This window comes from Sinohyriopsis cumingii, chromosome 1, assembly GCF_028554795.1.
Source record: "Sinohyriopsis cumingii isolate HCF-2022 chromosome 1, ASM2855479v2, whole genome shotgun sequence".
Taxonomy (NCBI): domain Eukaryota; kingdom Metazoa; phylum Mollusca; class Bivalvia; order Unionida; family Unionidae; genus Sinohyriopsis; species Sinohyriopsis cumingii.
The window spans coordinates 68,363,496-68,470,808 of NC_142961.1; the positions used below are offsets into that span (position 1 = coordinate 68,363,496).

General features: G+C 36.7%; 2 protein-coding genes across 3 annotated transcripts; one reads left to right on the top strand and one right to left on the bottom strand.

Annotated features, from left to right (window-relative positions):
- The first annotated feature begins 580 nt into the window (after window positions 1-580).
- LOC149807068 (CD63 antigen-like) lies at window positions 581-51,084 on the top strand. The gene is made up of 9 exons (XM_089961453.1): window positions 581-635; window positions 12,697-12,780; window positions 14,270-14,318; window positions 16,656-16,708; window positions 19,164-19,238; window positions 19,768-19,836; window positions 38,089-38,187; window positions 47,335-47,421; window positions 48,422-51,084. The coding sequence occupies exons 5-9, from the start codon at window positions 19,173-19,175 to the stop codon at window positions 48,566-48,568; spliced, it is 468 nt and encodes a 155-aa protein (XP_089817579.1). The 5' UTR covers window positions 581-635; window positions 12,697-12,780; window positions 14,270-14,318; window positions 16,656-16,708; window positions 19,164-19,172; the 3' UTR covers window positions 48,569-51,084.
- Window positions 51,085-57,877: 6,793 nt separating this feature from the next.
- Window positions 57,878-106,620, bottom strand: LOC149807069 (transmembrane protein 272-like). Of its 2 annotated transcripts, XM_089961465.1 has the most exons (5): window positions 106,489-106,620; window positions 73,545-73,649; window positions 63,253-63,312; window positions 59,149-59,370; window positions 57,878-58,116 (listed from the first exon to the last, which is right to left on the bottom strand). In XM_089961465.1, exons 1-5 carry the CDS (start codon window positions 106,559-106,561, stop codon window positions 57,902-57,904), a joined length of 675 nt encoding a protein of 224 aa, XP_089817591.1. In that variant the 5' UTR covers window positions 106,562-106,620; the 3' UTR covers window positions 57,878-57,901. The 2 variants fall into 2 exon arrangements, with proteins under 2 accessions (XP_089817591.1, XP_089817600.1); XM_089961474.1 differs by lacking the exon at window positions 63,253-63,312.
- Between the last annotated feature and the right edge of the window lie 693 nt (window positions 106,621-107,313).

A 107,313-nucleotide genomic window follows, 5' to 3' on the forward strand; every position in this document is an offset into this window, starting at 1 on the left:
AGATAAACGGAGGAAAGCATTCTCACGTACGTGCCCATATATTTATATAGTGATACAATACAAAACAACAACCCAGGGACCAAAAATAAAGTTAAGGTTAACGTAAATTTTGGCATAGATTCGTAGTCATTGATCAGATTAACAGTGGCGTCACTAGGGTTGGTGTCACCCATTGCGGTAACTCATGGTGTCACCCAGTGCGGTAACTCGTGGTGTTACTTGCACGGACTCCCTTCCGGCACACAAATTCAAATTTGTTTAGACAGTTATATGCGGTAACTCATGATGTCACCCCCATGAACCCCTCTTCCTGCGCAAAAATTTAAAAAATGTATAGACAGTCATGTGCGGTAACTCATGGTGTCACCCCCTCTGATTGTGTCAACTGGTGCGGTCCGCACCCCCGCACCCCTCTAGTGACGACACTGCAGACTAATTTTATCTTGTAAAGATATTTAAAGCCTACAACGTTGAGCTGGTCATTCTGACATATTGATATGAGAGTCATCACAAATGGCAGTTGTTGTTTGGGTTTAACGCCATTTTCAGCACATGATACATAGATATCAGTATAACTGGATGAGACAAACCTGTGGAAATCACAGGAAGAACCACCGACATACGGGAAACTACAGGTAGGTTTTTTCCTATTCTCATATTCTCTGAGACTCGAACGAACGCGAACGCGAACAGGGGTGAGATGGCAGTGATCATTAAAGGCTTGCGTTTTGGACTACTTGGCCATCAGCAGCTCCACACAAATGACAGTCATTGCTACTTAAAGGAGACCAGAAACCAATGGAAATATAGAATAACAATAAAAGTACTATAGCAGAAAACCTTATTCTGAAGTATCATCTGCGACCGTAACGCCAATATTTAAATATTGGCATATCTTCTAGGAGCTGAATTTCCGTGACCTCGTATGCAAAATTTCCGCGCCTATTCGGTTACTTTCGGGATGTGACGTCATAGTAGCGACTCCAGCAGCCCAAGTGGGAGTTGCCAGAGTAAAAGACAATACCGTTTTGTGTTGCTTACGGGTGTAATAGAACATTAAGAAAAGCCTGTTGACATAACAAAAAAAATCTTTTCCGAAAGATAAAGGCATAATGAAAGATTGGGTACATTATTACAAACGAGTCGATTTCAAAGCAACACCATACAGCACTATGTGCTTGTTACATTTCTCAAAGGAATGTTACGAGAGGGATCATGAAAAAATAGCAGCTCAAAGATACGCAAATGCTAGGCCTAGACTAAAAGTTGGCACTGTTCCAGACATACCTTTGGACATTTTAAATCCTGGGAAAAGTGTTAAATGTGTGAGTTACGAAAACGGGCAGAAGGACGAGTAAGTGACCACAAAATGCAACAATCAATCCACATCTTTTATCTAAAAACAGCAGTGCTAAAAACAAATCTGATAGCCCGACACCCTGGGCCCCTTCTGGTTTTAGTTCCGGCCCATCCTGTATTCAAAGTGAGGTGCCCGTCAGGCTTGTCGAAACAAAAATTGTTTGCCTGAGGAAACTTTGATCGCGCTGGTGAAATGAGTAAATGTATTTTCAAAATGTTGACATACATGCCTTAACACGGCACAATCTAAATCAAATCACCACTGTCCTAGGTGAAATTTAGATTTGATTTTAATCAAATGGAAACTTTGCTAAAAATAAGATTCTAAACCTGTCGTGTTTCGAGAAAACACAATTTTCAGTAAAAATTAAAAATTATAATAAAAAAATGCATTGTATACATGTAGTATGCATAAACGGTAATCTGTAATAATTGGAACTGATATAAAACTATTCCTTGGGCAGTTTAAAAAGCAGCGATGAAAAAAAATGAGGTCAAAGTTTCACATTAACTGTCTGACAACACTGGTCAACAGTGAAATCATTACTACTTGAAAAGGCCCTAATCTGTAGTATTTTGGTGTGCCGAACACGAATATAACCGTGAAAAATTTGTATTGGCTCTCGTTTTGAAGATATTCATATACCTCATTTTCTATGTTTCACTGTGTAAATTTCTCCAGTAGGACTGCAGCAACATCCGGAATAATGATGTAACATTGCATAATACCATCATGCTCACATCATCCACAGTTGATTGCATCATTTTCTGATGCAGTGCAATACTAATGCCATGCGGCTGCTGAAGTAAGTTGACGTCAGCAGTGTACTATACATGTGTAGGCCTATTATACTAATGCCAGGCGGCTGCTGAAGCTGACGTAAGCAGTGTACTATATAAAGCCCAATCAGATAGGTTCAGCATTTAAAATATTTTAGACGTTGTGCGAGACAGTTCAAGCTACTGTTACATAAAACTTATTATTTTATCCATTTACGTACAATAAAGAACAGTAATGCCTCGAAAGTGTGTTAATACCGCGGACAATTTTTGCTATATTTGTGGGGAAGTGACATTTGCCAACCAGAAGAAAAGTATCAATTCTCAAGTGAAGAAGGCATATCATCTTTACTTCGGATGCAAGGTTGGTGACCAAGACAAGCCTTGGGCTCCGCATATATGCTGTGCTACATGTACAACACAGCTTTCACAGTGGTTGAATTGCAAAAGGTCATCAATGCCGTTTGCAGTCCCAATGGTGTGGAGAGAGCCAAGCAACCACCTAAATGACTGTTACTTCTGCTTGGTTCCTCCTCTTTCCGGCGGAATAACGAAGCGAAAGAAGTCGAGAATAGTCTACCCAAACATTCCGTCTGCATTGAGACCAGTTCCACATGGTGAGGGACTTCCTATTCCAGAACCTCCAGCAGAATATTCTCTTGATTCATCTGACGAAGACAAAGGTGAGTCGACCTGTTCTTCTCCTGGTCCATCAGCATGCAGTGATCCAGATTTTCACTGTGGTGCATCATCAACCCCACACAGAATAACACAGGAAGAAATAAATGACCTGATTCGTGATTTGGACTTATCAAAGAACAAGGCAGAATTGCTAGGATCAAGACTCCAACAATGGAATCTTCTAGAAGAAGATGTCACAATTACTGCATATCGAAAGCGCCACCAGCAATTGGAGCCTTTCTTCAGAAAGGAAAGTAATCTGATATTCTGTTCCGATATTGAGGGCCTCATGAATGCTTTAAAAATCACTCATGACCCACAAGAATGGAGACTATTTGTGGACTCTTCGAAACTGAGTCTCAAGGCTGTGCTTTTGCACAATGGAAACATTCTTCCATCTATTCCAGTAGTGTATGCTGTCCACATGAAAGAGACATACGATAACTTAAGGCAGCTACTGAATTCCATTGAGTATAACAAGTACAGCTGGCACCTCTGTGGTGATTTGAAGGTAGTTGCCCCTTTAATGGGACTGCAGCAAGGATATACAAAATACATGTGTTTCTTATGCGAGTGGGATAGCCGAGCAAGGGAAATGCACTACATGAAGAAGGAATGGACTCACAGGCAGAATGTAGCCATTGGAGAGAAGAATATCCAACACCCAGCTCTGGTTGAGGCTCAGAAAATCTTGCTACCACCCCTTCACATCAAACTAGGTTTGATGAAGAACTTCGTGAAAGCCATTGACCGGACTTTGCCAGCATTCCGATACCTGCATGAAAAATTCCCTCGACTCAGCGAAGCAAAGATTAAAGAGGGAGTTTTTGTGGGTCCTCAGATTCGAGAGCTTTTCAAAGATGACCGGTTCAACAACTTGCTGGAAGGTGACGCGAAACAAGCATGGAATGCTTTTCGCCTAGTTTCTACAAACTTCCTCGGAAATGTTAGGGCAGAAAACTATAAGGAACTAGTAGAAGACATGTTGATGAAGTATAAGAAACTTGGCTGCAATATGTCTCTAAAGATTCACTTCCTTCATTCCCATTTGGATTTCTTTCCTAGCAACTGTGGTATTGTTAGTGATGAACACGGCGAACGTTTTCATCAAGATATCGCAACAATGGAACAAAGATACCAGGGAAAATGGTCCACTACAATGCTGGCTGACTACTGCTGGACACTCCTCAGAGATGCTCCCGAACAGCTGTACAAGAGACAGGCGAAGAAATCTAAGATGTAGTCAATGACTTGATTTTTTATAGGTAGGCTATTACAGTTGACCTTTTACTATTGGAATGCATTTCGTTATGTAAACATTAATTTCTTGCAGATTACAAAAAAACTAGAGCCAATTTTGCAATTTGACTGTCATATTCGTGTTCAGCACATAAAAATTGATAAGAATTGACTAATTTTATTTCAGTAACATGACTTTTGTAAAAATTTGTTGTCCAGTGCAATAGAACGGGGGGGGGGACTATTGACCCCCCCCCCCCCTTGCCCGAATGTGCGACCGTCCATTTGACGTGCCTTTTCTCCCTGTGATACGGCTTATTATTCGCCCATGACAAGCCCCTCTTGCATATTCTGGTCAGTTCTGGCTAAATTGCAAAATAGCTAAAGTTTTGATTTAAGTACGCAAATGATAAAGCCGGTGTGACTAATAAACATAATCCTTATCCTTGCATTGATCTTGTGAAAAGAACTGCCCCTCGGACATACTTCAAAGAAACCATGTTCGACAGTGTGTTTATGTGTAAGCACCAGCAATTGATTACCAAATAAACGATGCCTATTTTGTTATTACTTACGATGCCATAGACTTAATTTTAACAGTTCAAATATGCAGTCACAAGTTACTGTACTTGTGGCAACTGTTTTTCTCACGTTTTATGCCCCACCTTATATCCTTAGGTTTAAGTCTTAATGCATGTAACACTGTTTGCTGATTAAAATATTTATTCAGAATTAGTTCTTTAGGGTCGCATATACTGCATGGTATATTTTGTTTTATTCCTTGTAATTTAATCATGATAATTAAACTTTTCATATACGGTAGAGGAATGTCAGGTGTTAACTGGCCGAGTTTCTTTGGCGGAAATGGAGATGCGATTTTGTTTGCAGTGAAAATTTCAAAGTGATCATTCATTTAAGCTAATTGGTGACAATTTTATTCTTTTAATTTTTTTTAAATACTATAGTACTGTTGTAGTTGTTTAAAAAATCTGAAATTCACTTGAATAATGTTTACTCTTCACGTTCTATTTACTGAAGAAGAAAAAAAGAAGAAAAAAAAAACTGTTGTATGATATTAATTATTTCGTCCAGTGCCGGTTTAGACGTGTGTGCGTGTGATTTGAATTTTTAACGTGGCTTTAACAATTTTTCAGTCATATCGCTACGATGTCTGCAGTGTGGCAGTTTAGACTGTGGATTGCATACGTTATATTTAAAAATGGTTTGGGGTTGGGGTTTTTACTTCTGACAAATTAAAATTGACAGACATAATGTAATAATCGTGACTTCGCTGCGCAAAATTGAGAGATATTACGAGATCGGGAGGTAGATGAGGAAATACCCTCAAAATCGGGAGGTTTTTCTCCCGGCTTGACAGTTGATAGGTATGAACTGTCCGGGCTTGTGGAATTTCATTCAGGACTTTAGTTTATTTAAGTCACCAGCTCGGGGCCTGTGCCTAACAAATTTCTTTTAGCACTTACCAGTACAGTACATAAACTATTATATCAGATTGCAGATTCAACTTTTGAATGTGCAACCCAAATGTGGTCTCCTGTCTGCCTGGCTCGCCAATGTTTATGTTTGTATTCGAGGACTGGCTAGTATAGCGTCACGGTACCACGTGATCTGTCGTCTCATCAAAACTCGGAAAAACTCGGCAATTTACGGAATCGTGGTATCTTCCACGCAATATAATCACTACCCGCTTACGATATTTAATTTATAAACATTGCAGTCGAATTAAAATCTGTAGAGAATTACATAGGTAAAAGGACAATTTTGATTTCTAGTCTCCTTTAAATACATGCATGTATTGATCTTTCTGAATTTAAAATCGATTGAGTGAATCTGACATTTAGGATACTGATTTGTCGATCTCCGTTATCAAAACATCAAAAGCATGGCCACATGCCTAGTTAATAATAATTAAAAAACATCCCACAAAACCCCCCAGAAAAAACAAACAACAACAAAAAATAATTGTTCTATTGATCATGTTTACACATGAATAGCATCAGTCACAATTAGATGCTAAGCAGACAAACATGATATCTTTCCTAAATGGCTTACCTACCTACAAGCATTTAGTTATTTCGCTTTCAAAACCTGGCTCTTATTATGGTGCAAACATTAGTCTGTTGTCAGCCCTAACAGCCTTGGTGCTCGTGTCTAGTACAATATTAACTTTGAAATAAGTATGGGGGGGATGGGTACCGTAACACTGATAATTGGGTACGAAATTGATTTAGGTATTTGCAGTTGTGGGTTTTGTTTTGCTGCGAAAGACAAAACGATGATAGAATAAAGGCTCAAAATAAATGTTGGTCTTGAAAGGTCTCTGGAATATTGAAGTTTCCGATTCTGGTGATTTTCAATATATATATATATATATATATATATATATATATATATATATATATATATATATATATATATATATATATATATATATATATATATATATATATATATATATATATATATATATATATGTGTGTGTGTGTGTGTGTGTGTGTGTGTGTTTGTGTGTGTGTGTGTGAGAGAGAGAGATTTGGATTTTTAACGTAGCTTTAAAAAAAATTCAGTACTATCGCAATGATGTCTGCAGTGTAACAGTTTATATAGTGATGTCTAGCACTGGGGCATCATGCCGCAGTCATGTAGCATGATGTCCCACCCAGTCACATTATCCAGAAACCAGGCCGACCAGTCCTAACACTAACCTCTTGATGCTGAGCGTTAAGCGAGGCAGCTGTTAGTAACATTTTTATAAGTTTTTGGCATGACTCGACCGGGGATCGAACTCATATATACAGACAAATATTATATATATATATATATATATATATATATATATATATATATATATATATATATATATATATATATATATATATATATATATATATATATAGCTCATATTTGTCTGTGAGAGTAGATTCCATATTACAATTGTTATGGGGGGGGAGGGGGCCTGAGTGGACGAGTGGTCTAAAGCGCTCACCATTCCGGATCACTGCTACCTCACCTCTGTCTGCGTGGATTCGAGGCTCGACTAACGTGAGCACGTGAGAAAGCCTGCCAGTCAGTATCTTCTCGTTGGTCGGTGGTTCTTCCCGAGGTTTTCCATGGCTCTTCATCCACCATTTATACTGGCCCCCATGTATAGCCTATCTTGTGTTAAAAAAACAATGGCGTTAAACCCCAAAACAACAACAGCAACAACAATTATTGTTTGTCTGTAAACATGCTTATAAAGGCTTGAGTTCTAAATAAAGCCTGATTCTGACCTTAGATTATTCTAGAGACGAATTATGTTTACTGTTTGATGGAAATTTCCATTGAACTGACCTTCTTCCTGGTGCTTGAATTGTCTCTTAGGTTTTTATATTAAGATTAATTATGTTATTCCATATCTTAACATCAGCCTTACTGAAATCAATTTTAGTTCTTTTCAGTTGAGAGGAATATGGATTTTTAACGTAGCTTTAAAAAAAATTTCAGTACTATCGCAATGATGTCTGCAGTGTGACAGTTTATATAGCAATGTCTAGCACTGGGGCATCATGCCGCAGTCATGTAGCATGATGTCCCACCCAGTCACATTATCCAGACACCAGGCCGACGAGTCCTAATACTAACCTCTTGATGCTGAGCGTCAAGCGAGGCAGCTGTTAGTAACATTTTTATAAGTCTTTGGTATGACTCGGCCGGGGATCGAACCCATATATACAGACAAATATTATATATATCTGTGTGTGTGTGTGTGTGTGTGTGTGAGAGAGAGAGAGAGAGAGAGAGAGAGAGAGAGAGAGAGAGAGAGAGAGAGAGAAAATCTGGAATCGTATTAAAACTTGGGTTGCTGTCTGTAAGCATGATTAGTGTCTATTTTTTTTTTAGAATCACGAAGAAAGAAAAAAAACAACCAAAGGAAACATGTGCCAAGAATAATTGTTTCAATAACGAATTCAAAGAAGGAAACAAATGAGCGATTTATGTGAAAAAAAAATCCTCTTATCTTTAAACACACTTCAAACTGACAGATCGGTTTAAATCTGATAGGAAAAAGGAAAATTAATTTGCTAGCAAGTACACAAACTCCTGCAATTCACATGTTTACATTTTGCAATCAAAGATAAACTTTGGTTTGTTTTATTCCGCTGTGAATGAAGTACAGTTTACACCAGAATTTAGTCAATCCCAGATTTTATCCATGGATTTGTCAGTGACCAAATCTCTGTTTCACTTTTTTTCATGAAAATATCTTTGAATATTACATGTAAGAAAAATGTAGCATATTTGTAACCCCAAAAAATCGTAATAATTTCAAACATGGTTAAAAATCAATCCAGTTAAATAATCAGCAAGTGCTGTTTTTACCTTTTACATTCGACTTTTATGTGATATTTCGTTCTACTGAGTCGAAATTTGGCCTTTAGCTTTAAAATGTAAACTAGAGCAAAATTCTATAAGTGTATCTGGGGGTAAAGAAATAAATAAATACATATGAAACAAAGATAAAGATATATCTTTTATCCAAAATTGCAAATATCTATTATCTCAAAATATCAAAAAGATTTTAAATGATACAAACAATACTCAACGAATGCGTCGAAACAGTTAGTGATATTTACCATGATACTCAATTAATGCGCCGAAACAATTAGTGATATTTAGCATGATAATCTATAAATTCGCCGAAACAATTAGTGATATTTACCATGATGCAGCAAGTTCAATGAAAACAATCAATAGAAAGCAAATTGTAGCTGTGACATCTCCAAGAAGAATTGTTAATGTCAGCCTTGATTTGATACAGATTGGACAAACGCCATAAGCAAAGATTTAAGATATCTAAAACAGCTTAGATTTAAACGTACAAGTGAATCACTTGAAGATTATAAATTTGATAGAAATACGTATAAATCTTTTATAAGAAGCACACAATAGCAATACGAATTAAAACCAAAAAAAATTCGACTTTTATCTGCCTTATACTCTAAAGATACACAACTTTTCTGGCGCTTTGTAAATAACCCAAGTACTGGTATGCAAAACAGTATCACGTCTGCAACTTGGTATGAATATTTTTCGGAATTATTTAATTTTTCCAGTTCTGTTGACCAGATACAGGAAATTGAAAACATTGAACTAATTCACGAGACTTTAGATAGACGCTGAAGATGAGGTTATGCTTTGCATTGAGTAAATTGAAAGATAACAAAGCTGGAGAATACATGCTTTATCCAGCGACTTCTTTATAGGTACAAGAGACATAATAACACCAATATTAACGATATTATTTAATAAACTATTCGATGTTGGATAATATCCAGAATATTAGTCAACGGCTATCATCATACCAAGTTAGAAGAAAGGGGATGCAAATGAACTCTCCAATTACAGAGGCATTAGTCTACTACCTGTATTAAGCAAAGTGTTTACATAGATTTTAAATAACAGAATAAATAAACGGGTGGAGGGAAACGAATTACTGGGCGAAGAGTAAGCATGATTAAGAGCGGGGCATTACACAGCAGATAATATATTTATATTATATACATTAATTTGTAAATATTTAAGAAAATGTAGGGGTAGATTGTATACAGTATTTATTGCCTATGAAAAAGCCTTTGATATCATTAGAGACACGTTTACTGTACCAAAAGTCAGTTAATGAAAATATTAGTGTAAAAATGTGAAGAACCATTAAGGCAATTTATATTGATGTAAAAGCATGTGCTTAGTCCAACAGCCTTATTACCGATGTGTTTAATTGCCCTTTGGGCATGCAACAAGGTTGTGTTTTATGGCCTTTACTCTTTTCTTTATTTTTTAATGATTTGAAACCCTTTTTAGCTGAAGGAAACAGGGGAGTGTCTGTAGAAACATTGGAACTATTTTCACTGTTGTATTCGGACGATTTAATTGTCTTTGAAGACACTACTCACCGGTTGCAAAATATGCTCAGTAGGTTGCATACATATTGCCTATAGTGGAAATTAAAGGTGAATATGGAAGAAAAAAACAAGAGTGGTTGTATTTCGCAGAGGTGGCTATCTCAGAAGTTACGAAAAGTGGTAATATGGTCATATAGAGGTAAATATTGAACCATATTATAAGTATTTAGGATGCATATTTTCTTCCAAAGCTCTTGCTATATGTGCCAGAAAACTCTGTCCTTGCAGGCGCTAAAGGCTGTGCATATATTGAAACAGAGCCTTTCAAAATTTGGGCAGATTACCCGTAACTGGATTGCTTCGTCTATTTGACGCGAAGATAGCTCCCATACTTAATTCTGAAGCTGAGGCTTGCGGGTTTTATGATGCCCACGATACTGAAAAGCTCATCGGTACATATATCCTTGGTACATTAAAGTCTACTCATAATGCATTCGTATATAACGAATTAAGAAAAATTAGTATGCAGTGTATAAGATATAAACGTATTTTGAAATATTGGCTAAGAATTCTAAAAATGCCAGAAGACTGATATCCTAAACAATGATATGATTTACAGTTAAGATGGGGGTGGGGACAGTTATGATTGCTGGGCTAACAATGTTAAAAAGCTTATATTTACATTTTGATTTAGCAGTGTTTGGTGTACTCAGGGCGTAAATGATGAAAATACATTAGATTGTTCAGCCAGAGATGTGAAGATACTTTTAGGCAAAAGCTGCAGGATGAGATTAAGTCGACGAAAAGACTGCGTTTCCATAGTTCACTGCTAGTAGAATTCTCTTGTTAGAGATATTTAGAATTGTTAGGAGATAATGATCTTTGTTATATAATCACTACGCTTAGAGTGCTGAACTTGCCAATCAGAGGTAATACTTGAAAATATGAAAGTATCTGCTTTGAGGAAAGATGGTGTCAAATTTATTACGTTAACATCGAAAATGAATTCCATTTTATTACTGCTTGCCCTCTACATAGAGAAATACAAAGAAAATACTGACCCACCTTTGTATATAAAAATTCAACTTTGGAAAAATATAGGTCCTTTATACACAGTGATACTAGTAAAATTCTAATGACTAATTTAGCAATGTTTACTATAAAAGCCTTGAAGATTAAAGAAACAGTTTTATCAACGACTCCTGCTACATAAGACTTTGGATCAGTATCGCAAATCTTGCTCCACACAAGTTTTAGGGTTACCCTTAAATCCGTATTTTGATTACTGTGCAGTATATACTTGTATCTCACATATATTCGAGGAAAAAAAAACACACCAATAAGTATTACTTTCATGTATATTACTTCTTATAACTACGATGTTCTTTTTGTTACGCATTATATCATCTTTGTGTACCGCATGAGGTATGTATATATATGATGGGTCAGTGGCCTATATTACAAATAAGCATTAAGTAAAAATCATCACTTAAAAAAAGTGACCACCTGACATAAATCTAGACTCTTAAATGGACAAACTAGTCCCAAAATAACGGCAAGATTTGCTAAGATAAAAATGACCGGAAAGAAGAAAAATAAATATCCAACAAATATAAAATAGTTTATAGCGATGAAGTTTAGTTCATTATTTTCTTTTTTTATTAAGAAAACGCTGTCGTCTCATATTATTCTAAAAATATTTTAGCCTTGAGAAAGTGTGTGTGTGTGATTTGGATTTTTAACGTAACTTTAACAATATTTCCGTCATCGCTATGACGTCTGCAGTGTGGCAGTTTATAGTGATGTCTAGCACTGGGGCATCATGTCACAGACATGTAGCGTTGTGTCCCACCCAGTCACATTATCCTGACACCAGGCCGACCAGTCCTAACACTAACCTCTTAATGCTGAGTTCCAAGCGAGGCAACTGTTACTACCATTTTTGTAAGTCTTTGGTATGACTCAGCCGGGGATCGAACCCACGACCTCCCGCATCCGAGGCGGACGCTCTAACCACAAGGCCACAGGAGCAGTCTGAAAATTTTTGTACACTTAATTTAGGTCTTAAATTTGATGATATACTATGCATGAAAGCCATTTTTTTTTCACTCCAGCCTGATATGAAATTGAAACTTTCCCTAACCTTTCTTCGTGAATAGCTGAAACGATCATAAGAGATAATTTCGGTGACACAAGTTCTGTGCTAAATTGCTCTAATAACAATCAGCAGGTCAATCTTGACGTCACATTTGCCCTTCCATTGCTCCTAAAAGTATTGTACGTATGTAATATTTAATTGCGTGTGTGTGTGTGTGTGTGTGTGTGTGTGTGTGTGTGTGTGTGTGTGTGAGAGAGAGAGAGAGAGAGAGAGAGAGAGAGAGAGAGACAGAGAGAGAGAGAGAGAGAGGGTGGGTGTCAGGTTGATATTATGACGATATAAAATATTTCGTTTCACTTCATATTAACACGCATTCTCCTGGATCCACGGTTTACACTTTTCTTTCTGTGTGGAACTTAGATGTAGCGTATACATATAAAATTTCATATTCAAATAATTGGATTAAATATTTTGGTTTTATTTCAGTATTTCAGATTTTATAGGCATCGACGTGTCATGGCTGACATGTTTTGTTTCCTTTGCACAGTAATGTAGATAATTCTATATGACTTAAAAACACTGAGATTTGGAGACTGGGATGCGATTAAAATTGGATTTTTTTATTTTTATTTTCAGGGTCTTGGCCTGACAGCTATCGGATATGTCTCTTGGAACCTAACCCAGTTACCAGATTCCAGTGTTTTCTTGTCTGGGAGATTTGTATGTATTGTTAACTTTGGTACAGTAACTTTTACTGTGTTAAATGATTTGTGGTTCAAAAGGAATTGTAACAGAAAGAAGACTGATAATCTCCCCTTACCAGATGTAGAATATTAGAATGGCTAAAATTAGTATGGCTAGATGAGCTAACTGAAGATAATTTATCCATGCAAAAAATAAATAATAAAATAAAAATGGATATAGAGTCATCTGAGTTGGAAACGATTTGGACTCAACTGAAACATTTTCTAAGCCCAACTTCTCTGCTTTTTCAAATTCGCTCTCGTCTTGGTTGGAGTGATTTGAGATCAGTTATTTACTGCTTGTATTTATAATTCAGGAATTAATGAGTGATCTCAATGTTGATTGAATGAATGGGTGATCTCAATGTTGATTGAATAAATGGGTGATCTCAGTGGTGATTGAATGAATGAGTTATGTCAATGTTGATTGAATAAATGGGTTATGGTTAGGGTTACTTCCCTTACAATGGCTAACTTGATAATTACAAGAGGAATCTTTTCAGCTAATCTGAAAACGTGTTCCCAGTCCTTAAACAAAGTAATAGATTGTCAGCAAACAATTATCAACCTATATATATACCTTAGAATTATTACATCTAGAATTATTACAAGAAAAGACTATCTATTCTCACATTTATTATTTGATTTACAGTGGTTTCCTTTTAATTATAGAGTAAAGTACTTTAAATCTATTTGGATATATAAATTATTTTAATAAATGGTAATACAATTCATCAATCATCCCCTAACTACAGCTTCCTATATATATTCACACAATCTGGGTCTATTTCGTACTGTAATCTTCATTTGCCTAAATTCAAAATGGCTCCAAACAAAACATCTTTGAGATCATTCTTCAGCAGCATTGTGGGATATCATTCCCGCTGTCATTAAGTAAACATCAACACTATTCTTTTAAAAGCACGCTTCAATAATCTTATATCTAATTATGCCGTATTCATACAATTAGAGATACATAACTTGGACACCCACCCACCCTCTTTCTATCTCCAAAACCTACATGTATATCTTATGTATGCTTTAATCTAATGTGTGTATGTATTCGTGTACATATATTATGTAATTACATGTGAATGAGTTTTCTTGTACATATACGTAGCGTGTAGAGTTTTAATATTTTATTATTAAGGAACATGTAAAATTTAATGTTTCAGAACGAAATATATTATCCTCAGGAAAATTATTATTATTATTATTATTATTATTATTATTATTATTATTATTATTATTATAAATTAATTGATGGGGGCTCTTATAGAAAAGAAAAACTTTTCATGATAATGACGTATGTCGACTCATACGTTGAAAAGCGTTCATGATTTAGATGAAGTCGTTCCTTTGTATATATTTTAATTTAAATGTGTGAATTTCACTAATGTAGTCTTTTGAAAACAATATTAAATTTTGTTTAAGACAAAACGTTGTTATCTTATTTTCTCTTTTAGATATTCTCATACTCTCTACTTGGCATAGGATTTGTGATTTGCCTCATAGGTAAGCAACACAACGTCCAAAAATCAGATCTCATTAAATAAATTAACAGTGTTGCAAAGAGGGTCACACAATATTTGCCTAACATAAGGGACCTTGCGAAAAGCTAATTCAACATTCACTCTTGAATGCTCTTGAGAAATAAGCGGACGGCTGGGAATTTGAGCATTAATTTTCTAGCATTCTCTTAGTCCATGTAGGTCGCAACTGCCAAATACGTTGTTCTTTGTCGATAAATTCAAGCTTGTAAGCACACATAGACTTTAATTTGAGATTAAACAAATTTTAAAGCCATTAAGGTTTTACTGAATTATTAGTGGTGTAAAACTTCCACTGCTTTTGAGACAGGGTTATGTTTTCAAGGAATTGTTTCGGTACGAATTTACAGGAACCATATGCATCACACACATCTTTCTACCACTGGAAATTTGATTTCTTTTGTAAGAAAGTGTGTTAATTTTATGTAATAGGAACAGTAACTTGTCAGAGGAGACCGTCGAGATAAACTAGAATTATGTCCCTTTATAATGACAACTGCACTCAGAGCACACATTTGTTCGGTCTAAATCCAAATACCGCTCTGCAGTTATTATGTACATCTGAGAGAGGGACCGGTATTCTGTCAACTTGTTTGCATTGACAACATGCACAATGACGAGAATGTTGGCACACCTCTGTGCTACTATCGTGTACCGTAACTGAAATTTGGGACCAACGAAGGAGTTTTAAGCCTATTCATAACGTAGTTTTGATTTTGCTGAACTCTTCTTACCTTTATCTTGCTACGTACGAGACATAAATAATTCTAAAGCTGAAATCAATTATCCAAGCACTTTTTGTAAATAAAGTGAAGGTACTACGATCATATTCGTCCGGGCGTACGTATGCGCATTTGAAACATTTTTCAATGCCTACTATGTTATTTAAAACAGAGACTCCAGACTTTGGGATATAATAGGTTGTGGTCTTTGTGCAACAATCTTAAACTGTATTTCGGTCCATCCAAATGAGTGTGGAGTTTGCAGGTCGGGTCTTATTGGATATGGGTGGACGCGGCGTGGAGGGGACAGGGGAGGGTGAGGCATTCATCATGTATGTATAAGGTTGAAAGGGGGATGTGAGACGAATAAGAGATGAAAGTATCAAGATAATCAGGCTTTGCTTTAGCTTTGTAGTCTAATATCATGGAATGTCTTAGCCTTATAGTTTAATGATTTAACCTTATAGTTTAATATTATGGTGTGCTTTAGCCTTATAGTTTAGTGTTATGGAGTGCTTTAGCTTTATAGTTTCATATCATGAAATGATTTAACCGTATAGTTTAATATTATGGTGTGCTTTAGACTTATAGTTTAATATTATGGAATGTTTTAGTCTTATAGTTTAATATCGTGTAATGATTTAGCCAAATAGTTTAATGTTATTTAATGATTTAGCCAAATAGTTTAATGTTATTTAATGATTTAGCCAAATAGTTTAATGTTTTTTAATGATTTAGCCAAACAGTTTAATATTACGGAATGCTTTAGTCTTATAGTTTAATATCGTGAAATACCTTTGCCTTATTATGGAATGATTTAGGCTTATTGTTTAATATTATATAACGTTTTAGCCTCATAGTTTACTCGTATGGAACGCTTTAGCCTCATAGTTTACTCGTATGGAACGCTTTAGCCTTATAGTTTAGTATTGTGGAATCATGGTTGTTCAATACTAAAAGCTTCTACACGTTCCAATAATAACAGAACGCGATAACCATAGGAAAGACAAACAGTCAGAGAGAGAGAGAGAGAGAGAGAGAGAGAGAGAGAGAGAGAGAAAGAGAGAGAGAGAATGACTATATACAATTTTTAATAGAAAATGAAAAGTACAAGAGCGCTGTATTTTATGAATAGCGAATATTAATATCACTGTCAATGAACTCTTTACACTGAACGTACAGTAATGTCGGAGTGCACATTACGTCATCTAAAAGAAATACAGTCACTATCATTCGATGAAATGTGAAATGTTCAAATTTTGAAAATCTTGTCCTGATTCTAATTATTAATGGTTATTTTTATTGGCATAGAGCAGAAACTCAAACTTATGTATAAAATTTGTATCATCCACATCCAGTCACGAAGTTCGCACATACATTTATACAGACATTATGCATATGCTACTTTAAAATGGGTGTACATTTTGATAAATCGTTTTACTTTCTGCTTCACGTGACCTCTGTCGGGTCTTATTATTTCTTGGCCGAACGTATCTAAATTAATGAGGACAATATCTGTGTAGTATATTATATTTGATATGCATTAAATAAGACTGATTTTAAAATAATGAAATTTGTAGGTTTGCTTGGATGCATTGGAGGACTGGCCAGCAGTGTATGCTGTTTGAAAGCAGTAAGTAATACTATTTAGGCTCAACCAAAGAAAGACAATTTTCTTATACGAAGACGTGTTTATACACATTGGAAACAAGTGAGACACAGCAAGTACAAGTGCTTTGTCTCTTAGAGATCTTGGTATTCGATCATAGGCACGGGTTACTAAGTCGTTCTAAGGGGTCACTAAATCGTTCAAACGGATCGCTAATTCATTTTAACGGATTACTAAATAGTTATAACGAATTTGAAAAATCGTAATAACAAATTAACAGTTGTTGTAACGCACTGATATTCATTTAGTTTTTGGTTATAACGTATTGTCAAATCGTTGCAACGAAATAATAAATAGTTCTAACGAATTGCTAAATCATCCTACCAGAATATTAATTTGCTTCATCGGATCACTAAATGGTTGTAACGGATTGTTGTAGCTCAAACGAATTACTAGATTGTTCTAATAGATTAATAAATTGTTTAGTAAATCTTTACAATGGATTTGCTCTTCGTTTCAGCTGATTGCTAAATCGTTCGAGCAAATTGATAAGTCATTCTAATGGATTAGTGAGTCGTTATAAAAGATTATAAATCGCTTTAGGTGAATACTTTATCATTCAAAACGAATTACTAAATAGTTCATACAGATTAGTAAATCAATATAATGGAATGCTAAATAGTTTTAACGAATTACTAAATCGCTTGGACAAATTAGTGTAAGAGGGTCGTTCCTTGCAATTGAAAACCAGTATTTAAACACGACTGAGCGCGTTGGTACACCATTAATCAAAACTGGTAAAAACTTTCCAGGGCTTCATTAGACATTTGTCTCACGAAATATGCATTCGCTTAGTTGGGTTCTAAATTTTAAATGAACATTGATAATACATTTTTGTGAATTTATGCGTCGAAAGGCGTAAAGTGCATGGACTCTTTGCTTCTCACTATACTGCACATGTGTGTTCAGAATTACAGGGCAATGAGTTGTAAAACAAACTTCAGCACTAAATTGCATTACACATGTAAGCCCAACCATATAATTTTACGGCCCTAAATCTTAATATTCCGGAATAAAAAATAATATTACATTAGCCCATCAAGTAAAAGAGATGTATACAATATACCTTGTGTATTAGAACTTTGTACTTTACTTTAAGTTCATATTAATGGTTTCAAAATAATCATGAAACAAAAAAAGCAACTAATCAAACATTATAACATTTATCAATGAATAAATAATTAGTTCATATTAAGAAAGTTTCGTTTAATATGTTTGTATCAGGAATTCGTAAATAATCTCGTCTTTAATGGAGTCCACTGTAGTTCTTTCTCCAAAAACATCTTTCGAAAGATTTTTTTATTATTTGGTTGTAACGATTGATATTATACAAAATTCCCTCATTTCTCCTCCATGCTTGTTCATTTAGTTAATGGATATATTACCCAACGAATATGAGGCATCATAAAGGACATTTTTTTCTTCCAGAGAAAAACAAAAATTTATTTTCATTGAAAGTGTAGTCTTCGTTTTGTGCTCGAACAGACAAACGCCGGAACAGATCTAGAACCCTTCTTAAACGAGAAATAAGGCTTTTTTGGACGGAAGAAAGTACCTTACATAGATTTCTCTTAGTAATCTGTGAGAATGATTATCTATTTGTTACAATGATTTAGTGATTCGTTTCGACTATTTACTCATCCGTTATAACGAATTATTTATCCGTTTAAACAATTTATTTATCCGTCATAGCGATTTAATATTCCGTTGCAAATAATTAGAACTCGATTATAATATTTTTTATGTTCGAACGAATGAGTAATCCTTTCGAACGAATTGGTAATGATTAGAACGATTGAGTAACTCGATATAAGGATTTAATAATCTTTTCCGATAATTTATAACAAATTACTGTCCGTCCAACGGTCCAACGATTTGGCCATCCATCATAATGGTTTACAAATACGTAGTACAATTTATTAATTAGCTATAATGGTTTAATTTAATAATCTGTTAGTAGGAATTAGTAATCCGTTTAAGTGGTTTTGTTATCCGTTTGAACAATTTAATATCGGTTAAAACGATTATTTTCAGTAGCACTTTATTGGCGGCCTATTTAGGACTTTTAAAGAGTACATTCCGTCTGATAGATTTTGTTCAAAATTACGTATTGAGTTTTAAAGAGTACATTCTCTCCGATAGATTTTGTCTCAATATTGTTTCAATAATACGTATTCAAAGATTGGGAAATGTCTACATGTTTTTAAACCAGGACAGTTGGTGACTGACAGGATTAAGTTTAATGTACAATGATGAACATAAAGTATTGTTTAATTTTTGTTTACTCGTTACATTCCTATAAAGAATTAAGTCAAAAATATCTTTAAAACATTTCTTTTTAATTTTGCAGAAAAAATGTTTCTTAAAGGTTGGTGTTTTTATCACTCAAAAGCTTAACAGGAAATGATTTATATTACAGTTCATTGCCATGATGACCATATTATTGTTCGTAGACATCGGGGTTGCCATAGCAGGATACACAGAGCAGCGGCAGGTGGGTATTCAGCCCAACTTCACCAAGGCAATGTGCAATCGGAAGATTATTTATTTTATATTTATATTTGCTTCATTGTGGTTTTTTCTTTCTCTCTCATCATTATTTGAAATCTACCATATTCTTACGCGATGGAAGTATATTTCTGCCCTCCTTAACATTTGTTTCCTTCTGTTACGGTCTTTCATGCATTCCAGCGGAAAAAGGTGTTAATATATATCGCAAAGTATATATGACTAAACATGTACGTCCTCCTGATGGACAGTGTGTTGTCTGTTGGGATGCTTGTATGTCTGTATGTATGTGTACGCATGTATGTAATATGCATGCATGTAAATATGTATGTGTGTGTGTATGTATGTATGTATGTATGTATGTATGTATGTATGTATGTATGTATGTACGTAAGCATATATTAGTTGTTAGGTTGCTGAAAGGCATATTGCAAGGTGATTAGGTTGATAGGTATGTAGACAGTTGGATCTGGATGTGGGGCTTGGCATGGTTTAAACTATTGTTTCCCTTCTAGGTTTTCGACGTAACAAAAGATCTCTGGAACGAAATTAATTATGATTTGAAAAACAAAATACAAGCTGATGTAAGTATTTAGCATAAACCTGATGTAAGTATTTAGCAAAACGTGATGTAAGTATTTAATGTTATAGTGATGTAAGTATTGAGTGTTAAAGTGATGTAAATATTTCGTGTTAAATTGATGTAAGTATTTAGTGTTGAATTGATGTAAGTATTTAGTGTTAAAGTGATGTAAGTATTTAGTGTCAAAGTGATGTAATTATTGAGTGTTAAAGTGATGTAAGTATTTAGTGTTAAAGTGATGTAAGTATTTAGTGTCAAAGTGATATAAATATTTCGTGTTAAAGTGATGTAAATATTTCGTGTTAAAGTGATGTAAGTATTTAGTGTTAAATTGATGCAAGTATTTAGTGTCAAAGTGATGCAAGTATTTAGTGTCAAAGTGATGTAAGTATTTAGTGTCAAAGTGATGCAAGTATTTAGTGTCAAAGTGATGTAAGTATTTAGTGTCAAAGTGATGTAAATATTTCGTGTTAAAGTGATGTAAGTATTTAGTGTCAAAGTAATGTAAGTATTTAGTGTCAAAGTGATGTAAATATTTTGTGTTAAAGTGATGTAAGTATTTAGTGTTAAATTGATGCAAGTATTTAGTGTCAAAGTGATGCAAGTATTTAGTGTCAAAGTGATGTAAGTATTTAGTGTCAAAGTGATGTAAATATTTCGTGTTAAAGTGATGCAAGTATTTAGTGTCAAAGTGATGTAAGTATTTCGTGTTAAATTGATGTAAGTATTTAGTGTTAAAGGGATGTAAGTGTTTAGTGTCAAAGTAATGCATATATTTAGTGTCAAAGAGATCAATAAACAAGTGCATGAGTACCGACACATATTCGTGGGCAATGATTTGCGGAATTAGCATACTTTGTCGGCCATTTTCAATAAACAGTTGAATGTCGACCATTTTTTTATTTCGCCACGTGTATCAAACAGCTAGACAAAGTTACCCATTTTCAGGAAGCGTCGGCAGGAAGGCGCCAAGCTATGTACATTTTTTTCTTCTTCAAATTTTTTAAACATTTTTTAAAGCCTAGAAAACATATAACAACTTGGTATGTGACACTTAGTGTTTGCCAGTCCCTTTATACAGAAATATATTTCTTAAAAGGAAAACCTCATTGGTAAATAAAGGTATTTGTTGTTCAGCAAATAAAAAAAGAAGAATAAAATAGAAAAGTTATTATTTTAATCAACAAACAAACCAAAGACGATAGGAAACGTTAGATAAAGGGATAGAAGTCCATCAGTAAGTAATTAAAGACAACAGGAAACATTAGATAATGTGCTAGAAGTCCAGTATTAAATGATTAAAGACGATAGGAAAAGTTAGATAATGGGATAGAAATCCAGTTGTAAGCGACAAAAGATGATAAGAAAAGTTTTATAATGTGCTAGAAGTCTCGTGGTAAGTGATTCACTTCTAATATGATATAAGTGACGTCATTCATACAGCAACTTCAAGAGATTTACTCCATGTGGTTGATGTCATACATTCTGTTCAAGATAACTGCATGCATATTGATATTCGAAATAAGGAAAGCATGTTGGAAAGTAATTCCAACAGACGCTAGACGTCTATATTATTAATATACCTCCCCGTTTGTTGTAACCCCGTACCGATTTAAAAAAACAAAACGAAAAGCATAAATGAGATTGTAAAAACGCACATAACTTAGTTCATTCATTGATTTATCATTTCAAACCTGACTGTGACCGGGTGGGTGGATCGGTGGGTTCATAATAAACGATGTTTCAGTGTAAAACAGCGAAGGACATCCCCCGGTCTGCGGGCTGGATCCGGCCCTCGAACGTGTTCTGTCAGGTCCTCGGGGCAAATTAAAACAACACAGAAATCTGGCCCGTGAACAGTAATTATATTAAAGAAATTAGTGTTTGCGGCCTTCGAGTGATCTTGGAAAATGCAATCTGGTCCTTGGCCAAAAAGGTTGTACACCCCTGGTGTATAAGACGACCCTGCTTCTGGACAAGTCCATTTTCAGCGAATGGATGGATGCACAAGTACACATGCATGTATATAAGAAGGTAAATACTATGTCTGCTTCCGATATTTACACTGTCGAATCAAGCAAAGGAAAAGAATGATATCAACAAATTTGCCTTTAACAAGCGGTGTAATTCCTACGTACATATGTGCAAAGGGATATAACTCTCAAACTTACGGTAATTTACGGAATGAGAGACATCGGCCGGTTGTCTTCCCAATCGATATTTTTAGATGGTGCTGCAGGCAAGTTAATTTTATCTCATCGCGGTCTAATTTAAGTAACACAAAGTATTAATTAATCAAAAGACGTGTCGTACCAGACTGAAGGGTGGGCATATCCAGGGCCGGATTAAGGACTTTGGGGGCCTTGGGCACAGTCAACATAGGGGCCCATAGCTATCCTGCCTTGTCCATAGATATGGTTACAGTACTATTAACAAAACTCCACGTGAAATCAGATGATAATATACTGGGCCTCTTGAGCCTCGGGGAACCTGTCTGTGAAATCAGACGATAATATACGGGGCCTCTCGAGCCTAGGGGGCCCTGAACACGTTGCCCACTTTGCCCTATGGATAATCCGGCCATGGGCATATCTTTCCTAAAAATAAAGAACGTCGGAATGGCGGAGCAAGATTTCCAAAAATGTCGCCCCCAAGCAAATATCTACGTTTACATGCAACACTTTGCCGATGCAAATGCGAAAATAACTTGTCATGGTAGGTTTATTTTTTTCTGTTTTATTGATAATTTGTTTTGTCGTCGTATTTGCATTCTAGCAGCAAATATCATGAACACGAAGTAGTGAAAATAATAATATTATTATTACCATCATAACACTGGAAGGAAAATAGATGCACCGGAATAATAATAATAATAATAACAATAAATTGCACTTAGTGTAAATTTCAGTATCAGTGTGATGCCGGGTGATTGGTACAAATGATACAAAACAAAAAGAATGCAATTACAGATCACCCATGTTAGTATATATAATTTTAAAGCGATTTGTGGTTTGTATAATGCGTATATACATTAAACGTTCTACAGACAGGAACATAAGTCGATATTTCTGTTAGTTACAACACTTTGCACACAAAAGAGCATTGAAATTCCAAGATACAAAATACACAAACCAAGAAAGTTTTATTTCATGATCGTAGTCTAGAAAATATAGAACACTAGTTATTTTAAGACTTTTAAACACCACAACCACACGATGACTGATCAATTTGACCATCCTTTTTAATGGAAATATCTATAATATAACTGGCTTTTTCATTCAGGCACGACAAGTACTTTTCAGACAGTCACGAGTATCGGTTTGACATGGACGAAGTAAAACGGAAATGCAAGGGGCCTACATCACTCAAGCACCGCCATCAACATAAGGTGGTTTTAACTGACCGACGTTCTAATTATCTGTCAGTTACCAAATAGGCTTAACACATTAACCCCTGGAGGTTTTTGTCATTTTCGCATGAAAATCGAGTAGGAAACACATTTTGAAAGCTATTTCTGAATAGATTCGAAAACACCAAATCCCCGGTGATCTTTCAGCCTAGTTGTGTTAGAGCAGAAGGGTAAAAGTTGGATTTCTTTTTTTTGTGCTAAACGGAGCCATTATTTTTGTATCGAGACCACCCTTTATTCCAAATGCCCATCTTATCCTACTTCTTGCAAAGGCTCATCTGTCTGTTTGCAGTTCATACCGGTTTGCCTTAGATCTGAGACCAAAAGGTCTAAAATCCGGACACAAAATCGGATTCCGACCACGGGCGAATTTTGGGTAGAGAAAAGTCGGGTCCAAAAAATGAGTTTTTTAAAATCTGTATTTTGTAGTGCAACTAGATATTCCAAATTATTTGGTATCATTGTAGAGCTACATCTGTCTACCTTTCTATAATATCACCCACTTTAGTGTATCATGCACGACCATGACGCTACAGAGCTCGGCTGTAGGCTACTACCTCATGCCCCGTTAAGTCGTCGCTAGGGGTTAATGTGGTTAACTATGTCGCTCTAGTGTCTGAGGAAAGTAGACTCGCCCATAGTGCACGCAATTCGGCGTCATGTCAGCAGGAAAACTGTTAAGAATGAAGCACGCAGACGATGAAAAAGGTACAGTCGCTATGGTCACAGTCAGTTATAAATTATAGATTAATGAATGAAATGACTACGTTCTGTGCATTTTTTTAATCACATTAATTGTGTTCATCGTTAAAATCGGTGGGGTTTACAAACAAACAGGGATTTATGCGATAACCTGAACTGCATCATGCATGCAGTAGATATCTCGGAGAAGGTTAAATTTAAACCCAATACTTCTGATAAGAAGCTTTGTAAAGTCAATAAATCATTTTCACGAGTTGGACATATTTACATAACATTTAAAAAGCCCCAACACACTTGTTCTTTGGACGTATCACAGGCTAACAACTCTGAGTGCAACGGGAACAATGGTGTCTAGCTGTGTCGGCTGGGTCGTATTGTTTTATATTCCCTTTAATTTTAAGCGCATAAATTGTCAGCATAAATTTGTAATTCCCTGATCAAGAAGGAGCGTTTGAGCATAGAGAATTGTTTCGATTCCCTGTTGGGTCAATTCAGTTTTAATTCATGTTGACAAGAATCAAAACACCCTGTCATACTGTAACAAAAGTACATAGTGCTTTGTTTCGAGTCAGCGAAAGTATTTATTTTATATGGCGTCGAGATATGTCGAGGCGCCATATCAAACGAGTTCTTTCCCCTTGACTCAAAACAAAATACGTTTTCCAAAGGTTTCAGGCAAAAGAGAGAATGAAATTAAAAAATAATTGGAATTAATAGAAGATAATGTGCTTCTACGATATCGTACTCAAAAACAACAAAGGTAAAAAATGGTAAAATCCTTACAATACAAAGACAAAATTGCTTTATAAAATTATCACTCTTTCAAGAGGTTGAAGACTTTCTCAGCTGACATTTGACCTCCTTTAGTCAATTCTTACGACATAAGGAGGTGGTATGAAGTCTATTCTGGATAACCGAGTTCGGATGGAAATGTACACACCAACCCACCCGCATATATACAACACTAAAGCAATCAACAATCAGGAACGGCGTTTGTGTTGGAATATGCCGAGAAAACATAACTATAGTGGAATTTGTAATCTTACTTCGATAAAAATGTAGATGATAAAATACTACAATGCTGGAACTGAAAATCACACAGACCTAATATATATAAGCAAACGAAAGCGCTCTGTACTCATACCTTCGGTTCGATCTCTAGGGCAGTTGCTTTGCTTTAGGTGCAGAGAGCAAATCAAATCTTGTCCTTCCTGCTTGTAATACAGGCATGAAACTGTCTCATAGCCCACGAGTAAATCATCTTCACAGTGTGAGTAACTAAACCGCTTTACACTGGCATATTGCGCAGAATCTATTTTAAAAAATCCAGTTTGATTTTGACAACGGCGAAAATATTGCTTTGATAATGTGGACCAAACAGTGATGCAATATTACAAGTTAAACCATAGCACTGTATCAGTTTGCTTTCTTTCTCACATTACACAGAAATAGTCATGTAACTGTTACGATTCTTCTAAGTCTTGCACTATGTAGAAGAAAGAATGTGAAACCAACAATTGAAGTAAACGTAAACAAATTATGTATTTCCCTAAAATACAAAGTAAAATTCAAGCGACATTTACAGTATTGTGAGTTAAAAGATCCTACATATTCTGTCACAATTATAAAGTAGATTGTTATGTATATTTGATTTAATTTATATTTGATTTAATTATATAAAAAATTGTTTGTATATTTTTTTAAATTCCATTGCATACTATTGTAATGAAACTTTATTTACTGGATTTGACATTGTCCATAAATTCAGTTCAGTTTATGTTTGACCTGACTGTTCTTTTGTAAACAATTAATAATATAAACTTTGTATTTAATGCTGACCTAGTTATTGACCTTGATTCAAAACCAGTAAGAGTTGAAGTTAGCAGCTTTAAAAAAAATTCTTTCTCAGAGTAAGATTCATAAAGGGGCATCGAGGACATACTTGGAGTACATGACAAATAACATGTATCAGTTAGGTTTTTCTAGAGGATTGACCCACATTAGGGCATCTGTTTTGCGTCGTAGCTAGATTTATTATTGATATTTTGAAAAAGAATAGTCATTACTTGCCTTAACACTGGAGATGTCCAGATGTTTTATGTTGTGACCAGATTTGGGGCTAGTTTTTTAAAAATATTTTTCTTCAAACTATTTGGATTCCAAGAGATTATTTTTCCGTGAAAATATTTGTGCTCTAAATTAACTCTTAGACAAAGACAGTTATCAAAATTTGCATTGAATTCAAACACTGGAATATTATTTTCTCTGATTCAACAAAGAACTGTTGACAGTTCCGTACTACGCTGACCACACCATACGTCATCGTCTTCCATTTTGGATTTCATCGGGACTCGAACTCAGATTCATTTAGGACTTCAATTTATTTAATTCTTGAATCAATTTTGGATTTGATTCGTAAGACCGTAAGTTCTTTTTGTTATTTTTACCTTGTTTTTCTGGGGAAATAAATTATTTGTTAAATTTTACAAAGCTTGTTGTCTTCACTTTTGACTTGTCACGTTTTGTAAGGGCCTAGACACGTAACAATAGAATGTTTGAAATAAATTGCAATAATCTTGAATGCCCTGATTTACCAAGAGACTTGAAAGTCTTGTTGTGCCACTAGTCTTGAATTTAATGATGTACCAATGATTCAATCCAGAATATATTTGAATGAGTTGTCAAGGAAACTTCTATCAAACTCGTAAACAAGGACAAGCCTTGAACTTAAGTGTTAGTACAGGTATTATGTACTTGCTTGAATTGTGCAAATATCAGGAGTGAACAATCCTCAATCATGACGATAGTCAGGTTCATATTATAAAGTAAATATACTTAACATAATACGTAAGTTAAAATAGTGATTTATTTGTTTACACAAATAGGACGTACTTGTACACATAAAACTGTGATATAAAACATGCAAACTAGGTACATATACATTGAACTATTTTCAGATAAATATATGAATATTAGTATTTCATTACTTGAAAATCCTAATAACTAAAAACGCGAGAAAGAAAATATTACAGCCCCCTTGATAACCTTTCAAAACTAGAGAATAGTATGGAAAACGAGTAAAAAGAATCCTAACGAAAATAATTTGAGATTCATTAAAAAGAAATGTCAGTCAGTATATAGTTTATGGTGGTAACAAATAAGATTTTTTGCACCAATTGTTCAATATCCTTGAACAATATTTTGGCAAAAGCATCTTTCAAACATTTTCTACAAGTTTGGCATAGTTAAAGATCATTTTATACATCACAACCAAACTTATCAAACGACCCACTAAAAAATAAAAACTGGTTCAGTATATAAATATCCAGGAATGAACAATGTTTCTCAATATGTTCAATAAATTTCAAAATTGAAAAATTAATTAACGCTTTATTCGATTGAGAAAATTTACACCGGAATTATTAAAAGGTACAAAATACATCTTGGTAGGACTTTTTAATATTTCATATTGCTCATAGGTTGGTGGCAAGCAACCAATGGCAACACATACCTCTGGATGGAATATAAGCTTATAAATGTTTGGTTAATGTATATAATACCAATATTATTTTGTTTTCTCTGTTGTGGATTCAACTTTTGAATACTCCATCAAAAGATCAAGAGAAACAATCAAAATTCGATTTAAACAGATTCATACATAGGATAGGATATTACCAACAATACAACATATTTAATCATTTTGTGAATGTTTACGAAGTAGCTGAATCATTGAACCATCTGGTATCAAACCTATTCAAAGAAATTAAACAAAGAAAGACAACTTGACATGTTAATAGTATTTCAGTTTTGAGGTCCTAATGACTGTACAGATGGAAAGAACCAGTATTTTGGAATAAAAATTGTTCAGTATTACTATCATCTCAGATAAACAGGCGTGACATGCATATCTACACCAAATGGATTAAGTTTATTTTACAAATGCCTGATATTTATATTAGAACATAAAATAATACGATATAGAATATCGAATCTTCATCGTGCATTATCGATAATACATCTATAATGCACGATGAAGGCTCGAGTCCAAAATTTAAAAAATATCCAGCATTAATTATTCCTTATGCTGTTTGTTGTGATTTTGAAAGTATGATATTGCAAGAGGCAACAAGTAATGTAGACACAGTTGTAACCCTGAAAAGTGAAATTAACATAATTATACATATTATCCAGGACAATAAACACTATCAAACGCATTTTGTTTCAGGGTTTTTGTATTTACCCCAGCTGAACCAACAAAATATAGATATAGATAAATTCACAAACTATTATATAAAGAGTCGCCATGTTCAGTCCTAGTTGTTATAATCAAACCAGGTAACTACACAACAATATCTTTTTTTACAATTACCAGGTTGTGTTCATTCAACTGGAGAAGACACTCTTTACTAAGGATACAGTTTTGACAAGCATTCTAACTAAATCAATTTTACTGCAATATTAGAATCTCCATAACATTCATATAAATCGATACCAGCAAATATCCTGGTACCATCAATATATTTTGTGATATTTATCACTTGTTCATGTTTGATGCTGTGTTTATGACTCTATGTCTTAGTATATGTAACAAAAAAAGAAGTAAAACAAGCAACTTAAATAAAATAAACAAACAATGTATTTCTCTGTCATAAAATGAAAATGTCAGAGGCACTTACAGTATTGTGGAAATAAATTAAAAAATAATCAAAAATATCCTATAACAAGTTCAAAATTAATGTTGCAGATTAATTCCAATAGCTTGACTTTACTGATGTACATCAGTGATGTAATCCAGAATGTCTCTGACCGGATTCACAAAAATTCAAAAACAGTGTCTTAATCCAAAGTCAGTGAGCACTTAGAAATTCCACTGAATAATTTAAATAGATAGTTTCTCTATAACTATATCTGAACACAACTGCAAACTCTGATATCGAATGGATTCCAGAGTCTGACGTAAGATAGGAATGAATTATTTGTTTATCGATTGCCTATTTATACACATTTTCACTTGATCTAGGCGCAAGTCATTTCAATGGCAAACACCAATTTAATTGTGAAACATGTCTGTGTCTAGAACGTTCTGAACTTAAAAGCTATGTCAAGATGTTAATTACAACTTACAATCACGGACAAAAGTCAGCCATGTAAACACCCTGTTTATGACAACCATGATCTATAAGAACAACCTACAGCCACGGAAAAATCTAAACACACAATATAGATGTACATGGCAGTTGTACGGAGTGAATATGATACAGTGCTGTGTTGGATTGAAACTTTTAACCCTTTGTTGTATGAGCAGTTTTGTATTTATCGTATGACGCCATTTGGATATATATACATCGAAATTGTTATTTCCTTGTTTGGACGCTGTAAGCAAAATACACAAAATACTCATAACAATTGCAATGATTGCACACGTTTATAGCCTGTGCATTAGAAGGCTGATAGGAATCACTGATTTTTTCCTGTCGTGTTTTATTTTGATCGATCAGTTTAGTATCATCACGTTAAGTAAGTGCATATAGATCAAAGTCATGTCTAGTATCAACACTTTGGATAGATGCATATATATCAAAGTCATATATAGTATCATCACTTTGGATAGATGCATATAGATCAAAGTCATATATAGTATCATCACTTTGGATAGATGCATATATATCAAAGTCATATATAGTATCATCACTTTGGATAGATGCATATAGATCAAAGTCATATATAGTATCATCACTTTGGATAGATGCATATATATCAAAGTCATATATAGTATCATCACTTTGGATAGATGCATATATATCAAAGTCATATATAGTATCATCACTTTGGATAGATGCATATATATCAAAGTCATGTCTAGTATCAACACTTTGGATAGATGCATATAGATCAAAGTCATGTCTAGTATCATCACTTTGGGTAGATGCATATATATCAAAGTCATGTCTAGTATCAACACTTTGGATAGATGCATATAGATCAAAGTCATGTCTAGTATCATCACTTTGGGTAGATGCATATTGATCAAAGTCATGTCTAGTATCATCACTTTGGGTAGATGCACATAGATTAACATCACGTCTAGTGTCAAAACTTTGGGTAGATGCAGATAGATTAACATCACGTCTAGTGCCAAAACTTTGGGTAGATGGACATAGATTAACAGCACGTCTAGTGTCAAAACTTTGGGTAGATGCAGATATATTAACATCTCGTCTAGTGTCAAAACTTTGGGTTGATGCTTATAGATCAAATTCATGATCCAGGTTGTCCAAGCAACGATTCACCAAATCTTGTCTTCTCAGTTCTCCATTCAAGTAGTCATGTGCCTTGGTTCGGTTTTCATTTAATTCAAAGAATTCTTCTCTTTAATTATTCTATGAATTTATAATGTCTCATTCTTTCCTGATCATATATATTATGATCCATTAATATAAGCAGATAATTTGCTTTCCGGAAATGCTAGACCGTTATCTATTGACCCTTAGATAATATACCCCGCTGTCATTTCTTTTTCATTTTAAATTCTGGCAGAACGTCTCCTGTTTTGCCTGTTTATTAAATTATAGATAATACTACGTATTTCTTTTAAGCTGTAAAGTAAAGATGATAAGATTCTAATGTCCAAACAGCAAGTTGTTTTTTTTACATTTATCGAATAAAAATAAAAATATAAAATGAAAAAAAAAGAAGCGAAAACATAAGTGCTACAAATAATAATAAGACTGTGTTTAATCGAAGGACATATTGCGCTTAAGCATATGTTACTGGATATAACCTTTATTCATGAAAGCGGAATCGTGCATCTATCTAACTTGTCTTCATTAAAACGCGATGTAGCTTCTATTAATGCATATAACATGCATTTTGCAAAGCAGGATGGAGATTTGCTGAAGCCACAACTGCAACCTATGTCTGGAATTTTTTGTTAGTTTCAGACTAAAACATTTCAAAGCACAACTTCATTACATTTTCTTATCTTTAGCGTCCCACATCTAAGTTTCTTATTGCTTTGCTATGTAATTCAACTATTCTAACATCCAATGCAGAATCTCTTGCCCATTTCCCTCGTCGATTTAGTTTGAATGTCTCTACTTACGTTTATTTTGGTATAATTGTCTCGATTCTTCTATTTATGTAAGGATCTTACTTGCACAAATTACCGTAAAAGGTAAAAAGACATCGTTAGCCATATAATCAATAGAGTAAACAAGAATTCAACCCAACTGACTTTTGAACACTTCTGCAATAAAGTACGAATTCAAATATAAACTAAATAGACTTAGAGCCACTGGATAAACGACAAACATATCTTTCCGTTAGAACCAATATGAATCAAAGATAACAGATTTAAGCACGGAGGAAAAATAGAGATGGAAACAGCAGATAGTAATAAGACATTCGATCAGCAGGTAAATAGAGCGGAACTTTTGATAGATGGTTATCCCGTTAAGTTTCAAAGTTGAGAGTTTCCACTGGCATTTAAAACATTATTCATTACACAAGGGTAAAAGAATTAAGGGAGTATGCAAATGCAGGTCTCCAAGACGAAAACAGTGTCTATGACATCCGATTTTGAAATGTATGAAAACCAATATGCAAAGTGATGAGGTGAGGAGAGAATCAGACTAATAAGCTGTAAAACAAGAATAATTTATATGTGTCGAGAATGTAAAACCATCACAATTAATTGGACAGCTATCACGGTTGGAGAGAGGTTTCATTTAACATTTTGAGAAAAATCAATTCCAAAGTTTACCGTTAGGTAATATGCTGAAACAACTTTCTAAAGGAACGGATGGAACAATAGCTGCTATGTCCACAGCTGCTGGGATGGCTATATCGATTATTGCTCTGTCTATGGCCACTACTGTCGGGATTGTGATATCAATTATCGCTATGTCTGTATCCACTGCTGTTGGCATGGCAATTCTTATTGCTCTTTCCATAGCCACTGCTTTTAGAATGGCGGTATCAGTTACTGCACTGACTATAGCCACTGCCGTTGGGATGGCAATATCAATTATTGTTCTGTCTATAGCCATTACTGTTGGGAAAGCAATGTCAATCATTGCTCTGTCTATAGTCACTGCTGTTAGAATAATAATATTAATTGTTACTCTGTCTATAACCACTGATGTCATAATGGCAATATCAATTATTGCTCTGTCTATAGCCACAACTGTTGGATTGACAATATCAATTATTGCTCTCTATTTTGTAAACGATTAGTGGGATATAGTGGAGAAAGATGCACTGATGAATCGTGCATTGACAAAATTGAAAAGGACCTAATATATATTGTCCATTATTTATTCGAGTTTGTTAAAGTGCAACAGCAGCATAGAATGAAATCTTTGATAGTGTAATAAACTGGCTATTTCGGAGTACTGGTAAGATTTTTCTCTCTATTTGTTGAACGTGCTATTTGATTTATTTTAGCATTTATTGGTTTAGATTTATTTTTCGATTTTGATTGAAGGTGTAAACAAAGCATCTAGCATGATAAAAAGTCAGCACACAATTTGAAAACATTAAAGATAGCCATGCAACCATTAATATCAGTTTAAATGTTCATTTATTTCATGGTCAATGCTGTTTCCATCATGATTATTATTTGTTATCTGAACGTCTGGTTACATTTGTACTCACACTTCTTTCTCCTCTACAATTTCCTCTCATACTATTGCAAATAATTTTTCAGCCTTAGACAGATGCCATATAATACCATAGTTCAATTTTATAGTTTGAAGATTTTTATATACTCTTGATACAGTAATGTTTTTATTTTAGTCGTAACTTTGTTCATCAAGTATTTACCTTTTAATTAATTTCTTCAAATTGTCATTTACTGTGATGCGGTGTTAGATGTGTAATAGATGTTTTGTTTATACATATACCCCTAAAATAAAGATTTCTTAAGAACTTGTACATAAATTGAATCTAATTTTTCCATCACTATTTATTCTGAAGTTGGTCTTTAGATTCATCTACATCAACTTTCTCAATAAAAAAGTGTGATACAATTGCTTTGTGATTGAAATTCATTATCATGTACCAAATCCACAATTTTCTTTGTTCCCGATTAAAAATTATTTTCAGTCAGATAAATCTTTTAATGTCTCTCATTTGTACTTGTTAGATTTGTTCACTTAATTCACTTTAAATCAAGGCTATGAGGAATATTGAAAGTGTAGTAGATCAAGCGAAAATGTTTTAGATTTATGCTCTTGGTGGTCTGAATCAATTTAACCTCGCTATATGGAAAATTAACGTGCACCTGAACGGTAATTTCTTATTCTGGAAGTAACCATGACAACTATAGAACACTTTTCAATTAATTCCACAACGAGACATTTCCATCCAGACTGCTCATTTTAGTTCGATCTGCCACAAATTCATATCATGTTCTGAAGCTTAGGGATTCTTCACTATCAGATTTTAGTGTTTAGTTATACAAGTTTCGTTAAGTTATTTTTGTATCTCGTTGACCGTATTTGATGTATTAACATGCTTAGTCGAGTTTTAAGCAAAGTTACGGATAATGGTTAAGTGTATACTTGTTGTTTTAGCTCTAGAGGTCATAGAACAAAAGACCTTACGTGAGATTATGTCATCCGTCTTTGGATGTTATGGCGTCCTTCTGTCAGTAGACGGTTCTTATAGCTACTTCTCCTAAACTAGTTAGACGATTGTCATGAAAATTCAAACACACATTCATCCCATGGTCTAGTTGGACCTAGATGAAAGTTGCGCTTCTGGACATCCAATATGACGGACATCTTGAAAATCTTGTTGTCGCCACTTCTCCTGAATGGACGTCATGTCATTGTTTGGTTTTAACTAAAAGATTTATTGTGATGTTTAGATGGTCCTAAATGATATGGTGCTGAATGGCAGTTATTGTTCTGTCTGTTCCATATGGTCACAACAGCAGTCATCTTGAAAATCTTGTTATTGCAACTCCAAGTAAACGGAAAGACATAATAACATGGGATTTTCACCAATATATTTCTTAATATATCATGTTGGTCTAAAATGAAAATAGTGCTGATCTGACATTTAGTATGACCATCATACACCAAGGATCTTGAAAATCTTGTTATCACTAGTCACTCTGAATAGACGTTCGTAACAATATGAGATCTTCACAAAAAGTCTTCATAAAGTGTATAAGTGGTCTTAAATGGAAATGGTGCTGAGCTGGCTTCCAACTTGCCTGCAACAGCGACCATCTTGAAAATCTTGTTATCGCTACTCCTCCTGAACGAAAGGTCACGTTGACATGGCAATATTACCAAATAGCTTGATATGATGTCTAGTTGGACTAGATTTAGTGGTGCCTATTATATAACCAGTATGTTCGCCACATCAGCTATCTTGAAAATATTGTTAACATTACTCCTCCTAAATGTAAAGTAATATTGGCATAAAGTTTTCACCAAAACCTTCCTATGCTGTCTTGTTAGTTTTGAATGAAAATGGTGCCGATCCGGTATATAACATGATGCAATGGGTGTTGGGGTTGATGAGCTATATGTTCCCTCACTCCTTAAGGTCTTTGATTATCATGATCTAGGAGATGATCAAAAACGGTGTTATTGCCCGAATCGAGTAATTGATATCATACAATATGAAATTAATGGATGGAATAACAGAGAAGTGAGTAGAGATATAGAATAGAATGACATGAAGCCCCGTATGTAAAGTTCAACAATTTAATCAATTACATAAACGTAATGACGCGAAAGGTTAGATTTCTCTCAGAGAGTTGCAAAAGTATGCGAAATTCATCCATCCTTTACGTTACTGAGTGTACAAATTTCATCATATCAATGAGTGACAGATCGAACTCAGATTGCCTGGCATGACAGCTTCACCTAGCGCTTCTGGTCTTCCCGAAACACCGCGGGCGACTAGGCGACGTATTTCGTATCTCTCTCTCTCTCTCTCTCTCTCTTCTACTACTGCTAGCCTCCTCGGGTCATATACCTTTTAGTTGGAGGCTGTGCTTTCTTTCCCACTGTGCAGTCACGTGAAGAACTATTTCCTTTTTTTATTCAAATAAAACTATTTTATCCAACCTAATTACATGTTATAACTTTTCTCTGGAATCAACAAATACTCTCACTCTCTCATTGCGTCAGATATCGTATATCGAAAATGAAAAGAACTAGCTAGGTTATTCGCATAAATACACAAAAAATCTATTATTAATACACAACCATATTGATAGTGAATTCTAAACGAAAATGGTGCCAATCTGATCATCAATTTGTCCACCTTCAGAAGATAATTCGAAAATCTTGCTTTTGCAGAAGAATATCATACATTGTTTTAACACTCGACAGTGAAAAGGAAGAAATGGTTTCTTGTGTTGATTTCTTGTAAATTAGTTTCGTTCTCCTGTAGAACGTTATTCATTTCGATGGATTCTTTTTTATATATAAATCTGACCATAATCGTGTTCTGCACATTAGAAGTAAAGCTAGATCATGTTGTTTTAATACCAGAATAGTCAAATGACGTCACTGAGCTCTGCACGTGAGATTTCAGGTATGGCAATGCACCCAGTCTCCACCATCTCTCAAAGTTCCGCAAGATCAGTATTGTTAGTGGAAGTAACTGTTTATTTGTGTCTGGGTCTAAGTTATTGGAATTCCCCTACAATTTACCTCGTGTACCTGAAATTGTCTAGGTTATATATTATAATTTTAGTAACAGACGTTCTAATAATAGCTAACATTTTATTTTGTAAACATTAAGAGCTTTCTAGAAGTCTATTTTCATAAGGCTATATTTTATTGTTAGAAAATGGTAATTATGACCTAAGTTGAATGGAAGACTATATGAGCTTATTACTTAAAAGATTATTCATTAGTGCTTAAGATCTAGCAGAATTAATTTCCATTATTGTTGTGTTCAGTATTCACTTGGGCTGGAATTTATTTCTTCAAATTGTTGAATTCAAGTCAGTTTTTCTGGAAATACAGAATGCTCATAAAAGTAATATTCTTGGACAGAGACATTCACTGGAATGTATAGTGAATTTAAAACCTGGAATTATATTACTGTATTTTCAACAAATGACTGTTGGCGCATAAGCATTATACAGGTCATCACAGACACATCAACACTTCAGCGTTGGACTAAGTTTATTCTGAACTTTAAATTATTAGAACTTGTGTCTGTAATTCTAAAATTATTTTGGGATTTAATTCGCAATACCGTAAGTTCTTTTGTTTTTATTTTCACTTTGAATTTTTGGGAAATAACTTATTAAGTTTTACAAACTTTGTTGCTTTTCACTCTTTTCTATTACTTAATTTAGGAACATAGACTCGTAACAAATGTCAATATTATTATTTTTATCAGCAGGCTCACTGAAGTCAGTATGTTTTCGAGGTGCAGCTATAGTGTAAACTTGATCATCACGATTTTGTTAACAGTTTTTAGAAGATAACTTATAAGCAGTTAACGGAGACATGGCAATTTCGTCTAACACAAGGTACTGCCCAGTTAATGTTCGGCGGGGGTGGAGTGGCGCTGCGGTTTTCTTTCAAGTTTGGATATTTTCTTTTCTCCAAAGATAATTCTTTTGTTTTTTAAATGATGTAATGGATATGAAATAGTTTATTTTGCTATAAAGCAGATCATCATTTCTTTCAGCTCTATGTGAGTTGGAAATTGAAATAATATCGCAGGGCTCCTGATCCACAAGATTAAATTGTTGGTCCCGAACATAATATACGGTATACCGTGTACGTATCGCTGTATATTCAGAATTACAGTGTACAAACGTTTTCGTGGTACCAAGCTCTAGTAAAAGGCGAGTTGGATTTTACTTATGCTGTTAAAACCCTTCTCACAGCAGCTGATTTTAGCTAATTTTGTGCTAATTGTTTGCAATAGAAGATTTTACAGATGTGTTAAAAGTGTACACGGCAAATAATGCATAGTTGATGGTGTAATTAGAGTAATTTGTATCACTTCATCGAGAGTACATAAATATCTCAATGATTACAGCAACATGAATGTGATTTTCATAACCTTTCACATTGTTCAAAATTTCATAGATAAACTTAGAGTCTTTCACACTCGATTTGTTTTGTTGTTTTATAGATAGAGTTGGAATCAGTTACAACTTTTTGAATATCTGTTTTAATTTCTTCCATATTGTTATTTATTATATACTTCATAGTGAAATACTGAACTTTGTCTTCTATAAAGTTAAAATCTGTTTAGTTGAACCATTGTATCGAACTTCGTCTTCTATGAAGTTCAAATCTGTTTTGTTGAATTATTGTATCGAACTTCGTCTTCTATCAAGTTCAAATCTGTTTTGTTGAATTATTGTATCGAACTTCGTCTTCTATGAAGTTCAAATCTGCTTTGTTGAATTGCTGTATCGAACTTTGTCTTATGCAAAGTTCAAGTCTGTTTTGTTGAATCATTGTATCGAACTTCGTCTTCCATGAAGTTTAAATCCGTTTTGTTGAATCAGTATATCGAACTTATTCTTCTATAAAATTTAAATCTGATTTTTGTAAATCTAACTTTGTCTTCTTTAAAGTATCAATCATGTTTAAAATCATTTCTTGCAATTTAAACTTCTATACAATTTCAATCTAATTTGTTGTAAAACAAACTTTCTTTCTATGAATTTTCATTTTAGTGTTCTCATAACGAATGGGACAGTCTGAAAAATTAGCATTGATTCAGAACTGTCAGATTGTATCTACTTTTAGCGACTCTTCTCCCCCTCTCGCCACGTGTATGTTTAACAGTAGTTAACTGGAATGCAGTACAGTGAGTGGTAATTGGAATGTAGAACAGTTAGAGGTAATTGGAATGTATAACAATGAGAGGTAGCTGGAATGTAGAACACTGAGATGTAATTGGAATGTAGAACACTGAGAGATCATTGGAATGTAGAACAGTGAGAGGTAGCTGGAATGTAGAACACTGAGAGGTAATTAGAATGTAGAACAGTGAGAGGTAACTGGAATGTAGAACACTGAGAGGAACTGGAATGTAGAGCACTGAGAGGTAATTGGACTGTAGAATTCTGAGAGGAACTGGAATGTAGAATAGTGAGAGTAATTAATGCACTGTCATCAATTATATTTTTGTTTTCAGCTGCAGTGTTGTGCTTTCAGCAACATAACTGCAGAGTTTATTGGCACGCCACCTTCCAGCTGCTACAAGGACGACAAGAACGCGTCCACGATGTATAGGGTAAGTGCATTTCTTCTCGCGCTTAATTATTAGTTTGCACGTGTTTTACACGAAAAAAACATAATCTCAATTACTATTCTTAGTGACGAATTCTCAATTCCTTAAATGACAAGACTGTAAATTACAAATTATTCAGTTGTCGACGTAATTGGACATAATTGCTAATTTAACGTCTTAATTTAATTATTTAATGTCTCAAAAAGTTTACCATCATGAACAAGGGGAATATATAAAACATTTCGGAGCATGGCAGGCTAGCGATATGATGAAAAATAATCAAAAAACGTACATTTAAGAACTATCAGGTCATACCGTTGCTAATGCTAACTTAATGCAAAGCGCTCCATGTGTGCTCTATGTAGACTCGGGATGTACATTAGTTTCCATGGGCCTTCCGGTATATCTTAAAGCAGTGCTGTCCAACCCGCGGCCCGCGGGTTGATTTTAAATGGCGCGCCAGAGCTCGAGCAGCTATAAGGGGGCAGGGTCCATTTTTTTTTTGTACAAATTTAATGCCGCAATCAGCGACCTAGTATAAAAAATCATAATAAAATCAAATACACAAGTGAGGACAAAAAGGTCCATATTTTTAGATACCTATATGAAAACAAAGCATAAGAATAGTATTCACTTGACCAGAGAAGTCAATGGCAGTTCACAGCAGAAGAGGTTTATGCACCCCAACCCCTATTTTATACCTGCCTTTTTCACATCCAAATGCCATTTTTGACAGCACGTGGTGCTCACAGTTCAAACGCAAGCCCTTTCCCTGCATGAAAATTTTGAAAAACATTGTCTACTAAATAGTTTGATGCAATTCAGAATAGTTGTCATCCAAGCCGTTTTTGAGATACTCTAGTTGCCTTGAACACGCGTGTCTACTGCTATGGGAGGCTAGCTCTTCTTCCTAGCCAACTATTGGTATTTCACTATCAACATACTGCAGAGCAACTATGGAAGGTGTACATGCCTGACATCAATTTCAAGAACAATACAAGCCCAAAACACCTAGTTCACAAATATATCCATATCTATAAATACTAAACAATAATAGCTGAAAAAGTCACACCATAGCGTTAAGTTAAGAAATTTGCCAGGGTCCAATTTACGAAACTGGACCCTGCCACCTAAAGTCGTTGCTTTTCAGTTTCCTGCTGCGGCCCCCGACTTCAAGAAAAACATTTTTCAGTGACCCATGGCGTCAAGAAGGTTGGACAGAACTGTCTTAAAGCGTGACTAAAGGAGTCAGGAACCGAGGTAACGCAGTGGTTAGCGTCCTGGATTCGCGAATGAAATGGTACGAATCAGATTAATACCATTTGATAAGACGGGGTCTGCTACCGTCCTGTGCCGTAGAACGCCAATCCAATCCAAACGAAACATGTAATACAAAGCAGGGACGTGATTAAAGTGCAAGTTTTGTACGTTTTGCAGATAAACATATTCGCATTATTATTATTATTATTATTATTATTATACAGCGTATGTCAAAAGAAATATCACATAATTCAGTGGTCACTCAAATTTCATTACATGTCCAGCACTAGATCTTTTTCTCTCATACGGAAGCAAAAAAAAAAATGGATCACATATATTATGCCAACATCATACGATGGTTTTAATCAGATCTGTGTCATTTAAATTCAGGGGTATGAACTTCAACAATTATCAAGTATGTGCGTTACGTGCAATCATTTATTCTTATAAAGTTCAGGTGTATGGTGCTAGATGAATACATAAACAAACTTCAAACATAGTCAATCACTTGCCATTTAGTTACTCTTTTTCTTTTTTTTTGGGGGGGGGGCACCAGACAGATCCCCCACCCCCCCAAATAGCCAAAGAATAAAAGTGATTTTATGTTTCACTGAGTCTCCCAGATATGTTGCTTTGTTTTTTAATTTAAACAGAATTTCGATCAAAAATTTTAAATGAATTTTTGACGGGGTATTTATTTCCTAGTGTATTCTATAGGATTGTTCTTCCGAGTCGGTTTCGATCACCTGACTCGGAGTCCCTCTTCTAGTATCTTTGTTACCTTGGCTAAAGGTTGCCTACGTCCCGTGTTTGCTATGTGTGAATGTGCTATATGTTTGTTCGTGCTATAGTTGTGTTCGTGTTGGGACAGCCGTCTATATCGAATTCTTCCCCAGTTGTCCTGCGATCCTTATAACATGGATCTTCTAGATTTTGTACATATTTATATTTCCAAGTTTTTAGAATAAGAATTTTGAATTTTGGGCGAAGTAACGGTGTAATAATATTTTTAGGGAGGAAAAAAAAAACAACTATTGTTTTAGTGTGTGTTATGTGTGTGTCGTTCTTCGCAAATCTATATTCTGCTGAGGTCAGCTGTGTTCGAGAGAGCTCCATATTTACTTTACTTTTTTACTTCACTCTCTCGAACTTGGCTACCTTTATTTATTTATTATGTTTCCGAAAAGGGTTGCCAAATTTTTTATTTCCTATACAGTTGAGTGACAGTATAGGTGTTAGTATAGATTGGTTTCTATTGTGTTGTATGTCTACTTTTCCGGTCCATGTCGCATGTCTGTTCCTTCCTTCCTAGCTCCATGTGAGTGTAGGTCTCTGTCCGTGTTTCATTCCTATAATTCTCTAGGATAAAAGAAAGGTAGTAGTATTCAATATACACTTGCTTAAGTATAAATGGAGAGGTATACGTTCTGCTATTATTTATCAAAAGTAGGCAGGAGTAATGTCCCATTAGGGTAACTACCGTTGGTAGTTATCATTACATATGCCTCTCACTCTAGTTTATTTTCCTATGACTATTATTTGGCCACAGGCCATCATTGTTGTAACGATATAGTCAGTAATTTTATATAGCGTAGTTTTAGTAAAATTCTCATCAAGATATAAAATGCTTTGTTGTTTATATTTATCTCCTTTGTTTATTTCAGATATTACCTTTTCCCTATTAATTTTTGTTTTTTCACATTGTATTATCACATGGAATTTAGAAAACGTGGAGTACGTTAGAAATTAAAAAGTCCCGGCATTCCTCTTATGCAAGGTTTTAATGATATAACCTCTTGGGGCTAAAACCATTACGATTTGCATTGTAGCTTTAGACGGGTTGATTAATACACGTCAGCAGATGGCAGACACTGACACATTCAAACATATAATTCAACACTACAAGTTTATCTAGAGATCTTGGCGTCTGTATTAAATATGTAAACATACAGAGTTGCTAATTAGTGTCTTAGGAATAATTTATCTCAACCTCGCATATAATATCAGTGAATATTTACAGACGTAAAAACTCAATGCCAAAGCTGTTTTTGCAATCATAGACAATATCACACCATGATCTCTGTATCATTTTAGTACTATACACATCTCAATTTGACCGCTTTTCATGAAGGTTTTTGTTAACGGTTAGAATATGTCCAATTAATAATATGCATACAAATAGAAGGTACTTTGATAACAAATAAAATTAATTGCGATAAAAACATTGCCGAGAAAGCAAATAATAAAAGAAAATGAAAATAAAACTAGTTAAACATTTTAAAAACAATCATATATTCTATTAAAAACCCCAAAACATCAAGATACAAGAGAAGACAGATTATCTTTCTTTCTTTTCTTTCTTGACTAGACACACTATGAAAGTAAATAGAGATTAAAAGGATGAATTTCCTTTGTTAATTAGCCTAGTATGATACATTAAATATGACCAATACCAAATTTTGGAAAAGCAGTCTGTTTGCGACGTTTTCTATTGGTCTTAAAGGCTCCTTCTAAAGCCAATAGTAGACGGAGCCTCATAGGCCTTTATAAAGCCACTAATAATTACACGCTTGTTAAGAGTAGCCGTTTTCCAATAAATTGCGCAAGTCATGCAATGTTTAAATTACTGCGTAGCTGTAATAAAATGAATGATGTATGTTTTGTAAGGTTGCATAAAGTTCGGATAAAATTTTTAATTAAATGTCCTTTTATTAAAATTCGTTCCCCATGCTAAGACTCTTTTTATATGCAAATTTATTTTGCTCATAAATGGGAGTTTAATTCACATAGAAATGTTGATGTCCACATCATTAAACACACGCACACACGAACACATGCATACATAATCCGAAAAATCAGCCCGTGAAATCTGTGTTGATACTGATGGACGAAATATGTGTCTGATGTCACCTGTTTATTAAACTGCAATTTTGTTGCATGAACATCTTTCCGGAACACACCTGTGCACAAATTAAACATGTACCATTATTTGGTAAAAACTACATCTAGCGCCAAATTCAAAATGGCCACATGACAGAGAGTGGTGTTATTCCACGTGGATGTACAAGTCACCAAACATAGGATATGATCCTGAAATAGTATGTACAAATATCCAAATGAACCCTTCAGTCGATGGTAAATCAACAGCCGCAAAAAAGATAATAAATAAATAAATAAATACCGGCAAGTGTATATAATCTACACAGATACGTGCAGACAAAAGTGGCAACAGATTTTTGCAGGTTTTAATGAACAGATGATATCAACCTCTAAACTGCCAGTCAATATTATTATAGGCGTGGGGTTGGTTTATCGACCTAATGCATACACACAAAAGCAAACATGTTTACTGTACAACTAAAACTTTGCTCCGTTTATTTTCCGAATTGTTCCTAAAATATCGAAGTCAATAGTTACATAATATAGATTCATGCTATCGACAAAGTATACGGAGTTCATGGTATTGATAAAGTATTCGGAGTTCATCGTCTCAACAAAGTATATACAGTTCATGTATCGACACTGTATACGGAGTTCATGGTATTGATAAAGTATTCGGAGTTGATCGTCTCAACAAAGTATATACAGTCCATGTATCGACGCTGTATACGGAGTTCATGGTAGCAACATAGTATGGAAAACGAATTTACATTAATAAAGATAACATGATATTGGTGTTTTCGCATTTGCTTTGTCAAATCATAGTGGTTAATGTACCATTAAATAGGCCCTCAGCGCTGCCCCATTTCAATACAAGCAGGATAGCCAATCAGACTAACTTTGGAATTCTAATAAAGTACCTATTTAATAACATGACTTTACCATTTGTGTCATCCTTTCGTACAAATTATATCGAAAACTGTAAACTATCAGTGTGATATTCTTTATCTGTTTTATAATTTGATACTAAGGTGTAATCTAAAACAAGTAATGAACTGAAAGTAAACAGGTTGCAAGATGGATAACAGAAATTTCAACGCTGCATACAAATCAAGGAAATATTGCACTGATCTGCATGTACAATCTACCAGTAAAATTGTTAAAACTTGTAAATGGTGATATTAATCAAGCAAACTGCTACTTTCACTTTAAAAGTATCAAACTCCTTGACATAAATTTTATATGAGATAATATAATGTAAAAAAAGTTCTAACACTTTTATAACGCGTGCAAAAAGCGATCATACACAGTTTAAGCCAATATTGAAAATGCGATCAGAATGCGATCATACACGATCTAAGGCATTTTTTAATGGGATGATAAAATCATTATTATATAACTCAGGACGTCGTGTTTGGATATGATTGTATAACATGTTGACTCTAATTTTAAAAACTTATTTTATAAATTTCTCCCTTCAGAATGTTATAATAAAATAATAATTAACCCATACAATTACACCTTCTTACTTAATAAAAATGTATACCTTCCTAACCGAAGCATCTGGTGTAGCATTTGACTTCCAGACAAAGTCCTGCTGTGCCTGTTAATGTAATTCTACATATTATCAGTCGTAAAACATATCTAAAATTTTTATTGATAAACAACTGCCAGGTCAGATTCTGTAGCAAAAAGTCGTTTTATCTGCAATCTGACATTAAAATCATCGCTCCTAAGTTTTTATACAGTCTAGAAATCCATAAAATACGAAGTGTCAGTTTCTAGGCCACTGTGAAGTACAAAAGCCACAGTTTCTATGCCACTGTAACGTAAAAAAGTCCCAGTTTATATGCCATTGTAAAGTACAAAAGTCACAGTTTCTATGCCACTATAACGTACCAAAAGCCCCAGTTTCTATGACACTGTCAAGTACAAAAGTCCCAGTTTATATGCCATTGTAAAGTACAAAAGTCACAGTTTCTATGAAACTGTCAAATACAAAAGTCCCAGTTTCTGTGCCACTGTAAAGTACACAAGTCACAGTTTTCTGTCTCTGTGAAGTACCAAAGCCTTAGTTTCCATGCCAGTGTAAAGTATAAAACCATAGTTTTTATGCTACTGTCAAGTATAAAAGTCTCAGTTAATATGACATTGCAAAGTGCAAAAGTCGCAGTATCTATGTCACTAAGGCAATTTTTTTATTTTCTGGAGTTTTTAGGGACAGAACGTAATGTGTAATTTAAGAAATCCTCTAGTATATACCCATATCAATCATTATGCAAATCAAGATTAACCCTAATTAGCAAACATTTCTTTAATTTGATCAAAATACTCATGTTTTGATTTTAAATTCCTTACTTGTATTTTTCACACATTTATTTATGTACATATTTACGCATGCACTCATGCATAAAGATAGGTAGGCATGTGTAAATGTAAATAAGTTGGTGGCTAGGTAAATAACTTAGATAAATAAATAGGTCGGGATACAGAAATTATATTTCTTCAACTAGAACTATTGATATCGATTGACCTTTTTATAAACCTCTTACAGATGATGTGCATGCCTTCAGATCTTACGTTTTCGCTAATTTACGCTGACTTTAAACAGTGTAATGAAGTGATCATTGCCTTGATTTGATCTGACTCAATTATCAAAGATTCTATGCCACGTGTTATGATGCATCACGTGTTAAATTCAGCAATAAATTCTTAAACTGTGATGGTCATATTCGACTGTCATCCGATGATGACCTGTCTGTAACGTCAGAAGGCAATTAATCTAATAGTTTTTTTTTTTTTACGTCGTAATTGAACTTAATTGACATGTTTAGTGCATTGCAATGGTTTTCTTGACAATGATCAGAACGAGATGAGAACAGATTTCTCCATTTCGAAAGATATATCATATCTACGTTTATTTCATGTTGGATTTAATAATGGCATGGTCCAAATGTATGTGATATACCATGCCAGTAGACAGATACAGCTATGATAAGTAACGCCTGGACACTTAACAGCCAATAGGGGTCTTTTCAATGATTCGAGATTAGATTATTGCAACATGGTCTACATGCTGAGTTTAACTTGAAAAAGTGCTAATGTTCTTGTTTTATGCCATAAAACTCGCTGGGATTTCCTAAAGGTCAATGTCTTTCATATTTTTTGTTATATGGTCTATATTTTGTTTCACAGTATTTGCTGAGGAAGCAGTTCTTGCCTGACCATGAAACCAAATATTGTGGGAACCGAGAATATAGACATGTTTCGGTTTCATTCAGATTTGCATCTCCTACCAGTCGGTGTCAGTCATATTTGATTTAATGTTAATTGGCGACTGAGTCAACATGACATTAGTAGTAATTGATTACTTTTTTGAGAATGTGGCCACAGACATAACATTTATGATTGATGTGATTTAGCAACTAATAATAATAATAAAATAATAATAATAATAATAATAATAATAATAATAATAATAAAATAATAATAATAATAATAATAATAATAATAATAATAGGCTTTAAGGCACACAGGCTTTTGGAAATATTTTTTTTTAATCAATTTAATTTCATGTTCGTTATAAAACAATTACTCAGAAACCATTGTTGTTGTTCCTGTTGGTTCAACGCCATGTCTTAGCACAAGAAAACTATAAAAAAGAAAGGCCAGTACAACTGGTGGAGCAGAAACAAGGAAAACCCCGGTAAGAACAACCGACCCGAAGTAAGGTACTGGCAGATGTCTCACACAATCACATTGGCAGACTCAGAGGCTCGAACCCACGCTGCCATAGGTGAGATAGCATCGATCGGAAAATGCTAGCGCTTTAGACCGGTGATCGGTAAATGCCGCTTGTAATGGCACCTATCGTTTAAGTCTAGTTGGTCAAGCGCAGTTTAACACTCAGCCACACACACACACACACACACACACACACAGAGAGAGAGAGAGAGAGAGAGAGAGAGAGAGAGAGAGAGAGAGAGAGAGAGAGAGATTCATTCCAAGTTAGAGTGACATGGTAAATGCTAAATGTTAAATTCCATTGCCTAAATTCAACGGACTATATTTTGCAGTGTATCCTGAAACCAGCGTAGTCCAATACTCGTCTACGGACGCTGTGAACTGGGAGTACATCGCAAACCGCTGTTTGTTTGCGCACTGATATATCCATTCAAATGTCATTTAAATTTTACCCTGGATTTCGTGTCTGGTAACACATTATGTTTACACTTGTTCTTATGGGCATGAGATTTGTGTAAACAAAGTTTGTATTGCTTAAAAGATACAGCTGCACCGTTACCGCGCCATTTTTACTGCGACCCTCATTATTCATACCAGTTTGAGAGGAATAATCATTAATTGTGCACTGGTGTTCGATAAGAAAATGCCATTCTCTATGTCATAATCAATTTACCTAGAGCATAAGCTAAACATTTCAGATTTTTTACAGCCTTATTCTCTGTCAATACTTATCATATAGGCCTCTACAACTTATAGCTTAAGGTAGGGGTGCACAGCCTTTTTCGGCCAAGGGCCAGATTGCATTTTCCATGACCACTCGAGGGCCGCAAACACTAATTTCTTTAATATAATTACTGTTCACGGGCCAGATTTCTGTGTCGTTTTAATTTGCCCTGACGGCCGGACAGAGCACGTTCGCGGACCGGGGGTTGTGCACCCCTGGCTTAAGGCCTCGCCATGTCTAAACCCGGCCCTGTTCTATCCTACGCAAATGCACAAGAAACATATATGTAATCCACACCAATCTATGAAGACTGATCCTATTATTCTTTCATTCCATGAATGCGCAATCTAGTTTTCCATTTGAGGAAGCCTCGGGATTATCATGTCTTATACCAGCTCATTTGGATGTCGCCCACTATTCGGAAATCGCATCAATTAATTTTAACTTTATTATTTTTTTTGTTACATTTTATTTCCTTATTAGGATTGGTATACCTATTGTTAAGTGTAATTTTATTTGATATTTCCTTTGATCGTTTACAGAGCTTATGCAAAGACAAAATGGAGGAATGGGTGAAAGGAAATATACCTATCTGGGTTTCAATTATTGCGGCTGCAGCTTTCATTCAGGTATTTATCTGTCCACAGATCCACACAGCTTGATGAAGAATCCTAAACAAGGACTTCACCAACGTTTGCATAGAGAACTATTCTGCCTTCAAAATAAATTTAAAAAGAACAAAACACAAAGTCTATTAAAGTTACCGACCATTGTTTTTCTTCCATAGGTTGAAATAAAATATCAAGCGTATATTTCCTCGATATAATTCTGGGTGTTCTATTTTTATTATTTATATAAGCTTACTCATTATTCATTTGGAGTCCCTCTAAAAATATTAATCTTGAAATCAAGATATTTACAGACATCAGATTCAACCAAATGAAAGCATCAAACAAGATATATTGAATGGAAAACTACTAATTCATGTGATGAAGATTGTTAGGTTTTTTTTTAAATGTAGAAATGCCGCAATAATCAGTAGATGAAAATCAAGAAACATATTCTGGAAACTCCTTTGTCCAAAGAAATTCCTTTTCTCCAAAAAGGATGAGATTTATCTTGCATAACATTCGGAAAACGGAATATTGGCCAAAGCAATATTAGTTGTTGCATATAAGCCGGATTCTCATGTACTTGGTTAAAACTTGCTCCTGTTATCTCGTACAGATAGAGGGTGAGATGAATATAGTATAATCCTATAAATGTTGCATGTGGTCTAAAGGACATCGTTAAACATTGCTTATTGGTCCACAGACAGTTTATTTGTTTATTTAGCATTTAATGGCTCTAATTAGTTTTACTTTATCGTGAATTGATGTACCAATTTTTGTTCTCGAAGAACAAGTGTTAGAAATAGGCAAATTTAAAATGAGTAGAATATTTAAGACACATTCTAAATTGTTTCAGTGATCCGATCAGCTGTTGTATCATTATAAGATTTTTCCAGCCATTACTCAATAGTTTTTGTTCTCTAAAATTAGCACATTGAAGAACAATCGGAAAAATACGTCTTAAAAGGTATTATAGTAAAGTTAATGAGTGTAAATTTTAAATTAACTTTTATTTCAGATTCTGAGTACAACACTCTCCTGCATACTCCTGACTAAGATACAGTCATCCATGAGAGTCAGCCAAGCTCCGACGACTTCCGGTCCACCTAAGTCACATCCACGGAAATCTTGGTCAGCATCGAAGCCAAAGAGCTTGAATTTTTAGCCGAAAACCTGTTTGTTAGAGTCAAAGCTAATTTTTTTATTATATATCTTGTGTGTTTTTGTGTATTTGTTTATTTGGAAATGTCTTACATCACATTTACTTCACTTCCCCATTCTGCATGTTTGGAACTATCACGGAATGATAGTAATATTTTTGCCAAGCCCATCTTGGCAGAAGCTTGATGTAACGAAAAATATGGCGTCGTTGTGTACGTCGGTACCGTCCGTCCACACCGTAGATTAAGGTCAACGTAAAACGTCTTTAGATTAAGTGTAATATTGCATTGCAATTTTCTATTTTCTTACTAGATTGAAAGGCTAGCAGGACGAAAATAGGCCTCTTGTTATTGTCACTTCTCTCAGTAATTGTGGGTTCGGTGCATTTCAATTAACATTTTTGTCTAGGTAAATCGAACGTTTGCTTAATACAATATTCTAGAGGCCACCGTCATTTAAAGCTACACAAACCACACGGCATACAAAATATATTTTGTCTCATACTAATAGCTAATTTTTTAACCCAATCATGTCTATTCACATAGCAAGTGAGAGTGTCATGTCGTCCAAGGAAGCCGAGACTTAATTTCTTAATCATTGTTTTGACAATGCTTGGTCCACATACAGGATCATTAACATATCTTGCCTAGTGATGTTTCTACATTCATATCTTCGTGAAATATTAGATAGAGAGTCCGAGAAAAGGAGTAAAGTCAGGAGCAATGCCCAAGTTATGCATTTTGCAAGTATAATTGAAACTGCAGTAGAAAATCTGAATGTCCCAACGACAGCTTTACAAACCATTTCAGTATTGCATGTAATTGAAGTGATTTCATTGAAATTTTTAATTTCTGTTTTTCGCATTAAGGCAGAAAGTGTGATGGCATGAGAAATATATTTATTCAAGTTTAATTCTCTTTAGTGCTATGTAGGCACGTGTCGCCAAGGCTATGTTAAATCTGCATGGCGTAAATGTTTGTATTTGAAAGTAATGAAGGTCGTTTGTGCTTATATTTGATAAGCGCTTATTAACAGAGAGTGCATCACAATATAACTGTTCATAAAATTTCCATATTTAAGCTTATCAGCCATATTCCACAGCACACTACATCATGACAACTGATCAAATAAAGAAGATATTTAAAAATAACAACTATTGTGAAAAGGAATAGTCGCGCCCTAATCACGTACTTAGGAGAGACTAGATGACAGAACGGCGAATTGTGTGTAGACGCTGATTTTCTTTACACACTAATATGCCCTAAATTGTGCTACAAAATACTGGAAAGCTAGTGTTTATTGTCGAGAGTTTGTTGCAATTTGGAAGGATGATATCCTAGCAACACTTGCTACTTTGACCATGTCATGCATCATACTAAGTTGGAAGGTTGATACCCTAGCAACACTTGCATCTTTGACCATGTCATGCCTCATACATAGTAAGTTGGAAGGTTGATACCCTAGCAACACTTGCGTCTTTGACCATGTCATGCCTCATACTAAGTTGGAAGGTTGATACCCTAGCAACACTTGCGTCTTTGACCATGTCATGCCTCATACATAGTAAGTTGGAAGGTTGATACCCTAGCAACACTTGCGTCTTTGACCATGTCATGCCTCATACTAAGTTGCAATTATGAATAATCTTGCATCGACTACATGCCGATACAGTTTGTCAGAATAAGATTGGTAAAATGTAAATTCAATAAAGAATGTGCTTAACAAACTAAAATGAATTTTAGTTTACTCCGCTTTGTGAAGGGACCTAAATATGCTTTGATTTGCCATTTGGGTTAAAACTTGTATATGTCCACACCTAATAACTGTTAAACTGTAATTTAAGGCGCATATTGTGATGGACATTTGGCACATACTAAAATTAATCACTGTTACCTACTTCCAGGATTCATTAAAATTGTTACAGAGTACGGCCCGAGGCCTAACTACAATAAACTGTGAAATATTGCCTCAAAACTGACAGCGAGAATGCGTCTTGCGATGTCTCAGACAACAAATGGGTCACTGGAATACACTTTGCATATTGAACGTACTTAATTAAAACACTTTTTCACCTCTCGACCCCCGACCTCCACTGGGACGAAGTATGTCGTGTACCATAAATATGTCCTATAATATACCTTGTAGGGTTTACTTACTATATCACACACACACACACACACACACACACACACACACTATTGCTTAAATGATTCTGATTCAAAAGTTGATATCTATTAGTTCCTGTTTTCTAACAACCGTACAGTTCTTTCTCTCACACAGTTGAAGATTTGTTTCAGGCTGTTAATAGCTTTTATTATAAATTGTGAACTTGTATTTAGGTAAAGAATAAAATGAAAACGAATTTTTTAACCAATCATGTAATGTATTTCCTCATTTTGTACTGTCTTTAACTTGTTTGCTTGATGTTATTTTCAAAGCTTGTCAATATTTTTTATTAATCGAAACAATTAATTTCTTATGCTGAATCCGTCCCATAAATTAAATTGTTTTTATGCTTCAGCATGTTGTCCTGTATCCTTTTTAAAGCTATTTTTCACATAAGCTTCATACATTCCCATGTCAATATCAATCCGTTACACAGAACATCATGCCAGATTCCTGTAGCTGGAGAAAGACAATCTCCAACATGATAGAATCTCAGAAAGGATAATACAAAATATTTATGTTGTTATGGCATTTAGATGCCAGATAATTTAACTATACGTTAATACGTGTATTCAATTGTTGTTTCACCTGGTCAGACATAATCAAATACAAAACATCGTCAGGGTTTATATTTCAGCAAGGACGCGTCAATCTACGAAATGAAGGAATGGAAAATTTTGCACACGATAATTTATGCAGGAGAAAGCTTCCAACTTACATATGTACCTTTGCAACCCCTTTCTTTCCAATACTGCTTTCATCTTTAAGTTATACATCTGAAAACAAAACAAAGGCCGTGCTAGATTAAACAAATCTTTCCTTAACTAAATGATAGATCACTCCAGATCAAAATTTAATTGCTTTGAAAATAATAAATTTGTATTAAACTAAAATCGTACAGACTCAAACCTAAGAACCAATGATCGCAACATCTTAGCACGCTTTGACTTCTCTTCCATATTGGAAGAGCTTATAAAGAGAAAGTACCAATCAGTGCTATATATTAAAAAGTACCAGTCAGTGCTTCATACTATAAAGTATCAATCAGTACTCTATATTATAATGTACCAATTAGTGCTATATTGTATAAAGTACCAATTAGTGCTATATATTATAAGCGTTTCATTGTCCTTTTTCCAATTTTGGAATACATCCTGTTTATGTGTCGATATACTGATTCCGACTTTGTGATCCGCATTCCCTTCCATCCACAAGGTGTTTTTAAATGGACAATAAATTGATATATGAGTGGAATGACTCGAATAATATTCAAGGTTGATAAGTCAGATCCTAACACAAGTGTTCAAATGAGGATTTGTGGTACGTTGACATTATTAACTGATTTCTACATTTTGCTTTGATTTAATTCTCCTCACACTATATCTGTGAATATTTCATTTACTGCGTTAAGCCAATAAGTCAACATTAATGGTTTTTGTATATTGCATTAAATTACATCAACTGTTTCCAAGGCTCCAAACATTTACAAATAAGAATGAAGGGATTTAATTTCGACTTGTATCGCAAAGGATTTTGATAGTTCTCCAACACAAATACACAAAACATAATAACATATCATGTAACGTGCAAATATGCACTACCTTCTGTGTTGCACAAACATCGTACTATTTTAATTTTTGCGTACTCTGCTCAAAAATAGATCGGTAAATAGATCAGTGTAAATACTGGACACAACCTGTGTCCAAAAGATAAATGTATAATGCAATAATTATACATCATGGAAATTAATGAAAATTCAAGGAGACGGACAGCTTTTTCATGGGAAAGTTAAATCGCGATTATCTATCTAATATACTGTGTTTGATTGATACAACTAATTAGCTTAGACAAGAGATCGTACAGTCTAAATGGGATGACACATATTAAATCTCTTATCACTAAATACACCATCACCCTTGGGTTAATAGTCAGAATGGTATCTGTATAACAAGCCTGGAATATGTGGAAACGAGCAATACATTAATTGAATTTGGCAGTATACCTGCTATTTATTTTTATGATCATTGACGGATCAGTGCTAGATTATAATCAATACTAGACGCAAGTTTACAAATAATGCAAGACGCAAGTTTACAGAATTCATTAAGCTATTACCGTCCATTCAAATGGACACGGATCTGTGTACCGCAAAAACACACACACAAAAAAAAACCTCAGAGAATTTTTCAAGTTAGTGAATAATGCTGTGTTGGAAAGACGATGAAGAACCTTCGGAGACGTACTCGCGTTGACCATGTCTGTGCTGGTAAACAAGACAAAATTTGAAAGCTTATAGATGATCCTGCGTTCGAGTCCCGAAAGAGCTTCGATAGCGGGCGGACTCATTACCACACATTGAAATAGATCGAAACTGAAGACGGCAAAGCATATCTACGTTGGCGCATCAGTGCTGGGCTTATCCAAAATACTCATGTACAAGTTTTATTATGATAGGATCAAACCATGATACGATGACAACATCAAGATGCTGAACACGGACGGATTAGTTGTTGCTGGATATTACTACCAATGATGTGTATGCGAACATGAGTTAGGTGTCATTGACATCAGCGAGTTATCAGAAAGATAATCAGATTTTTTTAAGGAAGCATTGCATTGGTGTATATCGTTGCACTAAAGTAAGCATATCTCTGGTTGACACCAAGTAGTGATTATGTTCAGCTGTCATCACTGTTTTCGTGCATATTTTGACAGTATTCCGTGTCCGCAGGAACGACTTGTACTTTATCGCGTGAAATGGTAACGTGTTGGATGCCTAAGAGTATGAATGTGGACCGAGATTGTAAATACATCCATGGACTATACCGTGTCTGTAGCACGACGTTTCCCGCGTTTTAACTCATCTGGTGCATACAGATACCGAACGAAATTGTTTCCGAGTATGTCTAACGGGGGTGGTTGTGAAATCGTTTTGCGTGTAACACGGAGTCTTATGCTAAATCGTCTCAGCAGATTTATATCCATTTGTGAGTATGGTTTCATTATTTAGCACTTGTATGTGTAATTGAAGTAGTATTTACACACTCGTATAATCGAACACTCTGAAACCTCTTCAGTAATTTATATGCATACTGAGGTCCAAATGATAGCTCCGCAAGTGTACGTTTAAATCCACAACAACATGTTCGCGATGAGTGCGACACAAACTAGCACGTTATGTTTTATTAACAACGCAGCAACGGCTCGAAGAAATTATTTAGCTGTGGCCATGTTAGCGTCCTGCGTGCGTAGATATGTTCAAACACGTCTGCAACACTGGCTGAATCATTTAGATGTCGACAGCAAGGATTCTTTGTATTTGCTGGTAACATCTACGATAGTTAACGAATATTTGTATGTACTTCTGCGCACACACCATGTTGAAAATATAAAGAATATGGACAAATGAGCTTTGTTGGGCGTTCTCACATCAAACCATTCAAGGGAAATATTTCTTTTTACGGGTAACTAACTTTGCCACAACGCCTGTTTGGCTAACGACTCTCCAGCCATCCAGTGGGTGACCTTTTCTGCACTCTCCAACCTTTCAACGGCAGTTTCATGGTTTTAATAACCACAGGAGCTGTATTATATATTATCCATGTTTATTATATCAATGTGAGTTACCTCTAATGAGGATCTTAGTCTTCATACCTCCTCTGGAGTTTCATCTGGCGGTTCTTCCTCCGAGTGTAGCAAAAAATGTTACTCAAGTCATGGATAAGATTTATATCACCAAGATTACGTGCACGGACATCACTTGATGCTTGGTAGGCGAGATCATGTCGACAACATGCTGCATCGACATGATTTATAGGTGCTTTCTTTATATGGTTATTAGAATCAGGTCTTATATCCAGTTGTGTACCAGGCCCACAGTAATTGTATTTAGGTCCTAAAGGAGCCAGATTTTCTTTTCACCAGAGTGTTTCTCCACGATGTCCCCACTAGCTGCTCCACGTAGTAGCGACATCACTGCCGATTTCTTCAAGACCGGCTGTTGCATTTACCAGTGTTGGTTCTCACAAACTTGACGTATTTGACTCACGTCGAAGCTCAGTCATTACCTAGTCGAACCCACGTCTCAGCAAGTGTTTTTGCCTGGCTTTTTCAACGATTTGTACCATGAAATCAGACCAACGAGTTTACATAATATGTTTTTTTTCAACGGCTTGCGTTCTTAAGTCCCGACAACATGTCTACAGAGCAGGTCTTTTCAAAGACTTGCATTCTGTGTGTGTGTGTGTGTGTGTGTGTGATTTGGATTTTTTAACGTAGCTTTAAAAAAATTCAGTCTTATCGCTACGATGTCCGCAGTGTGGCAGTATATAGCGATGTCTAGCAATGGGGCATCATGCTGCAGACATGTAGCATGATGTCCCACCCAGTCAAATTACCCCGACACCAGGCCGACCAGCCCTAACACTAACCAATTAATGCTGAGCGCCAAGCGAGGTCGTTGTTAGTACCATTTTTGTAAGTCTTTGGTATGACTCAATCGGGGATCGAACCCACGGCCTTCTGCATCCGAGGCGGACGCTCTAACCACTAGAATACCGGAGCGGTTTCTTGCATTCTGAAATCATCCAAATATGCATATGGAACTCTTAGTATATCCCACTGATTAATTCATCGGTATTGATAAGCAATGTATGCTTGTGGAGAAAGCGCGGTAGATTAAGCACCTTGCATGAATGATCACATAAGTGGACGCAAGTATCAACTATGGTCCCATCAGTGAAAGTAATATAAAGCCACACCTATTTTATTCTCAGACAGCAAAGGAAATCGGCAGCAATAGTTGTATGCAAATTTTAAAACTATAAATAAGGAATATTCAGATGAAGAAAGACAACAACAAAGAAGAAAAAATACACACCAGAAGTGATCTTGTTTCTATCTTTAAGAAAGCGGAAAGACTCAACTTGAAACCATCAGGTTACAAAAGCAGTGATAGCTAAAAATATATCTTAACATGGGATTCGAGCTCGAAACCTCTGGCAATTTATCAATGTTCCAACTAAGCCAAAAGGATTACACGATAGTTTTGGTGACTTTTATGATCATAAGCATGGTAAGTATCAAAGTTGCAGATCTCTGAGATTTGTAAAATTGCATAAACTTGTTAGAAGGTCATTTAGACCCAAATATACAATGTACCAGTAGTGTTCAGGATGACGTGTGCATTCATTCTTTTTGGTTGCTGAGTTAACCACATAATCAATATACAAATATGCACGTTCAAAATTACCGGTATTCATTCACCTTCTTAATCTTTACAATACTACGTACTTCTGTTCATTCATCTATCGTACATTTAGTCCGACAAATAAAATGGGAACTGTAAAATATGACAGTTGCAACAGAGAGAAGAAAGCAAAAGGGATGGTACGTTCCGGAAATTTGTTAAGCATGCATTATACAGTTACTCTATTGTAGACGATAATATACCTATGAGCCAAAGGTAGATACGATACAGCCTCTATTTCGTAATAACAGAGATTCAATATATTGAACTGAGATTACTTTCCATCAATGTATGTTTATTAGTCTTTTATTTAGCATGTTCGCTAGGTTGCATTCGTTTCTATGGGATGAAGAAAGTAAGTATTTCTTTCTAGAAATGATGCAGGTTTTCAGAGAAAAACTATATTTAGCGACAGTTGAAATCCTATATTTAGTTTCTAACTGAGATGCTTAAATTGTCCGTGGAAATATTTAATAATTGTATGCCATTCTTGGATGAAAATCTAGCGATTTCATAATTTAGATCTGCCGTAAAACTCAGTCCGTGGCCCATTGGAAATCTCACATAGCATTTTTGAGGGCTGTCTTAAAACTGCGTAGGTGCCCAGTGGTAAAGTGTTTTAACTATACGTCTATATAGCCTCAACTTAAAACATAAGATCTTAAATTTTAATTACTGAGTACACCTGATTAACTCAGTACATCTGCTCGTGAGTCATGCATACTTCTCTGAGGGGTTAATTAGCTATGAAACACGGATGAATTACTTCTGGAGTAACAAGTCTGTGAAACCAGGAGCTCCAAACTAGGTTAAATTCAGCTATATAATTGAAGGAATTCAAGTGGCTGATTGAACGTAAGAATCCAATTACAGCGACATTCCATTCAATTCTGCAAAAGAAAGCAACTCGTTTCACAAGGGACAAAGAGATTCGCCTCTCCTCGAAAACATCTGTCCGCAGTAATTGACTGAAAAGAGAGAAATAGATAGGCTTTTCCACGGCCTCATACGGCGGGAATTTTGAAATGCATGTGTATAACGTAGATTCAATTAAACCAAATAGATACATGAAATGAATCTTTCATACAGGAAATGTCATCTTAAGATGATAATAAAAAATCCCACATATAATCTATTAAAAATGGTACATAAACATGCATAATATTACATCATCTGTTAAATTCAAGGCCAATAAATGATTTGGAGAAATTTATTTTTCGCCAGCAAAAGAATTTAGAGGAAATAGATACCCTGAATTTAATATGAATATAACTGTCCTCTTGGTAAATTCAGTTTCTGCTAATTTTCGTTTTTTCGAGATGGTAAAAAGAGAGCTGACAATGGTAAAAGGTCCCTTAGCCGCTATATGAAAGCGGCTGAAAATGTTTATATAACATTATCTGTATCAAATGTTAGGTTAATACATTGTTCCTACTTTAAGTTTCTATAGTTTTGCTTGACCCACTAGAAATAATAAAAGAGCTACTAGTCTGAATGTTATGATCATTGAAAGTTATGTGAGATATGTGATTATAAAGCTGGAATGAGGTAAATTGTTTCTATTCTCTTTTTAATCAACTATGTAAGAGCACCCTTTTTGCCCTACAAAGTAGGAAATAGGTTAAAGTGACCTTCAGACATCCACTTCGTTGTTTGAATTTTTTTTAAACTCTAGTGAAAACTTTGTCTTGCTACAGTTTGTAACAGCATCTATACCATGGTATGAGGTTCCTTCCTTTTGTGCAGGAGTATCGAGGCATCAGACTTCTTGTAGTGTTCGACGACGTGCTGTAGAAATTTATTCAACGTTAATTTGTTTCTTGATTTATAATCATTCTTGAAGATGGAGGCTTTAAAAAACGTGCCAAAGACTTAGCATAGATAGTACGTAACAACATCTAAAACAAGAGATGTATACTTTATTCATAATAGGTTTTGGTATTCAGGACACGAACATTTACGTTTATACGCCCATATAGTTAATAAACAAAGCTGTCCCACTGTAACAACGGTAACAACGGCACAAAGTAAGGTAGCGATTGAAAAAGCAGTCATGTAAAGTGTAAGATCACAATATTCAGGTAAATCTGGTTTCTCCAACTGAACTTTGCCGTACATGCCGTATACAAATATGCACCCTGAAAAAAAGCAGATTATTCTCATTAAAATGAGGCACGAAAATAATGCTCCACCAATAACAGATTTGTACATAGTTAAAAGAAACAATTAACATATAAACATATATCATTCACGCTGTCTTATGTTATGTTTGTCTGTCTGTCTATATATCAATCTATCAGATTTTATTTACAGTCGCCCGTGCATCATCAGTTAAAAGAGCACGAGTACGATATTACCGTTTTACCATAGACCAAAACACACTGCAAACTTCTCATGTAAAAAGAATCTCAAAATGATCGCATGGAAAGCTTGAAAAAGCTGTGTTGATGCCCAACACGTGAAAAAATACGCAATGAAAAATGAGCGATTAATTTGTATGACTAAAACAAAGTAGATTAATTATGCACATTGCTGAAATCTAGCTCAACCCATGGGTAACTATCGAGATATTCCGATTGGTACCTAAATGAGTAGTACACCTATCCGGTTTCAAAGACGTGAATCGCATACATAAAAATGGAGACAATAAAAAAGTCCTGGCTCAGATTTCATTGGAAGTTCTAACTTCTAACTCATTCTCAACTCATTCAGAACCAATTATTTAGAACGTGCAATCACTGCACCATGATGTTATACAGACTTGTAACTGCATGTAGAAAGATAAAATTATAATTTGTAGAAAAAATAATTGTAAGTCTAATTGTATTACATATCATGGAGGAACATCTTTTGTTATTTGTTTTCTAGTCAGACCGCTAGTGGGCAGCTACTAATGGAAGTGAGATAAAATGGCTTTTAAATAAAACAAAATTGAAAAACAAGACTAGTATTTTGCACAAGAGGTGATCTTTAAGGTTGGCTTAATGTAAGAGGTGATCTTTAAGGTATGCTTAATGTATGAGGTGATCTTTAAGGTAGGCTTAATGTAATCTTGTAATTTAATGTAAACTTAAACAAAACTATGGGAAATAACATTTTGTTTCTGGAGACACCTGTTGTTAATGTAGCAAAATGACACTCACATACGATTTCTAAATTCCTGTATTTACCTGTTATAGACCAAAGTACAAGAAATAGCGTTATTAGTCCGTGCAAGGAATTCTGGAAATAGTTAGAGGATGACGAGTCAATATTCTTATGGTTCTTTTGATCTGAACCAAAACAGTAATACAAAATCCGTATAATTATTTTCACAAAGATGACCACTCCCTCGATGATCAAGAAAAATGGCAGTTCAGGCTCCACGGGACAGTCATAAAACTTTATAAATCCTATAACAGAATATAACACAAAATAAAAGTTATAATACAGACATATTATACGACGCAAGACGTGTAATAGCGCTAAACGACCAAGCAAAACAAAACTCACCTGTGTGAGGCTGGTTTGAGGTCGATGACTCCTATTTAAAAGAATCTCAAAACAACTGTATTTGTCAACTGAATGACTCTTAAATGTGCTAATACCTTAAATAATTTCTTCCACTCAATTAACAAAGACACATTCAAGAGGTCTAATTTTACAATGGCATATTGTTTTCTTGCTTAACATCTGTATGACTTATCAGTTTGCTTTTCTAAGCAAAACATCATCACATTGTTCAACGTACAAGGACACATTATCCAAACGCCTAATATACAGAATCATTCCTAGATCACATGATCAAAGATTTATAAGATAGAATATTTCTAGAATCTCTTGTGGAAAGAAATTATAAAGGGTCCATTTTACTAAACTAATACATGCTGTCATAAAGTCTCGTGAGTACAATATGACATATACTAGCAACTGGCTAATTACTCGGTTTGACAAATATGTTCCCAATACCAGGTACTCATAATCAAACAAATACTCACAAAAATCTTACAAAGCTGTAAATGGAGGTCTAATCTCAATACAAATGATGTCTGCAGTGTGACAGTTTATAGTGATGTCTAGCACTGGGTCATCATGCCGCAGACATGCACCATGTCCCACACAGTCACATTATTCTAACACCAGGCCGACCATTCCTAACACTAACCTCGTAATGCCGAGCGCCATTTTGCTTAATAGAAGTAATGTTGTCAATAATCACAGTGATGAATATACAAACAATAAAAGATTTACAATTGCAGCTTAACACGCCCTAAAGCTTTATATAGCGATGCTTGTCCCTGTATCCGTTTCATTCCGACAAACCGCCTCTATCCTTCGAAAATGTTACAACATATCTTTTACCTGCTCAGGGCCGGATTACGGTTATGAAGCCCTAAGGCTAATAGGAGGGAAGGTCGCTCAGCTCTTTTGTCAGTATAAAATGGGGAAGGGTCTGGGGGAGGGGTTTACAAACTATGAAGGCCTAAGGCTACATTAATATTAGCCTACAGGTTAATCGGACCCTGTAGTTGCTACTAGACAGACCCTAGTTTTGTAGGTCTACGCATAACACTGTTGGGCAAGTTGGTAAATATCATACATTAAAGGACTGGGAGCTAGGGAAATATCACGAAATGAGGCACCGAGGACAAGGGCTATATTATGCATTCAGACACTGAGGACCATGGCTATATTATGCATTCAGACACTGAAGACAATGGCAATATCATGCAATAAGGCACTGAGGACCAGGGCTATATTATGCAATCAGGCACTGAGGACCAGGGCAATATCATGCAATCAGGCACTGAGGACCAGGGCAATATCATGGATTCAGACACTGAGGGTCAGGATCACACAATCGTTGTTTCCCCTCACGAATAAGGGAGACGACATATCGCGTGGCGAGAGTTGATATTAATAAAAAAAGATACTATTATTGTATGTCTCTATTTTGTAAATATTTGACTTATTTCATTGAATTGGCTATGCATGGATACAACATCACACATGGATCCAAGAAGTAACAAAAAATACCGATTTCCCTACTTTTATATAGAACGCCTGATTCATGTAGAATCTGTTTGTTCTCTTTCTCTAATCAAACTCTGTCAAACATATCTTTTCAATTGCAGAGATAGTAATAACGATGATGATAACTAAAAAGATTTCCTTCACGATGGTAAAAAAAGCTCCTAAATCTGCGGTGTTTTATGCTTCGTATCGCATAACATTGACGTTGAAGAAACGAAGCTTCATGATAGTTAATGCACGGCTTAAATCAATTTTCTTTGCTTCATATCACACAATAATGGCAATAAAGAAAACGAAGAGAGAGAGCTCATGATGGATAATTCTCAATTTACATCAATTTTCTTTTGCTTCGTATCAAACTACAAGAATAATGAACACGATAATGAACAGCTGAATTAATTTATTTCCGAGGATCCAACAAGGACGATATCCGGGTAATTACCCAGGAGAATAAAAACGTCCTTTAGATGATCGTTGTTTGAGGTTTACATTGGAGCAAAGGCGAAATCTCATCTGCCGATTACATGCCCATGTTTTAATGAGTTAGACAAGGGATTTAATTGAACAGAAAGTACAACAAAAGATCTGTAGTCTGTTTTCGTTTACATCGATAAATTTAATAGTCATATCACGTGGGATTTTCGTGCGTCACTTCGTAGCAAGACAAAAGACAATATCGTACTTTGAACTTCGCTCAGGTAATGGGAGGCTCCGACTGGCAAAGATTCCGAAACGGGTAACTTCAAAGCCCTGGCGTTTGAATGTTAAATCATTTTCTGGAATCAAGGTGAAAGTCACGTCGCTAACTGATCGGTTCATCACATTAAATGCACTCTGTAAAAACATGGCTGTCCAAATAAGAGCCATAAAAAACTGGCGTTTCATATGGCTTAATAGTGATGAAAAAAGCAAGGCGATCATGCAGATTTCTAGATTTTAGGCTCACATTGCGGTGTTTCAGACGATTTTGTGGTCCTTGAACAGAAATACATGTTTTGCTGCTTCCTCATGAAATACGATCATAATTGATTAAATCGTAATTTGCTGGATCGTGAAATTTATTTGGTGCCTTAACGTTGTGTCATATATGTTTAATCACTTAACAAACTTTCTTTCATGTTAGACTGGTTCAGGATTAAAACGAAATTGCAAGCTGCTGCCATTTTTTTACATCCATATATTATTTCATCGCTGAAAATGATTGTCTGCATTGTTTTATCACTGATTAAACCTCTCTTTGGTATTGACAGGATACAAAACCAAAAGGTTAGTTTTCACTGGCAATCTCTTCATGGAAAAAGTATTGGTCGTTGGTTACTTTTGAATGCGAATAGGTCATCCACGACCACCTATGGCTTGGCAATTCTTCGAGTGACAAATACAATCATGAATCTAGCTCAACTTAAGAAGGAGCTTTTCTTATATATATATATATATATATATATATATATATATATATATATATATATATATATATATATATATATATATACAAATGCAAATAATACAGGTTAGAATTTTTTTGATTCCTACTCTACGGAGATTCGAACCCAGGTCCGCGGGTAAACGGCACCCATCGCCTTGCCGCACACACGAGCCCATATTCATACACGACTAAGCACACATCACCATAAATGATGTTACTCAATCGGTGTTATATGAACTCGTGTGTAGCAGACACACTCGCATGACGACCTAGTAATTAATTCTCGTGTATCCACACAGTAATTCTGGATTCCGGTGAAAGAAATCAAGGTATATAGAATTAATTACAGAGAATTATAAATATACACCAGACAGAACGTAAAGTGCTATCCCTGGATTCTATTGAAGAATGCTTGATAATAGCAGGCAGAATTAATATTTTAATACAAATAATACTATCATACAGGTTTTAAAAAAATGGTGATGTGTGCTTAGTCGTGAGGGAATATGGGCTCGTGCGTGCAGGCAATGCGATGGGTTCCGTTTACCTGCGGACCTGGGTTCTCTAACCTTATGATATTATTATTTGTATCAAAATATTAATTCTGCCTACTATTAACAAGCATTCTTCTATAGGAATCCAGGGATAGTACTTTCCGTTCTGTCTAGTGTATATTTATAATATTCTCTCTCTCTCTCTCTCTCTCTCTCTCTCTCTCTCTCTCTATATATATATATATATATATACATATATATATTCTGTGTGTGTGTCGGTTTTCTTGTACACCTTTAAATTTGTACATGAACAGTCTTGATTCCTTGCAACATGTACTTACCTATAACAAACAATAATATTCCGACAGCGAGGAAAACCGGATAAATGGCCTTTATAAGTACTGTAAATAATGATAAACATAAAATATGAAACTATTTTAATAAAGTCAAGTGATATTTATTACTTTCATAGAGTTAAAATATAATAAATAATTAAATAAATAAATCAATACATAGCAAATTAATTGTCGCGATCGTACCATACAATAAAGATTTGCAACGTCATAGTTTGTGATGTGTAATGGAACATTCATCAACAAGGATTATCTTTTTTAGTTTTACGAGAATATCACTCAACATAAGAAAGGTATATACAAATAGTAGACCATTTAAGTCTTTTTACAACTATATGGTCATAAACAAAGCAACAGAAATAAATAAAACTAAGACGTTTCGTAAAACTTAATAAATAATTTAATTATCAGAGTTATAAATGAAACTGTGAGAGGAATTTACAATATTATCAAGTGAATCCAGAATAATCCTGATAAAGTTCTAAGAAAGCCCAAACGAATGAAATGCTCTGTAAAACTTTTCAAAATCGGAAATATTCTGGTCCGCCAAGAACCGTAACATTGTCACTATGGCATTGTCCAGAACTCCTTTGAATAATTCAAGATAGTTCCAGAATAATATTACAGTCCGAATTATGAGCACTTTCTAATTCCATTGAACAATCCAAACAAATGATTTTACTCTCGAATAAAGCCTAAGTATAACATAAAACACGTCTACAGACTAGCAAGAGGAACGCAAGAAGTAAGAATGGCTCCAAAATAGGAATGAATCTGATTTCCCAGTTCTCTATGTATCTACACCTTCTATTACGACTACATATATCACAACATATCCCCACGTGACAGATCATGCTACTCATGTTTTTTTAAATTGCCTATTTCGTATGACCTAGCCCATCTAATGGGAAATTACCTAACATTTCTAGAAGAGTCCAAACCATATGAGCCAATGAGAAAGTCGTCAGCATGTCTAATTATTAAAATTATTATTAATAATCGTCAACACATACGTAAGCATCTATTTATAGATCCGATGTAATTTCACGCCCTTAATATTTCTAAAACAGACTCTAGCCACGTAGGCCGAATCAAACTAAAGATATCTGTAGAATTTACAGCCATGAATAAAAATGGCAAAAATTATTTAAAATCATGCACTATGAATTGAAATTTTATATATATATATATATATATATATATATATATATATATATATATATATATATATATATATATATATATATATATATATATATATATATATATATATATATATATACTACTCTTTAATCGTTGTATAACATTCTAATACAGTCTGGCCTAGTCTTTTAATGCTTTGTATAAAATTCTAATACATTCTAGCGTACTCTTTACATCAGTTGTAAATTCTGGTGAAAAGAATTATTAACATACTGTGACTTTATTCATTTTCATAGACATTTATGTTTCAGGTATAGGTAAAAGCAGGGAACAATATATCCTCAAACTTGACTCTGAGATAGATGAGGATACATCTAGACAATATTACCCTTTGGCCTCAGCGAGAATTGGACATTATTCCATAGGTTAAACATTAGTACGACGCTCCGGGATCAAGGGGAAATGTCATCTTACAATACGCACAGTATTAACAATATGGGCCGTCTGCTCTCTATAGCAGTTGTAAAGTTAAACTAATGCCCATAGATTAATAGATTGGAACGATCAAGGGAAAGTACAGTTGAAAAGCGTTCATAGGATTAACATTATGGGAAGATCACGGATCAAGGGCACTTTAACATGACTTTGATTACTTACCAGTACTTGTATCCACTCATTATAAGCTGTCTTACCAAATTGCACTCACGTTTACTCACTAATACCCATACCGATTGACCAACAACTACAGTTGCTAACAGACAGAGGTGGGTAGGATGTATCGTAAGAGCTTAAATGGCAACCAACCCCATATAATCAAATGTAAACCAGACAGCCCTATAACCTAAAGCCCATTACATCCCCTACAAACAAAACCAATATAAGATTACATGGTCCACAACCCTTAAAACCCTAAGGCCCAAAGTGGAGATTAAGAGGAGAAATGACAGGAATAGTATATTTATATGCTATCACCATGCAAAATGCAGAAAATGCGGAGGGGGATTAAATTTTTTTACGGATAATGATGAAATAAAGAGAAGACGAGGACAAACATAAAACATTAAACAGTGTTTGTTTCGACAATGATTGAGTAGTGTAACGTCGCCCTCTTAGGGCGGTTAATTGGATTTGGCTGGCGTTATCTAGAGGATGACCTTCCTCGATATTACAGTCCGGTGGGAGTGGAAAGATAGAATTTCAACAGAGAATGGAGCAAGAACATTGGGAAGAAATAATACAATACGAGCTCCTTAGACAAGAAAAATAACAAATTTAATCAAAACAAATTATTAGCGGCAATTTCAATTCAATCTAAATTATGTTAACAGAATTTAATGGCAGCGTCTAATTTGGATTTATTTCATCATAATAACGATTGGAGAAAAGAGCGCAATGTCCACGATTGGTTGCATCACCTTCCTCCCTTGACTGTATCAACGTCTTCCTATTTCCTCGAGCCTTCCTATTCTCTACGCTGCACCCCTTCCTGGATTTCCTTGTCCTTTATTCTGAACTCGTCACTCCTTTGTTCGGACTTCCGTCTTCGGACTGTCCCGTCTCTATCCAGAAAGCTGTTCCTTAAAGAAAGAAATTAATTTACTCTGGCCAATCGCAAGCAGCGATTCCTAAATTTTTTTCCAAGGTTTCTATCAAGCGGTGATGGCTGGTAGCTCCAATCTTTACTTTCTTAGGTCAGCATAGCAATGCCTTGTTCTGTCTCAATGAGTCATAAATTCTAGCCTTTCAAGCTTTAACACTAACATGGGGGAGAAAAGAAGAAAGGTCTAAGTGATCCTTCACAAAGACTTTTCTGGCTTAAATGTGATAAAAGTTTAATGCTCAAAGCGTTCATCTTTAAAGTTCAAAACAATTCAAAAATCGACACTTTACAAGTAGTCTATCCGTTTCTGAGCGATCTGGATGGCCCTGAAAAAAGGGTCTTTGGTTTGTTAACGAAATAATTATCAACGCTTGAGACACTGCTCCACCATTCTTCATCACATGCTTCTCAGCAATGATGGTCTATACATCAACACTCTCCTCAAACATCATTACCTTTCCATGTATACTCTTCTTTTCCGTAAGTTAGTAGTCTGTGATGCCTCTGATCTACTAAGCTAACTTGACATACACCAGGTAGTCTGGATTAAACAACACGCCAGTAGTGGATAATGTTACACTCACATTCACCTCTTGCTGATTGTTTTGAGAATAGACGACACAGTAGGTCCTGATTACAACATGAACTGGAGTCTCCACCAATCAGACGCGTGCCACATAATTGATGGAACGATTGCTTCTATCCACAAATCGGAAGACCTGATTCACAGGTGCTGTACAGATCAAGTACAGTACCAGTGGCTCAGTTGAAAAAGAACACATTGTGACGAGGTGCGCGTGCAGTACTACTACTACTACAACTGTAATTAATATTTGTCAAACGATGGAATATTTTAATGCAGATAATGTCTTGGATTTGGCTACCTGCAATTTCTTATCATCGCAGGAATGTTTTACCTCCTTGTCTTCTTCGTCTCCTTCTGCATTACGAACATCACTAATATAAATAGTCAGTTTTAAAAATAACGTAACGAATCCGTATGAGACCGTGTGTGCACTCCATGAAATAAGCAAAATTCAAGAAGTGTAATCTTTCTGATGCTCGTCAAAGTTTCCATTACTCCATTTTCCAGAAGGAAAGTGCTTTCACGTTTGTCAACACCAAAATTATCCCGATGTCCTTACCAGTATCAAATGATTTCTCACATACGATTACTGCTGTGACAAACGTGACCAAGGATTTAACAATCGGAAGCAACATATTCGGTGTGTAGAGAGATGTCGTGGTTGTTTTGCACGGATACATGTGTGTTTCTGAAGGAAATAAAATGATTCGATGCTCTGCCTGTGGACGAACATTGGCCATTCATGCGTATCACGACCGACATCATATGAAACAATTCTAACAACAGAAATTGCTTTTAGATTACTGAAAGCAAGAAGAACCTGTTGAAAGAATGTTGGCACCGATTCCAAAGATTCACATATTTGTCCAGGAAAAAAAGATGTCGAGCAGGCTTGATCTTTTTTGACTTCGATTGTTCTCAAATTACTGAAATTGATATTTCTAACTTTATCTTTATTTAAAGATATTTAATGGCCCACATAGTCATCCTTATTTCCATGAACATGTATTTGACCGTACTGATGACAACTGGGATGGAACTGGATGAATCGTTACGGCAACTGCAGTCAATAACACTGCATTCAATGCTCCCAATTTCTCAGTTTCTTTTGCTGCAAAGAACCGAATTTCCATAACTCAACATGAATGGAGCCAAAATTATTCACATGAAAGTAGGATACATACAGCATGATTTTTTTGGCGGTACTTTTGAGTAAAATTCCGCAAACGTTTGAAATAAGGGAAATAGCCCAATAACATTATTTTCGCATTTTAATAGTGAAACAAGTCAGCACGTTGTACTCCAGCATTTTCATGAAGCCCACTACAACGATCGGTATGCGAACACAAACGTGAGACGCTTTCTACGTCTAATACCAAGCCCACTTTTGGACCGTTTTGATTTTCAAGAAGAGATGCTAAATTATTATTAGCAAAATCTCATCATTGTGCGACGATTTGTGAAAACGTTTATTTCTCGAGAACAGGGGTATTGATCCATTACCAAAACATGTGGATTAGTGTATATTGAAAACATTCATGCTTGAGAACAATCTAATAATTGTACGAGCTTGAACGTGCCAATATATCGGCCATCGATTTTAGTCCTAGCTATCGAATTACTTGTGCGAAAACTCAAGAAAAGTGGATATAACATGCCAGACAATGTTGATAAAAGAAGACTGAATCTTATTCCGTCTATAGTTAGGATTTGGAAAACCTTCGGATAGTGTTCGAAATTCATGGATTTTTATGAGATAATGTCATACGTGTTCTCCTAAGCTAGAACTTATACGTCGCTTTACAAAATCGACCAGGAAAGATCTGTGTGATAGAACTCACCAACGACGTCAAAATGGGAAATTCAAGGATAATGCATTATGAAAATGTGGAAACACGACTAAGGTTGACGTCTAAGAATAGATCCAGAATTTCGACGCATCGTCGAAGAATACGATGTGGTAGACACAGAAACCTATGAATCCTAACGATAATTTGTTTGTAGGTCGGACCAACGACACACGCTTGTAGTATGAAGCAGAAGAATCACAAGACGAACAGTTTAAATATCGATATGTGTTTATTGTATCCTTAGGTGTCTATATATGCTCGATCCCTTCCAGTTACCCTTGAATTTTGACAGAAGGCGTTGACATAAAATACATGCAAAGGTCTGATCAAATGAAGAATTTCTCCCGCCAGCGAAATTGAAACATCTCGTGTTGCTTCAACATTACCATGGACAACTGATGTTTCCCTATATATGTCGCACGTGTATTCAGACATGTACTCAAACCAAATTTGTCGTCACAATGGCAAAGGACGCTCCTCGACAGGAACGTGTGTGTGTACAATTGTTTTCATACCAGATGTTTAAAGTTTATGGCATTTTACACTTTTCTACCAGAGATCGATATTATGAGGACTAAAACAAGAGTCGAGGAATGTGTTCATGCTACGTCAGAGAGTTTTCTGACAACGAAACAAGACTCCAGCGGCATTTCCTCCTAATGTCACAGTACAGAAGAAAAAGACAAATTCAAGCAATGGTGCAGATCCTTCGAAGGGATTCACTTAGACTTCTGATGCAACGACTTGAACATATAGTACTTTGGTAAAAGGCCGGATTCTGCAAGAGGAAATCAATGGAACATTTCAGAACTGTGAAGATTACAAAGTGCTTTTTTTAAAAACAGTATTTACCAAGACGATACTCCTTTACGAGGTGCCTGTGTTAGTTAATGATTAAATTTCTGGAATATGGTTTACAGCCGGACTCCTTTATTTACACATATCTCCACTCATTGAATAGACAGAAATGTGAAATAAGATAAACACATTCAGGATTTACTTTCGGAACTGCGAGAACAGTTACCACCATTTTGTATAGACTCAAGTGAAACGCAAACTAAAAAGGACTGATTCTCAGGAACAATCACGACAGACACAAAACTCAACGTGGATATAACGATCGCGATACCAAACTTTCTGCAATGCGTTTGCGTGAAATTCCATGACAGGAAGTAATTAAAACGAGTCAAGACTTTGACGATACCCAAGTTCTTTTTGAACTTTTTCCACTAGTCGATACGACTCCATTGAATTGGGGAAGACATGTCGAGTGCTTGTTATTAACTGAATTTCGTGGATTTCGTCATCGCAGATTCCCTTTCTGGCATATATCACAATGTCCCGAAAAGACATGACGACAAAATCGTTGCTTGTCCACGAAGAATTTATGGCATTATGACTGAATTGTTGAAGAAGACATCTTGTTCAGAGCTACTGAAGTGAAGCAATGAATACTTCTCTCCTCCTCCGTGAAGATTAATATGCGTAGCTCTTTATTTACCATTCAAACTGACCAATACGTGTGTGTGTGTTTAGTGATATTGTTACGCCTCTATGGTCTTAAACTAAGTAGCAGAGAAGAGGGAAAACCAAAACGTTTTGTAAAATTCAACAAATAATTTATTTCCCTATAATACAAAGTGAATATAAAAACATAACTTGTATTGTGAATTTAATCACAGACAGTCTTAAAAGTTATATCAAAATGTATGAAGTTCCAATTGAATTTCAGAGGTATACCAATTAAATTCCAATATTGAATGTGCTGATGTGCATGTAGTCTCTAATGTGATAATGTGCCAGTGACCTGGATTTTGATAATGTGCTAAAGTCTTTTGATGTATCACAATAGTATATACAGGTGCCCTTGCCTAAATCCACGTTAATTCCAAATTAATGTTCCGGTCTAAGAATAATATTTATGAGCTCTTTGTATTTCTAGTAAATAGAACTTTGAATAAATAAATCCACGGAAATGAAAACTGAACGCAACAATAAGAGTGATCCTGCATCAAGATGTTAAGGCAAGAACGAGTAATTTTTCAAGTAAACAACATTATATATAACACTAAGTCGCAATAATAGTGCCAGATTGTACTTCTGTCTCCTTTATAAAACATTAAAAATTGTCAACAAGTTTAGAAATTGGAAATTTGATGTACTAGACAGTTAATTAAGCGTGTTTACCTCCAGTGATAATGACCTGAATATTTAATCCACACCACTAACAGAAATATTAGCTATGCTTTATAAAGTTTACAAAAAAATGCCTCTGGTCAGACAGACCATAAACTTGATTTTGGACAAGGTCAGATACAAAATACAGATAAACACATCATACAATCATTAAGAAAGCCAGTAAACAATGCAACTTAAATATACATAAAAATATACACAAACAGACTTACCACTGGAAGGATGTACGTGGCTGTTGTCTCCGATTCGATGCTTGGAAACAAAGGGTCGCAGACTATGTCAACCATGTGTGTGACTGGCACAAAGAAAGAAACAAATGCAGCCACCACCACCCCTAACAACAACATAAAAACAAAACAAAAGAAACCCTCCAGAAAATTCATCAGAAAGACAACGAAGAGAGTATCAGAGACTTCACACCACACAACCTCTTTTCCTCTCCGAATTAATTAACCCAAATAAAGAAAAACACTGGAGCTGTCCTAAGTAGTACAGGTGCTGCCGAAAAAATTCGCACACACTCACGGAAATCTTGGCTTGTATGCAACACAGTGACATTTGCTACCAGCTCTTCCCCCCTCCAATTCTTTCCTAATGTCACGGAATTGTACAAATCCTTTTATTTATTAAATACACGTACTCGGGTTTCGTTTTTTTTTTGTGTACAACTATACCTGAAGGTGATTTATGTATATTGTACAATATTTCGAAATAGTGAGTTCGGTTCATCCTATGCCGCACGTGCGAAGTGCTTTCAATGGGAAAAACCGAATGCTTCCAGCGCACAGACAATGTATTACGACTTCATCTGTGTATAAATGCCACACCGTAAGATTAGATCTTCACATTGCGGAACGTCTTGTAATTGAGCCGTCTACTTTGAAGACTTGCACATCTTCAGCTGTAGAGGTATGTAAATAATTAATTTCTTGTGCATAAGTTATAACTATTGTACTACCACGTTTATTTTTGTATGTTTGCTATATAGCTTCGGTTTAAGTAGTAGAATGCAAATATTTTCTATTCTTGTTTGTGACTTATATTAGCAATATCAAGCTGCATTTTTAAGAAACCTTTAGTACCGTAGGATTCTTGTCGTGCACGGTTAGGTTTACTTCTGAACCTGTTGTTTTGTAATTGTGCCAATAATGTAATCTGTATGACTTACCGTATATAACGTCATTACGTTTAATGGGATATGCCCGCGTCGTGCATAGTACACGGTGTTAGATGTATTTTCAGCTGACCAGAGTGACCCGAGTGATCATAGAATTATCGGAGTCTACATGGTGCCAGCTGCGGAGCTAACCATAGAAGTCGACCATAGCAGCTGTGAAGCTGAACCATATCAGCCGTACAACCGAATAAACGGTGTTGCTGGTCAAGTAGCAGGTGACTGGGCGTTGCTGACCGAGACTGGTGGGCGCTGATTGCTTGATTGACCAACCTGGAATACTGACTGCTTGACTGGACAGTGTGACTGGTAGCCGAGTGTGCTGGTGATGGAGTGTGTAACTCCACACATGTAATCTTTTAGCCGTGGGTTAATTTGGGGTTTGTAAAACCCAGTGTGGTTTTGGGACTGTAAAGTTAATTTGTATATATGCCCCTTTGTTTACATAAATAATTTCACTATTTGAGTGATTACATTTTACTATGAGTAAAAGACTACAGTTTGTTTTACTATCTGAATAAAACACATCATAATTTTCGTTGTGAAATCACTGTGAATCATTCACCCATTGTACTGTGTAAAGTCATTTATTTGTATTTTCATTATTGATCCAATATTTTGATCATATCCAAACACATATTAATCATAGTTAATTGCTCATTCAAGTCGTTCGTTATTAAACATTGTATTTGTATTACCATCAAGTGTGTTATTGTGTAAATCCGAAATCCCACCCGGTTATCTGGTTTACACCTATCTGTAATAGGGTCTTTTCCTCCTTTGTCCTTGTCTTCTTCTGCTTAGGCTGTTGCGGCAATAAAGGCCTCACCCCCTGCGAAAAAAGTGCAAACCAGAACAGGCATATTCTGAAGTTTTCTGGATTTCCAAACAAGAACTTGCGCTTTTCATTCCATTAAAAAAACAAGTCGTCAAGTGGTGTCCAAGTCATACTGAGTCGATATAAAATCAATATAGACATTTTCCACTATTAAAAAAAAAGCGTTGGACAAAGTCACTTCAGTAGCTCTGAACAAGATGTCATCTTCAAAGAAATTCATTCCTATTACCAACAACGACATCTAAAGATTCATTCTTTAGCTTAATCATGAGATGCATTATTGGTGCTCACTAAATCCAGGGATCCGATGAGGAAACAGAGCCTTTAAAGCTCGAAAGAAATAACAGATATGGCCTGTTAATATTCTTTGAACCTTTTTGAATGAACGGTTCTTTATACAAAGACACAGAAATAGCGATCATGGCGACATTGTAATTTTCTTCAAATGCTTATAAATAATATTCCAATCAGGCAAAACATAAAGTGCTTGATCAACGATGAGGATTTCTTTCCATGCTGTACATCTGTTGTTAACACTTTATGCTCCCTTGTTTATGTCTACTGTACTTGAGTCTGAAAATCACTTGACACGTCCTCCACTGTTCTGATCTGAAAATTGTCATACAACCTCCTGTGTCCTGATAAGATACAAAATCGCACCGATCCAACAGCAACCAAACAACCCCTCGTTCCATAAACAGGAGATGGAGGCTGATGGAGATAAATTTAGACCGTCTCCGTCGCGGATGCACAAGCTATAAACAGATGTGATAGGAATGGCATTTTTGGCACCAACATTTTACGTAAGATATTTCATTTCGTTGACGGTAAGTACCATAAATCCACTAAAATTGATATCCCACTCTTAAAAATGAATTCATAGTACATCTTACCTGGAGGAAACGGAAAATAACCCGTCAAGCATGTACAGTTGCCAATAGCCTCATCATGACGCAAGTGGAGCTCCAAACTGACGTTATCGTAGAGCTTTCTGCTTTCTGTAATAGTTAATTGTATACTTGGACGAGAAGATATATTATACAACGTTCTACTTTGTTCAAATAGTAAGACAATGACGACGATAACCGTAGACGTTGCGGATACAATGACGCATGGAGTAAGCTCAAGTTACCACCTTTTAGCGCAATGAGGTATGTTTAAATATATATATAGAATTAAATAGCACATCAGCACAATCTTGGCTGTATAGTGCAGAGTAAAAGATTTTACAAACTGTTTATAAAATAATGACAAAGGCAATCTAGGTTAAAAACAATTCATATACACGAAGAATGTTCCAAACAAATGGCTAAATGGCCGTCGAAAGTAAGGTAGAAGAGTTGTAGCCACTTGAAAATTACAATACGGAAGTATCACAAGGACATCGACAAAAACCAATATTATTTCGAGGCCACGATATGTTATGTCGTGACAACAAAATAGTACAAGCGCATTAATCTTCGACAAAGAAATTAGTTATGATAAACACTCTCTGGGTTTTGCAATTATTTCGACACAACGTGCCAGGGGTATGCAAGGATCTTACACGAATTCTTGATACTAACATTTGTTTCTCTTAATATCCAATGATAACTGACTTTTACAACTATTTTAAGGAAGATCGGGCATGTCGACAGTTTTGGTGCTGCTCAAGATGATGTGGTAAAAAAGAAATTCTAATTATTCAGGATAATGCGTTCCGTTTATTATGCAAGAAATGATTACAGGAAAATAGAGTTATTTTTAAATTTCAGATTTAAATTTTTTTTTATAAATAATATTTATTAAATATACTTGACTGATATAGAAATGTTAAATGTACCTGGGATAATTTTTTATGTCTGTGTTTGAAGATTGTAATTTGTATCCCAATCTACTCTGCGTCCTCCGATATCGCTCGTTCTTTAAACAAAATATTTGAAAAATAAAATAATTCGGCTCTTATAAAAAAATCTTTTCTCGAATATGCTTGAATTTTTAAAGTTATTTTTATGGGGTTACTATTATTGTAATAATAATAATAATAATAATAATAATAATAATAATAATAATCTATTATTATTATTATTGTTATTTTTATTATTATAATTATTATTATTATACTTACTTGGATTATTATTTGGGAGGGTTGGGGGCGGAACTTTTAATACATTATTGGCCACATCATACCGAAGGAATGGGAGGTAAGTGCCTATAGGACACACGGTACTAATGGTATGGAAAAATGGGAACCAGCCTGGAAATGGGTGAACCTAAAATAGAGTATATATGGGTTTGGCTGACCAGGATTGGTTAATAATGTAAATTATGTTGTAGGAAAAAGAACCTTTTGAGAGCTTATCCTGGTTGTAAGTGAATTGTTTTTAGAGACATTGGTTGATTGATAGAATTTTAGTCCTTTAACAGTCTTGAGTTTGGAAGACTCATTACTAAATTTAGAACCTGACTCTTTGGTGCGGAATCGAAAGCACATGTTTCAAACACATGCAGGTCCAGAAAATGCCGCGGCTCATACCCTTTCCTCTACATAGAAGCTGACATCCAGGTTTCATCTATACTGATAAATATAGGTTTGATCATGAGCACTCAAAAATTTTAAGTTATTGAATTTTTAATATCATGGTGTTTGCATAGGTTTACTATGGGAACTGAATTAGTACCGTGAGTCCTTTATAAAGATACACAGCGGCTTGTCTTAGCAGATCTACAATACGATCTAAATACTAATTTAAATTCCTATCGACGGCTCAGACAGCTTGGATTTGCTAGTCTTTAAGGCTGAGGATATCGGAAAAGCAGCATCCTTCAATTCATGAGCATGCAGCATCCCATTCTGAAATTAGGAATAAAACTCCAAGACCACATAGGTACAACAACGCCCATTCCACTATGCTGTACTACTACTACTACTACCAATTATATTATTATTATTATTATTATTATTATTATTATTATTATTATTATTATTATTATTATTATTAATTTGTATTGCCATTTTTTTAAATATTACAATGCAACATATGCATAATGTCTCTTTCTAAAACTATTTACCATTCTCAATTTCTGAATGCCAATTTCGGACCGTAGTGAATTAAATAACCTGTTTCCTTATATACATTATTGCAAATATTCTGAGGTCCACTCACACAAATTTGAACTTTTCGTGAGATATTTCGCAGCATGTTTTCAATTGTTTGCTCTATTTGTCTTAAGTCGACGAAGCAATTAGAGCATCAGTAGTAAATGGGGGCACCCTAGCGACAATGAGAATTAGCATTACAAGACCCCTTGGGCAACTCTAGCGACAATGGAAAATTAACATGGAGAAAAATCGTGGGACAATCTGGCGACAAGGGAAATTAACATGGAGAAAAATCGTGGGTCACTCTAGCGACAAGGGGAATTTAACATGGAACTATAGTGTGGGTCTGTCTAGCGACAAGGGGAAATTAACATGGGAATAGAGTTTGGGTTTGTCTAGGGACAAGGGGAATTGAATATGGGATTTTTTTTTTTAATTTAAATTTAAATTTAAATTTATAAAAAGGGGTAGGCAATGGAAAGGCTATCTCTTTTCGAGAAATATGGCTGGCCCTGAAAAGGGACTTTGGGTTTATGTTAATATTAATATTAACATAGATGGCATCTGTCACATCTTCTTCTTCTTCTTCTTAAACTCCTTCTAACTGCCGGTCCATACACAAGTACCCTCTTGAGACATCCTTGTCTTTCTATGTAAACTCTCCTCATCCATTGACTAGTATCTGTCCTATCAACAACAGTCCACTTGGACCTGACATACATGAGCATGTCCGTCCTTAACATCATGGAAGACACAAGGGTGGATGACTCAACTGTGGTCCACATCTTGAAGCGACGAGAATAGGTGAATCAATGCAGTGAACTGCGCTTATTTATAGGTACAGGAAGGATTGAAACGGATTGAATTCATTCACCAATCCGAACACGCGTTACAAAATTCAGTCAGCTCGCATCCAATCCGAAGAGAGCAGTCTGTGACGTCACCTGGTCTATATAGATTCGTTAGCGCTTGTGTACAGTCAATCTATACGACAGTGATTCAACATGACGGAAACTCAGAAAACGATCCATTGGGGTGCACCAGCAGGGGAGACTGCCCAGGGGAACCCGGACTTACTTTCAGATGAGGTACATTGGGATTCTGTGGATTTTCTTACCTCGCAAGAATTTGTTCCGGAACCTTCGTTACCTTCTTCATTACCGCAAGTGGAGAATTTTAGACAGAGACAGAAAGAAGAATTGGAGAAATGTATGCAACGACAAAAGGAAGCGGAACAAGCTTTTCTCCTACAGCAACAGCAACAGCAACAAGAAGAGGTAAGAAAAAAACAACAGCAACAACAGCAAGAAGAAGTAGCAGCAAAGAAACAAGAGGGTGAAAATCAAACGGTTACGGTACTGTTGGACATTTTAGCGGAGTTAAGAAGTCTGAAACAAATGTATCAGACTTCTTTATCACGACCGAAGAGAATACGACCTTCCCGAGCTAAACACGCCAACCCTGTGACTAAGCCTGTCGTACCACCCTTAGTGATTTCAACCCAATCATCAGAAGTAGGCCCTGGCCGTGGCAAAGGCTTAAGGCAGTTAAAGTTGATTGGTAAAACTCACCCCTACACCAAAATAAAAAGGCCCTTTTCAGGGCCACCCACATTTCTCGAAAAAAAATACAATTTCAATTTGCCAATAACTCAAAAATAAACCCCACCCATTTTACCCTTATAGTACGTGTCTGTGTATGAGTGCTTGAGTGTAGCTTCTTATTTTAAAATCAAAACTCAAAGACACTTACCTTATATCATTCATGCATTCTTTTATCCATTTTTTACAATCCAATTCACAGCACAACACTTTAATTAAAAGTTCATTGACTTCTTCTTTCTCCTTGTTTAGCCTCTCTGTTTTTTGAATTTCTTCACCGTTTTTTCCTCATTTTCTTCCCTTCTTCTTTTCTTCTCCTGTTTCTTTGCTTCTTTTAAATAGAATTGTCTTCTTTCTTCCTCTGAAGAATCCCTCTCTTCTTTCGAAGAATCCCTCTCTTCTTCCGAAGAATCCCTCTCTTCTTCTGAAGAATCCTTCTTTTCTTCTGACTCCTCTTGTTTCTTTTTTGGGCAATCTGGAGACCAATGTCCTTTCTCTTTACAATAATAACAGGTATCTTAACTTTTGTCTTTTTTAGTCCCTGTTTTTTTTCTTTTTTGACGGTCTGGACACTCTGAAGACCAATGCCCTTTCTTCTGACAGATATAGCAAGTATCCTGACTCTTATCTCGAAAGGAAGGAGAGTAGTCTGTCGGCTGGTCTGAAGAGAATTTTCTAATGACCCCTCGCAAAGCTCTGACGAAACGTTCGATTTGGCTAGTCTCTTCCATCGTTCTCCTCGGTTTGAGAGTGAAATGAATAGTGAAAGGACAAGACACACCCTTTTTATATACGCTGGTTTGCCATGACTATAAATTAGTCTATGGTGTTTGAACTTGAGTCATTTGACGTTTTGCACTCAAGATGAAGCGATCCTATTCATTCGAGAAGAAAGAAGAAGAAGAAAGTAAGAGGCAGAAACGTGATCTATCGCCTCGTACCAGGGATGAAATCTTGGCACAAATTCATGCCAGTGATTTTGAAGAGGACATGAGTGAACCAGAATCCGAACCCTCTAAACCAAGTTCACCACCCTTAGTCAACCCTGAAAAGTACTATTCCATTCGAGAGACGGAAAAGCGCTCCTCTAGAAAATTTAGAACCACGGCTTACACCTACACGGTGAAGTTTAAAGATTTCAAGGCCGACGTACCCTTGGAGAAAGCAGAAGGGTTTATCACCGAGATGTGGGATTCTTTGCTCACCGCACTCAAGCGACAATGTCAAGCCAAAGAAGACGATCGCTTGACACTATCCATAGATCACGACGGTTTGAAATCCCCTGTTTGGATCGAGTTTAGCAGACCCGCAGAACTAACCCCTTCCAAAATCATGGACAAGATTCAACACGTACAACAATCTAATGACCAGTTTGACATCACCGATGGTAAAGCCACACTGAAAATGGCCCACGTCTCTCTTCCTCAAGGGACAGGACGCAAAAAGATGTTATTGGTGGACAACCTTCGCAACACGAAAACAAGTCTCGTCCGAATTCACAACCCTCAAGACCAGATGTGTTTAGCCCGTGCCATCGTGGTGGGACGAACCTATGCCAACAAGAACGACACGGTAGAATGGAAAAGAACCTGGAAAACTATTCAACGATCCGATCGAGCCAAACAACGAAACGAAGCAGAACTCCTGTTACAACAAGCCGGACTGTCCAAAGACACACCCTGTGGCATTCCTGAGATGCAAAAATTGCAAGATGCCCTAGCTCCACGCTACACCTTGAAAGTGCACCCTCAAGAAATGCGTGGAACTCTGTTGTTTCGAGGCCAAGATTTTAAGGACGGAAAATACATTCATGTCTATTATCACGATGAACATTTCGATACCATTACCAGTATCACTGGATTCCTGGGATACAGTTATTATTGTGAGAAATGTGATTATGGTTATAACAATCGAGAGCAACACAAGTCTTGTGGATGGAAATGCCCAGGATGTTTGGCCTCTCCACCCTGTCTGAGCGAAGAACCAGTGCCTTGTTCAACTTGTCTGCGCACGTTTGTCAGCCCTACCTGTTACCAGCAACATTTGAAAACACAAGGTTCACAGAAGAAATGTGCTTGTCAACTCCTGAGATTGTGCCCTACGTGTGGACAAGGCATACGTACGAATAGTACCAAGGCACACGTATGTCGAGGAAAGAAAAAATGTCACATTGGTCACCACATCGTGGACTTGGAACACGAATGTTACGTGCAAAAATACCAACCCCCACCAGAGGAAGAGGACGGTCACAAGAAGAAAGGCAATTTCATCTTTTTCGATTTCGAATGCATGCAAGAGACCGGCATTCACATTCCTAATTTCTGCGTGGCTCATCGAGCGTGCGAGAAGTGCATTCAAGAACCTATCTTCAGTCATTGCCCTCACTGCAGCAAGATTCCTGGAGGACGTGAAAAAATCTTTCGAGGACCAAACACGTTAGCCGATTTTGCCCAATGGGTCTTAGACCCCATCGACAAGACATGGAGCAAAGAGGACATCGAACGTTACGGAGATTGTCATCGTCATGCCACGGTGATGGCTCACAATTTCTCCGGATACGATGGACAGTTTCTTCTCAGATACTATACGGAACAAGGCACCGAACGTCCTAAAGTCACTTTGAACGGAGCCAAAATCATTTTCATGCAAGTGGGACAAGTACAGTTTAAAGATTCGATGAGTTACTTGGCCATGCCTTTGAGTCGAATGCCTAAAACGTTTGGAATGACAGAAATGGCTAAAGGGTACTTTCCACACTTTTTCAATACGGAAGCCAATCAACATGCCGTTCTACCCCATTTACCTGAGGCTCACTATTACGACCCCGACAACATGCGTACCGAACAACGAGAAGCTTTCTACGCTTGGTACCAGGCTCATGCCTCTGACCCCTTCGACTTTCAGGAAGAAATGTTAAAGTATTGTCGTTCCGACGTGGACATTTTACGACGTTGCTGTGGAAAATTTCGAGAACTGTTCATGGAACACGGAGGGGTCGATCCTTTGAAAGAAGCTTGCACCATTGCCAAAGCGTGTTCCTTAGTGTACCGCCAACGATTCATGCCTGAAAACACCGTGGCTGTCATCAGTCCTCAAACGACCCACTATGTCAAGCGTCAATACTCGGTCAAAGCCCTACGTTGGTTACATTACTTGTGCGACAAGGAAGACAAATGGAATCAGCATGCCCGCAACGGAGGAGGCGAAAAGACCATCGGAACGTATTCGGTAGATGGCTGGGACTTAGAAAACCCCAAGATCGTGTACGAGTTTAACGGTTGCTTATTTCACGGATGTCCCATCTGTTACCCTGACCGTGACACTAAAAATCAGTTTTTGCAACGAACCATGGAAGACCTTTACCATGACACTTGTCAGCGACGCCTAAAGTTAGAACAGCAAGGATACCAAGTGGTGGAAATGTGGGAACACGAGTACGATCACCGTTTGAAAACCGATCCCGAGTTTAAACGCCTCGTGGAAAGTTACCAGTTCACGGACCCGCTGAACCCGAGGGATAGTTTGTACGGAGGAAGGACCAATGCCACCTGTTTGCTGTACCAAGCCGACGAAGAGAAAGGAGAAGAAATCAAATACTTGGACGTGTGTTTGCTGTATCCCTACGTGTGCAAATATTGTCGCTTTCCTGTAGGGCACCCGCAATTGTTCACGGAACACATCGACCTGAAAAACATTCGACAATACGAAGGCTTGATCAAGTGTAAAGTTTTGCCTCCCACGAACCTATACCATCCCGTCTTACCTCACCATTGTCAAGGCAAACTGATGTTTCCCTTGTGCCGTACTTGTGCCGAAACGTGCAACCAGGACCAACCTTGCCATCACAGCCAGGAAGAACGTGCCTTGACGGGAACCTGGGTCAGCGTGGAATTGTTCAAAGCTCTGGACATGGGATACCAACTGTTAGAAGTGTACGAAATTTGCCACTTTCCCAAGACACAAAAGTACCACAAGGGTGACCCTACTCAGAAAGGCATTTTCGCCGACTACGTGGATGCCTTTTTGAAACTGAAACAAGAAGCCAGCGGCTATCCTTCCTGGTGTCACACTCCCGAAGACCAAATACAATTCAAAGAGAAATACTACGCACAAGAAGGCATCACTTTAGACCACATCGAAAAAAACGAAGGCAGGCGATCGTTTGCCAAAGTGATGTTAAAATGCTTGTGGGGTAAAATGGCACAACGACCGTGTTTACCCAAGACGGAATATTTGACAGAACCTTCCCGCTACTTCCAGATGATTCACGACAAAACCAAATACATGAAACGCGTGGACGTCGTTCGAGAGGATTTGATCTTGGTCAATTACGAAGAAGATCTGGACTTTGTACAAGACGACCCTTTGGAAATGTCATCATTGCGGCTTACGTGACAGCTCATGCTCGCTTAAAATTGTACGAAGCTTTAGAACTGTTAGAAGAACGCGTCCTGTACTTTGACATGGACAGTTGCATTTACATCCATCACCCGATTCAACAGCACCCTGACATCGAAGGAGACCGTTTAGGAGCCTGGACAGACGAGCATCCCGACGACAAGATTCTAAGTTTCGTCAGTGGTGGTCCCAAAAATTACGGCTACGAGTACCGGGACAAACAAGGAGAAGTGCACACGACGTGCAAAGTGAAAGGACTGACTCTGAATCATCGTACCAGTCGAGTGGTCAACTTTGGGGTATTGAAAGAAGCCTTGCAATCGGGAGAGGATGGAAACTTTAAAGTGACCACTTATCAACCGAACAAGATTGTACGTTTACCCACTCACCACATCGTCAGTCGGCCCCTGGAAAAAATCTATCAAATCGTGTACCAGAAGCGAGTGAGACTTCCCAATCACTTTACGTTGCCGTACGGTCACATCGATATTGGTCAGCATATAAAAAGGGACAACGTCCAAGACCAATAGTTCATTGTTCATTGAAGTAACTTACCATGTCGTTGACGAAGAAGAAACCAGATTGGTTAGGAGTCAAGTGTTGGACATCACCGAGACCAGGGTTTTGAGGCTTGGACACAAGAGGTGGCCCAGTATGCACGAGAGTTATTCAAGGAAAAAAGTTACTTTTCAACCTGTGTTAGTGACGGTGCCAGAAGAACCCGTCACCCAGGACAGGACTGTCGTGGACAGGCCTGAAAGACCCTTTCGGGAGGACACTTGTGTGACCTTACCGCCTACTATAGAACTGGTTAGAACTTTACCCAAAACATGTGGTTGTTGTACAGACACTTGTTTTTTATTCCACGTTCATGTGCCTTTTATTCTTGTACTTAAGCCTTTGGGTTTTATGTATTTTTGTCTTTCGTATTCATGTTTGAAAAAAAACATTCAATAAACGTGTTCTGAAAAAGTATATAAACTCTTGTCTTGTTTGTTTTTTCGTGTCACAAGTGACATTCCTCACACCATGGCTACCTCTACTGTCTCTGCTCCCTCTTCCTCTACTGTCAAAGTCATCGACGAACACTTAGATCGTGCCAGTTGGGAGGCTTTGTATCTTCGCCATCCCTTTAACATGCTCATTGCTGGACCTAGCGGTTCAGGCAAAACCGAATTCGTCAAACGTTTGATCGAACATAAACATCATTTGATCGATCGGCCCCCTCAACGGATCGTGTGGTGTTACAAAGAGTGGCAATCGGCGTACAGCCTCTTGCGAGAAAGTCAAGGCGATTCCATCGTGTTTGTGGAAGGCATTCCTAAAGAAGACGACGGCATCGTCTCTGACTCCCGTCAAACCCATTTGGTCATTTTCGACGACATGTTAGGAGAAGACGAAGAAGAAATTAAACTGTGGTTCACGCGCAAAGGGCATCACCGTAATGCCAGTGTCGTTTACATCACCCAAAATTTGTTTCAACAAAGTAAAGCCCATCGCACCATCAGTCTCAATGCGCATTACGTGGTCTTGTTTAAAAGCCCTCGAGATAAATCGCAAGTGCAAGTCTTAGCCAAACAGTTAGGAACGCCTTGGCTGACTCAGGCGTACGACGATGCCACTCAAACGCCACACGCCTATTTACTCGTCGATTTGAAACCTACGAATCCCGAGGATTTGCGATTTCGTACCCACTTGTTTCACCACTGGTGCCAAGACGGAGGGCCTGTCCTGTACACGTCTCCGTCCTCGACTTCATTTCACTCCCCATCAAAAAATCTATAAAAACCTCAGACCCATTTTCGTCTGTCTCACACAGTGCGAACATGACGTCCCTTCAGTCGCATCTTCCCGTCAAATTGATTCGTGCCTTGTATGGCATCAGTCGAGAAAAAAATCCACAAACACGAGCTCGTGTCTTAGAAGCTAGTCTCAACGAAGTCTTACGATGGTTCACGGTGATGGCACGTCAATTACTCCAAGGAATCATTCAGATTCCTCATCAAACCAAACGCTTTTTTGATCGAAACAAAGTCGCTTTGGTCCAACTGGCCGATCCCCGCATCGACACTCAAACCAAAAAACAAATCATTTTGAAACCTGGAGGGAGCGGTACTCTAGGAGGGGTCATCATTCGCTCACTCTTAAGATGGGATCCTAATGCCCCCAAAGTTATACCCAAGACAAAAGTCCAACGAAGCCCCAAGAAGAAAAAGACCAGGTCCCCAAGGAGAACTTCTCCAGTGGCAGGACCCTCCTCTGACCAGACACCACCACGATCCCGGAAAAAGAAAAGAAGCCCCCAGAAAAAGAAAAGTCCACAGAAAACTAGTCGCAAGAGAGGCACTTCGGCCAGGACGCAACCTTACACTCGCAAACCACGACCTGCCACGGCGGTGACTGCGTCTCCGGCAGCTTCACGTTTGTCCACTTCTCCGTTAATGACACCCAGAACTGAAGAGTACTTGGAGACGTTGATCACACCAAGAACTTCTCCGTTGATGACCCCCAAAAGAACTTCCCCAGTGGCAGGACCTTCCAATTTAGTGGCAGTGGCTGCTGCTCACAAAGTACCTTCTCCCAAAATCAAAGTTCAAGAAAGATCGGGCATGTTACAAAGTTTACTGGATTTGTCCAAGCAAGAACTGGCTCGATTTAGTCCGTTACGTACCCCTGCACGACGTGTCATGCCTGTCCTCAAACTAATACGACGTAAAGACAATCAGTGGCGACGCGTTCCAGTATAAAAAAGGCCTGTGACCAAGTCGGGTATCAGTGTTTTTTTGGTGCTTCTGAAGACTCAAAGATGTCACCCTCCAGAAAACCCCAAGGAAAGAAAAGGAAAGGACTGCAACCACGTTTAGCCAAACATGGGGACATGTTATCTGTCCTGTCCAAAGCTTCTCCACCCCTACGAAAAAAACTCATTCAAACAGCCTCCAAAGAGGTCATCGATACCGTGTGCGAATGTTGTTTGAACGTTTTGAAAGGCACGATCCCTTTGTCCAAACACCAGAAACAATGCTTAGGCAAACATCGTCACGTTCTTCGCCAAATGGTTCAAAAGAAAATTCCCATTCGTCAAAAAAAGAAGATGTTAGTGCAACGTGGAGGTATTTTACCTCTCTTGTTAGGCCCCATACTGAAAGGAGTCTTGGGAACCATGTTGGGAGGACTGGTGGGAGCAAGATAAAAAGGCCCTTGGAAGTCCCAAGATCTCAGAATCGACCCCTGACAACCCCATGGAAGGACGAAAACTAGCTTTAGTGCCTTACAAACGATGGATGGAATACCATCGGTGGCAAGAACAACACACCCCGCATTTATCTCCCAATCCCCATTTGAGCGAGATGTCCCAGTTACAACACGAATTGCAGTCCTTGATGGATCGCCAAGATTTGTCCGAAACAGAAAAATCGCAAAAGTACGGTCAACTCTTGCAACGACTGCAACTCTTTCACCAGAAAGCTTTAGACGAAACAGCTCTACCCACTCTGAAAGATTTTAAGACCTTGATGAAAAGTCCAGCACCATCACCAGTACCAGTACCACCAGTACCCGTGACCAAGACAGAAAAAGGAGAAGAAGAGGAAGGGTTTCAAACTCCACCAGAAAAAGTACGCAAGTTAACAACACCACCTACCTCCAGAATTGGATGGATTAAAAAGATCATGGCCACCCCTTCTTCCTCACAAGAGATAAAGAAAGTGAAGACAGAAGTGAAACAAGAACCGATATCCCCCGCTCAGACATCCTTCTCCTCTTCGACACCTATTGCTGGCCGCAAACGCAAAGCATTGCAATCCAAGAAAATACCCCAAGAGAAAAAGAGTAGCATCCTCCAAGAGTGGGTGTCTTATTAACACACCAACCAACACAAAAAAAATGCAAAAAGTCTTAGCCAGCATTTACTACGATCCCTCCCATCCTGCAGGTTACGCAGGAGTTCAAAAATTGTATCGTGCTGCCAAAACGCGACTGAAAAGTCTCCGTTTACCTCAAGTGCAACGATGGTTACAAGAACAAGCTACCTACACTTTACACAAACCCATTCGACGCAAGTTTGTCAGAAGTCGCACCCGAGTGGAAGGAATCGATCATCAATGGCAAGCCGATTTAGCCGATGTCTCTTATTTGGCCAGCTACAATCGTGGCTACAAATATTTGCTTTGTGTCATCGACGTCTTTTCCAAATTTGCCTGGGTCGTGCCCTTGACTTCCAAATCGAGCAGCGAGTTAGTGCGAGCCCTGCAACGGGTGTTGAAACAAAGCGGTCGTCACCCTCTTCGATGGCAAACGGACAAAGGCACCGAATTTCTGAACCAAGCTTTCCAAAAAGAATTAAAGAAACGTGACATTCATTTTTTTACCACCGAGAATCCCGAAACCAAAGCCAGCATCGTGGAACGTTTTCAACGCACTTTGAAAGAACGCATGTGGAAATATTTTACGCATCACCACACTCTGAAGTACATCGACATCTTACCGCACCTGGTGCAAGCGTACAACCAATCTTACCATCGAAGCATCGGACGTGCCCCGCAAGACGTGACTCCCGACAACGAAGTGTTGGTGTTTGAGCGCCTGTTTGGTACGTCCCCGACGAGGGCTGTCCCCAAGAAAAGTGGAGAGTTGGCCGTAGGAGATTGGGTGCGCATTGGCAAAACCAAACGCACTTTCGACAAAGGTTACTTACCTAACTGGACGACCGAATTGTTTCGCGTCACTGGACGAGTGCATGGCCGTCATCCTTCCGTCTACAAATTGGAAGACATGAACGGAGGAGTGCTCAAAGGAACGTTTTATTTGCCCCAGTTACAACGTGTCACCAAAAAAGAAGACGACGTGTACGACATCGAAAGCATTCTCGAACACAGAACCCGTAAAGTGGGCAAACGACGTGTCAAAGAAGTCAAAGTACGTTGGAAAGGATATCCACCCAGTTTTGATTCTTGGATCGACGCTTCGCAAGTCATCGACTATAAAAAGAAGTGACCATCATGCCCTTTCACACAGCAGACGCAGCTACGTCGACCACTCCTCCTTCACATAGTTCTTCTGTGCAAGATTTACAAAAACAACCCTTGTGGGTGTGGTGTGGAGAACGTGTGCCTAAAACGCAAATCGTCTTTTTCTGCCAAATCTTCGTGGTGTATTGTGTCATCGGGCAGCCATCGCCAATTTGAGTTTGCAACAAGGAGACAAACAATTGTGGACCATTTTATTGAGCAGTTGCATCGGTTACCTGCTTCCTAATCCCTCCCTGAAATTCACCTCGAACGGGAACCCCGGGAACCTTGTGTCCAGTGCCAGTGCCAGTCACCACTTCAATCACAACCAGAACCCCATTTGAGACGGAGACACGCCTCTGACGTCCAGTAACCCCTCGGACAGCCACAGAACTCTGGAATTATGAATCACCAAAACCAATTTTACTTAACTTTACCCAGTGACAGTTCCATGGAGGTGTTTCCCAAGAACACGTTGTGCTGTTACACGGCCAAATTACCTCAGGCCATCCAGTTAGATCAGGAAGCCCATTGGGAAGTGGCTTTAGTAGAAATGATTCACCCGACCCAAGTCCTCAATGTCCTTCCCAATCAAAATTTTTTTGATGTGGAAGTTCATGACGAGCAAATGCAACAGTGGATGGATAGCAATGTCAAATATGACAAGAAAACCCGTACACAAAAGTACACCACCTATCACTTGTTCATTCCCCCAGGCTATTATTTTAGTGGTCAACATTTGGTCAGCATCATAACCTCCAGGTTTAATGTCGTGTTTCTGAAAGCTTTGGAGCATGTCAACAAAAATGTCACCATGGAGTACCACAAAGCAGCTTGTCGCTTCTTGATGAACGGAGTAAAATCCTGTCCATTTTATTTTGTCCTGAATTGTATGACATGTTGGGCGGAGACATGGACATGAGAAAGACCATGATCAAGAAAAACGAATTACCCATCGTTTACGACAACGAGTCTTTTAGCAAGTTATTTCGTGCCCCGGTAGAACTGAACCAAGGACTGAATTTGATGTTCGTGTATTCCGATGTGGTGGAGTACAACGTGGTGGGACTCACCTCCGTCCGTTACTGCGTGTCATTCCTTTCAAAGTGGATTCTGCCACGAACACTGACGAGGAAGGTGGAAACACTTACCACGTCCACCGCGAATTTGTCCATCCTCACTATTTGCCTGTCAGTAAGTCGTATTTGGACACGGTCAACATTGCTATAAAAGGAGATCTGGGACAAAATATTCCATTCACCAAAGGAAAAGTCACGGTGAAACTCCATTTTCGAAAACGGTTCTCTCACGACTCTTAAGTCATGTATCCAGTATACCGAGGGGTTGCTCAACAGCGAGGACACGGCTTAGGAGATATGTTAAAATCGGCCTTTCGTTCGGTGGCCCCGGTGTTGAAACCGATGGTGACACGCGGATTGCACGCCTTGAAAGATGCGGCACTGACGCAAGGCAAAGAATTTCTCCAAAATGTCATCATCGACAAACAAAACCCTAAAGAAGCCTTCATGAGGGCAGGCAAAAATGTCTTGCTGCAAACGGGCAAAGACATTTTAGGCCAACGAGAAACACCTATAAATGCCCTGCACGCTACCAAGTCAGGCATTCAGCAAGGACATGGCAGAAAGAGACGACGAAGAAAACACGCTTTCACCAGACTTCAAGCGAGAAAGGCCAAGAAAAGAAGAACCGTTCGAGACTTAGACGTTTTCGATTATTGAGAAAAGAGACAAAAAAATGATGCACCGAGAATCTTGCGCTTGTTCCAAGACGGAACTGGATCTGTTTGCCATGCCCCCCACGATGATGACGATGCAAGAATCCCAGTGGGTGGAATTTCACCCCGTCTCCTCACTGACCGATTCCGCTCCCATCGAGTTTGAAATCAAAGGACAGCCCGAAGATTACATCGATCTGAATAGCAGTTACTTGTACCTGAAAGTCAAAATTCTAGATAAGACTGGAGGTGCTATAGACGATGAAGTAGTAGCTCCCGTCAACAATTTCATGCATTCCTTGTTCAGTGGAGTGGACTTGTACTTGAATAACAAACTGGTCAGTAGCAGCATGGATACTTACCCTTATCGTGCCTACCTGGAAAATCTCTTGACGTACGGAATAGATGCCAAGAACACTCATCTCAATGCCTGTGTGGTATGGGAAGCTGACGAACCTACCAAGTTTGAAATATTGGAAACTGATGAAAAGAAAGACAACAATGATGGATTTGTAGAACGAAGAAAGAGAATCACGGGAGCCGACACAAGTTTAGAACTGATGGATCGTTTGCATTTGGACATGTGGTTGCAAGAAAAGTATTTGCTGAACGGGGTGGATGTCCGCCTGAGACTGAATCGTAGCAGTGCCGCTTTCCATTTGATGGCTGATAGTGACGGTTACAAAACCAAAATCCTAGAAGCCAGACTCTACGTACGCCGTGTGGAAGTGTTACCTAAAGTGGGAAACGACATCAGTCAGACGTTGAGCAGAACGACCGCCAAGTATCCCATACGACGCGTGGAAGTGAAAACCTTCACCATTCCCAAGGGACAGCGATCCATGATCGAAGATCATCTGTTCCAAGGACAGTTACCCAAACGTTTGATCGTTGGTATCGTCGAGAATACAGCCTTCAACGGAGCTGCCGAAAAAAATCCTTTCTACTTTCAACACTTTGGCGTGTCCAAAATCGAAGTCAGTCGCGATGGCAAGACCTTGTGTACCCGACCTTTCGAACCTGACTTTAAAAAGAAGAATTACTTGAGATCGTACTTGTCCTTGTACGAAGCCACCGGACAGTTAGGAACCAATACCAGTCACGGTATTACGTACGAGGATTATGCAGGAGGCTACGCTTTGTGGGCTTTCGATTTCACTCCAGACCAAGGCAGCGACGAGGGACATTTCCACCCTATAAAATCCGGCCAGATTCGTGTGGAAATTCAGTTTAAAGACCGAGACCCTGATGAAACGGTGAACGTCATCCTGTATGCAGAATTCGATAATACCATAGAAATCAACAGTTTGAGAGAAGTCATCCTAGATTACTAGAAACCATGGAAGACTGTTATCCCTCTTTACCTAGTGGAGAAACTTTTAGTGTTGCATTGTTGTTAAAAAATGTTAGAGTTGTTGTTGTTTAGTGTTAAGTGATTTTTGAATAAAAAATGTTGTGTTTTGAAAAAATTGTTTGATGTTATATTGTTGGATTATTGTTAAAAATGTTAGAGTTGTTGTTTAGTGTTAAGTGATTTTTGAATAAAAAATGTTGTGTTTTGAAAAAAATGCCTTTGTCTTTTGTTTAGCTATAAGAATGTTGGATTGATGCTCTTTCATTTCTTACTATCCCTCTCATGACACTCACTGAACGTTGCGACTCAAAAACCGTGTGGGGGATGTTTTCCTTCACGTCCGCGCTTTGACTTTAAGAACCGGGTTGTTTTCAGTCTAACCATCCATTGTCGACTCATCCTCCTAAGAAGATGTGCTCCAAACTAGCTAAACTCAACGAAGCCTACGTGAATTTGCATAGGGTCAGACACAGTCTGATACCGAAGCCAGAAGAAATAGAGAATGTGAGAATGTTAAAAATCACTGAAGACCTGATAGAAGAGCTCTTCAGAGAAGAAATGAACAGGGAAAAAGAAGAATGGACAGAGAAGTACAGACTTCAGAGACAGCAGCAACAACAACAACAAGAGCAGCAGCAGCAACCTGAAGCTGACAGAGGCTTTGTCGATTGTCGTATCGACACCAAAGAGTTCTTCTTCTCTTTCCGAAGAAGCAGACCTATCGCCAGAAAGTCTATCCTCAGAGGACATCGCATTCTTAGAAACTAAAAAGAATGCCATAGCAAACAAAAAAAACAGCCCTTTTCAGGGCTACCCAATACTCTAGAAAAGAAATAACAATCGATTTGCCAATGTGTGTAGGTAGAGTAGTGTGAAAATAAACACTAACTCTTTTTTAAAAAAAATGTGAGGGTATGTGTTTGTGTGTTTGTGTTTGTAAGTGGTTAAGTAAGTTGGTATGGATAGTATATTAAAATGATGTCTTTTTTTTGGTGTTTGAGGTGTAAATTTGGGGTTAGATTGGATTGCTTTGCGTATGTGGATAGTCTATTGAAGTGATTTATAAAAAATTTTAAAATAGTGATGGGTAGCATAAAAAGTGAGTGAGTGTTTCTTTTAGGTCCGCGCGTTGTTGTTTTTTGGTCATGATGTAGGTAAGATCAATTTTATGTTTTTAGGGGATGTTTTCCTTCACGTCCGCGCTTTCACTATAAATTGAAACTCGTTCGGCAGTCCAGCTACCCTTGTTGATTGATCAACACCAAAAATGAACACGAGACTGGAGAAACTGTTGGAACTTCATGTGCATCTGGAATATGCCAGGCGCATATTAAATGAACTGGCCGCGGAAGCCATTGTGGAGGAGGGAAGGATAAGAGAGGAGGAGGAAAGAAGAAACAAAGAAGAGGAGGAGAGAAGATATAAAGAAGAAGAGGAAAGAAGATACAAAGAGGTGGAGAGAAGATACAAAGAAGAGGAGGAGGAGGAAAAGGAGAGAAGAAGAAGAAATTTCAGAATCCCAGAGAGCGAAAATTGGGATTCTGAAGCGACATATCCTGCCTCTGCTCTCTCCCCCAAAAAGGTAAAAAGTAACTGGGGGACAAGATGTGTATGTGGCGCTAGGCCTGGAAGGTGCCACCATTAACCAGGTGTCCATGAAGTTCCAAAAAAAAAACAGCCCTTTTCAGGGCTACCCAATACTCTAGAAAAGAAATAACGATCGATTTGCCAATGTGTGTAGGTATAGTAGTGTGATTATAAACATTAACTCTTTTTTAAGATAGTGTGAGGGTATGTGTTTGTGTGTTGGTGCTTGTAAGAGCTCAGGTATGTTTGTGGGAATAGTAGATTATGGGTTTCTTTATTGTTTCTTAGCGTAGGTGAAGAGTATAGTTAGGGTTCTGTAAGCTCTCACGTACGATTGTGTGGATAGTAGATTATGGATTAGTTTATTGTTCTTAGCGTATGTGTTTGTGTGTTTGTGTTTGTGTGTTTGTGTTTGTGTTTGTACCCGCTCACGTACGATTGTGTGAATAGTAGATTATGGATTTGTTTATTGTTCTTAGCGTATGTGAAGAGTATAGTTTGGGTTTTGTAAGCGCTCACGTAAGATTGTGTGGATAGTAGATTATGGATTTTGTTTATTGTTTCTTAGCGTATGTGGAGAGTATAGTTTGGGTTTTTATTATATGAAATGAGAAAGTATAGTTTGGGTTTTATTATATGAAATGAAAAAGTAGGGGGATGTTTTCCTTCACGTTCGCGCGTTGTTTGGTCATGATCTAGGTAAGATCAATTTTACGTTTTAGGGGGATGTTTTCCTTCACGTACGCGCTTTAAGTATAAGAACCCATAGTATTCGTCGTTCAAACCATTCTGCAAAGAATAAAAAAAGAAGATGGCTTCTAACCAAATGGACAAAATACAAACATTACAAGACGTTTTAGACAACTTAGGAATGATGGAGCAGATGTTAATAAGACTGGTTGAAGACCATTATTCCTATTGTCACCATCGTGTAAAGATGGAAATTAATAACTTAAAAAAGGTAAAGGACAAGATTAGTGGTGTCATGAAAGAGATAAGGAGGAGAAGGAGGATGAAGAGGAAAGAATAAGAATAAGCAAATGGAACGAAAAGATTGAAAAAGAAGAAGAAAATGAGAAGAGGAAGAAAGAAGAGGAGGAAGAGAAGAAGAAGAAAGAAGAGCAGGAGAAAAAGAAAGAGAAGAAGAGAAAGAGTGTTGGAGATAAAATAAGAACTTGGTGGAGAAAAAGAAGAAATTAGAAGCAGAAGAAGAAGAAAACCCAAAGGCCCTTCTCAGGGCCAGTCATATTTCTCGAAAAGAGATAGCCTTTCCATTGCCTACCCCTTTATTAAATTTAAATTTAAATTTAAATTTTAAAAAAAATCCCATATTCAATTCCCTTGTCCCTAGACAAACCCAAACTCTATTCCCATGTTAATTTCCCCTTGTCGCTAGACAGACCCACACTATAGTTCCATGTTAAATTCCCCTTGTCGCTAGAGTGACCCACGATTTTTCTCCATGTTAATTTCCCTTGTCGCCAGATTGTCCCACGATTTTTCTCCATGTTAATTTTCCATTGTCGCTAGAGTTGCCCAAGGGGTCTTGTAATGCTAATTCCCATTGTCGCTAGGGTGCCCCCATTTACTACTAGCATCTGGAAGTGGACAAAAGGGGAAGTAGTATCATTATTACAGCGCAAAATGTAATCCCCCACGTACCCCACCAATGAAAGTCCTTCTCTTATAAAACACATCGAACCAATGAAAGTCCTTCTCTTATAAAACAAATCGAACCAATGAAAGTCCTTCTCTTATAAAACACATCAAAACCTGGTCCAGTTAAGTCTTCTTAGTGATAATTTGTTACCATAATTCTGTATCATCCAATCGTGAACAGCGACAAAACTTTCAGGAAACTACGGAAATATTCTTTACAAATCTGATTTACCTATCAAGAGTTGTGAACCTCAGTTACTAATACATATCAAAAAAGAGATTTCATGAATCAAATAATTTCGTTATATTTATTGTGCTACGTTGTACTTAAATTTTTTATGTGATTGAGGGTTGTGGAATTAACACCTACCCGAGTTTTATTATGATTCCAGGAAGTAAACAAGATGCTTACTTGAATGTGAGTTCAAGACCTGACCTTGTTTACGAGTAAGTGGACTTTTCGTAGGAAATCTATTACGTCGCAGGATAAGTGATTTCTTGGGAATCTTTGATCAGAGTTTATAGTACCGTTCAGCTATAATTTGAGAGGAATTATTTATTCAAATTATTCATATAAAACACAAAGTGTTTATTTGACTTTCTTGGACGAACACACTACTTTTGGATACTGAGAACTCATTCAAAGACATTCTGGACTATGTCGTAGTGGTAAAACCGGGATATTAAAGATTCTTGGTACATCAGGACAGTCAATACTCTTAGAACATCAGTACATTTAAGATTATTGAAATTCTTTGGAACATTCTATACTTTTGGGCTTGAGACAGGAAATTTAGCATTATATAATAGAGCTAAATTTAGTTATTTAAGGAGCTATGGTATTTATATAAGATTTAGAAGAAAAGACATATTTGTATATACATTTTCTAAATTCTCTTCATAAATTTAATACTAGTAGGTAACTCTACAGTCACTGTTACATTTAGAGGCAGATATTTGGGGTCAATACAATGCTATTCAAATACTATGGAGTCAAGCTACAGTGCTGGAAAATTGAAACAAAGGAATCAGTAGGACAGTTGGATGATGTCTTCGAAAAGCTAATTAAAATCAATTATAGCCAGTTTGTCTTAATACTTAAACATTAAAATTAGTGACCAATTGAAGGGAAATTTGAATCTCTTTTAGTAGGTAGTTATAGTTTAATTTTGAATTAATTTGCTCATAATGATAAATTTTACAAGTAATTTCCTACTTAATATAATATTTTTGCGAATTCTAACATACAGTTTCAGTAGGAAAAGAGTGTGTGGAGAACAGATATATGACTTTATTTTGGATTACATAATTTAGATTCTGTGCATTTTGATATGTAGATTAGAGTTAGATAAAGGGACTGCACCTAACACTATCAGACCAGAAGTTTAGTTCTAGAAAAGGTCTTCAGGGAATGCTCTCTCTGAAGTCCGCTAGGATTGTTAAAAAGCCAGGTCAAACATAGTGGTCAACCCTCCCCCAGGAGAAATTAAATAGCCAGCTGTGCTGGCCTAAATCGTCGTACATGCCCTGGCGGGCGAACACGATGTTAATTTAACATAGATAGATAGTGGTCAACACATTCGATTCCAGTCGACAGCTAACAGAACAACAAGCAGCACGTATCAGTAGTAATGACGCTAGCGATGGAAATCATACCCGCTCAAGCTATGAATGCATTGAAAGGCCTAGGACTTTCTGTAGCATCAGGATGGAGCTTTAGAGCTTAGGACAACCTTACTCCTGATATGGGAAAAACCTAGAAGATATAATGGCGAAAACAACATAGGAAATAGTAGAACGACTGTGCCGCAACCCATAGAGCAGACAGCAAAACATCCTACGAGCAAACCGTCTACTGTCGCCAAAACAAACACAAGAGCCGTACATCAGTTGGAAATATATGTTACACTACCACCACCATCAAAAACGAAACAAAAGATACAACCCAATCAACTGCAAGAAGGGGCCACGGCTGTGCATGATAAACGGACTGCAACACCTAAACAACTAGAAGCGGTGACTAGGAGAATGGAGACTTTACCACCATCACCGACACCACTACCACCACCTTCACTACCACTACTGCCAACCTTATCCCCGTCATATCAACTGGAACCTGCAGTAACTTCACCACCTAAGCCGACAGGACCGAGGGCGTATAAACATGACTTGTATCAGGCAAACAGACATGTCGCCTGGGGATATTCGGAGGACTACTGTTTGGAAAACATGTGGCACAATGTAGCAGAGGCTCAAACCTTTATGGACGAATTGAACACCCTTATACTCAACAAATGGGAAGAATCTCTGAAGGACATAACCAGACTCATTAAATCCAAAATAAAAAAGCAGTGGCCAAATTCAGAAAGAGAAAGGAAATATTACAGGAATGTCCAGTAAACCTGTTTGCCATGATTGCAACTTTATTGAGAATACATCATAGAGTGGAAGAGCCTTCAATTAGCTTCCCACTTCTAACGCAAGACTGGATATTGATGGATCTGACAGAAACTGGCCCGCTGAAAGATCGTCCCCGGAGATACTACTCACCTCTCAGAGTATATGGCAGTGGGTGGAATTCAACTAGAATGGTCCTTTTATGGGCTACCAAATTGCCTGTTATCATGAGGTTTTCATTCTGGAGTTAAGAAAACCTCTTTAGATAATAACTCTGTCCTAAACCTAATTTGATTATTTCGATACCACCATCAAAATTTTACACACTGTACATTTTGGTTTTATTCCTTTGCGTGATACCAAATTTACTGAATCATTTTGACTTACAACGATTGGTATTATTTAAATTTAGAGGAAAAGTATACTTTGTACATAAAATTCTAACTCTTACTATTTATAAGAAAATTATTTTAACTCAACTGATTCGGCTAATTGCATAGGTGGACTATATATTATTGGGATTCTTTATCGTCCATTAGTTACAACTGCACTAGATTTGAAATAAGTACGGGCTGCCATTTTGGGGAGTACACCACATCTATGGCTGGCTTGCCGGGTTCCTTGTTTCCTTGCCTCACTTGGTCATCGTACACTGACGGAGATGTGGAACCATTTCCACCCGTCAAAAACCAGGTGTCCCGATGTGACGTCATCGCTGCGACCAATCGCAGCGGACGTCAAATACTGCTTGGGTCGACACCTGGTGCGTTCAATCGCAGACTGAAATCCAGCTTTTATCAAGAGGGCGTGTTGGGTTCATTCCCACTCACGACGGCCCTTCAACCAGATCGTTAAGGACATATTAGTCCTACAACCTGACGGCCTAATTAAATAGTGTTCCATGAACACATAAATGCCTGGGAGATGAGGCACAAATTCCTTCCCCCAGGAGTAATTAAATAGCCATACATGCTGGCATAAATCGTCGTACATGCCTTGGCAGGCGAACACGACGTTAATTCAGCATAGATAGATGGATAGTGGTCAACAATCTCCACGACAATATTACTAACAAACTAGTCGAGCTATTTCAATTTGCCGACGACATTCGAATCTGGAAAGCAGGCAACCCGAACAACCAAACCAACATTAACCAAATACAACAGAGCTTAGAGGAAATCGGCAAATGGGCAGACAACTGGGGATTTAAAATATCAGGCACCAATGCTGTAGGAATGCTTTTCTCCCCAACAACAAATAGACATATACTATACCCCTAACTCCAACTACAAAATACACTAATCAAATTTGTTAAAGAAACATATTTCTTCGGAATGTTGATTGACGAGACCCTCAACTGGAAATCACACAAAACATCCCTAACCAAAAGATGCCATGAGGATCTAAACCTTCTAAAAGTATTGAGGGAACAAAGTGGGGCGCGGACCAAAACACAATGCGCATACTCTACAGATCATTAATCAGGGCTAAACTTGATTATGGTTGCCAAGTGTATGCATCGGCCAACAACACTCTGCTCCAAAAAACTAAACATCATACAATATAAAGCGCTTAGACTTTGCACGGGAGCTCTACCTTATACCTCAATCGAGGAACTCCAAACATTAACAGGAGATTTACCACTACATCTGAGACGAGAAGAAAAAATATTGAGATATGCCAACCGAAACTCGATTCACAAAGGCTCGAACTCAACCAAATTGACGATTAAAAAGTGTAGCACTCCATTCATCAATAACCTTGTCCCACGCACCACCACCCCATTGCAGGCAAAAAAAAACCCTCTGCAAAGAAATGGAATTCCCAGGTATTCAAGCGAAACAGCACAAAATATGCGATCCTACTCCATGGAAAAATAACACCCCAAAATCAACCTTATTGTCCAGACATTTGGATCCAAACTACAAAACCCGATAGGAACATTAACAGAAGTACGCAAGACCATCGATGAAGTATACTCTGAACATCTTAAAATCTATACAGACAGATCCAAATCTCAAGAACTAAAAGGAACAGCAGCTGCAATAATAATACCCGAACACTGAGTTGTACTCGGAGCCAGACTTCCGGATGAGTGTTCCATCTATACAGCAGAAGTCTGGGCAATGAATGAAGCACTTAAATGGATTAAAACCCAAACGTACAATCAGTACGTTATTATAACAGACTCTCTAAGCGTACTCAAATCCTTGGAGACTGGTACCACAAAAGGCAGAGGAAATATGTTAGAAGAAACAATGATATCCATTAGAGAGATTGAAGGAAACCAACAAAGCACTGAATTCTTATGTGAGCCTTCGCATATTAATCTAACAGGAAATGAAAATGTTGACCAATAAGCAAAACTTAACCTCAGGAAAAATACACTATCACACCTTGACTACAGTGTACAAGAGATATATAGTCAAATAAGATTTAAAATAAACAAGAAATGCCAGCAACTCTGGGAAAATACCAACAAGAGCAGACATTTTATTCCAACTGCAAAAAGTGGCCAACAGAACCATCATGACACCTAAAGCCATAGAAACCACCGATCTCCGCATTATTAATAGGTTAAAAACTGGAAACACTTTACTAAGAAGCAGTTTTGGAAAACATCTCAAGAAAGAAATAAACCAAACCACAAACTGTCCTCATTGTCCAACAGCGGAAACACTAGACCATGTTTTCAACACCTGCACCAAATACCATAATCAAGGAACTAACTTCCAAGAACAACATAATAAATACGGAACCCCTACCACATACCCAGTATATTAAATAAGGTACATAATAAAAACATCGAACTTCATACAAGAATATAATATGGTACCTTAAACAAATTAATAAACATGATAAAATATAAACAAACATAATAAAATAAAAACATAACATCCAACATAACATCAATCACCAGATAGGACTAAAGCGGTAGGGTAAGACCGCTAGCCAAAGGGCAAATCCATATTGAAAATGGATATATATATATATATATATATATATATATATATATATATATATATATATATATATATATATATATATATATATATAATATTAAACTCCCTCCCACTACATGTATTCAGGCTACTAATACAATACTAACAATCTAACCATATAGGTCTAAGAAAAAATAAGACCAAAACATATAACGCTGTAACTCATCCATCCAAGAAACAAATAATGCATATAAGGCGGCCAACGCTGCCACCCTGCACTGTTGCACAAAGCGACAAAGATTGGTAGTGAATAAACAAACATCACAAAGTTTTAGTTCCCCAAAAGAATTAAGACTATAAGGTGACGTAAGCCCAGTCATCAGGCCCACCGCACAAAGCGGAAATAAAATAAATAACAGATACATAGACCCCAAATTATTAAACACACAACACTAAAATCCCAACAGTACCCCTCAGACCAATATATTTGTATTATTAAATAATACAACTAAGAGGCACAATGTACTGGCAAAATTCCAACAAGTAAACAAGAAATGACAGCACATGGACCAGTCGATAACATCATGGCCGGCCTACAACAATGAAAGTCGAGTTGGTACCAAAACAACTAACTCCAACATCAGACCAACAGAAACGAGAAAGAAGAGGAGAAAAGAAAACCAAGAAGAAAAGAAGACCGACATCGACTTTAAAATTGCCTTCTTACATGAGGTTCTTCCTTTGGCTTATGAAGTCCTCTTTTGATAAAAGCTCTATCCCCAAAATCGCGATCTGATCGTTTGACTACCGCCATCAAAATTCAAGACCAAAGAAAAATATAGCATGACAAAAAAGTACATAGGGTGCCTGACACCCAGCTGATTGGTACTATTTAGATAACTGAAAGTACACCATGTACACAAAATTCTATTTTAAAAAAAATCTTCAAAATAGTAAAGAAAATTATACAACTCAAAGAAATTGTAAAATTGCACAGGTGGCCCACACACTATTGGAAAAGTAATTGTCCGCTAGCAAAACTGGACTAAAATTTGATCAAATGCGCTTCGACGTTTTAGGGCGTACTGCTTTCCTGTGGCTTTTCGCGTCCCGGGGGTGCCTTTCCTCCTTGCCTTGTCTAAACTTGTCCAAAGGAAGGGATTATTACAATTATTTATAAAGTGAAAGGGGATAGGGATGACAGCAAGAATTGGAGACCGATATCACTTTAGAATACGGATTATAACTTTTAAGCAGGATACTAACAAATAGAGTAAAGGGTGGGTTAAGTAAAATAATTAATGTAAATCAAACCTGTGGGGGAAAAGGGAGAGACATTCAAAATAATATTTTAAATATTAAAACTATAATAGACTATATTAATGAAACAGGTACGAAGGGTGCTATGGTACTCTTCGACCAAGAAAAACCTTTAACCTATTAGAACACAACTACATACAGAAAGTATTAGAAAAAATTGGTTTCGGATCAGATTTCCGAAAGTGGTCTGAAATCCTAAAACAGGAATAACCTCATGTGTACAGGCAAATGGAAAATGCACGAAAGAATTTGACATACAACGATCCGTGGGACAAGGTTGCCCACTATCAATGTTATTATACGTAATAGCAATCGAAATTCTAAGTCACAAAATACGCAACAACCAAGAAATACAAGGTATCCAAATCCAAATATAAAAGAGGATTTTAAAATGCTCCAGCATGCTGATGATTGTACAAACATTATAAGAGATGCAGAATCCTATAAACATCTAAAGAGAGAATTTGAACATTTCGGGAAAGCATCAGGCTTAAAAATCAACCATGACAAGACCGAAATCTTGAAAATAGGCAACTGGAGAGAGAACCACCCTGGGTTGTCCTCCCCACCTACTGAGAGATACAGTGAAAGCTCTTGAGGTATATTTGTTGGGAAAAGACACTATAGAAAACTATAAAAATGTAATCAATAAAATACAAAATGCGAAAATCTGGGCCCTAACACCACTATGCATTATGGAGCGGGCTCATGTGGCAAAAAATAGTTTTTATTCAAATATTAATTATACAATTAGATCACTAGACATGGAAAATAAAATTCTGAATAAGTTAGATAAGGAACTAATAAACTACATATGGAATTACAAAATCCATTATACAATTAAAGAGACTCTGTATAGAGCACAAAGTAGATGGGGATTGTGACTGCTAAGTCCACTACTACTAAAAGTAACTAATATAATAAACAGATTGAAAAAAGTACAACCCGAACCTAAGACAGCGTGGGAGGCATTATATATCTACTGGTTCGGCCTCACCATAAGGGGCCGACCAAAGATACACAGAAATAATAAAATTACGAAAAAAACTCGAAGTGCCACGAAAATTCAGATATGTTAGGGAAATACTTTTAAAATATAGAGATCAAGTAGAATTTTGGACATTGGATACAGGAAAAACATATGACTGGATAAGAGAGGATGTAACGAAAAGAATGAGATGTAGAGTGGAACAAGACAACGGGGGGAATCCTCTCATTAACAATAAGTCTACTTTTCAAGGTTGTGTGTTTTGGCCAGGGAGATGGGAGATGCGAGAGGGGCTTCGGTATACCGCACAACTAGGGGCAAGTAGCGTCAAATACGGGCTGGAGCCCGGCCTTCATCTCTCACCTCACAATACCAATATACGAAACCAAACTATTGCAGAATATTTAGAGAAAACAATAAAATATAACCAACAACGCAATACTAAGTAACTGTTTGCACTAAATAATACTAATAAAGTATCGATACAGTATTCTGTCCTTTGCACTCTTTTCTAACTAAGGCATACAGGGAACCTCCATCATGGTAGGAGTATGACGCACAGACGCCGAAGGGCTATGTCACATGGCGCTACGCGAAGTGAAAAGGTCTTCGGAAGAGCGTCAGAAAACCCCACGTTTGGAAATGGACAAACAGAACAACTATACGGGGACAAACTATAAATTTAGTAAAATAACCAAGAGTTACCCTTAGTAACTTTTAGGGACTAACCCAAAAATAAAACCCTTTTGGAACTTTGTTTTATCTTTAATGATAAATGAAACGGTTAAAAACCCGCAGATAAGGGATGCATAAACGAATAAAGAAAATGCGGCTCCTCACTCGGGATTAGCCTTCTCAGCAATTAAGATACAAAGAGAAAACGACACACTATGATCACGCATGTGAAACATTAGGATCTTTTTCTTTTATAAACCTTGAAATACACCGTTTTCTCTACAAAATTCAAAAATTTAAATAAAAACAAACATGAATTATCCAAACTTTTGGACAGTTTATAAGTAAAACAAATTAAATGATAAGAAACTAGGATATAATTTGACTGAGACTGTCGTCCCTACATCTAAATCTAAAGCATACACACAATATAAAGCAAAACTCATATAGCACACACGGACTTAGGAGATCGTTGGCACAGATCACAAAAAAGGGGGAAAGAACGCCGACACTGGGGACAAAGCCCACAATCGCACGAACAAACCTTTCGATAACACTAGGGGAAAAAAATACCCCGACAAAAATTTAAGTAGTTAAGTAAATTTTTAATCGAAATTCTTTTGTTAAAATAAGACAAACATACATACCTTCGGGGGCAACTTACACACATAAAACACCTTTTATTTTCTGGGGAAAATTGGGGGAGGGGAGCTGTCTGGTGCCCCCACCCCACCCAAAAAAAAATAATTAAGAAGTGCGACATTTGCATATAAAAACGGGGCTGTGGTGGCACCATACCTGGGCTCGAATTAACACAAATGTCTTTGCAGCCAGAAAGACTAGTATATTGAGAAATTTACTAGTCCTGCCAAATCTTTACTAGTCCTGTTCACAAAACAATGTCACACAGCTTTCACGTACGTTTACCGATTCAATTTTAAAGTTCGAACAACCCCAACAAAACTGGATGTTTTCTGTGTGTTTGTTTTTGCGAAATGCATACACCAGTTACACCACATAACGTTCCTTTCCTCGTCATAATTCAGCCATTCCCTGTCTTTTGTCCATTTCTTCTGAAACTTTCCATTACGCTTTTCCCTATCGTAAGAATTATTCCTCATCATTCTCATTGAACTTTTGCTTTTTTCCGGTGGCTGAACACCTTCTATCAAATGTCACATTTTGCTTGTCTTATAAGGAGGGAATTGTGCCTTTTGTTGAAATGCAAGATGTTATAGTATAGCTGACGCGAATTATTTAAAGCAAGAAAAGGAATGGAACAGTGTCCTTTACATAAATCAGAGCAAGAAACACGTTTCAAAACACGTGTCTTTGCCCCCTCCCACAATTAAATGGACTCTCCCTAACAAAGACTTAACTTCAGCGGCTGTTCTGCATGATCAAAGCAGTGGCTATTGTAAACACTGTTATAAAATATTAGCATCAGAAGATAGTGTTAGTTTCAGCTTGGAAAAGGTGAGTTCCCATCAAAGGAAGCATTTGACACTGGGCGCGTTGTATTTAACAGCTCCAATTACGGTATCATAAGTCGTAAGTTTGGTAATTGTTCCTAATTAATCGAACCTCAATGTATTGTTGAAATTAATAATAAGGCGGAAAATTTTCAAATCTTAGATGCCCATGCGCAGAGATTTTAATTCCCAACAGATGTACAGCATTCTGCTTGGACATCTCCACGTGTATTCAGTTATTTGTTCATTCTTTTATGGGAAAAATATAAAAACTATTCTTATCACCATAGAAAAAGTAGCTGTATGGAAAGGATGTGTCAATAACGTAATCGTAATAAACTGATCTTATTCTTATAATTATTTCGATGGAAATGTAAAATATGTAGTTTCCTGTTTGTGACTGTTGGAGCGTTTAGGTAGCGAGCAATAAAAAAAAAAGAACCTTAAACAAACGTGCAAACTAATTTCTTTGAATAGTTTTTGCCGTGTTCTATTGTGTGGTATACCGCTTTTGTAGTTTGTTACTGTGGTCCAGTGAATCAAGTGTGATACCACGTCATTTTTTTTCATTTAATTCGTTATCAGATTAATTAGGATCAATTACCAAACTTCCGTTGTTAATGACGGAACCATAATTTGCGCTGTTAAGTGAAATGCACAAAATCTGATGGATTCTTGTTATAGAAACATACCTTTCCGAGGCAGAAATTGACTTCATCTTCTCATGCTAATATTGTATGACTGTGTTTACAATGGCCATTGCTTTGATTCTACAGAACATCTGCCAAGTCAAATCTTTATTAGGGTATGGCGTAAACAAACTCTATTATTGATAACCGAAACTTACTAGCCCATCGGACTTTTAACATTATGAAAGTTACTAGTCCAACGGGAAATCTGCTAGCCTCGGGCTAGCGGACTGCCGCTAATTTCGAGTCCTGCATACCCACAACCACAACCAATTAAGAATCCTGACCTCCAGGACTTAACCGGTCGCGAAAGCACAAGTTGCATAGGCGACCTAAATTTGTATCAGATCAGTAGTGCAGGAAGTCAGCATGTAGAACTAGATGTAACAGAATTCCATTAAATGTAGAAAAGAAAAACCATCTTGCTTGTGACTAATTCCCCATAACACAGTTACATCAAATAGGCGCTACTACAATGATCTGGGATTTCATTCACGATACTATTTGAGTCTCTAAATTTTCACTTTGTAACTTAAATCAATTATTAGCTGATTTTTCGAAACTTGTTGGTTTCTGTTCTTTCTGTTACATTATTTGACTCAGAGTCGTAACGCTTGCATACCACAGGCATATTGTGCTAATATAATTGCAAAATCAACAACGTATTTATAAAAAATAATTGACTTTGTAAGATCGAAATGAATGTAGTGTTTCATGGGCTAGAACATTTGTACACAGTATAAAACTTAATGGAGAATATATGCAAAACTTACCTTTCATCAAAATTTAGCCAAGCGTATATAACGTATTTCGTGCGCAATTTGAGCGTGATCGGCACGTAGTCATTTTCTAAAGATTATCTCTAGTGAAAAGTTAAATACAGTACACACAGGGCTACAATTTGCGTTATGTAAAAGTCGATCTCAGTAATTATTTATGATAACCTTTTCTTGGACTTTAAAATATTTTAATCTGATATCTATAACTTTTGAATTCTTTAAATTTCTCATGCGATCTGTCATTTTACACCACAGGAGAGAGAGAGAGAGAGAGAGAGAGAGAGAGAGAGAGATTTTATAGCATCATGATTTTCCGCTATGTAATGTAAATGTTACTAAAGATATTCCAAATCTGTACTTTTGACTGTACATGTGATTAATTTTACACGGAAGTTGCATTTACCTGTCCCCTTACCCTCAAGCTAGTATGTGTCAAGCAAAGAAAATTGTAAGAATGTGTGATATCTAAGTGCCTCCAGGTAAACCCATCTGAGAGCTAGCTACCTGCATGTATTATTGCAGGTAATTAATGTTTAGGTGTAAACATAACCAACATTATACATCATAGACGCATAAAAATGTAAAAACACATCTTTAACTTCCGCAAAAAAATTACTGGTTTCTATTTTGTATACAATTCCCTTCAGTATACAATGTTCTACCGACATCCTTAATGTTGCAGTATTTAATTTTTCATTTAGTATAAAGTTAGTTGAGTCAATAATCTCTCTCTCTCTCTCTCTCTATATATATATATATATATAAGGTATTAATTTCAGTTTTCATTTTTGTTAACTTTTGCCGACAAAGCAATGTTCACGCTCTATATCTTTCATTAGCAATATTGACGTTTGATTATACTTGCTTCGCTCAGTTTAGACTGAACATAACCTTAGGTGTATGTTTATATATGTTGTGTCGAACTGCACTCGCTGTTATTTTTTCCTGTATACGATGCCATCTCACCAAGGCACTTCAATAAAAAGATATCAACTATGGATACTTTTACAAGGTAATACTTCAAAGACGCCCACCAACAAAATATTTAGTTGTTCATATACATGTAAAGTGTGCTGCAGGTATTTTGTTTCTCTAACAAGCGCAAACTCAGAAAGAGATTCCACACATTAAATAGCTTGCTTGGCGAAGTCTAAGCCATACATTAAGTAGCTTGCCTGGCGAAGTCTAAGCCACACATTAAATGGCTTGCCTGGCGAAGTCTAAACCATACATTAAATGGCTTGCCTGGCGAAGTCTAAGCCATACATTAAATGGTGACATGACAGAACATAGTGTAAAGAAAAAGCGTTGTCAATACAGTATTTCCAATCATGTTACAGTGCATTGTGGGAAAGGCCCGCATATGCCCCTTGAAATTGTGTCACTAGTCGATCAAAATGTGATAATGGGGTTAAGTATCAGATGAAAGAGTTCAACGGCGAATCGAGAAATATCATTTGTTGTGGTGTGAGCAGGGCCGGCGCCAGACCCGGCCAGACATCTGGCGCCCTAGGCATGGTTTGATTCTAGCGCCCTCCCGCCCCAAAATATAAATTTCAAGATTTATAAACAATATGTTTTTTTTTTTTAAAAAATGCGCCGCCCTGAAATCAGCGCCCTAGGCGGCTGCCTAGTTTGCCTATATGGTAGCGCCGGCCCTGGGTGTGAGGTAAAGGTGTGTACATTGAGTCTGTGGGATGGAACCCCTAATGGGACCCAAGGGTGCAAAGCTCACGGAAGCTGATATATTTAAGTGTTTTCAAGGCATAATGGAAACCATCTAAGTATAAAGAAAACGTACTCAAGGAAACTCGCTCATTTTAAAGAGTGGATATGGGGGAAGTGGAGGGGGTACACTTCCCCCACTCTTAACTCTAGCCACTTATGTGTTTAGGCTTATATTTATGCATGACACGAACGATGAAGTACTTAACTATTCAATGTAATTAACTCATTCGTTTAAAAATCACTGTTCCTTGGGTCTGCCAAGCAGTAAACAGAATATCAACATGATTACTAATCTAATACTCAACATTCCAGATTTGCGAATGCTTAGCCGATAGTTTCAAACGGTGTAAAAATTGTATCATGTAGTAATGAACTGGGGAAAAAAGACATAAACGCAGTAAATACCTTATTAAACTCCTCACCTGATATTCCACTTAAAGTGTCCAATTCATTATCTTCTGCAGAAACTATCAGCAGGCGTGAACCAGCCGACATGTTTTGTGTACCTAAAGTTAGAATACCAGTCAGTCAGTTTAAATAGACTGTGCGACAGTTATAATACGCACTAAGGCGACTGATCCTCAGATTTAGCTATTGGGAATAATTTTGCATACCCATTAGGATATATCAATCAAGCATACTAAATATCGCCTAAATCGTTACCTATAACCAATGGAACGACAATTATCGCAGGACAGGTGCAACTGGACAATATGTGAGCATCCTCCCCACATGCATAACTTAAACATCTGAAATATGTATAGAGATTAAAGTTTAAGAACGAAAAGCATCAAGGATATAATAAAATACACAAAACTTAGCCATTTCATTCATTGATTTCTAACCCGATTTATAGTTTCTAACCCAACTGTTATCAAGCGGTCCGTAACATTGTCATCTACTTAAGAGAAATTGCTTTAGAAAATATGAAATTCCACATTGCCAGAATTTACCACGCTTTTTAATTTAGAATGGAAATTTAACGAAATCAGATATCGGAACGAAGATCTGTACATAAAGTGGATAATGCATAGAAAAACTACGGAGGAATAATGAGATGTTCCGAATGTAAATAAAAGCTTTTTAAAAGTATTAAACTATCTGCTTGAAACCAGATACGATTTAAATGATTATGAAATGCCACAGTGAAAATTTGATATTTTGTTTAATGATTCTGTGCAATATTTTATATCCATTACATCAAAAGTATACGAGACAATCTATTGTCGACCAATGTCCAGACAATT

What these genes read in the sequence shown, in the direction of transcription:
- LOC149807068 (XM_089961453.1), top strand. Translation starts at nt 19,173, where the DNA reads ATGATGACCATATTATTGTTCGTAGACATCGGGGTTGCCATAGCAGGA. An exon ending in AAAACAAAATACAAGCTGAT is followed by an intron (nt 19,837 to 38,088) that starts GTAAGTATTTAG and finishes TTTTGTTTTCAG; the next exon opens with CTGCAGTGTTGTGCTTTCAG. An exon ending in ACGCGTCCACGATGTATAGG is followed by an intron (nt 38,188 to 47,334) that starts GTAAGTGCATTT and finishes GATCGTTTACAG; the next exon opens with AGCTTATGCAAAGACAAAAT.
- LOC149807069 (XM_089961465.1), bottom strand. Translation starts at nt 106,561, where the DNA reads ATGTCGGCTGGTTCACGCCTGCTGATAGTTTCTGCAGAAGATAATGAA. An exon ending in TTATTTTCCGTTTCCTCCAG is followed by an intron (nt 63,313 to 73,544) that starts GTAAGATGTACT and finishes CATTATTTACAG; the next exon opens with TACTTATAAAGGCCATTTAT. An exon ending in TGTACTTTGGTCTATAACAG is followed by an intron (nt 58,117 to 59,148) that starts GTAAATACAGGA and finishes GCTTTTTTTCAG; the next exon opens with GGTGCATATTTGTATACGGC.